Below are 142,070 nucleotides of genomic sequence, written 5' to 3' on the forward strand. Positions count from 1 at the left end.
ATGGATCCCAACTACCCAAGCTAACCAGAGGCTAAGGATTTCTCAAAATCAAAGAACTCTCCTAACCACAAAGGAGCACCACGAGCGACATAAGATTGTCCAAACACATGATGAGTAGCACTTTCAGCAATGAAGAAGGCTACACTGTTAGCTGCTTGTAGCTCAAAAACAAATTTCCACTCCTTAATCCTATCTAACCTGGCCAGCAAAACAAACGACTGATGATAGAATACTGGCCATCTTCTTGGATTGTTCAACATATCCACCACAGATGAATCAGACATAGCGAAAATAACATGGGACTGATGATGAGAAGACATGCTTTCAAATGCCCATAACAGAACCTCAAACTTAGCCTGATCCACATTCTCCAACTGAGTAAAAAGTCTCCTACTATGAAGTACGACCATACCCCCAAAGGGACATCTTCTATTCAACGTAATTAACAAAGCATGAAACTGAAAACACAACTTTTGTTTTTGTTATGTAAAATATATGTTGTCGGTCAGATGGTTTTTATACAAAAAGTATCTTTTGACATAAGAGCTAAGAGATACCAGTTGGAAACTTTATTCAGGTCTCTTGGAATGGGAAACCAGGATCACCTTGTAGCCAGATGTTGTCTTGTACAGGATCCTGCAGCAATGCAGCAAGTTTTAAAGATCAGTGTGGTGTTCAGCCTCGAATAAAAAAGAATTTAAAGAAAAGAAGAGATTTACATGGTTGCGTTCGACGATACAGCAATCATCAGTCGGAGAAACTTGGCAGCTTGGGACATCTTTGGATTCCTTTTCTTTTCCAGGTCTTGCAACCACAACTCTGGGCGTTCTTGGTTTCCTCACAACACGATCGAAGACGTCCTGACACATTTGCTTCTTTTCTATCTCACGACATGTCCTCTCATGCTTCGCTAAGTCTCTCCGACTGAAAAAATCCTGCCTTTTGCAAATGGAGCATGCATTTTTCTTTGCTTGTGCTTGTGAGGATTTGCTGAGATATACATACAAAGAAAGAGAGTTAGTAAAGAAGACACAAAAAACAGTAAGAGATTCTCGAACAAACAAAGCTTACCTTAGGGGACAGAAACTTTTAGCCCTTTTGATTCGAACAAGAAATTTGTTGTGAGTGTCCTTTTCGATTTTCCATTCCTTGGACAGGTTGATCAGTATATCTTCACTCTTCTGAAAAGAAGAAGACAAGGTATAAGCGTAATCTGAACAAATCAATGTAATAAACATGGAAGCTCCAAAAATAGTGCTTACTTTGGTGAGAGGAGTACATTTTGAACTCATAACATTGAGAGTGTTGAAGTAAGCCTGTTCTGCATCCTTCTTCGTACACTGCAAGCCATTAAAGTGGAGTTGTGAGCTTCTGAAGATAATCGCTTATAACGTTGAAATAAATTATTATCAACGACAGAAGGTCGTACTAATTGCAGACAATTCCAATGATATATTGACCTCATGATTTAAGATAATCACGTATAACACGGGGGAAAAAAACAGAAAGAAAACTTACCCTTTTAACAGCAGCCATCAGTACCTTGTAAACCTGCTCACTCCTGAAGAAAACACAAAAAGAGTTTAAAACTTGCTCAAAAGGTTAAAACAAAAAACGATTATAATACCTTTTCTTTCTTTCTCGTTCTTCAGAAGTTTCTGAAGTCTTCTCTTCCACTAACGCAGACATTAAATCATAAAGTGGGTTTGGATCTGTATCCTCGTTCTTGGGCTTCTTCTCATTCTCAAGTTTGGAGGATACATCTTCAGAGATGCCAAGTTCAGATCTGAGATCTACGAGGATCTGCTTAACTTGTGGCTCTGATGACGTACCATATTTTTGAAAGACACTGTATACGGCCAAATATACCTCTCTTTCTTGATAATCACCTGACCAAACAGAACAAACACATGATGTGATGTTAGAATTTACAAGAAAATCTTCTTAAAGCATATTCGTAAGGAAAAGGACACACACCGAGAACTTCATCGAGATCCTTGATGACCTTGTTATCATCATTCACTTCAGGAACTGTCTTCCAGGAAAGTAACTCCAGTTCGATCTCAAGGGTCGCGTTTGGAGGAACCGCAGTTTCACCACCAGAAGCTGGCTTGCCCTTCTCCCCAAACCCATCTGTCAAAATAAGAAGCAAGTTTGAGTGAGAGATGATTTGCACACCGTCAACACAATCACTGAAAAAACATAATCGAAGCAAAATTGTTTTACATTGTGGTTTAACAGTCAGAAGAATCTTCTCTGCCTTCTTCATGGTTTTCACAGCCTTAGCAAATGCAGGACAGAAGTAACCTATTAATGACGTCGACCACAAAGATTGTCAGGGACAGAACATACTATCTTTACATCCCCATGATTTGTCAGAAGAAACAGAGCACTAACCGTCTTTAACAGTGAACTCAACACCATCAGATTTCCCAACAACCGTACCATCCTCGAGCTTAGCCTCATACTTAACTGAACAAACAAATACACAGGAGAATACCGTTAGGGATATCAAAACACAGACCAATCTCTAAAGTAATTCACAAAGAAACTGGACACACACCGAGAACTTCATCGAGATCCTTTGGCATTTCCCACTTCTCCCCCGCAGCAACAATCTTCTTAAACACACCACCATCTTTGCATATGTCCTTGACACTAGACCAAGAAAGCAACTCCGCCCCGTCGTTGGGACGCTCACAACCTTCCCCTTGTTTCAAGATTTTCTTGATGACCTTGTTACCATCAGTCACCTCAGAAACTGTCTTCCAGGAAATTAACTCCAGCTCGATCTCAAGCGTCGCATTTGGAGGAAGTGCTCCTTCACCCCCAAAGGCTGGCTTACCCTTCTCCCCGAAACCATCTGTCACATTCAGAAGCAAGTTGGAATCAGAGATGATTTGCGCACCGTCACCACAATCACTAAGAAAAAAATAACACAATCGAAGGAAAATTGTCTTACATTGTGGTTTGACTGTCAGAAGAACCTTCTCTGCCTTCTTCATGGTTTTCACAGCCTTAGAAAGTGCAGGGCAGAAGTAACCTATTAATGACATAGACCACAGAGATTGTCAGAGACAGAACATACTATCTTACATCTCCATCATTTGTCTGAAGAAATCATAGCACTAACCGTCTTTAAGTGAACTCAACACCATCAGATTTTCCAACAACCGTACCATCCTCAAGCTTAGCCTCATACTTAACTGAACAAACAAATACACAGGAAAACACCATTAGAGAAGATCGAAACAAACTCACACAAACTATAAAGCATCTTCGTAAGAAAGAAAGTGGACACACACCAAGAACTTCATCGAGATCCTTTGGAGTTTCCCACTTCTCCCCCGCAGCAACAATCTTCTTTAAAACGCCTCCATCTTTGCATATGTCCTTGACACTAGACCAAGAAAGCAACTCCACATCAAACTGAAGCGTGGCATTAGCAGGGATGGTCGGTGGCGAACCAGATTCACCATAAGCCAGCTCCGAAGGGATGGTGAATACAGCGTTTTCGCCTTTCTTCATAGTCTTAATACTAATATCCCATCCTTTAATAGCCTGACCTGCAACACACATTGCCAATACAATAACAACAATCTCAACTCAATTCACATAGTCTCTGCCAAATTTAACCTAATGAGTAGCACACTGATACTATCATACTAGAATGTAACTATAATCTCAAATCCAAGATACAGAGATTAATATGCTAAGCTTAACGATAATAATCAAAGAGTTCAGTGACCTTGTCCGAGGGTGAATTTGAAAGGCGTTCCTCTGTCACGGCTGGAATCGAACTTGGTCCCATCGAGCAAAGTACCAGTGTAGTGCACTGCAGAAGAGATCGATCAAGTTCAATTTCGTCAAATCGAAAGAATACCAGAATCGAATCGATGTTACCTTCAACTTCATCGCCGTTCTCAGGAGTCTCGAATCCTTCGCCTTCCTTGACGAGTTTCTTCTTCAAACCTTGCTGGATCTCCTTCTCCTCACCGGGTTTGAGGAAGGAGGCGTCGTCACCGAAATCCATTTCGTCGTCGTCGTTCATTCCACCGACCGGAGGCATCTCGAAATCTTCTATTTGAGAAGATGATTAATCTCTTAATTTCTGATTAAAATCAACGCCACTCCTTTTACACTAAAAGCTGAGAGAGTGTAACAAACTATTAAACGTCTTAAGACTCTTAACAGAATATTAAACCGGTCGGTTTAGCAGACTACACCGACTAATCTATTTACATACTCTTCCTTCATCTCGATACAAAAGCACGAAACTAGCGTCAAGTAAACGAATCGCAAAGAGAACAGTTTGCGATTTATGTATAACTAGTGTTGTTGCCTGTGCTTACGCAAGAAACTATTTTTTTACGAATAAAATTAGACGATTCTCTCAAATAAACATTTTTAAATTTTTATCACAAAAACGGTTTTTAAAAATGAAAATGACTAAAATAACTTTTTTTTTTAATTTTCCATATTTATTTTTTTATTTTTCTAACTTTGAAACAATATTCCCAAAACCAACGCCTTAACTCTAAATCATATGTTTAAATTAGTTAAACCTATGATAAAAATATTATTTTATCCTTTAATAAAACTTATTTTGGTCATTTCCTACATTGAATGCTATTTTTGTGACAAAAACTTTAAAAAAAAAATTATCATAGGGAGTTTCTCAATAAAATTAGCTATATACATATAATTAACATGTGTAAAAGTTAGCCAAACACAAATAAAAGGTAACATAAAAGCATTAATACATTTATCACTGATTAACCAAAGACACAAAAATCATATTTTTCTTTTCATAAAAATTAAGTTAGATCTGTAAAAAAGTTAAGAATGTAAAATAATTTGAGTAGTCAAAATTACTTACATGTAAGTTTTAAAATATGTGATTTTTAAATCAAAATGATACATTATACATCATCAATAAATGCAAGGACTTTGTAATTGATGTATCATCAAAGGTAAACTCACAGGATAGTCTGAAGTAAGTTTAGAAACTGACAATAAGGACTTTGTAATTGATGGACAAACCAAGACATCCTCAAGAGGTAAAGTAACTTGCGTTGTTTGCAAAGCTACGGACCCAACATGAGTGATAGGGAGGAAGTCTCCATTACCGACGATAACTTGATCATTACCAAGGTAGGGAGCAGAGGAGGTGAGCTGATTTGGATCGTTGGTGATGTGAGCTGATGCAGCTGAATCTGGATACCACTCAGCACCTGACTGTCGTTCTTGATCAGACAGCCGCATTGTTGTAAGAGCATTGTGAATTGTATCTGGACTGTCATAGTCCTGATCAAACCGATTGTAACAGCAAGCGACGGAGTGACCATAACGACCACATATCTGACAGGTTGGTCTTGTTCCAGAAGATCCAGTGAACTGTTGACTGAAGCCTCGACCATGAGTGGAGTAGTTGCCACATCCTCTGTAGCCTCCCCTGTTGCTATTACCTCCACGACCAAGTGAAGAATAACCACGTCCAGCATGAAAGGCAAGGTGAGGGCTTGGTTCTGGCTGATTGTTGAGAACCTTCACCTTGTCATCAAAAGTTATGAGCTTGAACACAGCATCCTCAAAACTCATCTCATTAACAGAATTCATGGAATGCTCAATCACAGTACATATAGATTCATACTCCTTTCCAAGACCAGCTAACGCACCATATATCATTTCTTGTTCAGACAAAGCACAGTCTATTGAGTCTAACTGATCACAAACGCCTTTCACATCACCTAGATACTCAGTCATAGACTTCTTTCCTTTCGACATACCTTGAACTGCGTTGTAGATCCAGCTTTCTCGTTGCTGACACTCGATAGTATTTCTTTCCCAGAGTGAACCATACCTCTTGAGCGGAGTGTAGTCCATAGACAGATCTCAGAGCCTCTTCAGTAAGCGAACCAAACAACCACGCCATGACTAGTTGATCTTTCCGAACCCACTTCACAAACTCAGGGTTGGCTTGCTCTGTAGCTTCTTCACCGTTTCCAACTGTGATGGTAGGAGCTGGACGACTTGAGCTGCCATTAACGAACCCCAGAAGTGACTGACTTGACAAGAAAGATTCAAACTGAGTTTTCCACATAAGATAGTTTTTGGAAGAAAGTTTGAGAGTAACACACTGAAATATACTCAGAGAGGGTGTTGTTGAAATCGTTTCAGTATCCTCCATGGCTCTGATACCATGTAGAACAGAGAAGAAAGTTTAATGAAGAAGATAACTTTGAACTTTTCTATTATTCAACTTGCGGCCAAATGTTACATCATGTTCTCCTTTTATACACAAACACAATTTAACCTAGTTCCTTTGTCAGCACATGACAGCACACTCCGTTAGGCAACCAAATATGTTAGCCGTCTTGATCTCGTGAGCTGTCAGTCCCGTACACAAGGCTTGCTTTTGCTTTGAACATTGAAGTTTTGACCGTTAAAGGTGATTCAATGGAATTCGAACTCTGCTCTTCAGTATGGGCCTTACTCCCCTGAGTTTTGTGGCCCACACTGTTAATAACACATACATCTTCGGATCAAATGTTTATGCCAACATTGATTATCTTGTAAGCTTTATGTTAGTCTAGTCTTGTAAACCAGGTTAAACTATGTTGGTCTAGTCTTGTAAGCTCTATGGTAACTATTCTAACACCAAGTGTGTGCGCCATCCTAGCAATTCTTTTGTCCGTCAGCCTTCAAGGAATATAGGCTTCTCATTTGATAGATAAACCTTCAAATATAGGTCTGTCTCCCTTAAAGTGGAGATCTCTACTCTAGTCCTAGAAGAGAAAAGAGAACTAAATCATACAAGTTAATTGTCTGAATTATGAAAAGCTTGAAACTGAGAAAAGAGCTCTAATAATTCAAAAGGAATTCATGATGAAGATAACCAGTAAATATATACAAATTACGAAATTCCTAAATACAAAGGTTTGCGTGTAGCTCGATTTGTGTCAAACTTGGAACGTAATTCAGAAAAAATGGAATATACTCGATTCCAAGGGCCACTTCCCTAACTTCATTGTCCTCCCCGACGATGTATTCCACGTGTTCGTTTTTTCCTACCACGAATGCACTATACACTAGGACTTTCTTCTCGACATCCACCAAGAAACTTATGCAATGATAAGTATCAAGCCCAGGCTTTAAATCGACTGCTAAGACCTTGATCCACGACACCACTTTAGTCTCACCAATCTTATTTGTCACCCAAATCTCTGTCTTCGATGAAATTTTGTGTTGTAATAACACGGAAAGATTCTCTTCTCCAACAACAGATAGAGACATTGTTTGATAGCTAGGATGCTGATAGGGAAGACTAAGACGTCCAAATGTTTCAGTTGTATAGTCAAAACTGACTAAGAATATGCCGAGCTGTTTCTCTTTTTCATCTGATGCAAACCAATAAGTCTTTCCCTTCAAAGACACGTTACTAAAGAACTCAAACTTGCAGTCCAAAGTGACATCGAGAGTCCTCCATGAATTAGAGCTAACATCGTAGATATCGAATTCTTGGTTTTTGCCACAACCCGTGTGGCTCAATATTTTGTAGCTAATATCGTTGGATTTTTTGTTTTTGTAGGATCCAAGAGAATAGGTGTGGCTTAGCGTGGAAGGATATCTGGGTTGGATGCTCTTGGTTTCACCAGTACACGGGTTCCATACCACAAACCTAGCATCTTCATTAGACATGTTAGAGAAACCAAACACATCGTTAACGCAGACGCATAACAATAAGCCGTCAGTGTGACAGTATTCAGAGATCATGCGTTCATCTAAACTTGAATGAGGATAGATCAGGTCAATTTTTTCTGTGACCTCTACAGGTGAAGATCTAGGGAGGTTGATGCTCACCGAGTACACCCCATTCGCATTCAACATGAGACTCAGAGACTGCTTTGCAGCTTTTTCCAAGTGTTTTATTGTGAATCTCCTATTGTTGATTAAATGGTTCCATCGTTTGCAAGTAGATTGTAACCGTTTCAGAGATGTAGCCTCAATGCGACATAGTATCGCCTCTAACAAATCATCTGGTAGATCAGACATCATCATTCTGTTGCGTGTCCTCTTCTTGGTGTAACACAATCCGTATTTTTTGTCAACCGTATTCTCCAGTGTCCTTAGTTTTGGGAAGCATTGTTCTAGTATTGGGAAGCCAGGATCTCCTTCAAGCCATATGTTATCTTGTATCTGAATCTGCAATAAGTTTAGAGATCAGTGGGTCAGTTTTAATGTAGAGGAATGAGAAACTTTTATAACAAGAAAAAAACGGGATGAATAAGAGATTTACAGTTCTGCGTTCAACCCAACAGCACTCATCAATCGCACCGCACTCCTGAGAAACTTGCCCATAGCCTAGGACAGCTTTGGATTCTTTATCCCCACATCGTGAAATTTTAACGCTGGATGTTACTTCTGACATTATCAATTTGTGAGTTTTGGTGGCTATGGGTGTTGTTTAGGGTTTTCGAATATAGACGAACAGATTATGTTTCTTTTTTTTTAACAGATTATGTTTCTTGAGTTATATATATATATATATATATATATATATATATATCTCTTTAAGAACCTCTTCCTTTTTTCCTTTTTGGTTCTATTATCCAATTTCCTATTTGATTTTCTTATTTTTTAACTTTTTCCATTTAAAATTATTATATAACTAAAGTAAGGCCAACTTAGTTTCCTTATCAAAACGAAAATTTCAAGAAAGAAAAAAGGAAAAAAAAAACTCATGGCATTAATTTAGCACACAAGCTGTTAGACCAATGTTATCTGTAGAAGATTTTCTAACCGGCATTCTGGCTTTGCCCGTCGTGTACGTAGCAAAATTAATCATTGCATTACAATCAAAATCTAAAACATGTTTTCTAAATTTGTAATATGTTTTGGTACCTAAAACATATGTTCATGGGTTTTATCAGAGTACCTACCTACACAATATAATCTTTGGAACTACCAATATCAGAGAATCTCAGTCTCTAAAATAAAATTTATTTCTTAAAATCAGAGAATTCAACTAAAATAACTGTACAAATAGGTAGGAAACTCTCAATTTGGCAAAATTATTTTAAAAATCCAAACATATTATCCCCTATATATTAATTGAGGAACATTTGAAAAGATGTAACCTCAATTTTGTATTAATTAAAATAGGCCCCAATGCATAGGTGGCACTCAATTAGGTAGTCAATTACATTCAATTGAAAAATAAGTAGGTCCACATTTGATTTTTATATGTTGTTAGATACATAAGTTGGTCAAACTATATGATATAATGATATGATATGTTATTTTCTTTCCTTAAATCAAACCTACGGAATTACCATAAATGACTAATATATATATGACAATTAATGATTTTAATAATAAAGATTTGATAACAATTTATATCTCCTCCATCATTTTTTGTTTAATTTTATATTATTAAAATAAATTAAACAATCAAATTAGGTATAAAAGTAAAATTTAGATTTTTTCGTATATGTTATATTTTGAATTTTTAAAAATGACAATAAATGACTAAAACTATTAAAATTATTATGTTAAAAATTAATGATCAATGGTTTAACATTTTTATTATAAGAAGATACACATGATTTTAACACCATATGAGTAAAAAATTTCATTTAATAATAAAAAAAAAAATATATATATATATAGATTAAACACTATATACCATAGGATTACATAAATATTTTAATATTAAAAGTTTCAATGAATTTTCAAGAACATTTATAAATTATAAACTTATTAAAGATTTCAGATTGAAAATTTTGTTATCGATGATTTAAATATTTTGTTATAAAATGATATGAATGATCATAGAACCGTATGATTATAAATTCTTATTTAATAAATAACTATATAAAATATACTATTCTTAGAAAAATAGGTTAGTCCATCTTAACTTATATTACACTTTTTATTAAACTAACTATCGAATTGATAAATAACGTACCAAAAAATGTTTTGCACTTTCCTTAAATAAAAGCTACGAAATTACCTAATATGATTAACATATATGTGAAAATTAATTATTATGAATAATAAATATTTGATAACAATTTTTGTATCTTAGTTCTTTTTAAAAATTTTATATTATTAAAAGATATTAAAAATCACATTAAATATATAATAAAAAACATTTATATTTTTTTATATGTTATATTTTGAATTTTTCAAAACGTCTATAAATTATTAGAAATTTGAAGATCACCACTCTTAAAATTTTGTGATCAATAGATTATTTTTTTGTCATAATAAGTTACAAATGATCATAAAATTGTATTAATATGAACTTTTATTTAATATTATAAGAAGATACACATGATTTTAAAACCATATGAGTAAAAAATATCATTTAATAATAAAACATATATATATATATAGATTAAACTATATACCATAAGATTACATAAATATTTTAATATTAAAACTTTCAATGAATTTTCAAAAACATTTATACATTATAAACTTATTAAAGATTTCACATTGAAAATTTTGTTATCGATGATTTAAATATTCAGTTATAAAACGATATGAATGATCATAGAAGTGTATGATTATAAATTCTCATTTAATAAATGACTATATAAAATATACTATTCTTAAAAAAATAGGTTGGTCCATCTTAACTTACATTATATTTTTTATTAAACTAACTATCGAATATTCGAATTGATAAATAATCTACCAAATATTGTTTTTGCACTTTCCTTAATTAGAAGCTACGAAATTACCTAATATGATTAACGTGTATATGAAAATTAATTATTATGAATAATAAATATTTGATAACAATTTGGTATCTTAGTTCTTTTTTTAATTTTATATTATTAAAAGATATTAAAAAAATCACATTAAATATATAATAAAAACATTTATATTTTTTCTTATATGTTATATTTTGAATTTTTCAAAACGTCTATATATTATTAGAAATTTGAAAATTCTCACTCTGAAAATTTTGTGATCAATAGATTATTTTTTTTGTTATAATAAGTTACAAATGATCATAAAATATAACGCATATGAATTTTTATTTAATAAATATTCAAACTAAATAATATATATATATTATATATATATATATATATATATATATATATATACTAATGATTTAAAGCAACAAGATTGGCTGATCAATTTAGTTGTCCAGTTGAAATCTTTCAAAAGTATGTGAAAGACTAAAGTCAAAGTAAATATGGATTTAGAATAGTAGTTATATTTTACTAACCAAAATACCGAAAAAACCGAACAGAATCGAAACCAACCCGATATCTGGATTGAACACCCCTAATCCAAATGAAGCCAAACTATTGTTTCATTCTCCAAAATATAATAAAAATAATAACTTAATTCCGCGCAAGGCGCGGGTCTTATCCTAGTACTTGAATAAAAGGCTAGGTTTTGGCACTAGGAGATTTTCCATGAGCAAGCCCCAAGGCTCAAGTATTTAAACTTGAACCGTCACTGTATTCGAATAATTATTATGATTCTGGAACACGACATAATATCTTCTCTAATCCTGTGGAAGTTCTAACATCAATATCGTAGTGATCCTTCTCTTTCAAGGGGGAAAAAGTGCTGGTGGCCACGGTCGTATCAAGAAAAGTTTTATAGCCTTGGAGGCATTAACATAAATTTTGAATTATTTGCAAGAACTTTCATGGAATTTGAGCTAATTCCAAACAAACCTTAAGGATCTTTTAGTTAGGTGGCTGATTGTGATTGTCGTTTTAGCTAGGGGTTATATTTGTCAACAAACAAACCTCAAGGATCTTTTTAATTATTTCAAGTATAGTTTGGTTTGATGGACAAGTAAAAAGATAAGAAATGATAAAACGGAAACCTTTTTACTCAGGAAGAGGCTTCGGTCCTCGCAACCTAAAACAAGTATCAAATTTGGTCGATCTTTTCCCCCAAGGAGGAACAAAAAGATGGGTTCTCATGTTCTTAAGTCTCCCATCACCTTGCGCTCTTACAGCAACTCCCTCGTCGGCTTCTTCTCCAACTCTCGCAATCCTCTTCTCTCTGGTATGTTCTATGGTTTCTTCGCAGATGTACGTAATCTACTTAACTTATGGGTTTGTTGCTAGAGACTGTTTTTTCTTCTGTCTGAAGTTTTCTTGGTTGGGTAATTTCCACAAACACTTAGAGTGCATTGTCAATTTCATGTTAGGTGAACAAAATCAATCTAATCGATGGGAAAACCCAAATTTATAGTCCTAATTGTCAAATTCTAGAGGAAAGAGACAACCTTTGTGATTAAAAAAATGTTGTTCAGTTTTAGATGAAATGTTGAAAGCTTTGTTTTTTTTTCTTTTTCATTTTCGTCACTGATGATTTGTAATTATCTGTTCAGCGAGATGGGTTAAAGCAGGAGAAGCCAGTTCTGTCAGATGTCTTGCTTCTGCTATACGTGGAAAGAAGTAAGCTGTCTTTTCTTTTAATATCAATATCAAGAAGCTTTACATCTTTCTGTAATGAAACTCTTCTTGTTCTATAACAGCAAGAAACAGAGACTGGATGAGGCATGTCTCGAAAGGTATCAGGAATACAGTCGCACACTAATACAATCATGGATTCTACAAGGTACTTACATATAGCGCATTGTTCTTGGTGTAGCTTAATCTTTAGTGTTAACTATGCGACAAAAGCTTAACTCTAGTGTGTATGTTAATTTAGGCAAAGTTCTTGTGGATGGGAAAAGAGCCAGTAAAGCTGGGATGCCTGTAGGAAATGATGTATCCATAAAGATTACAGCTGAGGTTCCCAAATACGTATGTAGGTGATTATTACTACCCTATCTTTATAAGGTTTCCTTAGTGCTTTGAGATCTTCGTTTTTTTTTGTCGACTGTCCTCTCTCTGTTCTCTTCAACTTGCAGAGGTGGGCTGAAGCTGGAAGCTGCAATAGAGAAGCTAGATGTTGACGTTTCTGAGAAAGTGGTTCTTGATTCTGGACTTTCTACTGGAGGGTTTACAGATTGTTTGCTTCGTTATGGTGCCGCTCATGTGTATGGTGTTGATGTTGGTTATGGTCAGGTGCTAAGCTTTGTTCAACACACATTGTTTGATTTTCTTTCCTGCAAAATCTTAATCTCCTAATTACTAATTAGTCAGTGTATTGTAACAGGTTGCGGATAAAATCCGCAATGATAAGCGCGTGACTGTTATGGAAAGGACAAATGTGAGATACCTCCCAGGACTCCCGCAGAAAGTCGATGTAGTGACACTTGATCTCTCCTTCATTTCCATTCTCAAGGTAAGTTTGGTTCTGTTCATTTTGTTTGCAGAAACTATGATGATTGTTATGTTTTTTACATGCTTAAAACTTAATGAACAGGTGATGCCAGCTGTTATGAATGTGATGAATGAAGATGCAACTTTAGTTACCCTTGTTAAACCTCAATTTGAAGCTCGACGATCACAGGTAATCAAAACTATTTGATTATTTACACAGTTAAACTCTGAAAAAAGCATACAAATCTTCTCTGCAATTATTATTTTTAATTTGTTCTTCAACATTTTTTGTTTCCTTTCAAGGTTGGGAAGGGTGGGATAGTGAGAGACCCCGAAGTACATCAGGAGGTATGTTTGTATTTCCCTTTAGTCTTTGTGACAGTTGAATCCTTGTCTGTTCTTTCTAACGTAGTGGTTACTATCTTTGATGGCTTGAGAAGGTTCTTGAGAGGATAATAAATGGTGTTGAGAACTTTGGATTCACCAACAAAGGGTTTATCGAATCTCCCATCAAGGGCGCCGATGGAAACATAGAGTTCTTGGTTCGCTTCGACCGAGGGACAGTTAAAAAAAACGAAGAAGAAGAGTAGCAGCAGACTTTATATATTTTCATTGCTGGGGAAATGCTATTGTATCTTGTCACTCCTCATTTTAAAACTATTCTTTTGTTTTGGTGATATCATTTATTATCCCAAAGATTATCATTTCAAAGAATCTTAAGAAGAGCAAATTAGGGCTTACACATGAATCTTTTGGGTTTTATTGTTGAGATGTATCAATCAATACAATGCGATGTAAAAAAAGGTAGAAAGCACAAGAGCTACATGATAATAACAAATACCATTGTGTTATAATGGCATGAATATTCAGTGTGTGTATAAAGAACTTGGAAGAGACTGGACTTGAGTTCTAAACAAGTCTTCTACCTAGAGAAGCTATCTCATTGTAATGCTTCAATAGCCTTGTATTGTCACTGCAATATTGAAGCAAGCTGATTGGAAGAGAGAAAAAAAAAAACAAAAAAAAGGAACTTTCGTTGTAGCATTATGAATGTGAATCTGCATACCACTTAGCTCTATGATCTTAAATCAGTTTTCGGTTCCAACAATGGACGATTCATTGTTACTTGAAGATTTTGCATTTTTGGCAGTATACATATGCACAGGTGGAGGCAAAAGCTCTTCTTGGATGGCCTGCAAACCAAAACCCTCAGGATTTATGAACAGAACCAAATAAAAAACAACCGATGTACTCTGCCAAAACATCTGAAGACACATAGACAACATACCAACCAACCATTCTTCCCTCTCGCGCCGCCTTTGATGTAATAAGCCTCTTTAAATCCATTCTCAACCAGCAATTCAGCCACTTTCATGGAGTTACCATCAAAACTGCCTTCCACATCAAAACATGTAAGACAAACACAAAGCAATATCTTAAAAAAAGTATGAAGCTTTTGGTCTAAATCCTTACTTGTCAAGTACACAAACAACTGTGTTCTCCGGATCAGAGAATCCTCCTTTAACTCTCTTCACGAACCCCGACTCATCTTCCTCACTATACGGAACCTGAACCGAGCTCTTACCCAGAAACTTGAGACTCGGCGACGCCAACGAGGCCAACGTCTTGTCGTCTCTGATATCAAGAAGCTGCGAATCAGGCTGGCTCTTGAGCTTAAGAAACGCGTTGATGGCGGTTATCGGTTTATACTTCCTCAGGTAGAAGATCGCCGCCGGGTAGACGACGAGGTAGATGAATGTGCATCCCGCCACGAAAAACGGGTACTTGTTGAAAAAGTTGTCGATCGTGATCAGAATCGACTCCAGATCGATTTTTCCGGTGGATTGGTCGGAGATTGAGGTGAAGGGTTGTGTTGATGCGAGGACAGGGGAACAGAGGATGGTGTGAGAAAGGGTGAGAGAGAGATTGGTTTTGGACAGAAGGTGTAGCGAATGAGATATGTTGTTGAGTGGAGCTGTGCGACTTTGGTCGGAATTTGGAGTTTGAGGAGTGGAGGGTTTGGATAGGTTTCGCGGAGGAGAAGATGCGAGAATTGTCGGAAGAGACGACATCATAACTAAATGGCGACGAGAGACGATGAGTGGAAGCGCCAAGAGGATAAGAAACAAAATAAAGGGCTCATTCTTGTAAAATTGGATAAACACTAAAAGATGATGTCAAAACTGTAAATAACTACTTTTGTCAATTATTAATTTACATAAAAAAAAAAAAAATTGAGAACTATTAATTTTAGATACAATTGCCAAAACAATTTCCCAATTTATCAACAAATTTTCCCAGCTTTTTGTCTATACTATTTTTAGGGCAATTCTCTTAAATAACAATTTTTAAGTTTTTGTCACAAAAATAGTCTTCAAAAAGAAAATGACAAAAATAGCTCCATTTTATTTTGAAATTTTTAATATTTATTTTTATTTTTTTTAAATTTGAAATCTTATCATCAAAACCCCCTAATTCTAGATTAGTTAACCCTAGAGTCAAAATACATTTTTACTTTTCGATAAAACTTATTTTGTTTATTTTCTTCATTGAACGTTATTTTGCGACAAAAACTTAGAAAGATATATCTTAGAAAATTTCTCCTATTTTTATCACGTTAATTAATGATTTTGTCTTTTCTCTAAGTATTTTGGTTTCAGTTAAATAAAAATAACATTACATATGAAAGAAATTTTAATAGATTATTTATTTTTGCTTAAGTCTTAAGAAGAGAAAAAAAAACTCTGTATTGTCAAACACTACTGTTTTGATTTTCCATCTAACGACAGTGAATTCTGATTTATTCATAAAATTTAAGATGAACAAATTTAAAATGTAAACCTATAATATTTTACACAAATTTAGAAAAAAATAAATACTTGCGTCTCTGTTTCCCTCCTCTCTCTATATATTATGGCAAAACAAACTGGATACATTTTACACAACACAAAGCTGATCCCATCTTAATAAACTAATGAGATGAGTTATGTTCATCGTCTGAAGATGAAGAAGAAGAAGACTGCTTTCGTCCGAATAGTCCAGGCAGAGGCTGTGGCAGCATTGGGTTCACAGGAACTGGAAACTTGTGAGCAGAACTAACCATTGTTCTTTCGTTTATCATCCCTACTTCTTTGCAGACTCTGTCCACTACTCCGAGGAAGTCTCGAACCACCAAGAATATCCTAAACGGATGTGCTTCTTCTTTAGCCGAGTTCCCATGGAAATACTCTGTGATCTCTTTCACGAGAGACAACGCTACGCTCTCTTGAGCTTGTACTCTGATGATGTCTTCTTCAGCTCTTTTCAGAAACGTGTTCATCGATTCCAAAAACCTCTCGCTACTGCTGCTGCCGCTTTCTTCTCTGACCGTTGATTGGATTTGGACTGCTTCGTTGATCTTGGCAATGCCTTGGGAAAGCTTGGAGACGTAGCTGCTGAGTACTTCCGAGTCCATTGCCGCAGCTTTCTTGACGTTGCCAAGCTCTGAAGATAGACTTGATACAACTTGGAGGCCGAGTTTCCTGCATTTGATGTCATCCGTTTGTGTATTGTTGTCACCTGAGAGACGTGTGCCTTCTGCTCGGATGATCTCTTGAACAACGAAATGCAAGAGAGTTGTTTTCCCATCAGCGCCTTTGACATCGACCAGCTTGAGGAGCGTGTCGAGCTTGAACGCATGTGCGTCGCCTCGGTTCGTCCCAACGTTCATGCGGTTTCCTGTCTTTAGAACCGCTTCTAGAAGCTTTAAGAACATTCTGCTGTTCCTCAGTTCCTCACAAGCAGCCTACCCCATAAAAGGTTTGATTCGTTACAAACACAAATGGTAGCAAGAGAGAGAGAAGATAGCTTTGCTTTATACATTACCTCAAGAGTCTGGAAAGAGTTCTTCAGGTATTCAACCTCGGAGTCAAAGTTAGCTACATAGAGCATTGCGTCAACTCTTTTAAAGGCAAAAGGGATGTCTAGCATTGCCTTGAGGAACTTCTCAGCATGTCCAAGCTTTACAGGCGAATCATCCTTGTACTCTTTTAACCTGCGCTCTTCCTCTTTCGTTGGGGCCATCTTGAGTAAGCTCTCTAGAAGTTCAGTCCCAAGTGTTTCGGCATTGCCTGAAAAGCATAACATAACAACAATCATTCAGGACATCAACTTCTTAGATCATAGCTAAACAAACGCAGATGAAATGTGAAACTAAGTATGTGACAGCATAGGTTACCTTCAAGAAGCGCTTCACAGACTTCTTCAATAGTGACATTAAGTGCACGAAGCAGGATTGCAATATTCTGAGCCTTCTTAGGGTCCAAGACTCTGTTCTCTTGATTCGGGCTTGGGAGAGCGCATCTTGGAGTAGTCTGGCTCTGATTTGGTTTGGAGTCTAACGACTTTGCCACAAACAACGTTTCAATCATCTCTTCATCTAATCTGCAATCACACCAATAAAATTTCAACAACCATATTGTGACAAAGAAACTATGAGATTAACTCACTTGAAAGAGCTTGAACGAAGCTGATCCCAGACCATCTCACGGTCGGAACTTGCTCTGACTTTATCCCAGTGCAAAGCCTTAAGCTTCGGTTTAGGAGTTTCCTCTGCAGGCTCATTGGCACTGAACGTCTCTTTTAGAGTCTCTTCTGGTGAAGTCTTTGGAAGGTTTTCGGATGGGATCACAAAAGGATTCGAAGGCGGCGTGAGAGGAGGTGGTCGGGACGCCTTAGGAGTCGCTTGATTCCGTCGTGCCCATGTCGGAAACGGTGGAGGAGGTGGCGGAGGCGGCACTCGTGCAGACACCGGAGGCTGTAGAATCTGAGATGAAATGTTGGAGATTCGTGGAGATACATCTAAGCTATGGCTAAAGTCTCTATCCGGAGAAGACGAAAGAGACGACGACGAGGCAGACTGTGGATCGTGAGAAGCTTTCTCCGGCGGCGACTTGTGAGAAGCTTTCTCCGAACGCAATGCATCCAACTCGTTAAGGAAGCCTTGTCCCGGAGAAGAGAGTAGCTGAGACTGCAATCCTTGACGGAGGTTGCTCATGAACGCAGGTAACACCTCGGGAGACTTCTGGAAGCATCGGTACGGTGACGTGGAAGCAGAAGAATGCACGGGCGATCGCAAGTAAGCTTCTGGAGTGTCGTTAGGTCGTCTCTCCGGGGACGTTGAAGCGGATGATCGTGAAGAGCTTCGAGGAGAGTCGTCGAGATTGTGGAGAGAGTTTTTTTCTTTGTTCTCTCTCTCTGGTGAAGTCGTTAGAGATGTAACCGTCGGAGATCTCGAGATTTGACCTAATCCTCCTTCAGCGTTTTTCACCGGGCAGAGTCTCGGCGATAAGGAAGCTAGGGAGAGGGATGGAGACCTCACCAATCGAAAGTCTGTTATCTTCGACGGAGATGGTTCAGAGCTTCCCGGAGAAGTCTTCGGTGGCTCTGGTGCGGAGATTACAGTTTCTTTAGGCTCGGATCTCTTCGGACTCATCGACGGAGAAATGCTGATGAAGGTCGATCTCCCCGGTGAGCCTGAGCTTGACGATGAGCAGGAGATAGTGTCGTTATTCACAGATCTAGCGTTTTGATTCGGAACCGATGAGAAAACTCTCCGTGACTCGGATCCGACCCGGGTTAGCGTCTCCCGCCCGCTCGCTGAGCCTCTGGGGGAGTAAAACTCTTCTTCATCCTCCTCTCCTATCGATCCAACCTCCGGATTTAGCCGGAAGCTTCGTTTCATTAACGGAGGAAGAGGCTGCAGATCTGGAGATTCGAGCTTCCTTGAGCTCGAACCGTTATTGCTCACGGATTGATGATCCTCGACTCCTCTCGGATTCACCATCGTTCCCAAGTAAAGAAACTCTGAGCTGGTGTTGGCTGAGCTCCTCGTCGTTTGCTTACTAACTCTACCCTCAGCATTGCGCCGTGCTGAAGGCGCTGCTGTCGTCGGAGGAGGAGGTGGATGGACTCTGCGGCTGCTGTCGGTTGTCCACGTCTTGCTATCATCGGGTGCGTTACTCTCCTGGCTACTTCTTCCTCTCCTTCGTCGCCAATAGAGCAAGGCGATTAGGGCGGCGACTACAGCGGCGGAGGTCACGGCGGAGATTGCGGCGATGAGAAGCTTTTTGGAGCTAGGCGGCGATTTAGTGGCGTGAGGGACGATGAGAGAGGAGATGTTGGCGGGGAAGGATGCGAAGGATGCTGGAGAGGGAGGCGGAGGAGGCGAAGGGTATGTAGGGAAGAAAGGAGGTGAAGTGGCGTCTGGAGGAGTGGTGGAAGAGAATGGGAGCTTAGGTAGGGGCGGGGATTGAGGAGGTGACGGTGGTGGAGAATCTACTGGGAAGAAGGGCTCGTGGAGGACTCGTCGGTCGGCGAGGGCGGAGGAGGAGAAGAGGAAGTAGAAGAACAATAAGAAGAGCATTGTGTTCTTTTTCAGTGAACTAGATCTGATACTGTAGGGTCTCTCTCTCTCTTTCTTTCTGTTTATTTTTCTTCTTCGGGATTTTCTCGAGGAAAATTTGAGAAAACAATTTGGAGTGGTGGATCCAGCTAAGATTCTGCTGTAATGGTCGAACGATCTTCTTCACTCTTTTTTTTCTTACTTATGTGAGAGAGAGAGAGAGAGAGTGTAAAGAGGGGAGAGAGCAGAGAGTCCAAAAGAGCTGATGGAAGGAGAGTGGTTAGTGATTCCCTTACACGTAATAGGGCCTGCTTTTCTGACCATGACTAGTTATGTTTTGACACGTGTACAAGACGTAGACTTTGTAATAGCGTTGGTTTTCTACCGCGTTAGTGTACACACTGCACACTGCACACTGCAATGCAAGTTGATTTGTTATTTTATGATTGTAAATTATCTACTACTCCATTTCTTACGGCAGTTATCAAATAAGTGCGTGCTCGAGAATTAGAGCATCGTTATTATAAAAATAAAGCATTAATGGTGCATGTCAAAAGGAGTTTCTCATTTCTTATAACTTTTCATCTGACAATCATTTTTTTTTTCTTCTTTTTCTATCTTTATTTTTCTTTTTTCTGTTTATTGGTTTTCTTTATTTTAATCATGAAAAACAGAATGAAAACTCATTCCAAGTAGAAAATTTATTAATAATGATGCTCTTGTGGATTTAAATATAAAATGATGGTGTATTACTGTTTGAGGAAGTGGGTGCGTTGTGGGAATTGTTTTTTTTTTCTGTTACCGACACTTCTCTGATGGTCGGTTCATGCTTCCCCCAGATGCTCTGTATACCAAATGTTGGATTAAAGATTATAACACCCGGAACCAATGTACAAGTACAATATATCACTTTCAGCCACCAACGCCAATGCCTCTGAATATATTTACGGAAATTTTTCATTTCCACATAATTTTTTCCTAATTTTACTGATAAGTTCTTAAAAAATCTACACTACCAATGATTTGATTCGTTTCTAATAATTTTAATAATGCTAAAAATAACTGACTAGACAAATTGTTAGAGTTGTCATTATTCATAGAATAACTTTGACTTATTAATGACTGTTAAAGAAACATTAATGGTTCGTCAAACGAAACCACGCCACAATAATGCAACCAAAGAAACTAGTGTAATAGAGTATACAGGTTCAATGGTTATAGCCAGGTAAGGTAAACCTAGTCCCTTTAGGGAGGCGGGTCATTTGTTGCTAGACTCTAACGGCAATGTATGCACCATGCTTGGTAGGAACAAACCGATCACATTTCACCAGGCGCATCAATCGGTTCAAGACCCTTTTTTACCTAAATCTGACAAACAAAATGTGATAATTGAGTGTAAAACTGTATTCATTTCTAATAAATAGTTTCTTACATCGAATATTAAATATTAAATTGAAAATTAAATGAAGGCTAATACTTAAAATTTCGAAATTTTACTTTTGAATACGGCTGTTTGTACTTTCATAATTCCTTTTGAATACTTTCATAAAAAAAAAAAAAAAAAAAAAAAAAAAGAATACGGCTGTTTGTACTTTCATAATTCCTTTGCAATAGGTTTGTATATTCATACCACTAACTAGATTTTCTGCTTACTGTGATGCAGTCTATTCCTCGCGATTTTAACGACCATTTTGCAATATGTGAAGCTTTGACTGAATTTTTCTCGTGTCGTTTATTATTTTCTCTTCCACTAAATATGGTATAGAGCAGCAGGAACACATACCTCAGCAAAATATAATAATGTGTACATTTAAGCTATTGCAACTAATGAGATGCATTAAATTAAATAAGATAATCTCTGTTTGTAGATGACAATGAAGTGGAAATGTAATCTTCAGCAAATGTAAGAAGTTAGTAACTAGCTCTATCTACTATAAAGCTAATTAGGTTACTGAAATTGGAACCTGTGAAGTTTCTTGGCCAATGATCTACTTAAAGAGGGTTGGGTTTAAAGTTCAAACAAGAATCCGCTTATATAACTGTTATATGCTTGTCAAAGAACATTGTGCATCATATAGGTGTTTGAGAATATCGGTCAAATTCACTTCAAAAGGAAAATGGTTGTATTTGGAGAATTGTAAGTATTTAAGATGGATGCTTTCTTCTTTGAATTTAATAGAGAACCTTATACAAGCTCACCAACTCGCAAGTTTGACGGTTTTTATCTAACGTATCTTATAGGGAAAATAGACATTTAAATCCTCGACTATTTGAAATCAACAAGTTTGATATTGAAGTATTGCTCGCACGATTTTATTTCCCAGCAAATAGTTGACTTGGCAAATTTGTGACTAAAAAAATCAGTCATTAAGTCATAAACGATTCTTTTTAGTTTTATATCAATTATCTTCGTCATTGAACCTGAAAAAATCGAAATTCTCAAATTCAAACCCTAACTTTGAGTGATGACGATTTTTGGTGACAACAAAGGCGATTTCCGGTGATAAAGAAGCAAACCCGGCCCGATCACTAAATAAATATCACCGGAAATCACCTTTTTTTGCTGTCGGACAAAGATTTAGAAAGGAATATCCTATGAAATTTCTCCTATTTTTATCATGTTAATTAATATTTTGTCTTTTCTCTAAGTTTTTTGGTTTCGTTAAATAAAAATAACATTACATATGAAAGAAATTTTAATAGATTATTTGTTTTTGCTTAGAAGTAAGTCTTAAGAAGAGAAAAAAACTATGTATTGTCAAACACTATCGGAAATCGTCTTCACTCAAAATTAGGATTTTAATTTGGGAATTTCGAGTTTTTCAGGTTCAATGTCGAAGATAATTGATATAAAACTAACAAAAATAGTTTATGACTTAACTGCTGATTTTTGTAGTCATTAATTTGCCAAATCAACTATTAGTTGGAGAATAAAATCGTGCAAAGCAATACTTCGATATTAAATTTATTGATTTTAAATAGTTGAGGCTCATTTTCCCGTATCTTATATGTTATAATTTTCTTGGGAACCATGTTATACATACATGTATACTTAGTCGAATATGTGTACAATATATAACTAATACTTCCATGTTTACATTTATATAATATTATTTTGTTATTACAGTTTTAATTAAATATATCATTAACTTTCTAAAAATAAGCAAAAGATGAGTCAAAAAGATAGAAGACGAAGACAAAATAAAATAAAAATTAAAAAATTCACTCAAGGCCTAAAACACCCAACAATCCACATTCTATACATATTATAATGATGTTTTGTGGTCACTGGAGCCTCGAGGCAGCGGCATGTGACCTAAAATCTTATTCATTTAATAGCTAGTGTAGCTTTAGATTTTAGTGAATCAAACCCAACATGTTCTAGCAATGTTACGATTTTGTTCGCTTCTGCGCAATGATAGTTTTTGCGACTAGTCTTGGTTCGTTTGAGATATGAAAATTTGAGTTTATAAAGTTTAATCCTTAATAATTGAACAGTCATTTGCCTATCGCTGATCGTTGCACTTAGTCACTTGATCGTTGTCATCAGTTGTTATTTTTGGTCGTTGCGGTTAGTGCCTGGGAACCGAGTACAGTTATATACATTTATGATTGTAGTAAAAATTGTGAAACTAGATTCGCATATAAGTGTATGGTCTGATCTGGTCTTGTTTTTTTTTTGAACGGCCACCAAAATCATAACCGCATCCACACACTCAAAATTAATGATTCAGCTCCATTGCCACAGACAAAAGATAAAAAGAAAAGTTGAATCAGTGGAAGCTTTTCACAAAAAGATGTGTGAGTATAGTAAATTAGTAACGTTGCCTTTTTGAAAACGTTAAAAAGTCCATTAACCTTCCCTTTTCCTCTTTTAGTTGCAAAATGCAATGATGCGATATTATTAGGATCGAGAATAATCACACCTGTATTTATGACACATCGATCATATATGTGAGTTTATTATTATGATACAAATTCAAGAATAATCACCCAAAATTGGAAGCATGCACATCGATTTTATACACATCTTTGTACTTGTATGATCCTTGTTTTCACTTAAATTAGTAATGTAATTTCGTTTCTTTTTTCGAGTATCTGAAGCCCAGTGGCGGAGGTACGTTGAAGGGAGGGGGGTCAACTGACCCCTATGTTTTTTTTAGAAAAATAAACTTTTCTTGTATTTTTGCAAGAAAAATTAACAAAATGTTGTAAAATTAGTTTATTGACCCCCCTAATATTTCCTAAAAATCAGTTTAAAGCCAAGATTTTTCAAACCAATAACTATATTGACCCCGGTAAAAATCAGTTTAAAGCCAAGAGTTTTCAAACAATAATAAACAACTAGGATAAGACATGCGTCTTGCGCAGGATGAGTTTATTTGTATATATTATCGATAGTTTTTTTTATATATGTGATCATTTTATTTATATATATAAAATATTTTTTGTTGTTATTATATAATTTCTTTCCGATGGATCGGATCAATTTTTATTAAAAATAATGGAACAAAACTATAATTAATACATCATGGGTTGATCGGATTGGACATTAAACAAATTATGACATAAAAACCTTATTTTTTCCATCGAACACATTCTTGGAAAAAGTGAACAGTATTGTTTTCACAGTGGAATTATTTTGACTTTTATCTTCCATATGGTTTTGAAAGCTTTCAAATCAACCATCGAATTGATACATGTCATTTTAATGTTTTTAGTCGTATACTTAAGGAAAACTTACATTTTTGTAATTTAAAGTCGTTTTAAAAAATTCAAAATATAATATCTAAGAAAAAATCTAACATATAAGAAAAATCTAACATATAAGGTGTCCTCATTTTTGTATTTTAAAGTCGTTTTTAAAAAAAAATAACATATAAGGTTTTCTCTTTTTTGTAATTTAAAGTCATTTTAAAAAATTCAAAATATAACATATAAGAAAAAATCTAATTTTTTATTATAAGGTTAATGTAATTGTTTATTTTTTTTAATAATATAAAATTAAAGAAAAAGAAGAAGGATGCAAAAATTGTTATCAAATCTTTATTATTCATAATCATTAATTGACATATATATGTAAATCATATTAGGTAATTTCGTAGCTTTTATTTAGGGAACGAATACACACTTCTTATATTTTAGGTTAATATAATGTTCTCTAGTGGACATTATACAAATTATGACATAAAAACCTTATTTTTTTCCTCGAACACAATTTTGAAAAAGTGAATAGTATTGTTTTCACAGTTGAATTATATTGACTTTTAACTTACATATGGTTTTGAAAGCTTTCAAATCAACCATCGGACTGATACATGTCATTTTAATGTTTTTAGTCGTATACTTAAGGAAAACTTACATTTTTGTAATTTAAAGTTGTTTAAAAAAAAATCAAAATATAACATATAAGAAAAAATCTAACATATAAGGTGTCCTCATTTTTGTATTTTAAAGTCGTTTTAAAAAAAAAAACATATAAAATTTCCTCATTTTTGTAATTTAAAGTCATTTTAAAAAATTCTAAATATAACATATAAGAAAAAATCTATTTTTTTATTATATAGTTAATGTTATCAAATTTTTATTATTCATAATCATTAATTGTCATATATATGCAAATCATATTAGGTAATTTTGTAGCTTTTATTTAAGGAAAGAATACACACTTCTTATATTTTAGGTTAATATAATGTTCTCTAGTGGACATTAAACAAATTATGACATAAAAATCTTATTTTTTCCAGCGAACACATTCTTGAAAAAAATGAACAGTATTGTTTTCACAGTTGAATTATTTTGACTTTTATCTTCCATATGGTTTTGAAAGCTTTCAAATCAACCATCGAATTGATACATGTCATTTTAATGTTTTTAGTCGTATACTTAAGGAAAACTTACATTTTTGTAATTTAAAGTCGTTTAAAAAAAATTCAAAATATAGCATATAAGAAAATTCTAACATATAAGAAAAATATAACATATAAGGTGTCCTCATTTTTGTATTTTAAAGTCATTTAAAAAATATATATAACATATAAAGGTTTCCTTATTTTGTAATTTAAAGTAATTTAAAAAAATTCAAAATATAACATATAAGAAAAAATCTAATTTTTTTATTATATTGTTAATGTGATTGTTTAAGTTTTTTTAATAATATAAATTTAACAAAAATGAAGAAGGATGCAAAAATTGTTATCAAATCTTTATTATTCATAATCATTAATTCCCGTATATATGTAAATCATATTAGGTAATTCCGTAGCCTTTATTTAAGGAAAGAATACACACTTCATATATTTTAGGTTAATATAATGTTCTCTAGTGTTATATAATTATGGAATAATGTGACACCATTAGATGAAACTATACTTTATATTAGATGCTCTAGAATTCTTTGAAATAGAATTTAGAAGGCATTTAGAGTGCCACCTAGGATTTGAGGTTTTTTTTTAATTAATACAAAATTAAGGTTCTAATTTTTCAAATGCTTCTCAATTAATATATAAAGGATTAAGCGTCTGTCCTAAAAACAATTCACCATGCGGGAGTTTAAGAGATGGTGGGTGTATATTATTAGTAAGTGTGTTATGATATCTTGCATATTTTCATTATCTTATCCATTCATCCATGTGCATTTTGATCATATAGACTAGGATTTAGTCATGTTTAGGTTACATTTTGCATACATGAGTCTCTATCAGGTGTTGGAGTGCCACATGGAGTTCTTGGAGCTATTTGGATGCATTTGGAGCTCAAAGGAGGTGAAATATGTGATCATTGGACGAGCAGAGCAGGGGAGCGAGGTTCCACATCGACGTCATGAGGTCGCTCCAAAGCACCTCTCAGAGCGACCTAGCTGGAGCGACCCCGTGAAGTCGCTCGCCATACTCACCCCGTGAAGCGACTTGCCCAGAGCGACGCGCCGAGGTCGCTCGCATCTCACACCCCTCTCGGAGCGACCTCCTAAAGCGACACCATGAAGTCGCTCGCGTTCTCGTCACTCCGAACAGTCTTAGATGACCCTGGAGCGACCTCTCAGAGCGACCTATCAAGGTCGCTCCCGATCCAGAGCGACCCGTTGGAGCGACACACCAAAGTCGCTCGGGACCTCTCGCCCGGAAACACCAAAAATCGGCCCTGGAGCGATCTTCCGGAGCGACACCTGCAAGTCGCTCCGCGTTATTTTGCTGCCGAAAATCATGACTTCTCAAGGACCTTTTTGCAATTTATTTTGGACGTTTTACATTTCTAAAACCTATGTTTTAAACATCTTAGGCAGCCAGAAGGCAGATTATCTTTTGATCTATTGAGAAATACACAAAAACTCTCTTGAGAAGTTCATCTCTTGGATTTTGATTGTTATGTTCTTGTGTTATTGTTGATTTCTTATCTATTTCTCTACATGATTAATCTGAAATCCAATATGGGTTTAAGAGGAATCATGGAGATTAGTGAGTAATCACCTTTTGAATTCATGGGTTAGGGAGATTAAGGGTGATTAGGTTAGTTCTAGGATGTTTTAGTGTAGATCATTCTTGTTCCTTGCTAGTAGAGTATTCTTAATGCATCTTCTGAGTTGGCCACTCAAAAGTTGATCAATAGGCATTTCCCACCCGAAAGGTGTTTGATGAAATGCCTGAGACAACTCTCCTAAGCTTTTAGTATACTTTGCCAAAGACATTTGTTGTTAAAGATGCTAAGATAGCTAATAGACTTGTTAGTAATGATTGCTTTCATATTATTCAACCAAAGACATTTGATGTTTGAGATATGTTAGCAAATGAGCATTCATCTAGACATAGAGCTTGCTTAGAACTGTGTCTAGGCTTAAGGTTGATAGTTTGATTGATCATTTGCCATCCTTAGTTCGATACTTGATCACCCAAGGTCTAATCCCTATGCCCATGAGTTCTCTTTTCCCTTAGTCAAGAAAGTATCATTCTGTTATTGCTTTCTAGTTTTAGTCATAGCTTAAAACTCATCTAAATCATTGGTTGCACTTAGATTAAGTGAGTACTTGCATTCTCAGTGATTTGATATCCCTCAGAACTGGTTCGACAATCACTATACTACAACATTTGTCTTAGGAGCTTGAAAACTCTTAATATCAAATTGGCGCCGTTGCCAAATTCTGAGTACAACATTTGTCTTAGGAGCTTGAAAACTCTTAATATCAAATTGGCGCCGTTGCCAAATTCTGAGTAGATTTGAACATTGAGATTTAGTCACTTACTTGAGACTAAGTCATTTTTATTTTCTTTTGTTACTGATTCCTCTTCTTCACCTACCTTTAACTTTCAGGTGTATCAACTTGAGGAGCAGGGGTCCATCAAACCTAGTTCCAATAGTAGCAGACATCAGAGCTTTCGAGAGGGAGTGTGCTAGAGCTAGAAGAGAAGAAGAACAACAAGCCCACTTGCAGAGATTGGATATTGATATGGCAGATCCACCGCAAGGGGCAGAACACCAACCGCGGGCAGCTCGACCCATTGGTACTTATGACCGCCCCAACATTCTTGGTCATAGACTAGGAATCCGAGCACCGGCTGTGGCAGCCAACAACTTTGAGGTCAAGTCAGGACTCCTCAACGTGATCGAGAACAACAAATATCATGGCTTGGCTTTAGAGGACCCATTCGATCACTTGGACAGGTTCGACAGCTACTGTGGGTTGTCAAAAACCAATGGTGTGTCAGAGGATGCCTTAAAGCTGAAGTTATTCCCTTTCTCTTTGGGGGATAAGGCACGTCAGTGGGAGAAGTCTCTACCCAGCGACTCTATCACCACTTGGGATGAGTGCAAGAGAGCATTCTTGGAGAAATTCTTCTCATCCTCAAGAACTGCTAAGCTGAGAAATGAGATCTCCAGTTTCCAACAGAAGAACTTGGAAGGCTTCAGTGAAGCCTGGGAGAGATTCAAGGGCTACCAAGCTCAATGCCCACACCATGGTTTCTCTAAGGAGAGCTTGCTGAGCACATTCTACCGTGGTGCTCTTCCTAAGTACAGGGCCAGACTGGATACAGCTAGCAATGGGTTCTTCTTGGGGAGAACTGAGGAAGATGCAGAGGAGCTGGTTGACAACATGGTAAAGAGTGATGCAGTCTACAGTGGAGACCACGACAGAAACAGCCGAACAGATGATAAGCAGACGAGGAAGGAGTTGAAAGCTCTACAGGATAAGATAGACATCCTCCTTGCTGATAAAGCCACACAAGAGCAGCTGCACTTTGTTGGTAACCCAAGTCAAGAGACACCACCTGTTGTCCATGAGGTTGAGGGTTTGGAAGGTCAGGAAGAGCTGTGTTTCATCAACAACAATGGTAGCTGGTACAAAAAAGAGCCCAACTTTCAGTACAACAACTACCAACAGAAATCCTACCCCAACAACCAACAGAGTGGTTATCCGCCTCGAAACAACCAGCAAGGCAGCTATCAACCTCATCAAAACCCCTCATCTGGTTCCTCTGCTCCTCAAGAGAGCAGCACTGACACCCTGCTGAAACAAATCTTGGAGTCTCAGACTAGAAGTGAGAAGCATGTTGGTTATGAGTTGAAGAACCTTCATTCCAAGATTGATGGGAGCTACAATGAGCTCAACAACAAGTTCTCACATCTTGCTTCTACAGTCAAGAATTTAGAGAATCAGTTTGCTTCCATGAACACTCACCAGACTCGCCAGCAAGGATCTCTACCTGGAAAATCTGACCAAAACCCCAAGGAGGCCAAAGCTATCACCCTTAGGAGTGGTAAGCAGTTACCTCCTACAACCCTCACCAAGGATGCTGAGAAAGTAGGTGAGGAGGTGGCCATCAACTTAGATGATGAAGTGGTGATTGTTGATGAGAAAATCAATGATGAAATCTTGGAGAAGATTGTGGAAGCCAAGGGTAAAGGAAAGGTTGGGGAAGAGAAGAAAACAGTGAAAGATGGTGAAGTTCTTGCTCCAGCAAGTGAGAATTCTTTTGTTCCTCCTCCCTATGAACCCAAACTACCATTCCCTGGTAGATTCAAGAGGCAGCTGCTAGAGAAGTACAAGGCTTTGTTTGACAAGCAAATGAGTGAAGCTCAGGTTGCAATGCCCATCATCGATGCTTTCATGTTGATTCCTCAATACAACAAGTTCCTGAAAGATGTTGTAGCTGCAAAGAAAAGGAAATGGAAAGCATGATGATTCTTACCCATGAGTGCAGTGCCATCATCCAAAGGCTTGATGTTCCAGAGAAGTTAGAGGATCCAGGATGCTTCACACTACCTTGTGCTCTTGGACCTATGATATTTGAGAAATGTCTCTGCGATTTGGGAGCTAGTGTCAGCGTGATGCCTTTGTCTGTTGCAAAGAAGCTTGGATTCACTCAGTACAAGAAGTGTAAACTCTCTCTGGTGTTAGCTGATCGTTCAGTGAAGTACCCTGTGGGCATCTTAGAGGACCTACCTGTGAAGATTGGAAGGTATGAGATACCTACAGATTTTGTGGTGCTTGAGATGGGTGAGGAGGCTCAGGACCCATTGATTCTTGGAAGGCCATTCTTAGCTACAGCAGGAGCAATTGTTAAGGTGAAAGAGGGCACGATTGATCTCCATTTGGGTAAAGGGCATGTTCTCCACTTTGACATCAAGGAGAAAATGAAGAAACCAACTGTGTTCGGGCAAGCCTTCTACATTGAAGAGATGGACACTCTTACTGATGACCACCTTGAAGAGTTACCACCTGACGATGAGGAGGAGGGAGCATCTCCCTCTACTCATTCTCCATAGAAGGTAACCCACTACTTTCCCTTGTATATACCATTTCGTTTTTGCATATTAGTTTTCTCTTTTTGGGTATCTCTCTCTCCTTGACAACACAGAGACTGTGTCATTTAAGTTTGGGGGAGGTACCAAGTATTTGATCACGTTTGCTTTGATGATTTTGAGTCTCATGCATTGCATTATACATATATATTTGCATAAAAAAAAATTCATTTAGTTTGCATCATTGGCATTTCTAGGAGAGTCTAGAGCATATAGGTTGCATTTACTTGCATTGGGAGCAATGAGTTGAAATGCCTTGTAAAGAACACTACTTGCACCTGAATAGCTTATGCACCTCTCAAAAACACTTGTATGCTTCGAGCCTTGAAGACTCTTCCTGAAACTTGTTGATTGCTGAAACTCAGTCTTTGAAGCCAACTACAACCTTATTTGAACTAAACGAACTTAATGCTTCTTGCTCATGGTCCCTTGTGTACTGAGTCATGGCTATACACACCTGAGTTGTCACATCCTTTATGCCAATCTTATTCTGACAAACTCTAGTGGTAGACCACTCCCAAAACCTTTCCCTCCTTTTAAGCTTTCATTGTTTGATGAGTGAGGCCTTCTTCGGAAAGTCTTACATGTGCATAATGTTGAGAGTATCGGGAACGACAATGCTTGATCTTCATTCTTGCTAGATTGGGCACTCTATTGTCTAGCCATAGGTTGGGGGGGGGGTGAGAGTTGTGATTATGATTTGGGAGCAATGAAAAAGGAAAAGAAATGACTCTTTGTGTTTAAGTGAATTGTCTTACTGGGATAAGTAGAAAAACCTCTAGCTCAAGTTATGAAAAGTCTTGGCCCCCATTTAAAAAAAAAAAAAAAACATAAAATATGAAAAGAAAAGAAAAAGAAAGAAAAAGGGGGCTAGTAAAGTCGTTAGGAGCTAAGTAATGTTTTGAGGTTGTGAAAAATCCCTTGTAGATTTCAAAGAGAAGGAGTTAATGTTCTTAGGATCTTTTGGTGAGAGATGTGAGTTGGGTTTGACATTTGAGAATGATTGTGTAATTGTATGTTTGGGAAAAGGGTAGAACAATGGAGATTGAGCATTGTATGCATGAGTTGGTCCTTTTCTTAGATATATTATGTGCAATGTCAAGGCTACTTGTTTCGAGAGTAAACCACCTTAAAGATCATATATTTTGAATCTCTTGACTCACCTGAATAAAAGTTTTCCCTTACTCAACCAAATGATTTGGACCAATTGACCATTTGCAAGAATTCACCTGATGTTTTGTGCTTAATGAATGTGAGAGTTGGTTGATTTGAATGTGTGGATGCTTGATGATGAGTGTAAGGGCAAAAAGAGTTGAGATAGGCCTAGAGAAGCTAGAGTGTAACAAGAGAGTGTGCTCATGCTGGATTAGATGTTGAATCGAGTACTAGTTGTGTTTCTTTTGGCTATGAGCTCCCACCTTCAAACCTCTCTCCCTATGAGTTCTAGAAAGTTCACTTGTGGACAAGTAAAAGAACAAGTTTGGGGGAGTTGATATCTTGCATATTTCCATTATCTTATCCATTCATCCATGTGCATTTTGATCATATAGACTAGGATTTAGTCATGTTTAGGTTACATTTTGCATACATGAGTCTCTATCAGGTGTTGGAGTGCCACATGGAGTTCTTGGGGCTATTTGGATGCATTTGGAGCTCAAAGGAGGTGAAATATGTGATCATTGGACGAGCAGAGCAGGGGAGCGAGGTTCCACAGCGACGTCATGAGGTCGCTCCAAAGCACCTCTCAGAGCGACCTAGCTGGAGCGACCCCGTGAAGTCGCTCGCCATACTCACCCCGTGAAGCGATTTGCCCAGAGCGACGCGCCGAGGTCGCTCGCATCTCACACCCCTCTCGGAGCGACCTCCTAAAGCGACACCATGAAGTCGCTCGCGTTCTCGTCACTCCGAACAGTCTTAGATGACCCTGGAGCGACCTCTCAGAGCGACCTATCAAGGTCGCTCCCGATCCAGAGCGACCCGTTGGAGCGACACACCAAAGTCGCTCGGGACCTCTCGCCCGGAAACACCAAAAATCGGCCCTGGAGCGACCTTCCGGAGCGACACCTGCAAGTCGCTCCGCGTTATTTTGCAGCCGAAAATCATGACTTCTCAAGGACCTTTTTGTAATTTATTTTGGACGTTTTACATTTCTAAAACCTATGTTTTAAACATCTTAGGCAGCCAGAAGGCAGATTATCTTTTGATCTATTGAGAAATACACAAAAACTCTCTTGAGAAGTTCATCTCTTGGATTTTGATTGTTATGTTCTTGTGTTATTGTTGATTTCTTATCTATTTCTCTACATGATTAATCTGAAATCCAATATGGGTTTAAGAGGAATCATGGAGATTAGTGAGTAATCACCTTTTGAATTCATGGGTTAGGGAGATTAAGGGTGATTAGGTTAGTTCTAGGATGTTTTAGTGTAGATCATTCTTGTTCCTTGCTAGTAGAGTATTCTTAATGCATCTTCTGAGTTGGCCACTCAAAAGTTGATCAATAGGCATTTCCCACCCGAAAGGTGTTTGATGAAATGCCTGAGACAACTCTCCTAAGCTTTTAGTATACTTTGCCAAAGACATTTGTTGTTAAAGATGCTAAGATAGCTAATAGACTTGTTAGTAATGATTGCTTTCATATTATTCAACCAAAGACATTTGATGTTTGAGATATGTTAGCAAATGAGCATTCATCTAGACATAGAGCTTGCTTAGAATTGTGTCTAGGCTTAAGGTTGATAGTTTGATTGATCATTTGCCATCCTTAGTTCGATACTTGATCACCCAAGGTCTAATCCCTATGCCCATGAGTTCTCTTTTCCCTTAGTCAAGAAAGTATCATTCTGTTATTGCTTTCTAGTTTTAGTCATAGCTTAAAACTCATCTAAATCATTGGTTGCACTTAGATTAAGTGAGTACTTGCATTCTCAGTGCTTTGATATCCCTTAGAACTGGTTCGACAATCACTATACTACAACATTTGTCTTAGGAGCTTGAAAACTCTTAATATCATGTTATCAAAACAAAACAGTAAACAAAAGTGTAGATACTTCTACACTGAAATCTGAATGAATATCAGTATTAAAGTAGTTATCAGAAGCAAACAACAAAATAAACAACGGGAAGATTTCTAAAGCATATGCCATAAACATAACTAGAACTTGACATGGTATTAGTTTTTACGTATTTATACATTCATATTAGTTTTTCACGATTAGTGCTATATATTTTAGATATGTCTCCATATAACTAATTGAATTCAAAAGATCCGGATCGAACCGAATAATATGATTATTTTTGGTTCAAATATCCAAATCATTTTCAAATACATTCGTTACTTGAATATTTTTAGTTTTATGTACATCAGAACCAAATTCATACAGACCCGGGAGATCCAACTTGAAACTCACACATAAATTTATACCCAAACATGGCCTAATTTCAAAACCCAAAAAATCTATACCCGAAAAAATGACCCGTACCTAAATGGGTACCCGAATGTCTATGCCTAAAAGATTCCATAAACAAATATATATATATATATATGTGTGTGTGTGTGTTTGGCTAAATTAAGAGAAATAGAAAAAAATTTATTTAGTAATATTTTTACAATATTAATAATGATCAATATATGAATATCGATTTGTTTAGATAAGTTTTGGAATTGTAATTAATTAATTTAAATTGATTTTAAATGCAGTGGTAAAATCCGTAAATAAAAAGAAATACAAAAAGGAAGTACCTAAAAAGAAATTTCAAAACCCAAAAAATCTATACCCGAAAAAAATAACCCGTACTTAAATGGGTACCCGAATATCTATGCCTAACTGATTCTGTAAACAAATAAAAAAATTATTTTAATGTGTTTGGCTAAATTAAATGAAATATAATTTTTTTATTTAGTAATATTTGTACAATATTAATAATGATCAATATATGAATGTCGATTTGTTTCGATAAGTTTTGGAATTGTAATTAATTAATTTAAATTGATTTTAAATATAGTGGTAGAATCTATAAATAAAAAGAAATACAAAAAGAAGTACTTAATTTATTATAAATGCAATAACTAAATGTATAAATAAAAGAAAATACATATACTGCTATCCAAGTTTCCAAACAATTCTCATTTAATACTGTCAGCCATGTTTTCAAGCAAACTTCCTTTTTAAATTGCATGTTTCCAAACAAACTTAATTTGTACTTCAATTTTAATAATATAGATATACGACATCTTCTCATTATAATAATGATTAGCAAACAAAAACGAACAAGTGGCTATATCACTGTACAATTGGATTTAAAATGTGAGTATATTAACATGTGGCCGCCTGTAATTGCTAGATTTGATGAATTCAGCAATGCATGAGGGACGAACTTCTCTTTGTGATAATAACTCGATTAGTTATGTTATGTAGTTGCATTTAACAAAAAGAAATATGATGTGCACTACTAAAAGCATATGAGTATGTGCATTGGTCGTATTATTGAACAATAATTGTGTAGGCAATTTAGTTTTTCTATTTATTTCTGTTTTGTAAATTGCGCTGCAAACAAAGAACAAGCCTCGAAGCTCGAGATTCCACTGAACCTCTGACATACTACATATACTACATATTATAGCTTAAAATATGAGATATATATGAATATAGTATGATATTACTCGTGGTGATTTAAAATTAATTGCTTTTCGAATTTTCATTGACTTGACAATGTAAACACAGCATGAAATCGCATAACACTCCGCCAATTCTTTTTTTTTTCAATATTCTGTTGTTCAACGATCTGTCGTGTACCAACCCATTATATCGGCTAGTCAAAGTCCACATTTTGCATTAGTTAGGAGTTAGGATTAATTTAGTGCTCATCAACTGGGCTGTCGAGAACGGTCTCCAGTTAATAAGGCTTCGGCAGCATCAGCATGGGGCTAACATCACTGCTATAGAAGAGACAATGAAGGCTCGAAAATTTCCTACAAGAGATTTTCTTACGTTCAGTCATCGGCCACGGTCAGGCAAGGGCGGATCTAGAAACAAATATAATTGGGGGCACATAAATTTTCTTCACTGCATTTTAGTTTTGGGTTAGGGGCATTTCTACATACCTTATAGTATTTGTTAAAGGAAGTTAGAAATTAGACGGGGGCACGTGACCCCGTACGCTACTCTATCCATCGGCCACTGGAGGCTCTGAGCCACCTTTAGAAAAATTAAATGCCACATTCTCCCACTCTTAATAGATTGATATTTTAAAGATTTTTTTTGTTTTAAATTAGATGACATTTTAAATTTTGAATGTAAAATATATTAACAACTTTTATAATATGACCAATTGTATTATAAAATCTATTTTATTATTAGTCAAATTATGTTTAGGTGGATAATAAATTATGTTTTTATGAACAATGGATATTCTTTGGTTTAGAATACAATGTAGAGATACAACCATAAAAAATAAAAATTTAACGATTGTACGGATATCAAATATAATAGAGAAACAATAATATCTTCAAATTCGTATTGTTGTCAGTCTTCTTGATGCATATTGTGATTTCAACGATATATTTTGATACCAAAAATATTGTAACAAAAATATAAATTCTGAAAATTTCTTTTTTTTGTCTGAATTCTGAAAGTAAATTATTCATTCATTCTTGAAATCCTCTTTCATAGTTTTTTTTTTCTGGTGGACGTTGTTTTCTTAAAAAAAAAAATCTGTTAAGATTTGTTTCAAACATCAAAAAGTCATCATAAAATCACTATAACCACCAAAAACACTTTGATTGATTAAACTTAATTGGGTTGGTTGTCTTATCGATCATGGCAAAAACATACATGCAGTAGATTGTAACAACGAATTGGAAGAAAGAATTCAATCCGCCATAAATTAAACATGAAAAACTTCTAAACTAGAGAGAAGAACAAAAAAACACATAAGCATCTTACTATCCCATCGACTCATTTATTCATGCCTTGATTGGATAACTGAGAGAAGAACGCAACCGCTTCTCAATCGCTACTATCAGCTCTCTCTAACCGAATCCTATGTTAATAGGTGTTTTGCCCGCACGTGCGGACTTAATCGTTTAAAAATATTATTGTTTTATATTTTATTAATTAAAAACCAGTATGATAACTTATTATTTATGTTTTTAGAAAAAAATAAATCAAAGATGAAATTATATATATATATATAACAAAAAAAATTCATTAAAATATATATGTTTATTATTGTGTTGGAAATTTAAAAGAAAACATTCACATATTAGAAATATTTTAGAAAATATCTTTATACAAAATGTTTTTAGATGATTAATACTTAATTATAAATTGTTTATATGCTATTTTTCTAACTTTTATAATTGAAAAAAAAATTAAGATAAAACACAATATATAAGAATTGTCTTATTTAGAAAATTTCTAATATTATTAATTAAAATTCGTTTTTAATTATAAATAAATTATTTTATAATCCCATAATTTCATTAAAATATATATGTTTATTATTGTGTTGAAATTTTAAAAGAAAACACTCACATATTAGAAACATTTTAGAAAATATCTTTATACAAAATGTTTTTAGATGATTAATATTTAATTATATATTGTTTATATGTTATTTCCTAACTTTTACAATTGAAAAAATAAATTTTAAGATAACAACACAATATATAAGAATTATTTTATTTTACAAATTTATAATATTATTAATAAAAATTCGTTTTTAATTATAAATAAAATTCATTAAGGGTAACATTGACTTTAACCACTTATTATAAAAAAATGTATATCTTATTTTAAACTTTTATAATTGAAAAATATGTTTTAAGATAGCAACACAATATATAAGAATTATCTTATTTAAAAATATATCATTAATAAAATTCGTTTTTAATTATATAATTAATTATATATAAAATTCATTAAAGGGTATCATCGACTTTGGCCACTCTAACTTTTAACGTGAGAGCTCGATTATGAAAATTTACTTCGAAAATAATAGTATAGATAGATATGACCACTGCTTTGATATTCTTTAGATAGAAAAATGCCCAAAAAACTATATTAAAATTGAAGAGTTATATCATTCGGCTTAGAGATTTCCAACCTGTTGAAAAATGAGAAAAAAGGCCTCAAAACATTTTATACTAGGGTCGGTCCGCTTTGCGCGGGGTTTGATATTTTGACAAAAAAAAATTGATATTTGTTTGTAAATGTATCGGGTCGTTTTTTTTGTTTGGTTCAGAGAACTCCAACCATGACACCAAATTTGGCGTTGAAATTACACCAAATTTGGTGTTTTGGTGTCATATTTTTTTTGTCATCCCCAACCATGACACCAAATATTGCACCTAAAATAATATTATATATTATTTGATGTTTTCGGTCAATAATTTTATATTTTTATTATTTGTAATTGATAAATAATTATTTTACCACACTTAGATATAATGTTTTTGTTAAATTTTTGTAATCTTATGTTTATTAAATTTATTTACATTTATATTTTTTGGTTTTACAATTTTATACTTTTATATATTTATTCTATATATATTATATTATTAATTTCTATATTTTATAAAATACTAATTAAAATTTTAAATTATTAAAAATAAAAGATAAAAGTTCTATCTGACAAAAAAAGTTCTATGATATTTTACTTTTTTACAATATAATATATCAATTAGTGATTTCTTACTTGAAAATAAAATAAAAATATTTTACTCATATAAAATAGTATATTTATGTTCAGTAACAAATTTAAATTAATTAATAATAATAATTAAATTATATTATCAAATAAAACACATTAAAATATGTTTATTAAATATTTGGGATGGTGTAATTTTTAATGTCCCATTGGAGATGAAATTACATCAAATTTGGTGTTTTGGTGTTCCATTGGAGTTGGTCTCGGAACAGTATTATGAATGATTAGTTGGGATTATTGTATGTTTATTTTTTAGATGCCAATTTGGATTGCGTTAGACTTATTACAAAGCATTTATAAATAATACATTTTTTTTACAAAACAGTTTTATATAATGATAAAACATATATAAAGATAATTCAAGGCTGCTTATTGTTTTTTGTCTAATTTTTTTTTTGTGATATAAATTTATTTAAAACTTTTATACAACATTGTTCATATTTTTATAAATCCAATAAGTTATGTAGCTCGATATATTATATATAAGGTTATGATGATTTTATATGACAAAAATGTTTATAAGATATTGTCCAATAAGTAAGTTTTCACTTAAAAAAGAAGAAGAAAAAGTTTTCAGTTAACAGTTTGGCTAACTAAATAATATAACATACAGTTTATAGTACTGTTTTTTTTATTGTAACATACTTTTAGTAATCATTTAGAATTTTTTTTGATCAATTACATTTTTTTAATTCTAACATACTTTTAGTAATCATGAAATTTTTTATTGTTAAAATTTTAAATATTTTTGACATTGATTTGTTTGTGTCAAATTAAGTTAGAAACTTCATAACTATATTTGGATAGTTTCTTCCACATATATGTGTAAACTTTGAGAATGTATATTTAGCTATAACCGTAATTTTTGGAAACTGATATCACAAAGATAGTAATACTTTGTGAACAAAAGCTTTGAAAATCTGAAACACAATCACAACAACTGCTCAGCTGCGTATAACACACACATTATGGTAACCAAGAGCTTGAGTTAGAGTTGGAGCAGAGAAGCCTTAACTGGATATCTAAAATTAAACAAAAACCAAGATACCTTTAGTGAAAAGGGACACATTAAAAAAAAAAAGGAACACATAAGAAATCAGTTTGTCAGGGATTAAGCCAGATGAAGCATCATCCTCCCATAACAGAAGGACGAATCCAGCAGTTCAACAGAGATGTCAGAGCTCCTAAGGATTTTAAAGTCACAACAGAGATGCTGGTTAACAGAACCTAATCATGACTTCTCCTTCAAGACATCCAAATGGACAACGTTTAGAGAAGAGGTTTAATGTTCATTTGTTAACATTACCTGTGGATACAATGATGTTATGTGATGGTGGCAGTGAAGATTGGGATTTAGCAAAGAAACTCTAGAGAGGAACTAAAACACAACACTGGAATCAGCTATGCTTTACAGCAACCATCAAAAAGATTAGACTAATGAATCAAGACATAAAAATCACATCTTTACCAAATCAAACTCAAGATATACACACACTCGAGATGTTGAGAATCAAGTTCAGAGTCAAAGATCTAAAATTTTGGTTATCAGCCGTTAAACATCCCCACACCGACTTTAAACTTCTTAATAACTTAGCAAAATCTTAATGAAAACTGAAGCTCTGTTCATCACCTTCTCAACAAACTTTTTGTGCTGTTTAAAAACCCATGCAAACTTTCACTCACTTCCCTACAAATCTTCCTAAAAATCATCAAAAAGGTAATCCAAACTTCCATCTTCTACTGTTTTCTCTTAACTATCATCGCCTTCTTCATTTCCTCCTCTTCAGCTCGCTTGCAAAACCTAACCTCCAGCTGATCCACCGTGACTCTCCCCATTCTCCACTCTACAACCCTCTCCACATCGTCTTCGGCCGTCTCAACGCCGCTTTTTCTCCGTTCATTCTCCCGTTCCCTTCTTTACTCAACCAAAACCCATCTCCAATCCGGTTTAGTCGCAACCGGCGCGACTACTTCCCGAGTATCTCAACAGGTAATCAGTCATGGTACGAAGCCTAAATAATGCAACGCTGAGCATTTCAGAAGATTAGAAGAGAATCCAGAGCGACGCGAAAGAAGATAAAGAAACAGATTCGTTATGTCGATATGAATCGGAGAAACACCTACACTCCATTGTTTTCGTTTCAGAACACAGAAGAAATGTTCTGGCAGATGGGATTAATCACGAAGCTTTTACTCGGACCGTTTAAGATGGTGAGAAGAAGTGCAAACGGCATCGAGTCGCCGTAGGACTCCTTCTTGTCTACAGCTGATTAGGGTTAGAGGCGACTTCTATTCTTTCGGGCCGAACACAGTTCGAAATTTTACAGCCCAGACTCTAAACACGTTAACAAAGCCCACGACGGTGAAGAATAAATGATACGAAAAGTGGACACATGGCGGCTCCAGGACGCGCGACGTTCCTACGTGGACGATGACGTGTCGCGACCAGGAGTGAGTAAACTCTACTTTATATAAAACTTGGCCCAACATTTATTTCTTATGATAAAAGGCCCATTAATATATAAATTTCCCTTAAAGCTAGTCTCCTTTCTTCAATTTTCTGAACCACGTTAGAAGAAAAACGACGAGTCCAAGAGAGAGAGAGAGTCGAAAGAGGTAAAGAGTTGCTTTGATCTTTCTCTTTGCAATTTCGTTTCTGATCTCAAAGTTTGCAACTCTATGATCTTCTCTCTTCTGTGATTTGTTTTCTTGTGGCGCTTATGTCTCGTTAAGGACTTTTTGTCGCATTATACATTACACTCAGCGTTACAGTTTTTATAGGGGTTGTTAGTTTCATCTGCTTTGGTTTAGGGTTTCATGCAAACTAAACTCTAACCCTTGATTATATTTTTGATTTTGTCTTTAAAGTTGTCACATTTTTTGAGGCTATTATTATATAGGATCTTGCTTACCAGTCAATTCACCATCTGAGTTTGTGTGAGAGAGAGGTTGATACAATGCGTTATGCACAGCTTGTTATTGGCCCAGCAGGCAGCGGAAAGGTTAGTTTCTTTTTCATACAAAACCATCTCTGCATTTCTTTATTTTTTTTTAATACAAGAATGCAAGTTGAAGTTTATGTTTTTGTGGAGCAGTCAACTTATTGCTCATCTTTAAACCAACACTGTGAAACTATCAGACGAACAATGCACATAGTTAACTTGGATCCTGCTGCAGAAGTCTTTAACTATCCTGTGGCAATGGGTGAGAATCTCTACTTCTTCAATGTCCCTGTCTTTCGTTTTTTTTTTTTTAATTTAGTAACACAATGATCCTCTTGTCTGGATGCAGATATCCGAGAGCTTGTTTCCGTTGATGTTGTTATGGAGGAGCTTAAATGTGGTCCCAATGCTGCTCTCATCCGTTGTATGGAGTATCCTTTTAGGCATTTAGCAGTCTATGTGATTTTGTTTTTCGTGAAGAAACCTTAACTTTAATTCAAAGGTACCTTGAGGACAGTCTATATAATTGGTTGGATGAAGAGTTGGAGAATTTCACAGATGATGACTACTTAGTCTTTGACTGTCCAGGTGTCTCTACTCTCTCTTATAGCTCTTAAAGAGTTTCTTCTCTACATCTTTTGATTCATGATTGTTGTTTTAATTTTTATGTTGTGTGGGTTATAGGCCAGATAGAGATTTTTACACATGTACCTGTGCTCAAAAACTTTGTGGAGCATTTGAAGAAGAATGGCTTCAATGTCTGTGCCGTCTATCTGCTTGACTCTCAGGTTTTTCTTCCCCTTACCTTTTGATTATGGAGTTTTTAGTAAAAGAAAAACAATTGACATAGAAGAGAATATATCTTGGACCAGTTTGTAACGGACATAACCAAGTTTATCAGCGGATGTATGGTTTCTCTTTCTGCAATGATACAGCTTGAACTGCCTCATGTTAACATCCTCTCTAAGATGGATCTCTTACAGGATAAAAGCAACATTGAGGAGTGAGTCTTGCTTTCTCTCTTCTTCTTTGTTTTCTTTTTTTTCCTGAAATTTATAATAGTCTCATTTGCTTGTGTTGTTTTAACATAATAAAAAGATTTTTGGATGCGGAGCCTCGCACAATGCTGGCTGGGTTAAACCAAAGGATGGCTCCTCAATTTGCAAAACTGAACAAAGCCTTGATTGAATTGGTAATGGTTCTTATACGTTGGTGAAACTGAGTTGAATGTTGGATCATGTAAATCTGATTTTTGAATGTTTTTTTTGAAGGTGGGACAGTATAGCATGGTGAGATTCACTCCGCTTGATTTGAGGAAAGAAAGGAGGTAATAAACTCAAAATCAAATTCCTTTTTAGTTTTAGTATCAAAATGAAAATGTAACTGAAATGTTTTGTGGACAGCATACAATATGTACTGTCTGAAATCGACAAGTGCATTCAGTTTGGAGAAGACGCTGAAGTCAAGATCAGAGAACTTGATGAAGACATGGATCAACTAGAGCTCTAGAAGAGGAGTGGCTAGTTAGTAGACTGAATTGCCTCAAAACTAATTCCTCAGCTGTGGGTTTGATCATTAGATGTATTTACTCTTTTGCATTTTAAATTTCTGATACTGAATGCTAAACTTGAGTTAACAGACGATTGCAAATTCAAGATATTATAACAAGAGTATTGAGTTATTTAATCATATATGACGTATATATATAACGTAGGCCAACATTTTGCCAAAACAGTTATATCAAAGATTGATAATGAATTATTGATTGATTGAGCAATGAGCAATGAGCAATGAGCATGAAATATAGGCTTAAGATCAAACTATAAAGCCTGAGACTGCAAATTCATGAAAATGTCGAAAAGATTTAAACTTAGCATTCTCATACTCAAAATCCTCAAACGCAATTAAAATGTGAAAACATAAGTTTAAAGTCTGGCAAAAAAAAAGTAACAAACTAAAAGAGACATCATGAGACGACGCTTTACTCTTCGTCGTCCTCATCATCATCGTCGCCACCAGCAGCTCCATTCAATGCCTTGACTCTCTCAATCAACTTGTTCTTCCTCTCTTCATAGGTCAACTTCTTCAAGTTGTACCTGTTTATAGATCAAAACACACAAATGAGACACAAACGCACCAAAACGAGCCAATAGTATTAAGAAAGAATGAAATGCTCTCACCTCTTGTGTGTCTTAGGAGCAGGTTTCTCGGTCTTCTTAGGGTTGGGGTCTGCACGGATGGCAGCATGAACCTTCTTGTACAACTCCTCCATGCTCTCAGCATCAACTCCTTTCTTCAAGTACTGACTGAAGTGAGTCTGAAACTTCTCTGGCTCATCCTCATTCAACATCTTCATGTAGTTTGAGACGTGACCACCATAGATGTAGTTCCTGTGGATCTCAGCATCGAGTTGCTTGTTCTCCTTGTTGAAACCAGCAAATCTCTTGTCACTGTGGGGGATATCAAGTCCTCCGTCCAAGGCACCCTACAGTAACAATAAACAAACTCATCAAACACATAACACAACAGATAAGAATAAGGTATTACAACAGTTATATATTACCTTGAGTGCACCAAAGACACGGTTTCCTGTAGTGGTCCTGATAAGACCAACATCAAGTAGAGCACGGAATGGTCTCCTGGACTCGGTTGGCTCGACGGAAAAGTCCTCTCCGGTAGCCTGTTCATGATTTTATACGGTTAGAGATAAAGCCGGAGATAAAGCTCAAATCAGATTTACATGAAACATTACCTCAAGGTTGCCCTCGTACTCTTCATCCATTTCCAACATCTTCAGAACACGGCGAGCCAATAGAAGCCCGGTGCAGTAAGCTGTGTTTCACAAGTAAAGGGTACTAACTATTTAGCAAGACAGAACAAATCAACTATACCCAGAAAACTAAAGCAAAGGACTGATCAGTACCTGCAGCGTAGTTGGTAAGTCCAACGGTGAGACCATACTGAGGCAACTCATGAGCGTAAGCAGAAGCCTTGACAATGTCACCGGCTATGCTTGCAGACACGATTTGTGCGACTATGTCTTTGTTGGTGAACCTGACAACAAAACGGTACTTTGGTGTGTTGTACTTGTTCTTGTCTTGGTTGATGAGACGGATCCTTGCTCTGTAATCAGTCTTCCCATCTGCACAAAAATGAAAAAAACCTTTCAGAACGCAGACAATATAAATCCAAAGAAACAAATGAAGAATCAAATCAAAATACCTCTCCTTCTCCTGAACTTGACTTGGTACCTCTTGAAGTAAGCGTTCGACTTGGATGGCTTCACAAACACCTATCAATATAAAAAACATCTTATATCGTTAAGAGTTTTATATAAAGAACGATGTAGCTGTTCTTCCTAAAGAAGCAAAGATCTATATGAAATATCGTAAAGGTACAGCCTTTAAACATCAAGACCAAAACCCATTAAGATTATAGCCCTATAGACTAATGAATTCTCGTTACCAAAGCTCAGACAAATATGAAAAATCTAAGGAAACGCTGGAGAAAACTAATGTAGGAGATTTCCATATCAAACGAAATGAAAAGCAGAATCTTATTGTTTGAGAAAATTAAGAAGGCAGAGAGATGAAAGCTAGGGCGTACCATTGTTTGAAGCTAAGCGGAAGCTAAGCGGAAGCTTTGGGTGTGAGATGAGAGTGTCGAGAAGACAAGAGGCGGAATATAAACCAAAATGCAAGATCTTATAATGAAAAACCCTAGATGACTCCTTCGTGGGCTCTCCCTTAATTCAACGGCCACGATTTATCTGGGCTTAATAATGTTTTAACGGTCTAGATCGGTATAATGTATTCTGCATGGGCCCATTAGTCTTTGTATTTGGGCTTTTGTCTTCCCAAACTATTCTGAGATGTCTTTATGTATACTCCTTCCATTTCGAATTAGATGCCGTTTTACGGAAAAAAATTCGTTCCAAAATTAGTGTCGTTTTATGATTTTAATGCAAAATTTATTAATTTTTTATTCTAATATATTTTTCTATTGGTTGAAATCTGGTTAGGTGTATTGGTAATGATGTTTTTATCTAGTAAATAGATAAACTTAAATGTTTTATTAATCTGTGTGTCGAATTCTAGAACGACAAGTAAAACGAAACAGAGGAAGTACTAAGCTTACTTAGCTCGAAATTGTTTAATAAAATGCAATAACTCAAAATATTTAGTGAAGTTATTTTATAATTTTGGTTTAAAAATAGTATCGCAAATTTTTTCTGTTTATTGGCTTTTGGTATTTATTTATTTTTGTGTCAGTCAACAAGAGTTTATATTTATTTATGTGATGCAAATATATGTTGGACTATAATCTTAAAATTTTGGGTGTGACATTACTTATTATGAGAGATATTCTATAATGTTGGTATTTTTTTTTGAAACAGAGTACAAATGATGGAAATTAATCTGTAACTGAATAGTATGTCATAGCTTAAAACAAATGTACAACTTACAAAATTTGTAACTAGTTTGTGTAGTTCTTAAGCATGCGGCTCAGGACTGGTAATTTGTGTAATTCTTGAGCATGTGGCTCAGGACTGGTAATCAGTGTTTTAGTGTAACTAAATCATATAGCTACGACTTGAATGTAGTCATTGTCATTACTAAATTAAGTGTGGGAATTCCACCAATATTCTATTTTGGTCTTTTTTTTATCACCAAAACATTTATCAGGTCTGTAGCTTTCAAGTAACAGAAACGCTCCTTTCTCCGGTCCGACGTTTGTGTCGGAACCGAAGGCGTCCTCCTCCTTTCCTTTCTCTTTTTTATTTTGCCTCCTCCCATCTGTTCAACCTCTGTCGATATGCAAGCGATTCTGGATGTGTCCGTTTGTCACCGGAGACCTCTCTGTTGGTTAAAGGAGACAAGACGACGGTTCTGGAAAAGCGGGGAGACTGAGGAGCGACTGAAGCGGGGGAGGTCGGCTTTTAGGACTGAAGAAGCTACCAGATCTAGTTTTCCTCTTTTCAGATTTGGGCGATTTCTTCGGAATGCCGGCGTGTGACCATTGTGGGAACCCTTCTCCGTCTTAGATCTACCTCACTGAGCGGAGGTGAGAAGTACGGAAGAGCGATTGACAAGCGGTGGAAGATGTTTTGAAGCTCCGGTTCTCGGAATCAACGTGTCGCAGAGTCCTTCGTCGCCGGAGGTGGTAGCTTTGCAGCAGGTACACGGTGAGGCTCTACTTCCCAGCGCCGGCGGTGGTCTGGTTACTTCGTCGGTGGTATGAATCTCACGTCATCTGAAGCTAGGTTTTGCTGTTCCGATTACGTTATGCTGTCATCAAGTCCGCCTTTTATCAGTATGCCAATTCAGAATTTGCAGGTGTACTAACTGGTGTGCCGTCTTTTCTGGCTTAGGAGCGGGACAAGAAATTTGGTGGTGGTGGTCTAGGCCGGGAATGCTCCGAAAGTAATGGAATGGATGTGTTGGTCCAAGCTTATCATTCTTATCTTTTGGTGATCAGCACTTTGCTCTTGTAATTAGTAGCCTGGTTTAGATTCTATCACTGCTGGATGTAAGGTCTTCGTCTCTTGTGGTCGATTTAGGTGGTTAAGAGGTGGCTCTTCCTGAGTCGTAGGAAGAGTTCATCTCATCGGGGTGAAATGGGCAATGAACAACAACCGGGTAGTGTAGGATCCAATCAAGTGATCTTAAGCGATACTAGGTTAGTTCGTTTGTCCTAGTGGTTCAATCTCTTGAGAGGTTTAAAATCATGTGTAACTCCAAAAGTTGGTGAATGAAAGTTGATGATGAGTTAAAAAAAAAAAAAAAAACCTTTACCAGGCATGAGTCATGATTATAAGACCCACAACCGCCTATTCACATGACAGAATTTGAAACCTCTTTATTACAGGCAGATCACAATTCATAAAATGTATTATCATTTTTAGCTGCTGGTGCTCGGTTTTCGGGATACCAAAGAGCTACCTTGGGACCTTTGTGATGATGTGTGTTCTTATGGTCACGAACTCCAAGTAGTTGTCACAAGGCCAAGATTACATGTAAATATATATTTTTTCCTTGAGATGGAGGAGGATTTGGTACCTCGAAACTAAGAGAATTGTCAAAGCTATTTTTTCTTAGGCTGAAGTGGTATTCTATGGTGCATTGCAATTCGAAGAATTGTATCCATTCTAGCAATGTAAAATTTTTGTTTGAGATATCGTCTTTCTCATAACTGATAGTTCGATAAGTTTTCATTAAAAAAGATAGTTCGATAAATTTAAACCCTATAGTACCATAAAGAATATTATGCAAAATCAAATGCTGTGAAATGTGCATGTGTGACTAATGAGAACGCTAGTGCATTTGCTATAGGATCTGTAGAATGGAAAGAAACAATATGTAATGTGAATAAACAATGACTTTCTGATCAGTGATTGATGAAGTAGGGGAAGAAGGTAACGTGAGATTGATCATTTAGCTGAATAATAAGATTCTCGAATAGTTAACCAGAGGCTTTCTACATTAAACGAATTGATTTGCGATGATCCACACACCCTTCGTTTATGCCAATCCCTTCTAAGTTGAGTTGAGACTATTCTCTTCCTGGCTTTCTCAGCCTGCAAATAATAGAGATTCCAGTTACTTCAAAGATTAAAAAACAAAACAGAATGTGGAAGTGTGACAAGCTAAAATGACTAATTTTCTATTCCAAGTACTAACCTGTTCGTTCCAATTTATAGAACTTGTAATGATATAAAGTATAATGGCTCTTGCACAGCGGATCCAACCACAACACCGCACACTATCCTTTTCGTTAAAATGACGATAAACTCTAACCGGAGCTCCTATGAGATTACCATATTGTTCCAAGCTCCAATATGGTGCCAACCACTTCCTCTAGCAACCCCATTTAGAATTGCAGTAAATCCATCATGGATAAAAGAAAGATAGAGCAATACGGGTTTGTTCATTAGACATCGCTCTTTGCTTTTTAATTTCAGATACTCGAGTTAAAAAGACTACTGCATATTCAAGATTTTGTGTATTGTTTAATCCAATGTATTGTTTGAAAGGTTATATCAGCCTTTGATTATGAAATGATTGATTGGTAGAGCAATGAACATTAAAGTACGCATAAGATCAAACTATAAAAACTCCAAAATCATGAAAATGTCGAAAAAATTTAACTTCATAGAAAATGGCAATCCTCATACTCAAACGGACATAAAATGTGAAAACACGAGCATAAGTTTTAAGTCTGGCAAAAATGTAAAAAGCTACAAGAGACATCAGGAGAAAGGCTTAATGACGCTTTACTCTTCGTCGTCCTCATCATCATCATCCCCACCAGCTGCTCCGTTCAATGCCTTGACTCTCTCGATCAACTTGTTCTTCCTCTCCTCGTAGGTCAACTTCTTCAAGTTGTACCTGTTTATCAGTCAAAACCACACAATCAGGCACAAATGCACCAAAAGCATTAAGAAAGAATGAAATGCTTTTGTAAATGATTAACCTCTTGTGTGTCTTGGGAGCAGGTTTCTTGGTCTTCTTAGGGTTGGGGTCTGCACGGATGGCTGCATGAACCTTCTTGTACAGCTCCTCCATGCTCTCAGCATCAACTCCTTTCTTCAAGTACTGACTGAAGTGAGTCTGAAACTTCTCTGGCTCATCTTCGTTCAACATCTTCATGTAGTTTGAGACGTGACCTCCATAGATGTAGTTCCTGTGGATCTCAGCATCGAGTTGCTTGTTCTCCTTGTTGAAACCAGCGAATCTCTTGTCACTGTGTGGGATATCAAGTCCTCCGTCCAAGGCACCCTACAGTAACACCATAAACGAACTCATCAAACACACAATACAACAGATAAGAACAAGACAAAGAATAATGGCAACAGTTTTATATACCTTGAGTGCACCGAAGACACGGTTTCCTGTAGTGGTCCTGATAAGACCAACATCAAGAAGAGCACGGAAAGGTCTCCTGGACTCGGTTGGCTCCACGGAAAAGTCCTCTCCGGTAGCCTGTTCATGATTTTGAGCGGTTAGAGATTACAGCCAGAGATCTGATACATGAAACCAAAGTAAAAACATACCTCAAGGTTGCCCTCGTACTCCTCATCCATTTCCAGCATCTTCAGAACACGACGAGCCAAAAGAAGCCCAGTGCAGTAAGCTGGTTTTTACAACAATAAAGAAGTACTCTTTAGCAAGCTATAAAGACAGAACCAATCATATATAAAAGCATAAGACTGTTGAATACCTGCAGCGTAGTTAGTAAGTCCAACAGTGAGACCATACTGAGGCAACTCATGAGCGTAAGCAGAAGCCTTGACAATGTCACCGGCTATGCTTGCAGACACGATCTGTGCGACTATATCTTTGTTGGTGAACCTGACAACAAAACGGTACTTTGGTGTGTTGTACTTGTTCTTGTCTTGGTTGATAAGACGGATCCTAGCTCTGTAATCAGTCTTACCATCTACACAAAAATGAACAAACCTTTCAGAACACAGACAATATCAACAAGAAAGTAATGAAGAATCAAATCAAGATACCTCTCCTTCTCCTGAACTTGACTTGGTACCTCTTGAAGTAAGCATTCGACTTCGAGGGCTTCACAAACACCTATCAATACAATTCAAATTATTTCATTAGCCTATCAGTAAAACCCGAATAAAACCTTAAGGTCTAACTGTTCTCCCCAAGCCAACAAAGATCTATGTGAAATATCGTAAGTGGCCTATAAAACAGAGCAGAAAGGTACATCCTTTATAAATCTAAGTCCAAAACCCATGAAGATTACAACTACAGACTCGTGAATTCTCGTTAACAAAGCTCAGAAGAATATGGAAAAAAAGAGCTGAGGAAACGGAGGAGAACTAATGTAAGAGATTTCTATACGAAATGAAATGCAGAATCCAATAGTTTGAGGAGAGATACCATGGCGGAATAAGAGGATAGAGAGAAGAAGGCTAGGGCTTACCATTGTTTGAAGCTAAGGGTGTGAGATGAGTGACGAGAAGACGAGAGGCGGTATAACCCTAAATGCGAAGGTCTTATAACGAAAAACCCTAGACGACTCCTTCTTGGGCTCTAACGGCCGCGATTTGTCTGGGCTGATTAATGTATTCTACAGAGGCCCATTAGACTTTATATTTGGGCTTCTGTCTCTCCGATCTATTCTGAGAGAGTGAGGGTTTCTCTCATTCTAATATACCAACCAATGTTTTTAAAACCCACCGTTTGACTATGAACTGGTTGCATAACCGGATTAGATCTAGTGATTGGTTCGATCATAAACCGCAGAGTTATTAAACTGATAAAAACCATTAAAACTATCAAAAATCTACAAACCACTCATATATACATAAAATTAGTATATATTTATAATGTTTTATGTTTTAAATTCATTTATATTTTAATTAGGGCAAATCTCCAAAATAACATATTTCTAAGTTTATATCACAAAAATAGCACTCAAAAACTAAAATGACCAAAATAGCATTTTATCTTTTGAAAATTTTAATTTTTTTATTTTCCAAAATTTGAAATCTTATCACCAAAACCTCATTTCTCAACTCTAAACCCTAAACCCTAAACTCTAAACCCTAACTCTAAACCCTAAACCCTAAACTCTAAACCATAAACTCTAAACCCTAAACCCTAAACCCTAAACCCTAAACTCTAAACTCTAAACCATAAACTCTAAACCCTAAACCCTAAACTCTAAACCCTAAACCCTAAATCCTAAACCCTACCCTTTAACTCTAAACCCTAAGTTTGTAACTTTTGATAAAACATTAAGTGTTATTTTTGTGACTTTTGACCTTGAGTGCTAGTTTTGGAACAAAAACTTGATTTAGTGCTATTTTTGTCTTTTTCTCTTTTAATTATGTATAATATTTACTAACATTACTTTTAAATTTATACACTAAAATTATATTGAACCAGGTTTGATCCGGTCTAACAATATTGAATCGTGATCCAAAAATTATTCGGTTCATCTTCCGGTCCGGTTTTAAAATCACTGATACCAACTTTATTCAGCGTGGACGGTGGACAGGAAATGTTTTATAAAAACCAATAACTTAAATTATTGAAATGAATTTTATAATATGCAGCAAGAGATAGTTATGACTTGACACTACAAGAAAACATCGTAATTCTGACGGATAATTCTGACGGAAAATGAGATCTTCGGAATATTCCGACGAATTTCCGAGGAAATTTCGAGAAAACCCAAAATTTAGGTTTCCTCGGAATTTCCTCGGAATATACCGATGAAATACCGAGGAAATCATATTCCTCGGAAAACATCGACGAATATCCGAGGATATATTATAGCCGTTAGAGAGCCGTTGGGGGATTTTAAAAATTCCGAGGAAAGAGCCGTTGCCGTCGGGATTCCGTCGGAATTTCCTCGGTATTGTCACCCCCAACCTCTTCATTCACTCCATTTCTTCATCCTCTCACATACTATATTTACACATGAATTTGATTGAAAAAGCATGTCTTCTTCAAATTATTATCGTTCTTGGATCGATCGACCTCATTTGGATCCGAACACGAGATTGCTTACGGAAGAATACCAACGAGGTATAGCCGAATTCATGGGGTTAGTTCAACGACAACCGGAAGCAGGATCAGGTATGTTAAGATGTCTTTGCTCTAATTGTAAAAATAGAAAAATTATTAAAGAGTTGGATGTTTGGACTCATCTATATTTGAATGGGTTTACACGAAGTTATAAAATTTGGTATCATCATGGAGAAACTGATTATGAAAATTGTAGTACTAGCGAACCTCAGCCTGCGGTTAGGTTAGAAGAACCAATTAGAATGGATGTAGATTATGGTGTAGGTACTGAGCAGATGGTAAATGATCATTTTAGAGGGGAAGATTTACCTAATGCAGAAGCTATGAGATTTTATGATATGTTGGATGCTGGAAAGCAACCCTTGTACGAAGGTTGCAGAGATGGTCATTCAGCTTTATCATCTGCAACAAGATTGATGGGCATTAAAACATATTATAATTTGGCTGAAGACTGTGTGGATGCGATTGCTTATTTTGTAAAAGGTATTCTACCTGAGGATAATATAGCCCCTGGTTCATACCACGAGGTTTAGAAACTGGTAGCTGGTCTTAGTTTATCGTATCAGGTAATAGATGTATGCAGCGATAACTGCATGATTTATTGGAGGGCGGATGAACAGCGGGTTACATGCAAATTTTGTGGAAAAGCTCGTTATAAAGATACAAGTGGAAGAGTTCCAGTGCCATTTAAAAGGATGTGGTATTTGCCTTTGACGGAAAGGTTGCAGAGGTTGTATCAGTCTGAACGCATAGCGCAACCAATGAGATGGCATGCAGAGCATTCAACAAATGGTGAGATTAGACATCCTTCAGATGTAAAAGCGTGGAAGCATTTCCAATCAAAATATCCCGACTTTGCGTATGAGAGAAGAAATGTCTACCTTGGATTATGTACTGATGGTTTAGCCCGTTTGGCAAGAGTGGAAGACAGTATTCTCTATGGCCAGTCATTCTTACACCATACAACTTACCGCCAAACTTGTGCTTGCGACGAGAGTTTTTGTTTCTCTCCATTATCGTTCTCGGACCAGAGCATCCTAAGAGATCACTTGATGTGTTTTTTCAGCCACTAATATATGAGTTGCAACAACTATGGGCTCAAGGTGCTGAAACATACGATGTTTCATGTAAAGAAAATTTTCAAATGCGGGCAGTACTTATGTGGACAATAAGTGATTTTCCAGCATATGGTATGTTATCTGGATGGACAACGCATGGAAGGCTATCATGTCCATATTGTCAAGATAACACTGATGCTTTCCAACTAAAACACGGAAGGAAAACATGTTGGTTTGACTGTCACAGGAGATTCCTACCACCTGATCATCCATATCGTAGGAGTAGGAATTTGTTTGCGAAGAACAAGAGGGTGTTTGACAGTCCACCTCCGAAAATTTTTGAGGCAGATTTGTCGACACAACTAAGAGATTTTGGTGCAGAAAGGATGCAAGACCAAGGTGGACATGTGCATTCTCCGGTAGATGCTATTGGAAAACTACATAGCTGGCACAAAAAGAGTATTTTCTGGGATCTGCCATACTAGAAGGATCATCTGCTGAGGCATAATTTAGATGTCATACATATTGAGAAGAACTTTTTTGACAATCTCATGAACACGATCCTTAACGTTCAAGGTAAAACAAAGGATAATTTGAAGTCAAGACTGGATTTAGTCGATATATGTGTTCGTTCAGAACTTCATGTTGATGAGAATGGTAAGGCTCCTTTTCCCATATAACGACTTCATGCAGAGGGAAAAGATGCGTTCTTTGATTGGATTTCAAACGATGTGGAATTTCCAGACGGTTACGCATCTAATTTGCGTAACTGTGTCGACAGAAAGGAAGGAAAGTTTATCGGCTTGAAGAGTCACGATTTCCATGTAATGATGCAGCGCCTCCTTCCGTTTGCCTTCAAGGAACTATTACCACAGAATGTTCATGAAGCAATTGCAGGGATTAGTGCTTTCTTCCGCGATTTATGCACGAGATCAGTGACTCTTGAAGGTATTGAAAATTTGAAGACTAAAATAGCCGTGATTCAGTGCAACCTTGAGAAGATATTTCCTCCATCATTGTTTGATGTTATGGAGCATCTTGTTATTCACCTGGCAAGAGAATTGGAACTTGGTGGTCATGTGCAGTATAGATGGATGTATTTGTATGAGCGGTATATGTACCATTTGAAGAAGATGGTGAAAAATTATAGTAGTGTGGAAGGTTCTATAATCGCACAGATGATTAATTCAGAAACTTCAAACTTTGCCGAGTTCTACTTTCCAGCAGAAGTGCAGACCAAAAACAGAAGAACTGCTCGACATGATGATAGAGGTGAACGGGCAACATATCATGTTACGGTTCCAGACATCTTCACAGATGTTGGACGACTTAGCGGAAAACCAAAGGACCGTCGACTTACTGAGCAGGAACGCAGTCATTTGCAAACATATTTGCTCACCAACTGCGAAGATGTTCTTCAATATGAGAGGTAAATAAATTAACTTACAAATTTTTATTTTAACAAGTTGAAATTTAAATCTTAATTAATTATATTATTGTCAACATATGTACAGGATTTTCATGGCAGAAAAGCGGTTCGAATATAGATAAGCCACAGAGGAGGAACTTGAAAAACTGAAGCAGAGAGAATTTTCTGGATGGATGCTTACTTATGTGAGTGCTTTAAACAAATTAAAATATTATTTATCACATATTTATACTAATTCACATATATTGATATAACATATATATGTGCTATTAATAGGTATCTGCTGGTATGACCAGAGGTGAAACATTTGATTGGATACGCGAGACGATGTGTGGACCAGAGTATGTTGTGAAGTCATATCCGAGATTTAGTACTCGAGGATATGCATTCACAACTCAAAAGAGGAGACGTTCGAGTACGACTTATGATGCTGGCGTTTGTTCTGCATCTGGAGATGATGTATACTACGGAAACATACGAGAGATTATGGAAATCAAGTATCCGGGCATGGTTAGATTGCGTTGTACTGTTTTCTATTGTGATTGGTACGACAACACTCCAGATCGAGGCGTGAGAACAGATGCATTTGGTGTTACATCAGTACATTCGAGTCGAAAGTTGCAATATTATGATCCTTTCATTCTTGCTTCTCAGGCCGATCAGGTAATTAAATATACATATATCAATTATTCATAATGATTCATCATCATGTGTATTAATAACACTTATTTACAAATTAAATATTTTTTTAAATGTTACAGTTTTGTTATATCAAGTACCCCCGGATTAGGAACATAGATGAGATATATGTATATTTAACCTGAGAGGCCGAGTTCAGGGAAGTTCTGAGCTAGAAGACCCACTAATACCAAGCACATCCGGTAACTTAAGTGCAACAGAAGATTTAGCTGCAGTTGGCCTTGTAGTCGATTTAACCGACTTTGGAGAGGAAGCCGTCGTTCACGTAGAGGATGAACCAGAGATTGGAGAGTTTCACCAAGATCCATATTCAGATTCATCTGGTGATATGACTCGGAAATAGAGTAGCATCACTTTTTTTTTTAATATAAGAATACCGAGGAAATTCCGAGGGATAATAGGATTTAGAGATTTCCTCGGAATTTCCTCGGAATAGTCCGAGACTTTTCCGACGATTTAGGGCTTTTCTTTTAGGGTTTCTAAAAGCCTCGGAATATTCCGAGGAAATTCCGAGGAATATTCCGAGGCTTTTTCGAGGAAGTAGGGTTTTTAAACTGAAAACAACGTTTTGCGGTTTGAATATCACTTATATAACCCTTATTAAGTGTCTTAGACTGATTATGAAGTCAAAAATTTGTTCCTTACCCTATAATAAACACTTTTCCGATTGTATGAACGAAATCTCCACAACATAAGAGAAACACTTATACACTTTAATGAACGGTAAAGGTAATACTTACAATTCATTTTGAAATTTTATTATTTCATAGTTTATGATCATCTATGCAAAGATTCCTCAATGGTATGCATTGCATTTGTATAAGAAATGATATAGGGCAAAAAAAATTGATGTTTTTATACCCCAAACATGTGTTCCTCGGAATTTTCTCGGAATAGTCCGAGAAAATTCCGAGGAACAATATAAACCAATAGAAATACATGCATAGGATATTCATTTTCCTCGAATTAATGAACATACCGAGGAAATTCCGACGGATATTTAAGTGTCCGTTGGAATTTCCTCGGAATATTTTCATTTAACCTGGCAAACCAACCGCCAATATTTCGCGAAAATTGAAATTGAAAATACCGAGAAAATTCCGACGGATAGTTTCCGTCGGACCCTAGGTTTTATAAACAAGAAACACTTCTTCTTCTCCATTTATCTCTTCTTCCTCCGGCGATCTCTCTCTTCTTCCGGCGATCTCCCTCTTCTCTCGCGACGATCTCTCCGGCGAATCCTCTCTATTCCTACACAAATCATGTAAGGACCCTATCCCACTCTCTTAGGTTCTATTTGTTAGGTTTTTATGTAGATTTGATGATTTTAGAAGTTTTTTGATAGATTTTTGTTAGGGTGATTGGTTAGGATTGTGATTTGGTTGTGTAATAGGTTTAAAATTGTGATTTGGTTGGATAATTTGTTGTGTTGAATTGATTTAAAACTTTTTTTATAAATTTTTAATTATTTTTGTATTTATAAAATCGATTTTGGATTTTACAAAACGTTTCTTGTATATAAATTTGATTTTTGGATTTATAAAAGATAATTTCATATTTATAAAAATATTTATATTTATTAAAACTAATTTTGTATTTATAAAACATTTTTTTTTTATAAACACTATTTTATTATTTTTTGTATTTATAAAAAACTATTTTTAAATATCTTTTTCAATTAATATTTATTAAAACTATTTTTAAATATGTTTTTTAATTTATATATTTATTATAACTAATTTTAAATATTTTTTCAATTAATATTTATTAAAACTATTTTTAAAACTATTTTTTTTTAATTTACAGGTCTACTGGTGATCAGACCCGGTCTCGATCTCGTTGTGCCTCACCATGAGGTCGTAGTGGTATGGGGAGCCACTCTCAGGGTTCGTCCAGCCACTCTCGGGGTTCGTCCAACCACTCTCAGGGGTCGAGCAGCCACTATCGGGATTCTTCATTTTCCGCTCCGGTTTTTGCTCCCGCTGCTGCACCCCCTCCCGTTGCTGCAACCCCTCCCGCTCCTCCAGTCGTTCCGGGAGTGATGACTGTTGCCCAGTTGGTTCAACAGCCCGGTCGTGAGCATCTTCCCTATCTCACTCCGTGTCCAAAGGGACGACGTCAAACATGGTAATTAAAAGTTTTTTTTTCCTTTCATTAAAATTTGATTCATTATTAATAATTTGTTTCTTATATTAGGTTCAACCGATCCAGGAACGGGATCAGCGCATGGATCAACAATATGATGTACTCGAGCCTCAGCAAGGAATATCCGACTTTCAATCACTTCCCTGCCGACGACCAGGAGATGTGGTTGCGTTAGTTTGCGGTAAGTATTCTAATTTTTTTACTTATATTTTTAATCTTTAATATAAAATTTCTACAAATTGTGTTTTTTTCAGCAAGAGTTCACCTGGAATCCCGATCACACGAACTTTATCTGTGACGCATTCGTCCGTAAAGTTATGGACAACTATGGGAAGCAGAACTACGAGTAAAAGCAGAAGTGGCTCATCAACCAGGTGTTTTTAATTTATTAAACAATTTTTTGAATTTATTAAACAATTTTTGGATTTATTAAACTATTTTATATTTTTTTATTAAAAGGTCCCGAAGTCGATCAACATCACGGTCTGGGAGGAGTTGTGCGTGCATTGGGATAAGGACGAAACAAAAGCTACCTCCGTGACCAACTCTGCCAACCGCAAGAGCGATCGTGGCGGGAAAGACATGTACAAGCACAATTTGGGTGTCCAGACTATTACCACTATGGGGGATCACTCGGTAAGTTCAATCTCTTTTTTTTTAATTATTTAAGTATTTTTATTTTATTTTTTATGCGTTTCTTCTATTTTCTAATATTTGTTTAACTTTTGTTTTTTTCAAGGCGGATGAAAATGATGGCGAGCCGGTTGATGATTTCGTCCTAATGAAGACGGCGCATACCAACAAGCACACCAGGGAGATTGATGATGGTGTTGTGAGGGATGTGCTCAGCCTGATCGAAACTCAGAAGGAAGACGAAGAGACCCATCTATCTCAGCTTCAAACCGACCTGGACGCCACTTCGACGGCTTCGACCAACTTGTCCCGGATTGGAATCAACGAAATCGTTGAATCGGTATGTTCTTAATAAAAAAGGTTCAATTCATTTATTTCTTTATTTTCATTTTATCATCTTTTCTATTATTTAAATTTGTTTATTTTCTATTTCAGTCGGTTCCAAAGAAGAAGGGATGTTTGGTCGGTTTGGGTCGTCGAGCCCGGTCGGTTCCTCCTTCTGCACCACAGCCCTATGTTGATCCAGAAGTGCTTATGGACCAGTTGAAGGACAAAGATGACCGCATAGCTGCGTTGGAGAAAAAGATGGCGGATTAAGAGGCGGGATGGGAGGCAACGAGGAAGCAGAACGAGCAAATGATGGAGATGATGAAGAGGATGCACCCGAACGAGCAGTTTTTTTTTTTTCAAAAACTCTGAATGTTTTTTTTTGGTATGTACAACTTTGAATATTATCTAATATGTTTTCTATTTCAATTTTAATTTTATATTTTCGAATTTCAATTAAAATAAATAAATTTTTAATTTTAAAAAAAATTATTTTTGGGAATATTCCGAGGAAGTGTATCCCTCGGGATATTCCGACGACAACTTCCTCGGAATATTCTGAGGGCATATCTCCTCGGAATATCCCGACGGATACACTTCCTCGGAATATTCTGACGGCAAAGGTTTCTCGGAATATTCCGACGGCCGAGGTTCATCAGAATATCCCGATACCTCTTTTCTCTCGGAATGTTTCCGAGGACCGTTCCATCGGAAATATCCGAGGAGACACCGACGAACAGTCTTAGGAAATGTTTCTTCGGAATGTCCTCGAAATCTTTAATTCTCGGTATTCCCTCGAAATTTTCCGAGAAAATTCCGAGGAAATTTTACTTTCCGACGAGAAATTTCCGACGACCATTCTCGTCGGTATGTCCTCGGAATACCGTTATTCCGAGGACATACCGACGATATTTGTCGTCGGAATACCGGTGTTTTCTTGTAGTGTGAGTGTAATAGTTGTCACTACTAGATCAAGTGTTTCAAATTCAACTTCATGATAGCTATTAGCTAATGTTTTTTTTTTGTAACTGAGCTATTAGCTAATGTTGCAAGTTGATTTTTGTCTATGATACCATATCAAGGAAAGAATACATGCTAAAGATGTTGGAGAAGAAGATGTAAAAGAAACGTTATGTTTTTCAATTAAACGCGTCTGGACGCTACCTTAAATATACATGAGAATTAGTAACAAACTAACAATGTTAATCAGACCAGCTAAACCAACAATGTTAATCAAATATATTTTTATTCATTTGTTGATTATAGAACTACTACATTTATACATAAAATTTTAAGAAAACAAAATGGAGTAACTAAGAAGCACCCTTCATTTATGACAATCCCTTCTCACTTGATAGTATTCTCTTCCTAGCTTTCTCCGCCTGCAAATCGTAGAGTCCAATTACTTCAAAGCATTAAAAACAAAACAGAATATGGAAGTGTAACAAGCTGGAATGGCTAATCTTCTATTCCAAGTACCAACCTGTTCCTTCCAATTCATTGAACTTATGACGATAGAAAGTACAATGGCTTGCACGGCGGATCCAACCACTACACCGCTCCACAGTCCTTTTCCGTTAAAATGACGATAGAAAGCTAAGTAAACTCCAACCGGAGCTCCTATGAGATAATAAGCCACCACATTGTTCCAAGCTCCAATATGTTGCCAACCACTTCCCCTAGCAACACCATTTAGAATTGCAGTAAAGCCATCAAGGATGAAAGAAAGACAGAGCAAAGGAGCTAGGTCAGCCACATAATCCACAACTTCTTTGCTGTTGCTGAATGCATAGCCTATGATATTCTTGCAGGTGAAGAGAAGTGTGGTGAAGAAAATCGACTCTACAAGCCAGAGACAAAGCCCTGAAAATACTGATAGCCTAGCAACTTGAGGATTCCCAGCTCCCAAATTGTTAGACACACGTATGCTGCAAGAAACCAATCACAAAATATTGAGGAAAGGAATTGTGGAGAAGATTAGGTCTGAGAGTTTAAATCATACCTCACAGCCGCGGCCACTCCACCTGGAATTACATAGTGCAAAGCTGCTGTTGTAAAACTGAAATAAAAGAAATTGGATTAATAATCATCACTAGTAAAGAGAAAAAAAATAATAAGAAAAAGTATTTGTATATGATACTTACCAAATCGAAAGAACAGAGGTCTCAAGTTTTGGATTAGGAAGGAGACCTGACCAGAGTACGAGTAGCTCAAATAGCCACCATTCTAGGCTATAAAAAGACAAAAATGCAAGCGGGATGAGAGGAAGCCACAGTGTGTATATAACCAGCACTGGTCCAACTAAATAGTTGTCCGAATGAAAAAAAAACTGTGTTCCTTATCAAAATAGCATATATTAAATGGGAGTTCTACACTTCCTCAAAACCGAGCCATCTTCCTCAAAACTCCCATTGAACGCAGTTCAAAAAATAGCATGTGTAATACTAAAATATTAACCCTAGCATGTAATACTAAAATAGCATGTGTAATACTAAAATAGCATATATTAACCCTAGGTTTATATATTTTGGACATTTTAATGAACATTATTTTGGTTTTATATAAAGAGCTGGTCCTAGGAATTTACGGACTAGAAGCAAAAAAAAGGCCACTTTTTAGAAGAAAAAAGAAACAAAAAACTGATATTGTCAAAAGGGGTTGGTTGTTGACCGTAACTTGGAACAAACATACCACTGGTCTAATGGGAACTTTAAGAAAATTGTGGAAGAAATTAATTTATAAAATAATCTCGGCTGGAAGCAGATGCTTCCTTGGCTTTGTCCAAGGGCCGTCACCGCTTGTATACTATTTACTATTTAGTCTATTTTATGATAAAAATCTTTTTTGGAATAAAAATATCGAAAATATTAGCTTTAAAGTGTAACTTGATCCACAAGAAACTTAAAAATGACTTACCAAACCATTGCAGCTGATGGGATTCCGTATTGGAAGAATTGTTTGACGCAAGACACAAAATCATAAGATATTAAGCCGCGAGTCTTCTCACAAGATGTGGAGAATCTCACATAGCATGCGAGTATCAATGCATAAAACCAGAAAGACACACTAATAGCCATAGCAGCTCCATTGCTTCCCAGACCAAACACAGAAACCATAGTCCAGCAAACTGGGACATGGAACAAAAGTGTGGCTACGGCAGTGTAGAGCAGAGGCAAAACCAACGCTTGCGTCTGAAGATACCTAGTGAGTGGTATGACAATAGCTTGTCCGAACAAACCCGGTATGAGCCAAAAGGCGTAGGAGCCAGCGACTCTGGAGATGTCAGGGTCTTGTCCGAGAGAGACCAAAAGCTTTTCGATGTAAATCCAGAGAATTGATATGAGGAAACAGATTGGGATGTTAGAGGCGATTGCTGAGTATGTGTAGGTTCCGATTATTTCGTATCGTTTGGCTCCAAAAGCTTGGCCACACAGAGTTTCCAAAGCACCCACTAAACCATACTGCACAAAGCGTTTTCAAGAGTTCAGAATCAATTCAATTAGATTCTTGAATTAAAGAAGAGAGAATCTTGGCATAGTTATTACCAGAATACTGAAACCGGAGACGTTTGTGAAGGAGGTGGCAAGAGCGACGCCGGAGAGCTGAAGCTCGCCGTTGTGGCCGGCGACGATGACTGAGATGACAGGTAAAAGGTATTCAGCAATGGTCACGATGGCCATAGGAGCGGCTAAGAGGCTCAATTTCTTCAGTTCGACGGTGAGCTGACCTCTTTGCCATGTCGTTTTACTGGGGACTAGCTCCTCGTCTCTCGGAAGAAATGGCTCTTCCATTGTCGTCTTGCAAATGTTGAAGTCTCTGCCTTTGATTTCAAGAGAATTTGACTCTTTATAAAGAGAAGGAACCAATGTGTCAGTGTCAATGAAGACTTTTCTTTCTGTAAAATATAGGATTATTATTATTGAATTTAGATGACTTTTAGGTCGAGTTAAAAAAACACTCCACGAGGAAATTGGTGTGAACTTTCATATCATGATATAATAAAGATAAATTAAAATATATAATGAGGGCGAAATCTATGTGGCTTAAACACTATATTAAGTTAAATAACCGATTAAAATGTGTTGGAATCATGGGATGCATCAAGATTTATACAATAAGTTTTATTTTTTTGTTAAATCAGCAATTACTAATGTTTTTGCCTATACATATATACTTCCTATTAGTTCATCAGTTTTGGGAGCCTATATCTCCTATTAGCCCAATATTTATTGAGCAGTTAAATATTTTTATAGTAGATTAATTCATGGGTAGTTGACATAAACATTCATCCAACAAAAAGCCAATTTAATACTCAAAAGCACATCTTCATCCTTTTCTTTGGTGATACTGTATGTAGTAATTTCATCGTTTTTGCGGTTTCTAATACCATGTAAAAAGAAGCATATATAAAAAGAATTTCTCTGATTTTTTATTAAACGTATTTAAACTTGGCGATCACGTTTCTTGTCAACGACTAAAATCGCTAAACAAGTGGACAGTCACGAACGTGCTGCCGAAGCAGATAGTGTCAATATTCTTTTTGACTTGTTTGAAAGCTTGACTACTACTCTACTAGTGGTCGGAATGAATGCTCTGTTATCTTCAACGAGCCCCGTTCATTTATATATTGAATTATTTACATCAAGACGAGTATGAATTATCACTTGAAAAGTCACTTAGTTTGCACCGCAAGGCAGTTTGAACATTCAATCTTGTATCCACTGCTATTGTCGAGTTTAAAATTTACACATTCCTAAAGTTTTATGAGTGAAATTTCTATAATATTTTTTGAAGAAAGCTACAAAACTCAAATGGCACATTAAGTAAAGAGTTAATTTGTGAAATAACCAAAAAGGAGAAATTAGTTGGCAAAGAGAGATAGGAAGAGAAAATAGGAAAGATGGTGTAATATTGGTTATATAGTGAATTATGTTTTTTATTGGTTAAAGAGTACACTTTCCATTAAATAAATAATATAAATTAAATAGCCCTGATTCATATCAGCTATTACTTTGAAATATCTGTGAATAACAGAAACATAAAAATTAATAATTTGATTTAGCCATAAATTCTGATTAAAAAAAAATATTACAAAATTTTGATGAACAACACAAGAATCTTGGACAGAAGCTCGATAAGTCGAGATGCTATGCGCCGCTTCACACACACAAAGACTTAGGGTAGATGTTTTGCTATGGCAAAAACTCAGTTTTTTTTAATTGATATGAGCTAAATGATACAAGGTCGCTTATAAGGGATTTATATGAGATCCGATGCAGGCATGCAGCTATGCCCTTCTAGAAGACTTGAAAAAAATTTACCATACATGACTCGACCTGGACCTAAAGCAGAGGCTAGAAAATGGTCTTGAAATATTCTTATTCAAAAATGGGAAAACAGAACAAAAAATAAAATCTAAAGGAAACAAATTACCATACATGACTCGACTGGACCTAAAGTAGAGGCTAAAAAATGGCCTTGAAATATTCTTACTCAAAAATGGAAAAACAAAAGGAAACAAAAAATAAAAACCAAAGAAAACAAATTGTTAATCAATTAATTCAATAATTCATGCTAATGCGAAATCACACAATTACGTTGTTTAAGTTGAACGACAATGAATGTCTTTAGCTAGGTTGGACACACATGAACCTAGAATTATCTGTGGGTTGATTCTTGTCTAGGCAAGTTAGGCGGGTCAGATATGGTTGGGGCGGGTCGATAACAAGCAAGGTGAGGCAATGTGTTGATGGAAATATGGGTCATTCCTTGTTGTTCTCAGCTGGGCTGAAGTTGGGTTGGACTGGATTTGAGCTAACCTTTGCAAACACTTCCTTTGGGTCGATTTATTCAACTATGCCTTCTTCTAGTCTGATTGTCTTTTGGTCGAGACTGAGCTGGTTGAACCGGGTGGTTAGATCCTCTAAGTTGGGTGGTTGAGCCAAGAGAACTTCAACTGACTGGCTGAAACTTTTTTCTTAAATCTTTTGTACCGGAAGTGTCTTTGGAGCAGTATTTATGGTCGGTATTTGGTTGGACTGGTTAATGTTGGTTTCTAATCTTGCATCACTTAAGCAATCTAATCTATGCCCTTAAAAGAGTATACTAGGTTCGGGATGCTTTTAAACGGGAACGATAGAGATAACTGGCAAATAACATAGTTTTGGATGAGATTCACGGTGATACAAACAATAAGCAGTCATCTACACGCCAAAATCAACGCTAAAGAACCAATTCCCTATAAAGAATATGAAACATAAATGAAAAATTTCCTAACTTGCGAGTAAATATGTGAGACCCTTACTACCCTATAGGAAATTATTTACTACAACATGATTTTGACATCCAGATGACACTAAGCATCGATAAAACTATCTATATCCTACCACATACTCCCACTGATTTATCTAACCCTTCATAAAGAATGTGTCTGGAAATACTTACTATCGGAGTACTGTTCTCCAAGTATATAGAATTAGTGACTTGATTCAAGTTACATTTTCCTTTCATCTGTGCATTCCAAAGGTGTTCTTTAGCATTTGAGATGAAGAATGAATTATTCTGAGTTGCAAATGGGGTAACTCTATTTTCCTTACATTTGAAAGATGATGTTTAGGAGTTGATTCTTTGTGCCTACATTTGTTATTCCTCCATAGAGGTCCAGCAAATTGGATGAGATCCAGAGAAACCAATATCTTGAGAGCTCTTACTAGATGGATTCTTTTGACTGAGGAAACAACCATGAACTTGGATTCGCTTGCCGAAACTCCTTGTTAAAGACCATCTTTAGATGATGAGTTTCATTTAGCACATGATTCATCACTGTAACATAAGGAGACCAAGACTATGGAGTAGGAGCTAAACATAACACTGCGTAGAACTGGTTTATATATTCCACTAGCAGTCAACATAAGAGATCCAGCTTGCAACATAGTCTCATCTTCAAGTTGGATTGAAGAAGGTGGAGCGATTCTATCTTCATCATGTGTCATCTTCAGCATAGACTTAGTGGAAGGCATGAAGGCATCAATGATACATTGATCGAACTTCATCAGATTTGGAAAATCTTCAGTGAAGAGTCAATGATTGGAACATCACATGTATGATAAGTAGAAACGACAAATAAACCTACCGTAGAAATTGGGGGAGCTGGTAGTTTATCTGGAGAATCCATGCCACTAAAATCCGAATAGATAAAAAAATCAACTGAAGGTAGAGTCTCAAAATTTCTCTAGTTCTCTTTCCATTTTGATCGGATTTTCTTTCGTTGTCGCGAATTTGTTGTTCCGACTGCATTTTTGGTTTGTTTTGTTTTCTTGATAATAACTCTCTCACATGTTCTCTACCATCCTTATGTTTTTTTTTTTCTTTTAGTTTTTTTTAATTTGTTTTCTTTTCCATGTGATTCTGCTTGATTATTTATTTCTAGATTCTAAATTTTCTCGTTCACTTATGGATTTGTTTGATCCTCATGGAGTGGAGTTCTTCCTTTTGAAGAGTTGAGTTTTGAGAGTTAATTCTTCAACCCTTCTTGAGTTCAATAAGTAGAGTTAGACTTTTCTTGTATGAAAGCGTTCTAGCAAATATTTTAATCTTGTTATAAAATAGAAAGTGAGGTAGTATTTTATTGTATTTAATAGATAACTTTATAATTATAATAAAGACAACATATATATATGGGAGATGATGGAACGTGAGGGAGAGAGAGTGTGGAATTGTGTTTCTTGATTATTATTGTTCATCTTCGAAAGTACAAAGAGGAGATGAAGTATTTATACTACACAAAAGTCAAGACACGTATTTCCTCATTTCTTAGTGAAATGACATCTACACAGGTGACAAGTACAACTAATTTTCCAGGTGTTGAAAGCTGGATAATCATTATCTCCAACACTCCCCTTGATTATCTAACTTGTATTACAGACAGTCTCGTTAAAAACCTAGTCATGAAAAAACTCGATGGGATAAAAATCATGATAAGAAAAAAGAGTATTGTGACGTAATCTCCCCTGAGAATAATGGACATACTCTTATCTTCATAGGTCACGCAAATGTCGCATTCCGATACCGTAAATGTGTTTTCGGAACGTTGTAGTCGGAAGAGTTTTTGTGAACAAGTCAGCTGGATTGTCGCATGACCGTACGTACTCAATGTCCACTTCTTTATTTTTCTCGAGCTCCCTTATGTATGAGAAAAATCTTGGAGGAATGTGTTTTGTTCTGACGCTCTTGATGTAACTTTCTTTGAGTTGAGCGACACAAGCCGAATTGTCTTCAAATACTTTCGTCGGCTCTTTCTCGTTGATTATTCCACTTGCTTCTTGTATGTGTTGACTCATTGACCGAAGCCACACACATTCTCGACATGCTTCGTGAAGCGCAATAGTTTATGCTTGATTCGATGATGTCACAACCAGAATTTGTTTCTGGGACCGCCAAGAAATCGCGGTTCTATCAATTGTAAAAACATAGCCGGTTTGTGTTCGACTTTATAAATATCATGTATCTGCAAAACCATACCAAACTCGGTGTTTTTAGGATAAATCAATCCTAATTTAAAACATACCTTGGAGAGAACGGATATATTCTCGACGCCGTTCTAATTTCCATGAATAGAAAATGAGCTGTATCTTGCAAAGACATTAGTGTCTAAAAGTATATATAATCAAATACAACTTGCAAGACATATAAGCTCACATATACTTTATTACCATTAGCATCTCCAGAGTACTTATTTATGTAAGATCTTACCAGGATCTTTTAAACATCTCTTTCAACATCGAGAGATCTATTTACCATTGGAGTACTCAAAGCAGTCGCTTTATTCATACAAAAGCGTTTCAATAACCTTTTCGTATGATTTGATTGATGCACAATTATTCTTTCTCGGAGATGCTCTATTTGGAGGAGCCCAAGACAAAACTTTGTCTTTCTGAGATCTTTCATTTCGAACTCCTCTTTCATATGAGTTCAAGCATCATCAACCTCCTTTTGAGTTCCAATTATGTTCAGGTCATCTACATATACATCAATGATCACAAAGCCAGATGACGATTTCTTTATAAAAACGCATGAACATATCGCATTATTCACATATCCTTTACTCTAAAGATATTCACTTAAGCGACTGTACCACATGCGCCTGGATTGCTTTAATCCGTAAAATGATGCTGTAACTTGATCGAACAAATCTCCCTGGACTTTTCTTTCAATGCCCCTGGCATTTTCAATCCCTTAGGGAGTTTCATATATATATCGTTATCCAACGATCCATACAAATATGCAGTCACAACGTCCATGAGATGCATTTCAAGATTTTTAGATGCCGTTAGGCTCATCAAAAATCTAAACGTAATTGCATCTATTACCGGGGAATACGTAGTTAAATCATAGGGACGAAATCTTCTTCCTCGTCCTCTTCCACGACCATGATAGCGGTTTCAACCGCATCTACACCCTCGTCCTTTTCTAGTAGGACCGACTTGATGGTTTAGTATCATGATTTCATTTTATTTTTCAGTTTACTCAGAGAATTTACATCAACTCTGATCCTTTCTTTCAAGGATTTAACTATCAAAGATCTTCTAAATCTTTTCTCATGATACACCTCATCTTATAAACCATCATTGAAGTGGGGTAAAATATCATGGTTTTTCTTTTTCTCATCCGATATCGTTTCAACTTATCGATGATTTCTCAAAGCTCATTTTCTCTCAGGTGCATCTTTTCACCCACTGCCCAAGTTTTATAATTATTTTTCGTAATATCAAGGGCATTTATTTTGAGCTTTGTCAAAATTCACATGATAACATTATTCATAGAATAGTAATATAAATATAGTAAAGTCGGAAATTTAAATGCATAATTTAAATGCGAAAATTAAATGCATAAAATAAAAGCATAAACTTAAATTGCATAAATTTAAATTGCAAAAATTTAAATAGCATAAATAAAATTGGGAGGCTTAGCCTACCACATGATCCGAGGAGTCTTAGACTACTATATTGATCATTTTTCAAAGTCCGAGGAGACATGGTCTACCATTTTGACTTTTACTTTTTTCAAGGTCCAAGGAGACTTTGTCTACCATTTTTGACCTTTTCTTTTTATTCACAGAGGCAAAGCCTACCACGTGTTTCTCTGATCGTGAAGGCATAGCCTACCATAACGATCAGTCGGGAAAAGAAACGCCTATCATCCCGAAAATAAACGGAGAAGACCTAGCCTCTCACTCCGGAACAATAATAAAATTTAAATATATCAAATATATTGAAATACATAAATTTAAACGTTACCTCGACTGGTTTAAGAATTTTTGGATTGATAAACCTCAGTTAGTCAGAACTTCGTGCTGATAACGTGTTATAAAATAGAAAGTGAGGTAGTATTTTATTGTACTTAATAGGTAGCTTTTTTTTAACATCTTAATTTTATTAATATCAAACGAGGTTTAACAAAGTATCGGAATCGAAACATACAACCAATACATTTTTAAGCTAAACATGATAATAGATAAGTAATAACACGATGCTTCCTAACTCATTTGCAGGATAGACTGATTCGCTAACTTGTTCTATCATTGTTCTCGGTCTTATATGATCTTGTGTTCGGCTATCATCCATTGTGATCCAACGCCTTTTATCACTTAATAGATCAGGAGGCACGATCCATCTGTTACATCGTTGCCTATTCCATACACTCCCGCTGCAGGAGATAACATGCTTTGTTGTAATCTCTATCCAAAACCTGAGACACCCCTCGTATTGACTTTGATAATCATCTGACTCCATCTTTTTCCACTTCATGTCTTCACATACACGCTTCTCTTTTTCTCCTCTTATCCAATGAAAATGAAAACCAACTCTCTGGAATAGTGAACTTGCAATCGTCCACGTCCAACTATTAATTGCATATACCATCCCTAATCGTCTCCACTGCCATGGTGGTTTAGGATTCATTTTTTTTGTTCCAAGGAACTAGCAATCCTTTTGAAAAAATTGCAGAAAGTGACAAACTATCGTGCCAAACCAGCCACGAAAATACGCCAACAAAGTAGAATCCCAGAATTCTGTTTGTTCATAGATGATACTCAACAATTAAGGAGATTATGCACTCACCGGTAAGGGAGAAATTGAATTCGTCAAAGGTCTGATCCCAACCCCATATCCTCACAGTGAACCCGTAAGCAAACGGAAATTCGTTTATCCATGACGAATTTATCATAGACTGGTATCCGGAACAGGAGAGACAGCGTGACGAGAATACATGTTGCTTGATTAGATAACAAGTCGATGATGATGATTTCGATGAAACCATACTTATTGACACAAGAAACTAACACACATAATTGAAAAACAACAAAAGAAAGAGTACGAACCGACGCCGGAGCCGGCGTCGGCCGGGTAAACTGACAGAAAGAAAGTTTTGTTGATCGCCTTAAACGTCGCAAGGGTCGCTGAGAGAGAAGAAGCGGTTGGTTTCAATGCTTTCTAACATTGTTATTTAATAGGTAGCTTTATAATTGTAATAAAGACAACATATATGGAAGATGGCGGAACGTGAGGGAGAGAGAGAGAGTGGAATTGTGTTTCTTGACTATTATTGTTCATGTTCGAAAGTATGGAGTATTTATACTACACAAAAGTCAAGATACGTATTTTCTCATTTCTTAGTGAAATGACATCCGTACAGGTGACAAGGACAACTGACTTTCCGGGTGTTGAAAGCTAGATAATCATTATCTCCAACAAATCTGAAATTGTTAGAAGTTGTAGAGGTGTTTAACTTGCTCACGATTGATGGAAATCACACTAAGAAATCTAGCAAATGTGAGTGGGAGAAGCCTGCAAAAGTAATTTGAAGCCCAGTGGTAAAGCGGTATTGTGTTGATTGAGCGATGATTCGGTGAAGTTACCAAATGTGAAATAAGTTGTAATTTCTTTGCCAACCACAAAATTTATGTCACCTGAAAATAATTAAAATAAATTATGAATACAAATTTAAGCATAAACAATATATACAAAATCTAAAAGATAGTTACTACATTATGCACAAAATTAAATTTGTATGTTTCTAATGAATAGAAAATTTGTTGATCAAAGTAACTACAGTAGAATCTCAATAAATTAATAATGTTGGAACTTTGAAATTTTATTAATTTATAGAGATATTAATTTACAAATGTTTTCTTATTTAGATTTTTTATTTTAAGATATATTTATTCTATGATAAGAAAAATATTTGATTTTAGTGTATATACATTAATTGTTATTTTTTGAAATTTGAAATTTATATTAATTTTATTATATTATTTGGTGTATATAATATATATTGCATAGAACTTAAATGTGATTTTAGATAGAATATTACTAAATCTCATCAAAAAATATTAAGTGTTTAGAAAAATATAAAAATAATTCTAATGTGAATATAAAAAAAGCATATAATAATGAGTTCTTACTTATATAAAATGTGTATACATATAAATTATTAATTTATAGTTTTAATGGGACCATATATTTACATAGAATTTTCTAAAAAAATATTATCTTATTATTTTATCGATTTGTGTCAAATTTTGAACCGGTCCAAGTTGAAACCGACGAAATTTATTAATTTATAAAGATTATTAATTTATCGAGTATTAATTTATAAAGGTTCTACTGTAGTTCTTTGAATGTGTGAACCTTTACATTAACTGCCTTTTTCGCAAATGTAGTTACACATATAAGTATACCATTTATTTACAATATCAGCTCAAATGTACAGTGGTAGTCTATGATCTGAGCTATATTTTGTCATGAAATAGTTAGATTTTTTTTAATGAGATAGTCACTATATTAAAGGAAAATATATAGAAAATTTACTTTTTGCCTCTATATTTAGAAATGGAAATAGCATACATTAGAGCAGTTTCACTTCTATAATATAAATTTTCTATTTTAGAGAAAAATATAGAGATAAAAATAGATGTGGTTGGAGATGGTCTAAAGTTCACGAAAATTAAAATAACTTTAATATTACTACATATATTTTAGTTTTAAGTATTTTAATGTTGAATTTATTTGTCATATAAAGCAAATTGAAAGACATGTAAATTAAAAAAAAACGTAACATATTATTTGGTTATATAATATTTTATTATCAAAATAGATATATTAATTTACACAAATATAAATGGCGTGATCTATAAGTTCAAATACAGTACTATTAGAAGTGGTCGTTCCAATTGTTGGAGCTTCACTCTTCTTTTTCTTTTGTCGTTACTGGGGCTAAGCAAATAAATGGAATCCAAAAATTCAAACTGAATTCAATGAACCGGATCAAAAAATTCGACCGAATCCGACTTGATAAAAACAAATTCAAACCGAGTCAAATTCAACATAAGTATCAAATGGATTTTGTTCTACTGTATTTTGAGTTATGGATTTTATTCGAGCCAATCCAAACCCGAATTAACGGATATCCGAAAAGATCTGAAAACTTCAAAATCTCAAAAAGTAATTCATACCAAACTTGACTTCACCTCAAATAAGTATCTAAAATATGCTAAGATACTACTGAACACCTAAAATAAGTATTATTATATGACTCGAGTGCTTAGTGTAATATATATTTTTGTATTCGGTCAATATTGATGTTTTATGTTTTGATAACTACATTAGAATTCAATCATGAATATATACTTCTGAAATTTATCGAATATTGTTTTATTTTAAAGTTTAAATAGTTGTTATTTGTTAATTAACTTAATTTTAACCTCTGATCAAAAATTCGTTGGACGTTGTCCGTACGCGTTAAGTTGGGCTTAGCAAGTTTTGAAAAAAAATTGGAGACTAATCGGGATTTAATCAGTGGTTAATTTTATATATATATATATATATATAACGATACATACAATTTAACAGAGTATTGACCGTAGTCTAGAGATTTTGAACTTGATAAACTTTAACAGGTCGCAGATTCGAACGGGATATGTGGTCTTTTTGTTATTTTACATTCTTTTAATGAATGCAAATTTACCAAAATGTTATCATCTTTTTCCTTGCAACTGTCGAACCTGAAATCCTAGCTACGGCGTTTTACCTCTTTCACGATTTTTATGAGTTTTCAGTGATTTTTAGAAGTTTTTACTAAGATATGATAGATTTTCAATAAAGTTTTTTTTTTTAACTTAGAATTGAGAAAATTAATTATTTTAAAACTGATATTTAATCGGTGAATATATGGTCGCCATTTTAGACAATTATTTTAAATAGCTTGTATTTTTCTTCTCTTGATTATCACTTCTAAATCATGCAATAAAATTTTGTTAGTATAAATTGTTTAAATTTATCTAATTTGTGAATTATAGTGTATACCTTTGTATCATATACAAGTACTAGTGGTCTTCCGGCGCGTTTATTTTTATTAAATGAATTTACAATTTATTTTATGATTTTAGAAAAGAATATACAGTATGTTCAAAAACATAAAGATGAAAATATGTTGGAAAAGTAATATTTTTCCGATCCAATAGTGATTAGCGACCAAAGTGTATTTTGTTTTGAAGTTGTTTAGATCAAAGTGGAGTAATATAAGTGATTGTGATCAATTTTAATAAAAGTAGAATAAAAAACTTATAGTCGTAATAAAATTAATTTAATTGAAATTTAAATTTAAAATAAAAATTGATGTTAAGGAAAAATGTATTTACTTTCCAATTGATTTCAATGGTATGATGTAATGGGAAGTTTAAAAAGCCAATAATTTGGAATTTAATTCATTACATGTGACTATATGTACAAACACATTAAAAAAAAATACCTTGATAGAAATACAAATGCAGGCAATACTTGCTTCACCATTTAATTATAATCCAAAAAATTTAATCATAATCCAATTGAGTTTCTATAATATTTTATAATAATTAAAGGAATTCTCCCACAAAATTTTTTATTTTAAAAAGTTCAGAAAAATTTATATATTTTAGGAGCTAAAAGAAAGAATGTGGAGTATTATATTACAGCCTTAGTTTTATATCAGTGTTTTCTAATCATGAACTAATGTTCTCTTGGAAAAACCAAATGGCACAACCATGATATTACAGCCTTAGTTATATATCAGTGTTTTGTAATCATAAACTATTGTTCTCTTTGAAAAACCAAATGGCACAACCATGATATGTTATCTATAGAACACATGCGTATAGATTGCTATGAATTTTTTCAGACCATCCATGTAATGTTGCAGAGTTGCTTGCATTTGTCACACCAATGAGTGTAATGATCTTTCCATAAAAACAAACAAAAGTCAATTATAAGTCTATAATATATTATGTTTTTGGCACATTATATGTACGTCTTACTAATAGTTTTCAAGGTTTTATCGAGTCTTTTTAGTCCATTTAAGTCATTACAGGTCTGAAGTTGCATTGATTGAAAGATAGACCAGCTGAAGGGAAAGAAAAGAAAAAGAGTGTTAAACGGAGTCTTTCGCGCAGAACAGCCGACCAGAGCAGCCTGAGTGCCTGCTTCAGCGACAGAGATAAAAAAAAAGAAGTTTCCAAATATTTCAGAATTTGCCCTAGATTTCCTATTTCTTTCCTATAGCCGTCTGTGGCTCCTATATATATTCTCCTATTTATTACTTTAGACATACCTTAGTTTTTACGCAAGAAGGACCTAAGAGAGCTTTGTGATTTGCGATTGCTACTGTAAGGGAGACGGTTCCATCTATCTCCTAGAGAAGATTATCCTGAACCCTCTGGTTTCTATTATTTATTATATGCAGTATTGTTCAGAAATCATGCTTCTCTGTTCTTGTGTTATGTCTGAGTAGTCACCGAGTTAGTTTAGGGTTCTAGGGTTTGGATTCGTAAGCTGAAGCATAAATAAGTCATCTTAAGATTGTCTACATTCATATATGTTCTTATTGCTTGCATTGAACCGATCACTTAGTGCATGAATTAGGGTTAATCAATTTAGCTAGCTGTTTATTGATAACTTGATATGATTTGAATGAGCTTTGCATCCCTAGTCAGCGAGAGTAGATATTAGGGTGTATTGTGAACATATCGGACTTGATCTCTAAAGCTTGCTAGCGCGTCTTGATCCAAACAAGAGTTTAGGCATCAAGACCGACTTGCAAAGGAATCAATACCACGAGAGTGGATTGATTCAACCTGAGTGATCCGAGTTTAGACATGTTATAAACTGAAGTTGAATAATTGCTTGGCTTGCGATTTACATACCTAAAGAAGAAACCCTAGACTAGCGCCTTTAAATCAATTCAAAACAACCTCATCTTGTTACTTGTTATTTACGTTATTGACTTTTTTAAAAATCCCCACTTTGTTTTAGCTTAATTCTGATCCCATAAAGATAAAGTGTGAACAGGTCCTCTAGAATTGAATCTAAAGATATTACAACTACACTGTTAACTTGACAGTAGACAAAGATCCAATTTTAGTGTATCAAGTTTTGGCGCCGTTGCGACGGGGACCAGCTTTTTACCTTTATTTTTCGGTTATTTATTTAGTCTAAAACCTCTAACTTGTTTAACCCTCTTTTTGCAGCGAATGACCCAAGTGCATGACCAGTAGACATACTCGGAGCAATACACAAGGGGACTTAATTTCGCTTACAAATCAGGAACTCGCAAGCTTAGAAAGAACCAACCGTCAACAAAAATCAATTACTGCCACAATGGCCGACTTCGGCACTCCAGAACAAATGGCCGCTTCTATGCAATAGATGCAGCAGCAGATGCAACAGATGCAAGAGTTGCAGCAAACAATCGCAGCGCAGCAACTAGCTGCACAGCGGGAACCACCTGTCCCGATTGGTGAGAGGAACCTACCGCGTAACATCCCTGCTACGCGCTCTGCTATCGCTCCACCACCATGTCAAAGGGCAGATTTTGAGATAAAACCCGACATGATCAATCTTGTCCAGAGAAATATGTTCCATGGACTGTCAGCTGAGATACCAATGGAACACATTGAAGCTTTTGAAGAGATATGCAGTTTCACTCGTGCAAACGACATCCCACCCGACTACATCAAATGCATGATGTTTCCATTCTTTCTAGCGGACAAGGCTTCACGATGGCTTAAGTCATTACCTACAGGTTCCCTAACTTCTCGGGAACAGGTTAGAGCAGCTTTCTTGGGCCACTTCTACACGAAAGCCATAACAGCTGCCCTAAGGAACACGATCTCCTCCCTCAAGCAACTCACTAATGAACCTTTCAATGAAGCGTGAGAACGGTTCAATGATACCCTCAGAGAGTGTCCTCATCACGGGTTTGACGATGACCATGTCCTAGGAATCTTCTACGATGGTGTGGAATGGGAGTTCCGCAATGCTCTAAATGCAGCGAGCAATGGAGATTTCATGGCTCAAACCACAGAAGGAGCTCACACGCTAATAGAGAACATGGCAGCTAGTTCGTCCAACAAAAACGAGGAGACTGACCGTTCCAAGAAGGTGAACAGCATGGACACTAGGAAGATTGATGAACTCGCCGCATAGGTCGATCTGCTGCTCAAGAACAATCAGAATCAGATCTATGTCATGGAAGAAACTAATCTGGAACCAGGTACTACAGATGCTGCAGCAGAAACCGAGACATCGGAAGAAGATCAGCAAGAGGTCAGTTATGTCAATGGGCAGAGTTGGCAGTTCAAAAACTACCATCCAAACCCTAATGTGAGGAACAACCCGCATCTGTTCTCATACAAGACCAATCTTGACAACACCAACGACAGACCTCAAGGAAATCAGTTCCAAAACCCTGGATATCAGAAGCCATACTCTCAGAATCAGAATGGAAAGATGTTCATCCTCAGCCAAGCTCAGAACCAGTTTCAGAACAGGTAAAACAATCCGCAAGCTACTCCAGCAACTGCGAGCGGTCCGCTAGATGAACTGAAGGGAATGATGCAACAACTTTTGCAAGGATAGCAGATTCAAGGAAAAGCACTCAACCAGGTCACAACCGAGATCAACACTCGAATGGACAACATGTTCACAGAATTAAATTTCAAATATGATGCTGTGGCAAGCCACATAAGGAAGATGGATGTCCAGATTTCTCAAACAGCTGAAACGATAAAAATGCAACAAGGAACACTCCCTGGGAAAACATGCAAGAACCCCAAGGATTGTAACGCAGTCGAGCTGAGAAGTGGAAGACATCTCCCAGATCCTGTCCCCAAAAAGCTCACTGCTAAAGAGAAGGGAAAACAGAAAGAGGGAGAACAACCTGAGGATGTCTTGGACGACGAACAAGACGCAGAACAGCCAGCTGTGATAGAACAAGTAGCTCTTACGACGCCAGATCGGCCTGTTCCTGCTCGCGTCTACACTCCAAAAGTTTCCTACCCAGTCCCTGCTAAGAAATCACACAAGGATTGCGAAGAGATGAAGTGCAAAAAGATGCTAGAGAAGTTGAATGTCAAGCTATCTCTCATGGACGCAATTCAGATGATTCCTTCAATGCGCAATCTTGTGAATGGGCTAATCTCTGGGAAAACCTCTGCATATAGCGATATCGTGATGGTCTCAAAAGAATGCAGCGCAGTCCTTCAACACAGAACAGTTAGGAAACTGGAAGATCCTGAAAAATTTGTCCTATCGGTTTAGATTGGAAAAACAGTCTTGGCTTGTTCTTTATGTTATCTAGCTTTCAGTGTTAATCTCATGCTCTACTCAGTTGCAAAACGCATGGGACTAACCAACTTCAAGCATACTAGGATTTCGTTGGTGTTCGCGGACAGATCAGTCAAGCTGCCAGTAGTTGTTCTCGAAGACCTGCAAGTTCAAATTGGTGACACCACTGTTCCGGCGGATTTCGTGGTTCTGGAGCTCGAAGATGAACTGAAAGACCCTCTCATTCTGGGCCGACCTTTCCTATGCACAGCTGGTACAATCATTGATGTACGCAATGGGAGGATCAATCTCCAACGGGAGATATTGTGATGAAGTTTGAGATGGACAAGCTGCTCAAACGGCATATGTTAGATGGTCAGAACTTCACGATTAACGACGAGAACGCCGCCTTGACCCCTCAACAAGGGATGATCGAAGAAATCCTCGCAAATGATCCTTTGGAATTAGCTCTGATACGAGTAGAGTCTGAGCAAAACACGTACAACGTCGATGCTGACGGGTACGAAAAGATGCTAGACTCAAGTGGAAGATTTGAAAAGACGGTCACTTTCCTAAGTCTGGGGGAGACGAGCAATCAGATTTCACCAGAAGGAGCAACTGCTCCTAGAAAGCCGACCAAACGGACCAGCATACTCGATGATTCCTGGAGCGAACTCAAGGCTCCAAAGATCGAATTAAAGTCCCTTCCAGCGGGACTCAGGTATGTGTTTCTTGGACCTAATTCCACATATCCTGCCATCGTGAACTCTGAACTCAAAAATGTTGAAACTGCTGAACTTTTATGTGAATTGAGAAAATACCGAAAGGCAATAGGGTATTCATTAGAAGGTATTCCTTTTATTTCACCCGATTTATGCATGAATAGAATACATCTAGAAGATGAATCGATGACTTCTATAAAACATCAGAGGCGGTTAAACCTAAATCTAAAAGATGTTGTTAAGAAAGAGATAATGAAACTTCTAGAAGCTGGTGTAATCTATGCGATTTTTGATAGCAAATGTGTTAGTCCTGTTCATGTAGTTCCTAAGAAAGGGGGGATAACTGTGGTTGCTAATGAAAATAATGAATTGATACCTACTAGGACAGTAACCGGTCACCGTTTGTGCATTGATTTTCGAAAATTAAATACGGCTACACGGAAGGATCACTTCCCGCTCCCATTCATTGATCAAATGCTTGAGAGATTGGCTAACCATCCATATTACTGCTTTTTAGATGGTTATTCAAGTTTCTTTCAGATTCCCATTCACCCAGACGATCAGGAGAAGACGACTTTCACGTGTCCCTACGACACATTTGCCTGCAGGAGAATGCCGTTTGGATTGTGCAACGCTCCTGCGATATTCCAGCGTTGCATGATGTTTATTTTCACTGACCTAATTGAGAACATAATGGAAGTTTTCATGGATGACTTTAGCGTCTATGGGGACTCCTTTTCTGTCTGTTTGTCAAACTTGTGCAGTGTCCTTCAGCGGCGTGAAGAAAAGCATCTCGTGTTGAATTGAGAGAAGTGTCACTTCATGGTGCGTGACGGGATTGTTCTCAGTCACAAAATCTCAGAGAAAGGGATCGAAGTGGACAAAGCAAAGATAGAAGTGATGATGAGTTTACAGCCCCCAAACTCTGTCAAAGGAATCAGGAGTTTCCACGGACGTGCTGGTTTCTACAGAAGGTTCATCAAGGACTTCTCCAAAATCACGAGACCACCCACTCACTAGACTGCTCTGCAAGGAAACTAAATTTGAGTTCGATAGTGATTGTTTGGGCGCCTTCCACACGATCAAAGGAGCTCTAGTCAGCGTACCCATTGTGGAACCACCAGACTGGGAACTTCCTTCGAGATCATGACTGACGCAAGCGACTTTGCGGTTGGAGTAATGCTCGGCCAACGAAAAGATAAGAAGCTTCACGTGATCTATTATGCGAGCAGAACACTAGACGAAGCTCAATGTCGCTATGCAACTACAGAGAAAGAACTTATGGCGATTGTCTTGCCTTCAAAAAATTCAGATCCTACCTCGTTGGCTCCAAGGTGATAGTGCACACGGACCATGCAGCGTTGAGATACTTGCTCACAAAAAAGATGTGAAACCAAGGCTGCTACGATGGATCTTATTGCTCCAAGAATTTGACCTAGAAATCAAGGACAAAAAGGGCATTGAGAATGGCGTTACAGATCACCTCTCAAGAATGAAGATAGATGAAGACACAACACTTGATGACAACCTTCCAGTCGAGCATGTCTACTCGATCAGTCTGGGAAGCGTTACAGAACAACCGCTCCGTCCAGTTTGCTCCAGCATTCTGGAACACCTTGTCTGTACGATCAAAAAGCAACATCCCAATCTTCCATGGTTTGTTGACATCGCCAACTATCTGGCTGCTGAGAAAGAACCGGTCAAATTCACTGGCAATGATAAACAAAAATTTCTAAGAGGAGCAAGACACTACTATTGGGATGAACCCTATCTGTACCGAAGTTGCAAGGATGGAGTATTCCGACGATGTGTTCCTGAGTTCGAGATTCCAGGAATCCTCTACCACTGTCATGGTTCCTCTTATGAAGGGCACTTTGCGACATTTAAAGCCGTGTCTAAGATCCTTCAAACCGGTTTTTGGTGGCCAACAATGTTCCAAGATGCCAATTCCTACTTCTCTAGATGCGACTCATGCCAGCGCCAAGGGAATATCAGTAAACGGAATGAGATGCCTTAGAACTTCATCTTGGAGGTCGAAGTATTCGATTGTTGGGGAATTGACTTCATGGGACCATTCCCACCATCTTTCATGAAAGAGTACATATTGGTAGCAGTTGACTACGTTTCTAAGTGGGTGGAAGCAATAGCCAGTCCAACAAACGACGGAAAGGTGGTGACTAAGATGTTCAACCATAATCTTTCCAAGATTTGGGGTACCACGAGTAGTCATCAGTGATGGGGGTAGTCACTTCATCAACAAGATCTTTGCAGGTCTATTGAAGAAGAACGGCGTGCAACACAAGGTAGCCACGCCATATCACCCTCAAACTAGTGGACAAGTGGAAGTTTCAAACAGAGAGATCAAGAGCATTCTGCAGAAAACAGTCAACACCAGTCGAAAGGATTGGTCACTCAAGCTAGACAACACTCTCTGGGCTTACAGAACAGCCTACAAAACACCAATCGGGACCACTCCCTACAACCTGGTGTACGGTAAAGCATGTCACCTGCCGGTTGAGTTGGAGTACGAGGCAGCATGGGCTGTGAAGCTACTCAACTTCGACATCAAACCAGCAGCAGAGAGGCGATCCATGCAGATACACGAGCTGGAAGAAATTAGACACCTAGCCTATGAAAGCTCAAAGATCTACAAGGAGCGAACTAAAGCTTATCATGACAAGAGAATCATCAGCCGCAACTTTCAGCCTAAGGATCAGGTGCTCCTTTTCAACTCAAGGTTACAATTGTTCCCTGGAAAGCTGCGATCTAGATGGTCCGGACCATTCACCATTAATGAGGTCCGCCCCCACGGAGCTGTTGTGTTGCTGAACACAAAAGGGGAAGAGTTTGTTGTCAATGGTCAACGCATAAAGCCATACCTTTCTGAGACAACAATCGCAGAGGGTGAAGAAATTCTCCTTAGCAATCCTTCCTTAGCCTAATAGGCCAACCAAGTCAAGCTAGTGACTTAAACCAAGCGCTTGGTGGGAGGCAACCCACTCGTGAGTGTAAAATATTCCTTTTAGATTTAGTTTTGTGCTTCGTTTTACTTATTTGCAGGATAAAAATCAAAAACCCGAGTTACTCAACCAGGAACAGTCTCCGAATTTTTCAGAGCAGCTGCTCCTCTAAGGTAAGTTCCTCGGGACCAAAAAAAAAACAAAAAAATAAAAAATAAAAGTTTTCAATTTTAGTAATTTTTTGTAAAATTTTAAAAAGGGAACCCTAGCTTGTGGGAAGTGGGCCACGATGTGGGGGCCTATAAAAGGGGAACTTACCCCCATCTTTTCCCCACTTCCCCCAAAACCGCCTCCTCCCTCTCCACTTCGATTCCCCCTCTTTAAAACCTAAACTCTTCAAAACTTCTCCAACTTGTTTTGCGATTTTCTCTTTCTACTTGCTTGGATTTTGAATTGTTTGATTAATTGCAGGACTCTCACACCACCATTCGAACGGTAAGAGGCGTAATCACTTTGTGATTCTCAGCCAAAACTCAACTCTTTCTCTTTTTGCGCTTACATAGATCGATTTCTAGGGTTTTTCGAAATCAAAATCGACCTCTCCCTTTGCTTCTAGGATAGTTTGTGGAAGTTGAGAATGGTTGAATCGATTAGTATTGTTGGAAAGTTATAACCATTTCACCATTGTTCTAGACTTGTACATGCATCGATTGATTCCATATTCTTTGAGAATCTATTAAATCGATTTTTGTTTGAATGGCAAATTGTTCTAAGTACCTATGCTTCAAAGAAATTGTATATGGTTCTCCATTATCGATAGCTTGTTCTCTTTACATAGGGGTAGTGGAAACAGTTTGCAATAAGCACCCACAATTGTACAAGCTTCCAACTTTTTCAACTTAACCCAATCGAATGGTACTAAGAAATTTCTTTTGGTTTTGTTTTGCAGATGGCTCCCAGACGTACCAAGATGGCTTCCACGATTAAACCACCATACGCTCAAGGTGAACCGGAGGATTATAGTGTTCCTCCAACTTACCCATGGCCACGAGAAGAGGGAACCAAGATCTCCCTCACAGATCCGAACATCCCTAAGTCTTCGGAGACAAGATGGGATAAGGAAGTCTCGCGCCGTTACAACACTCTGCTCAACACCAACATCTTCCCAACACGATTCGTCGACGCCGGGGCTTTGAGTGACCTAGGCCTCCATGAGGATTTGCATGCGGTTCTCCAAGTGCTGGGAATAGTTGATCTCTGTCACATAACTCACCCGTTGTACCCAGATTTGGTGAGGCAAGTCTTAGCCACCGCGGAGCTAACTTTCAAGAGGCCGGGTTTCCAAATCTTTGAGGAGGCTTCCTTCACTTTCTTTGCAAGTGGTGTCAAGCATTCCATCAGCTTGGAGACGCTGACTGAGATTTACGAGATCTCCGAGGAATACACTCAGACGTCTTTCCCAAAGAAGTTTATTCCGGAGCAAGCATTATGGAAATTCATCGCTTAAGGGGACTTCAAATCCCGATCAGCCAGTCAGTCTCACATCTGCAACCCTGTTCTGCGGATTGTTGCAAAGGTCATGAGCAACCTGCTTTTCTCAAAGGACCAGATGTCAAAGGTGACACGGGGAGAGTTGCAGATGCTGTGTGCCGGTGTTGAGGACGAGATCAAATTCTCTGACATTAGGATTCTGACTTCGCCATTGACAACCAGTCCCGGTTGTGTGCTTGTTCAGATGTTTGTGGACAAGAAAGCCAGAGTGGCTAAGGGTTCTTTGAAGAAAGACCATTCTGGAAGTTTGCTTACTCCCCTCTTCTGCCACTTAGAGCTTGATCCCAGCCTCTACCAGTGCAACGAGACAACAGAGTTCATTGATATTCCTTACCTGATCAACTGCCAGATTCTCCGCGACGAGACCACCTACAGTTTCCTTGGTCAGAACGGGAGCAACCTCTACTGCAAGCTGCCTCAACCAAACATCACCTCGCTAAGTGATGTGACCAACATCTGTTTCGTCCCTGATGCTAAGTATCTCTGCGCCGACCCAAAATCATCTTACCATGAAGATACTATGGACGATGTTGAGTTACTGCACAGTTGGAGGCGACAATGCATATGACTTGGGCCCCCTTGATGACGACGCAGATGACGCCGCCTACCATCGCTGGATGGTAGATTCTCAGCGCAAAAACAACAGCCTCATGAAGAGGATACTTAAGGCGATCACTGGAGGATGCATGGGAGCTCCGAGCACAGCTGAACCTCGTCAAGACCAGCCTACACCGAGCAATTGTCATCCAGGGAAGGAGCCAGCAGGAACTACAAGGGGTGACAAAGAGACTCCATGGGCCACTCCGCGCAAAAGGAACAGACGTTCCGCTGGCCAGTCCGAGAGCGATGATACTGACTAGGCAGTCTCCTAGTTCTATCTCCATTGTTATATCCCTTTGATCTATTTATATTTCTGTTTCCTGCACTTGTTTATTATTTTAACCTTTCTTTGAATTATTTTCTCACCAGGGATGGTGAGAAGTAAGTTTGGGGAGGCGCTTATCTGCTACTAATCATTTACCTTCGGTTTTATGTTTAGAGTCAGTCCGCTTTGAGTCGTTTTGATATCTTTATCGAGTCAGTCCAACCTTGTGGGAATCAGGACCTCATTCTATGATGTGCATTAACCACCCTCGTGCTTTAATTCATCTTATTCAGTGACCTTAGAAGAGGTGACAGACGCACATGTGGATCCAGAACACCCTGACATTACATCATCTTGTTCTCCAAAAGCTTTCAGCTTGTCGAGGTTACTCTGGAAATACTTAACTCCATCTAACTTGAACTTAATCTTGACTGTAATTCTTCTTGTTATGGGCGTTAGAATAGGGTTTAACGTGATTAACACTCAGGACTTCTTATTCTTGCTATCTGTCTTGCTGATCCTGAGTGGCTAGCTCATCTTTAGCTAGTACCCACCTTAAAACCCTAAAGCCTTTGTTCCTCCCTCATGCATTTGTTATTCAGTATCTTATGTGCAGATATGTGCAAAAGGGCCGAAGAGAAAAGGATCGACACAGTCTCTTACTCGTTGATGCAACAAAATTTTCTGCTGAAGAATAGGCGGAAGTACACGGAGCAGCCGCTCCGCCGCCGATGATCTAACTAAGAGAAAAAGAGAAACAAGAATGAATGAGAAGTCAAGAACTTCAGTGGCATGTTACCAATCACAATTGTTACCTCCTGCTTCGTCACCATCACCTATGTATTCAAAAAAAAAAATAGCTTTATATACTTCAGAATAAGGTGATGAAGGAGGAGAATAAAATTTTTGAAAGACAGACGTCACTGGTAAACTAGAAGGAGTATAAAGTGAAGAGATGAGAACCATGCAAATCAGAGCAACTGTTCCTAAAGATGAACGTGCAAAAACGAGTAGAGGCTGTGGACATCAATGGATCTATCCTCTCTTGCAATTTTGCACGATATCCTGCATCCTCTACGAAATTTGGTAACCCCTAAACACTGATTAGCTCCACTTAAACACAAAAAGACATGTTTCATACCTAGACCGTTACCCTATCTAATGCCTATGATAAGAAGCTCACGCCACTCTTAATTGAATGTAAGGAGTTTTGTCTGGAAAGTTTTAACTTTGGCAGGTCTGAGATATAGAGTATGGAGCCGTTTTGAACATCAGTCAGTGGGGTTCTTGGTAAGGATGTGTTTTTTTTAGCTAAACTGCTTGTATGGTTCAGAGATTCGTGGTTATTGTATGGTTGCTGAGAATAGGCGAGTTCCCACACTTTCAAACCCTTCTCTCGGTTCTTAGTACTTGATTTTGTTTGAGGACAAACAAGGATCTAAGTCTGGGGGAGTTGATATATTGTGTTTTTGGCACATTATATGGACGTCTTACTAATAGTTTTCAAGGTTTTATCGAGTATTTTTAGTCCATTTGAGCCATTACAGGTCTGGAGTTGCATTGGTTGAAAGATAGACCAACTGAAGGGAAAGAAAAGAAAAAGAGTGTGAAATAGAGTCTTTCGCGCAGAACAGTCGACCGAAGAAGCCTGAGTGCCTGCTCCAGCGGCATAGATAATAAAAAGGAAGTTTCCAAATATTTTGGGATTTGCCCTAGATTTCCTATTTTTTTCCTATAGCCGCCTGTGGCTCCTATATATATAGTATCTTATTTATTACTTTAGACTTACCTTAGTTTTTACGCAAGAAGGACCTAAGAGAGCTTTGTGATTTGCGATTGCTACCGTAGGGGAGATGGCTCCATCTATCTCCTAGAGAAGATTTTTTATTATATGCAGTATTGTTCAGAAATCATGCTTCTCTGTTCTTGTGTTATGTGTGAGTAGTCACCGAGTTAGTTTAGGGTTCTAGGGTTTGGATTCGTAAGCTGAAGCATAAATAAGTCATCTTAAGATTGTCTACATTCATATCTATTCTTATTGCTTGCATTGAACCGATCTCTTAGTGCATGAATTAGGGTTAATCAATTTAGCTAGCCGTTAATTGATAACTTGATATGATTTGAATGAGCTTTGCATCCCTAGTCAGCGAGAGTAGATATTATGGTGTATTGTGAATATATCGGACTTGATCTCTAAAGCTTGCTAGCGCGTCTTGATCCAAACGAGAGTTTAGGCATCAAGACCGACTTGCAAAGGAATCAATACAACGAGAGTGGATTGATTCAACTTGAGTGATCCGAGTTTAGACTTGTTATAAACTGAACTTGAATAATTGTTTGGCTTGCGATTTCCATACCTAAAGAAGAAACCCTAGACTAGCGCCTTTAAATCAATTCAAAACAACCTCATCTTGTTAGTTGTTATTTACTTTATTGACTTCTTTAACACTTCTTGTCACCTATTAAATAAAAAGCTCAGAAATTAACTATATAAATGTCTGCGAATGTTTATAACCGAGCTCAAGTTCCAGTTCTAACACGTCTTTTGTTATCTGTCCATCAGAGATTATGAGAAGAACATGGTACCGGCCTCCACTTTCTTCCACAATCGTCATGGCTCTTTCGATGATGCGTGCAAAAGATGTCCGACCTGCTACAAAACCAGGAAAAAAAATCAAGAAAGAGTACAGGGGGGACAATATCTCTGTAAGACATGAGAACTTCTTCAAACCAGTTACAAAATATGTATTATTGGAAATGAAACTAAAGACATGTTGATCAGGTGTTGTAACTGTGAAATCAAAACCAAAGAAACTAATTTTCTGTAACCACAGACCAAAAATCAAACTTATCAGTTAAATGATAAAAGACCAGATCTTTGAGGTTTTTACCATCTCCGAACCGAATCCATAACATGGGATCAAGTCATCTTCATCTGATAAAGTCTTTCCAATGATGGAAATTATACATATTAATCTATTAAATGATAAATCGCATATATAGGGAAAAAATCTTAATGAAAGACCAATGAAAATATAGGAGAACGAAGAAGTTCTCATGTGTTATCATCAAACTCTCTAATCATATAAGACCAATGATTATCATCAAATGATGAAGCATAGCTGCATATATATATATATATATATATATATGGTTTCACATGCTGCACAGTACCATTGGATCGAACTATTGGAGATCTACAACATAATTTGGATAATTTTTTGAGAAGACAAGTATTCTTACGCAAGAGTCGCGACTTTGGCAGGTGGAGGAAACAATATCATTGATTCAATCTAATGCATCTTCGGTCAGATTTCCATGAACTCAGAAATCTGATTCCATCCTCTTCTTCACCTTATCCTTCAATGGCTTGTCCGGTAAACCTAAAATCGCATCAAGCTCAAAGAAATCCAAGGAGTAAGTTATTTATGTTTGAAATCAAACAGAACCCAGAAAGAAAGAAATAAGCAATACATGTAGATCTTCCAACCATGGCTTTAAAACAGAAATCATCAAGACAAGGCCTTCCAATCATGGAAGCTGAAGATGTTTCCAAATAGGATTGTTGTAAAGGTAAGTTTTTATGAGATTCGCCAAGACTGAAGAGAAATAATCAATAGATGGGAAGATTAATGGTAAATCTGAAACGTCGTTTTCTGTCGATCACAAAACACGTTAAATGAATGAAGAAAAGTGGGCACCTGGCAACAAAGCCCCTTTCTCCCGAACGACGTGCACAGCCTAAAAAAAAGCAGATACTTCAATTTTATAGTTATAGATAGATTTAGATTATCGAAATCCGATATATAACTTAACCAATGGATTCACTTCGGTTTCCGATGTGTTATACTATATGTCTATATATCCAATCCAAACTCGAAGAAATCGAACCGAATCTGAATTTAACTTTAAAACATTTCAATGGGTCAAATTTCATATTTCAAAAAAAAACCCCCGATTGAATCCATACTTAATTTGATTAGATAGCCAAACACCCAAACCTAGTCGCTATTATTGAGGAGGAGATGTTTTAATTTTGGTAATAAATTTTAGTTATTACACAACTTTTATACCCCCTATGTTTGGCCTATATTACGGGAGAGGATGACGTGGTATCCCCGTGAATTTGAGGGAGAAAGAGAATTCGTCTGAGAGTGTGCATATGTTTTGGCGGTGAAAATACTTTTGCGGAGAAACGTGTCGGCTAGGTCGGTTTGCTTTTTTTTTTTTTGTCTTCTCCTCTTTGAAGGAGCATTGATTCCTTTTTTTGGTTAACATTTATCCTTGCAAAATCTAGAATACATATTAGTCTGTTTTTTAGTTGTCTCGACAGTAAAGAGAGTAACTGTTTTGAGTTTTTTCAGTTGAATTTGGAGTAACTTAAAGTTTGGGGTAGATAATTACTGTAAAAGGTAAACTCGCGCATGGATTCTAGACCGTACGCTGTTTTCTTTAAAAAATATTTTTAGAATATTTTTTTTTTTAGTTAAATTCTCAAAACTTTTGAAATTCTAATTTTCACACTGTTGATCCAGGTCGTTGAAAAGATTGGCTAAGAGTCTATTATCCCATTGCTTCTCAATCATCTCTTTCTTCCGAAGAACGCCGCTACCACCAGAGAAGAGAGTGAGCTGATTCAGGATAGGTAATTCGTTTTCTTTTCGGTTTACATTATTATTTCTTATGCTTAACTTGCTTTGGTTGTGTACTCTGTTATGGTCGAATCTTGCATTAATATATAAAATCTTTGGATTTGTACAAAATCTTGTTTTTTTTAGGAATTTGACGCATGTGAATCATTTAATCATTAACTTATTACCAGTTTGTTTGAAGAAAGAATAAAAGATATTCATGTCTCAGTAGAGCAAACAATCATTTCTTGTAAAGAGATTTAGATCTCACTACAAGTTTGTACTATTTTGTTGGCTTATGTGTTAACGGTGGAACAGGAGAATAGTTATGGCTGAGGAATTTGTGTCGTCCGGAGTGCAGAAACTCTTGGGCGTCGTGAATCGAGAAACTAAGCGATTGCGTGGAGTTCACGAGCAAGTTGCTGATTTAATATGTCAGAAGAGAGCGCTACAATCATTTTTGGAAGATGCAGATGCCAAGAAATATGGGAGTGAAAGATTGAGAAACCTCTTGGAAGATGTAAAGGACGTTATTGAGGATGCTGAAGCTACAGAAGATTCCTATCTTTTGAAAGAACGTAGTGGAGAAGAAAAAGGGATCATGACGTGTGTGAAAAGACATTCTCGCTTCTTATTTAATCGCCGGAAATTTGCTACACATATTGAAGGCATAAATAAGAGAATCTCTAAGCTGATTGCCCGAATGTGTGATTTTGGAATACACCAGATCATCGATGGTAACTGTTCAGAGTCTTCGCAAGAGAGACAAAGGGTGCAACGGGAGACCCAACAAACATTTCCTGGAAGTTTTGAAAATAATCTTGTGGGAGTGGAACAAAGTGTTAAAACACTGGTTGGTCACTTGGTGGATAATAATGATAACATCCAAGTGGTTTCCATATCCGGAATGGGTGGTATTGGTAAAACAACACTAGCCAAACAAGTTTTTCAGCATGATGATGTACGACGTCATTTTAAAGGATTTGCATGGATCTATGTTTCGCAAGAGTTCACTCAAAAGGACATTTGGCAAAGGGTATTGCAAGATCTTAGACCACATGATGGAGACGTTAAACAGATGGATGAGGGTACTCTTCAAGGAAAACTCTGTCAATTATTGGAAACGTCAAGATATTTGATTGTCCTCGATGATGTATGGAAAGATGAAGCTTGGGACAGAATCAAAGCGGCGTTTCCCCTAAAAAGAGGTAAATTCTGATTGCATATACATTACTCTCCTTTTCAGTTTCATCAATTACTGTAATAAAAGAGATTATAGCATGACAACACACCGTGGGTTATGAAATGCATGTTATTCCCTAGCTAACATGAAAAGTATTTGGCAGGTGGTTCTAAGGTGATACTTACTTCTCGCAATGAAGGTGTGGGTTTACACGCAGATCCAACATGTTTTCCCTTTAGACCAAGAACCTTTACCCTCGAAGAAAGTTGGCAGCTGTGTAAGAGCATAGTATTCCCTAAACAAGATGCAACTGGTACGTTTTCATAAGAATATGATGATTTCGTAAGGCCAAAAATCGTGATTTCTCTTATGCCTTCCAAATGTTTATATCAAATAAACTATGGATTAAATCACTAAACTATATTTGATACGTCTAATCATATTTGATCATACATATATTAGTTACGCAACATATTTATTTTGAGTCTAAAAATCTTTTAAAAAAATATTGCCTTGTGCTGGTTTGCAGAATTTGTTGTTGATGAAGAACTAGAAGCCATGGGTAAGAAAATGATGCTCACACATTGTGGAGGACTACCTTTGGCCGTTAAAGTGCTAGGAGGCTTGTTAGCTAAGAAACCTACGGTTTCTGAATGGGAAAAAGTATGTGACAAAGTTGCACGAGAATCTGGTTTAGATGATAAAAAACTCAGTTCAGTTTACCGAGTATTGTGTCTGAGTTATGAAGATCTGCCAATGCATTTGAAGCATTGCTTCCTTTACCTAGCTCATTTCCCCGAAGATTACAAGATAGATTTGGAGAAATTGTTCCTTTGTTGGGCTGCAGCAGGAATAATAAAATCATTTCATGATGGAGATACCACCATTCGAGAAAGTGGGGAAGACTATCTCGAAGAGCTTGTAACGAGAAATATGGTTATAGTTGTAAAAAGCAATTCGAGTTGGGAGACTCATTTCCCTAAAGACTACAAAATGGACGTTGAGGAATTATTCACAAGCTGGGGTGCAGAAGGAATAATAAAGTCAGTTTGGAATGGAGCGACCATTCAAGAAAGTAAAGAAGACTACCTTGAAGACCTAGTTAGGAGAAATATGGTCACTATTGTAAATAGCTATTCGAGCTGGGGATCGGGTTACTGTCAGATGCATGACATCATGAGAGAAGTATGTTTATTAAAATCCAAAGAAGAGAACTTTGTTGACTTCATCAACGCACATACTTCCACCACTACCATCAATGCTCACATTCCTAGCAGATCTCGAAGACTCGTTGTACATGGTGGCAGTGCACTTCATATGCTGGGACGTAAAAAAAATAAAAGGGTTAGATCTATTTTGTGTTTTGGAGCTGAGGGAAACTTGTGGAAGCAGTCATCTCGAGGATTCCGAAGTTTACCATTACTCAGGATGTTAGATCTGAATGGAGCCAAGTTTAAAGGAGGGGAGTTACCTTCCAGTATTGGGAAGCTCATCCACTTGAGATTCTTGAGTTTACGTGGGGCTTGCGTATCTAAACTACCTCATTCCCTAGGGAACCTAAAGTTTCTGCTCTATTTGAACTTGTGCGTCAATCAGGTAGTTCATGTCCCAAATGTTTTAAAAGAGATGCTAGAGTTGAGGTACCTTTTGCTACCAGCTTTTATGGACGATAAAACGAAGTTGGAATTGGCTGCTCTAGTAAAGCTGGAGACGTTGTGGTATTTCCCAACGAAAAACATCAGTGTGACAGACCTCCTATGTATGACTAGGCTCAGGACTCTCCGTGTATATCTCAATGGTGGGTGTACTTCTGAAACACTATCTTCATCTCTTCGTGGATTAAGTAAGCTGGAGCAGTTTACTTTAGTTGCTTCTGACAAATCACATGTTTATAACGGGGGAGATTTCACTAGGGACTGCAATCGTCTAAAGAGTTTAACGCTGGTCATGCATATGCCAAGGTCTCTTGAGCAAGATCAATTCCCTCCTTTACTTGCACACATATGTCTGCAATATTGCAGGATGGAGGAGGATCCAATGCCGGTTCTTGAAAAGTTGCTTCATCTGGAGTCGGTTGATTTATCAGATAGTTGCTTCGTCGGGAGGAGAATGGTGTGCTCGGAATCTGGATTCCCTCGGTTATGTGCTCTACAAATATCTAAACAAGAAGAACTGGAAGAGTGGATAGTAGAAGAAGGGTCGGTGCCATGTCTTCGTACTTTGACTATAGAGAAATGTGAAAAGTTGAAGGAGCTACCTGACGGGTTGAAGTATATAACTTGCTTGAAGGAACTGAAGATTCAAAGAATGAACAAGGATTGGACGAAGAAATTGGAACCAGGTGGGGAACACTATACTGCAGAGTCCAACACATTCCTGATGTTCAGTTTTTCAATTGTATCGGCGAATAAGAATAATAAAGTCTACCAGGTAAATCTTTTTGGTGTTTATGTCCATTTCGTTGGTTATGTATCCTTTTTGGCGTTAGTTGTGAAAGTCACGTTAGACAGTCTCAACTATATTATATTATATACATTGATCTAAACTTTTATGTTTTTTTGGCTTGCAGGTGAGAATCTTGACCTGATATGTTACCGATTGTGTGTGATGTGATAAGTCGTTTTATCTTTTGTGTTGATGTATAATATTCAAACATATCTTATTTACGAACTTACGTTTGTATGTTGCTTACTTGCAAACTCTCTCTTTCATTCTATTTAAGTTTGATATAATATTGTGAACCATCCTTTCATCGACTTTCTCCTTCTCTTCCCTTGTTTTATGAACAATCTAATACATACAGAATATGACATACTCTTGGCAACGATTTCATTACCAGCCAAAGTGTTCAAACTTTAGTTCATACAGAGGGCCGTTTTTAGCATGTGCAAGTGGAGTGGCCAAACCTGGTCCAAAATTTTAGAGAGTCCATAATTTTTTTGTTTTAGTAATAGTTATAAATTTAAAAATCAGATAACTATATTTAAGTTTAATTTTTGTATTTACTAACTAATAAATATATATTACAAATTTTATTTTTTTTACATAACCAACAAAAATGCAATAAGTCAGGAAGTAATTAACATTTATATCAATTATATATTTTGGAAAGTACAAAATAGTTGTCGGTGTTTGTTTTAATATTCAATGTAAATTTAGAATTTAATATTCTAATTTGATTATGTTTAGGAAACTATGATTAATTAGTGATTATAAATAAGGAGAGAAATATTTAATTTTTCAATAATTTTTACAAAAAATAGTAAACACAAAGAAAAAAAGACTAGTCTAAACTTATGTCGAGAAGAAAAAGTCTCCAACTACTTGTTTAATCAAATCAAGAGTCTATGGCTAGTCTATGGCTTTTTGTCTAACGACTATCGAGGTTCTTTGCTTTATTAGTTTTTTTTATATAGATTATGACTCTTAATTATGGATACAAAAAAAAATCAAAAGAAAAAGAAGCTGAAAAATTCATATTAGATTGTGTGTATATATTATATTTTATAATAATATTTTGTCAAAAAAACATAAATTATTTCAGGTTATTATAGAGGGCCTTGTTTTTTTTTTTTGAAAATGGTCTCTATAGAGTTTAAGATGGCCTTGTAGGCTCTTTTCATAACTCTGCTTTGAATCTTGAAAAATTTACCCTCAAGGACACATTTTGTGTTTTTAATTACCCATTAAGACACTTTGGGGTTTGGAAGATACTTTCCCAAATCATTTTGTCCAATTTGCCCTTGAACTAGATATCAACGTGTTTGAGTATATAATGAATTATAAAAACATTAATTTTTTTTATATTTTGCATCGATAACTCAAAAACTCCGGATCCTCTTTCTCTTAACCTAATCCTAAAAACAATCTTTTATATTCATCTATCAATTACATTTGAACCAAAGCATGGTCATCTTCTTCGAAAGTACAGTGGTGTTCTTCCGAGACCGTAGTGTTCTTCAGAGGCTGGCCTGTTATTCCTACACCGTCGTCTTTTCTCCGGAAACGTTATTTTCCCAACACCCAAACCCAATCTCTGTGACTCCTCTATCTCACATCCAAGACCAAACACAAATCTCTCTGTCTCCTCCGTCTAATCTGGTCAGACTGTGAATCTTTAACATGTAAGGTGCGATTTTGTGCGATTTTTACTTATTAGATCTCTGCACGTACACACATCCCTTGTCCACACCTCCCTTGTCCACACACCTAAACTAGGGTGTGGCTACGTATCTGTGGACACACAAGCGCATGTGGGGGTTTTGGTTGTGGATGCAATCTTAGGTAAGGACACAGATGTGTGGATACATATTGTTGGATATGGGAACTGTGGTTGGGTTATATTTTGAGGACTTGGTGGATACTTAGTGTTCTATATGCAATTTTTTATTTAAGTGTCTCTTTTTCCAAATCGGAGGAGGAAAAAGTGATTTTGGTTCTCAAAATGGGTTCCGATCGGATGAAAGAGATCAAGGTCGTAGTCTCGTAGATCCGTTTACAACCAATGTTTCTGCAAAAACTTCTCAGGCAACACATTTCTTTCACAAGGTTTTTCCAAGTCTCTAGAAAATATGCACCCAGAAAAGAGAGAAGCAGTTGAAAAAGTGATGCAGCGTAGCTTCTATTTTCCTTTTTATTATAATTATGTTTTCATAAGGATAATTATAAATCCTTTAGAGATAATGATTACTTTAGATATTAGAACTCTTTACTGTATTAGGATCTTTTAGTCGCGTAGTATATATAGACACCTTAGGTCTTTTGTAAACACCACTTTATGATTGAATTATATTTGCAATTGCAACCAGAGCTTTATAGCACTTAGAGGAGTACTCTAACCTATTTTGTCTCGACGAGTATCGTTAGGTCAAAAGACCTTCTTGTTCGAGTCGAGAGTATCGACAGTTCAAGGATCTATCTCTCTATCAGTTGGTATCAGAGACAAAACGGTTCTACTATGATTTCACCGAGAAAGAATCTGCAACAACGAAGGGATGAGCAAGCTATTGTCTTGCGAGAAATATTCATGAATTTTGAACAAGATCTATGCGACAAGTTACAACACTGCATAGAACCTGTTCTATACGCACTCAAACGGCCACATGTTTTACCTCAAAGGGATGATGTCTTCTTTGATGACGAAGTTGACGAAACTAGTGATCTTCTCAAAGAGATCCATGGAGCTCCAATCTTCGATGTGTATGATGATATCGATCATATATTTGATGACTGTGGTGATGCAGATATAACCTCCAATGTCTTCGATGAGGTATCAGACATTATCATTGGAACTCAAGAGGTTTCTAACAACAATTTTGAACCAACACAACATGTCCATGTGATCGGTGAATTTGGCTTGCTGGGTGAAATGACATGTCAGGATATGAGAAATCCAATTCCTCGTAACTTCTTTGCAACTCATAATCAGCCTAGTCAATAATAAATCTCCAGCTCAAAGTTGTGCCGAAATTGTTTTTGCAAATCATCACCAGTGGGTCAAAAGCGTACCACAAGTTCGTGATAAGAGCACAAATTCATCTTGTCAAGGTTATGGTGATTTAACCTTTTCCTTCTACGATGAAGATGTAGATGTTGGATAATTCCAATTAACTTGAGGAGCAAGTTAACTCATTAAAGTGAAGTTTGATGAGTTAAGGAAAAAGGAAAACATATCGAGCTTTGGAATGTTTCCATATTATTATTAGGAAAAGATGTAGCTTCGCCCTTAGGAAAAGATGTAGCTTCTTCCTATATAAAGAGTTCTCATGGAGAGATGTTCCATCAAGAGAAACACATTGAAAGGTTTAGTTTTGAGAGAGTTTCTAAATGAGAAGTTCTTATAATCTTTGTGTTTGTGCAACTTTAATTGGTATCAGAGCTCCAGGTTTCGAAGGTCGTTTATAAGAGGAGTTGTAACTTTGATCAAAACATGGGAGACGATTCTCAAGCACGTGATAAAGGTCTTGAGATGAAGAAGGACATACGATGTCCGATGCTAACATCGACCAACTACACCGTATGGTCGATGCGAATGAAAGTGATGCTTCGTTTATACAAAGTTTGGGATACGATTGATCCAGGGAGTAACGATGCAAAGAAGAACAATATGGCGATTGCTCTAATCTTTCAATCAGTCCCGGAGGCGCTAATACTTCAGATTGGAGAACATGATACATCGAAGAAGATTTGGGAAGCTATCAAATCCCGTAACCTAGGTGTTGATCGCGTGAGAGAAGCAAGGTTACAAACTTTGATGTCTGAGTTCGACAAACTGAAGATGACAGACACAGACACGGTGGATGACTACGCAGGAAAACTTTCAGGCTTAGCATCGAGAGCAGCCGCGTTAGGAGAGATAATGGAAGCATCAAAGCTGGTAAAGAAGTTTCTGAAGGGACTTCCAAGAACGAAGTTCATTCACATCGTAGCTTCGTTAGAACAAGTGTTGGATCTAAATTCAACGGGATTCGAAGACATTGTTGGAAGATTGAAGGCTTTCGAAGAACGCATCAAAGAAGAAACCCAAGATGAAGATCAATCGAAGCTAATGTTTGTAAAGAATGATGCACAAGGTCGTGGAAGCCATAGCAACTCGCGAGGAAGAGGCAGAGGTAGAGGTTATGGTGGAAGAGGAAGAGGACAAGGAAGGTCTAATGTTTCTGATGGTCATAACAAAGGAGGAGAAGCTTCAGACAACACCAAGAAGGACTACTCTAAGGTTAGATGTTGGCGATGCGACAAGATGGGGTACTTCGTGTCACATTGTCCTACACGACCAAGAGAAGAAGCTAACCTAACGGAAACACAAGAAGCGGATGCATTATATATGCATGAAGTAGTATTCCTCAACGAAGAGAGAGTGTTTCCTAAGAGGTTTGATGAATGCGATGGAAATACGAGTATATGGTACCTTGACAATGGTGCAAGTAACCATATGACAGTCAAGAGAGAGTTCTTCTCAAACCTAGATGATAGCATCAAAGGCAAAGTCAAATTCGGTGATGGATCAAACATCGAGATTGTTGGGAAAGGTTCGATCACGTTCATCGGAAAAACAGGGGAGAGAAGAGCACTCAAAGATATCTACTACATCCCAAGTCTTAAACACAATATCATAAGTCTTGGACAAGCAACCGAGATGGGTTGTGAGGTTAATATGAAAGAAGACTTACTGATGCTGAAAGATCCCCGTGGAAGGCTATTAGTACAAGTCGCAAGGCAACCAAACCGATTGTACAAGACGCCAATGGAGGTTGAATATCCAAAGTGTCTTCAAATACAAGAAACTGATGTTACATGGACGTGGCATGCACGACTAGGACATGTGAACTTTGGAGTCATGAAGAATATGGTAGACAAAGAGATGGTAGTAGGGATGCCTCAGGTGATACACGAGAAAGATGTATGCAGCGCCTGCTTAGTTGGGAAGCAAACTCGGAAGTCTTTCCCGCCTAAAGCAAAGTATCGAGCATCACACGCATTGGAGTTGGTACATGGTGACTTGTGCGGTCCGATATCACCATCAACACCAGCAAACAATAGATATGTATTCGTCTTAATTGATGATTACTCAAGATATATGTGGACGATGCTGCTAAGAGAGAAGAGTGAAGCATTCGATCGGTTCAAAAAGTTCAAGGAGTACGTGGAGAATCAAACGAAGCTACAACTCAAGACTTTTCGCACCGATAGAGGAGGAGAGTTCACATCTTCTGAGTTCATTCGTTTTTGTGAAGAAAACGGTGTAACTAGACATCTCACCGCACCGTATACACCGCAACAAAACGGTGTGGTTGAGAGAAGAAATACAACACTAATGGAGATGACTAGAAGTTTGATGAAAGCTATGAAGATACCTAATCAGCTATGGGGCGAAGCAGTACGTCATTCAACGTATCTCATAAACCGCATTGATACAAAGGCTTTGGAAAACAAGACTCCATACGAAGGCTTGTATGTTAAGAAACCGAACATTGAGCATCTAAGGGTCTTTGGATGTGTAGCTTTTGCAAAAATCAACAATCCTCATCTTAAGAAGCTGGATGATCGGTCAAGGATGGTGATCAACCTAGGCACAGAGCCCGGCTCAAAAGCTTACAGACTCTATGATCCGGTCGCGAAGAAGATAGTTGTTAGTAGAGATGTAATCTTTGACGAGAAGAAAAGTTGGGATTGGTGGGATTGGTCCACACTATCAACAAATGTAGACGAAGAACCAGGATCATTCAAGCTTCCTCATATTGATGTTACAGAAGAAGGAGATGGTGATGAGCATCAAGATCACCAACATCACGAAGATCAAAACAATAATGAAGAAGAAGAAGCTGTAGACGCAGATGAACAAGAGCAAGTAGTAGAGAACAACGATGCAAACCAAGACCCGCATGTAACATCAAGATATGGTCGTAACATCAGAAAACCAAAGCGGTTCGATGATTACATCCTACTCACTGAAGTTGAAAGTGGCAGACTCTTGCTCACCATCGATGGTGAACCAGAAAGTTACATCGAAGCTGCAGCAATACAAGCTTGGATCGATGCAATGAAGGCATAGATCGAATCTACCATCAAAAACAAGACCTGGAAGCTCGTCAAGAAGCCGGCAGGTGTGAAACCGATAGGTTTGAAGTGGATCTATAAGATCAAGAGGAATGCAGATGGAACGGTGATCAAATACAAAGCAAGGCTAGTTGCAAAAGGTTACGTGCAACAACAAGGCATAGACTTCAACGAAGTATTTGCACCAGTTGCTCGGATAGAAACCATACGACTACTCTTGGCGTTAGCAGCAACTAATGGATGAGAGATCCATCACTTAGATGTGAAAACTGCGTTCCTGAATGGAGACTTAAATGAGGATGTATACATTACTCAACCAGAAGGCTTTGTGGAGAAAGGTAAGGAGGATCATGTGTACAAACTTAGCAAATAACTATACGGTTTGCGTCAAGCTCCAAGAGCTTGGAACATCAAACTCGACCGAGTTCTCAAGGAGATGGAGTTCACGAAGTGCACCAAGGAACCTGCGGTATATCAAAAGAAACAGAAGGGGGAGCTTCTGATCATAGCTATATACGTTGATGACTTGTTTGTGACAGGGACTTCACTCAACGTTATCAAGCAATTCAAAGATGATATGTCAAGAAGATTTGAGATGTCAGACCTCGGGAAGCTTACATACTATCTTGGTATAGAAGTAACGCAAGGAGCTGATGACATTCACATCAAACAAGAAGGATATGCGCAAGGTAAACTTGTCAAGACGAAGATGGAGTCATGTAACTATACTCATGTTCCGATGCACACGAGTTTGAAAGTATCAAAGGCAGAGGAGGAGTCTGAGATTGATGCGACATCGTATCGAAGCATCATAGGATGCTTAAGGTATCTTCTTCATACACGACCAGACTTGGCATTTTCGGTTGGTGTATTAAGCAGATATATGCAGAGTCCAAGAGAGAGTCATGGAGAAGCAGTGAAGCATCTAATACGATACATAAAGGGCACTACAGAGTATGGTCTCTTCTTCAAATGTGATGGAACAACGGAGATTACAGGTTACAGTGACAGCAGCCATAACATAGACGTTGATGATGGAAGAAGCACTACAGGGTTTATGTTCTACCTAGGAACATCGTCGATCACGTGGACATCGTGCAAGCAACCCACAGTGGCACTCTCTTCATGTGAGGCGGAGTTCATGGCAGCTACGGAAGCTGCAAAACAAGCAATATGGTTAAAGGAGTTGATGGTCGAGATCATGAACAAAGAAGACAAGAAGGTCGTGTTGAAGATTTACAACAAGTCAGCAATAGCCCTCACCAAGAACCCGGTGTTTCACGGTAGAAGCAAACACATACTCTCGAAGTACCATTTCATTCGAGAATGTGTGGAGTTCAACTTTATCGAAGTGAAGCACGTACCTGGAGTGGAACAGAAGGCAGACATACTCACTAAGCCATTGGAAAGGGTCATGTTCGAAGCAATGTGCAAGTTCATCGGAGTTAAGAAGATCAACATACCTAAGATTCAAGTTGGAATTAAGGGGGAGAATGTTGGATAATTCCAATTAACTTGAGGAGCAAGTTAACTCATTAAAGTGAAGTTTGATGGGTTAAGGAAAAAGGAAAACATATCGAGCTTAGGAATGTTTCCATATTATTATTAGGAAAAGATGTACCTTCTTCCTATATAAAGAGTTCTCATGGAGAGATGTTCCATCAAGAGAAACACATTGAAAAGTTTAGTTTTGAGAGAGTTTCTAAATCTAATAAGAAGAGAAGTTCTTATAATCTTTGTGTTTGTGCAACTTTAAGTAGAGCCACCAGATCGTGATCGACGCGGCGGTTGTTTTCTTCTCTTTCTTCAACAAGATGGCCTAACAAATGAAGATGTTCAGGTGAGCTACACGAAAACTTAGTTGGTTCCAGACAGGCACGTTGGCACTTCAAGAAGGAAGTCAATGACTTGGGACTTCGAAATTTTTTCTCTTGCACACCAGTTTGTACGCCTTATTCAGAAGTTTGAGCAGTCAAGGCATAAAATTGTAGAGATAAAGTGTGTTTTGAGAATTGCTCGGGGAGTTAAGGTATCGTTTGATACTCTTGGTTTTCTCTCACTCTTAACTTCTCAGACAAGAGAGCGAACCCAGTGGATTTGTCCACTTGATATATTTCTTTACTTGGACCACTTGCATATGGGGCGTATGCAGTACAGTGATGTCCACCTCCTGAAGCTTATAAATGAAACTTTGGGTGCATCTATTTTGTTCAACACGCTACATGTACTGGAAAACTCTACAACTGTTTCAGAGATATGTGAGCTTACTTTGTTATTTACGCTGGCATTTGATTCAGATTTTATACGTCTTTTAGGACATGTGAAGCTGATAGAAAACTGTGCACCAGAGTCTTTTTCTGATGATATTACTAGTGAGGAACAAGATACCAGCGGTCTTGTTAGACATGGTTTTGACAGTGTTCATAACCTTACCACTTATAACGAAAAGCTCTTATCTTTGGGGCATATAGAGACGACAGCGACGTCAGTGTTATGTCCTTCCTCTGTTCGTTTGCATATATCCTTGCTTTTATATCTTCTGAAGTGGGTAATGATGAAAGGCGATGTTGTCGTTAGAAAACCACAATGGGGGAAGATGAAAGATATAGGAGATGATACATATTAGTGAGTGGATAAGTTGGCAAGCAAGACCGACTGTTTTTCTTCTTTGTTGTGGTCTGAAGATTGTAAGCTATGACTATGACTCCAGTTTTGGGCACGTACCGGCAGCCCCGGTAGCACTACACCAACATATGCTTGCTCCTTTTCATTATGGAAGTTCTTTTAATAGCAGAATCTTATGTGGTGCTGTTTCGTATGTGGGCATTTTACTGACGTTGTCCCATAGGGAGCATAAAGGAGTTCACACTTTTCTTTGTTCTATTGCTTTTGAACGGCGTTTGGCGCGTCACTCTTGCTCTTGTGTGGTCATTGTCTTCACTGTCAAGGAGTGGTGTAAGGTTTTGTGGCCACCTTGGGTTCCCACAACTTCTATGTTTTGTTTTCTTCTCTTCACGAAGGGATTGTCATTTCTGAAAATATCAATTGGGTTGAGCTATGGAGTTTGTACGAGAAGAACAAGAGTAGTGTGTGTTCCAGATTTGAGTTTCAACTATACATTCACGTTCAGTAATTGGAGTGACAGGCCCGTGCCTTCCATAAGGCTGATGAAGCAAGAGCTTCAGGCCACAAAAAAAATTATAATTTTTGAGGCCACATTTTCAAAATATTAATATAGCTGAGTGGTTAAAAATATTGTTTTTGACTTCTTAGTTTAAGTATTTTCTTTTCTGTATTGTGATTTTTCTTAAACTATTAAATGTCTCTGTTTCTATATTATGTTCACATTGTATTTATTTTTTGTTTTGGACAACTGATTTGTTATTTCTTTTGTTTCTATTATTTTTGCTATTTATAACCATTTGTTATCATTGGGGGTTTTTTAATCTCCATCAATCATTGCATATGAAATTATAGAAAATAAAGAAGAATGTAATGTGATCGAAAGTGTAAGTGAGAAAGAACTAATGTTAGAATATAATGGTTCAAAAATATTTTTCTCTAAAATCTTTTAACAAAAAAAAAATGGTTCAAGAAACTACTAAAATGTTATTTATTATTTGTTAAAAACACTAAACATTATAGGAGTATCAATTAATAGTCTACTATTCATCTAAACTTTTTATGCAGGACTAAACAAAAATATGTTTTTCTTAAAAATAAAATATTGTATATAATATGTTGATAAAAATATCATTAAATAGCATAGGCCACTATTTATAATTATGTTTTAAGCCACAAAATATATTGGGACGGCACTGTGGAGTGACGTTGTTTGTGAATCAAGCAAGTTATTATTGGGCTGTCTGTCATCCTCCCACCTTTATTTCCAACGGGTAAAGAGAAAAAAGGGTACCAAGTCACACATTATATGCAAAGTGAAGTGTAGTCTTATAGACGAGATTTGTGAGAAGCTCCTTCCACAGTTGCAGTCAGCTCAGTCGTTATTTTTGGAGATTGTACAAATTTTACTGGATGATGCCCGTGGTTCAAAAGTTTTTGGAAATAAGCTGGCTTTGCAGTATTACCACCATCGCAAGCTATTTGATCTCTTAGGTTGTGCAAATATATTTTTGGATGGACGCAAACACCGGATTGAAGCCACATGTGAGTTTTTTGTGAGTAGTATGGTGCCTTATCTGGGGGTTATGATGATGCGTATCAACGTACAGCCCACGCAAATGCGAAATGTTCCTTGCTTGGTTTCCTTTGATTGTGGGATAGTGACTCCATGTGACCCATCTGGGGCATGTATTGTATTCACTTTATTATGGCTACCATGGCCTCCCAACATATTTGTTTCTACTCTTCACAGGATCACAACAATACGTGTGGTGTTATGTTCTTACAATATTTTGCAAAAAACACTCTCGTTGAGAGCTTATAAGAGCATGATTAACCCGGGGTTCTTAGACCACCCACGATGGGGATGTTGAAACACTTTATCAACTGTTGAAAGTTATGCAATGAGGATGTTGAAGAAATGTTGTTATCTACGTGGTATACTCATCTGTTGTAAAGTTTCAACAGCTGAAAATAAAATAAAATTGGGGTCTGCTTTGCTACTTGTCACAAAATGGTTGGCTAGAACATTTGGAACGTGTGTACACGCGCACGGAGTATCACGATTTCCTTTTATTTTTTATTTTTTTTTAAATCTGGATAAGATTTAAATACTGTCTTCTAATTGGCTGTGCAGATTACTTTTGATTTTTTTTCTCACCCAATAATTCAAACGCAATTTTTATATAATAAAACTTTTTTGAAAAAAATAAAAATTATATCAAAATTCAAGATTTGTTTTCCTCTATAAATAGATACCACTCTCACCTCATTTCGACATAGAAAAAAACATCATTTTTCATTATAATCAACTATTTTAGTATTTTAAACCTTCTTTTTTTTGTTAAATGGATGCCAATAATAATCTTTTTAACACTCAAAACTCTTCTAGTTTTCCCTTAAATTTCCAAAATCCCAACAATTATCAATTTCAGAACCAAACTTCCAACCAACCCCAAAATTTGCCAAATTATGGTTTCTCACCAAATTTCTTCATGTCATCACCTGTCCCGAATTATCCTCCAGATTATGGATCGATGATGCAATATTTTTTTCAAACACCTCATGTTTCTTCTATTCCAACGGATGAGGAAAATGTTCTGAGAGCAGCTGAATTTCCCGAATTTTCTACCCAAATAGCTCTTGGTAGCATGACCGGTGTTAGTGAACCCATTCCAGATGCAAATGCAGATGATTCAGCTCAAGCACGCCGTAGAAGCCCTAAGTGGATGACCGATCAAAATTTGGTCCTACTTAGTGGATGAATTAAATATGGAACAGACATCATTGTTGGCAGAAACCAGAAAAGCGAAGAATACTGGAGTAAAATTTCTGAGTATTGTAATGAGCATTGCTCATTTGATCCTCCCCGTGATGGAGCTTCATGCCGAAATCATTTCAATTATATGAATAAAAAGTTGAGCAAATGGAGTGGCGCTTACGATAATGCTAGGCGTATTATCGTAAAATTTCTGAGCATTATCGTAAGAGCCACTCCATTTGCTAGGCGTATGCAACAAAGTGGATGGTCGGAGAATGATGTATTGGAAAAAGCGCACGAATTATATTCAAGTGGTAAGAATGAACAATTCAATTTAATGTCGGAGTGGCTTGCTGTTCGTGATCAACCGCGCTATGGTAGTCAAGTAGGAGGAAATACTGGCTCGACAAGTAGTGGATCTAAAAGATCCCGAGAGAGTGATGCAAGTGATTCAAACTCCGTAGGATCAAACTCAGTAGGATCAAGTGCCCGTCCAATGGGGAGAGAGGCAAAATATCAAGAAGGATATCGGAAGGACATCGAGCGTGCATTTGGAGTGTTACAGGCTCGATTTAAAATCATTCGTGAACCAGCTCGCATGTGGGAGATATCAGATCTCGCTATTATCATGCGGTCATGTATCATATTGCATAATATGATTGTTGAGGATGAACGAGATACATATGCTCAGAATTGGACTGATATTGCATAATATCAATCAGAGGCAAGTGGTTCGAGTACACCACAACCATTTTCTACAGAGGTGCTACCAGCATTTGCAAATCATGTGCGTGCTAGATCTGAATTACGTGATTCAAATATACATCATGAATTGCAATCAGATCTAGTCAAACACATATGGGCAAAATTTGGAATGTTTCATGGTTAAAATAATTTAAAATTTATGTGTGTGTTTTAAAAGTTTTATTGTTTGCGCTTTAAGAGTTTATTGTACTAATTAAGTTATCTATTTTTATTTTGTGTGTGTTGTATCATGTATGTTTAAAATTTCTTAATAATATGTGTTTGTATCGTGTGTATTTAAAGTTTCTTAATTTTAATTGTTTTAATAATATTAATTTTTGTATTTTTAAAAATAAAATTAGGTAAATATCTAACTTATAGAGATGAATATATTCTTAATTTTAATTATTTTATTAACATTTATTTTGTATGATTTAAAAGACAGCTAAATATAATAATTTAAAATAAATATTATTAAGGGTTATGTTATTTTAGTTTTAAATTAATTATTAATATGTAATTATTATATTGTAAGAAAAACAAAATAATCTGAATAAAAAGTTGTGGGGTAGGGTGTTGATGATTTTAAAACAAATCATTGTAGATGTTTAAAATGAAGTGGGTGTTGAATAAATGAGGTGGAAGAAAGAGAAGATGATATGGAATGTTAAAAGGAAAAAATAAGGGTGTTGAAAATGAAGAGGGTGTTGAAACCATTGTACATGGCCTTAGAGCATCCACAATGGGAGCTCTTAAGGGAATCCTTAGAGGGTGTGGAGCCTACTTTCTTAGAGTTTGTGCAAAAAAGAATCCTTAAAATCCTTTGATAAGGATTGATCCTTACACTGTTCACGGGTCCCATTGATTACGTGGCGGCCCGTGAATGGTCATCTTTTTTTTTTTTTTTTTAAATCCAAAAAATCCAAGATTAATCCAAAATGCCCTTGTGCTAAGGACTCCAATGAGTCTCACCATTGCGGATGGTCTTAGGATAGGGTTCTTAGCAGAAGTTAAAAAACTGTTTCTTAACTTTTAACTAAAAAACTAAGAACCGGTTCTTAAATAAGGACTCTAAGAACCCAACTCTAAGAACCCCGGGTTAATCATGGTCTAAAAGACCTTTCGTTGAAGCAAGTATGTGGTTGGAGAAGGTTATTTTCATTTCAGTGGTGATGATATATAAGGCTTTCTCGTATGCATGGCTGCTGGACAGTGAATGTCACGATGTGTTTGCGGACGCTGGCAAAGAGGAGTTGAAGTGTGTATGGCCACCGTCGACTTGCAAGGATTTTATGTTTCTTCGTCATGTGTCAAACACCATGTTATTGTTGATCTCCCCACCTATACTGTTTCTATTTGGAATTCATGATGGAGCTTTGTCGTGGGAAATCAAAGCTTTGAGCCAGTTACGTGTCGATGAATTTTTTTGGAGATACTTTCCTTGCGGAAGAGGCAAAATGTTATTTGTCAATCCAGATTCATGCAAGAAAGATGAAGTCGCGAAGGTTCAGACAACTTGAAGTGTTGGAGTTTATCTATTCTTCCCAAGTGCAACTTCAGTGGACTCCCACCTTTTTCAACGGCAAGCATTTGGCGAGCCAGATTCGTGGGCGAATCCTTTCTCACCCGGAGGGACTGATGCAGCGTAGCTTCTATTTTCTTTTTTATTATAATTACTAGGATCGGCCCGTCCTACGGACGGGAAGTTATTATAAAAATTATTTTACATGAATTTATATTAACTTATGAAACATTTAAAATTATTATGTATTGAAAATAATATTATAAACAAAAAATAATGGAAATAATTCTGAGATCATATTGTTATTGTTAATAAATATTTTTGATTTGAATTAAAATGACAACAACTTTCATTATTCTCTATCGTTAAATAATACAATATTAGCAAAAATAATTAAGAAAATGTAATAATAGAAATATTCTTATTATTTCTATTTCAATTTGACATAGTAAAAATATAAAGTTTATACAAATAATACTATATTTATTTTAAGTAACTTCAAATTTTTAAAAACATTAACATAATTTTTTTTTCTAAAGAACCTACAGTCCAGTAAATAAAGAGCCTTTGTATTGTTGTCAGTTTGTTACCATATAAATCCGGCTAATCTGTAATAAAACACACAAATCATTATACAAAACAGAAAATGAAAATCAAATTCACGCTTCCTAGAAGTTAACTGAGTGTACCTGCCAACCAGCTTCTATGTTGTCAAGATACTTTCTGAATAAGTCACTGAGAAGCCATATCTGCGAGAAGGTGAACTCGTACTGCTGCTGTATTTTTGGCTCCCACACATTTATAGTTACTTTAGTTCCATAGTATTTATTTTTCCCCTTCCACATAAGATATAGCATTTTACAGTTCCAAAAACCAAAATAAATAACACATCTTAGATTAAGAAACGAGAAAAAAACTTTTAACTCTTTTGATGACCACTTTGGTTCATGAAGTCATGTTCCTCAGATTTAGGAAACAAGAAACTTTTATACTTTTTCATGCCATATTTTTTGTTTGAACTTTCTCTCAAGACAACATCTTACTCTGTCATGGTTCCTTCAGCACATTTACCATATCGATGACATAAGTGAGGGATATGTATGTCCTTCTATTTTTGACTTCGTAAAGGCACTTTGTTGTTATCAAAGAGTCCCTCATTAGGATACAATTTTTCAATTTTTTTTTTGAGATTATACAACCTTCTTCGTAAAGACAAATTATATGTTTTAAAAACAAAATATCTTAGAATCAATAAAAAGCATGTCAATTTCCCAGAAACTGAGCAACCTCACCTCTAAGGTGGAAGAACAACCCATTATTTAGATCAGCAAGTCGAACAGAGGAGTTAACTATTATAATGAGAAAATATCGAATACTATTGGATTTGTGAGGATGATTTTCAAGAGATGAAGCTTTACCTTTTTATAGGTGGAGATTCATTTTTAGGAAAAAAGGATAAAGCGAGATACAATGAATGAAAAATCATGAAAGCATTTATGAAAGTTGTTACGTAACGCTTTGGAAGATTACAACAAAAGACGAAAAGACGCAATTAAAGCTTGGCACAGAGGTTTTTCAGGTCGATTTGATTCACCTTTTTTTTTTTGAACACCCGTCGATTTGATTCACTCAATTCATCATATCTCCTCTATAGCTGGTGTAGATCAAAGAGGACACGAGCCTTAATTTTTGCTCACGCCATCGGGGAAGACAACCTCTCTCCGTCGGGCCAATTAAATGTTTAGAAGCCCATTAACATGTAAACAAACGAAACATAACTCAATTAAATGAAACACAGAGTTTTACTTATCTGAACACGTGTCAGTTCCAGAACGCATGACTTTCTGACGTGACATCCTAGGTGGCAGCATAGGAGAGAAGCAAACATATTTATATACATATAGATAGATGTTTTCATAAGGATAATTGTAAGGGCAAATCTCCAAAATAACACATTTCTAAGTTTATGTCACAAAAATAACCCTCAAAAACTAAAATGACCAAAATAGCATTTTATCTTTTGAAAAATTTAATTTTTTTTTATTTTTCAAAATTTGAAATCTTATCCCAAAACCCCATTCCCCAACTCTAAACTCTAAATCCTAAATCATAAACCCTAAATCCTAAACTCCACCCCTTAACTCTAAACCCTAAACCCCACTCCTAAACTCTAAATCCTAAACTCTAAACCCTTAACCCTAAACTCTAAACACTAAATCCTAAACCCTAAACCCTAAACCCTAAACCCTAAACCCACCCCTTAATTCTAAACCCTAAACCCTAAACCCCACTTCTAAACTCTAAACCCTAAACCCTAAACCCTAAATCCTAAACTCCACCCCTTAACTCTAAACCCTAATGTCTAAATTAATTTACCATTGGGATATAAGTGTATATTTATCTCTTTTGATAAAACATTAAGTGCTATTTTGATCATTTTTATTCTTAGAGGCTATATTTGTGACAAAAACTTTTTTAGTGCTATAATAGTCATTTTCTCTAATTATAAATCCTTTAGAGATAATGATTACTTTAGAAATTAGAACTGTTTACGGTATTAGGATCTTTTAGTCGCTTAGTATATATAGACACCTTAGACCACGATTAACGTTCGAACCGGAAATGGGTTTTCAAATTTTTTTTTTCTGTCTGAATAAAAAAAAAAAAAATTAAAAACCAACCAATCGCGGGTCGCCACGTGTCAGTGGAGCCCGCGAACAGTTGAAAAACCCAGCTAATATGGATCCTTATTCTGGACTTTCTAGCACCGGTTTTTCCCTCCCTGTAGGCCCCTCCCCCCTTAAAAACCCACTAAAACCCCACTAAAGCCCCTTTATAATCATGCCCTTAGGTAACACCACTTTATGATTGAATTATATTTGCAATTGCAACCAGAGCTTTATAGCACTTAGAGGAATACTCTAACCCTATTTTGTCTTGACGAGTATCGTTAGGTCGAAAGACCTTCTTGTTCGAGTCGAGAGTATCGACAGTTCAAGGATCTATCGTTTTCATTACAATTTCTCGTATACTAAGCTTCCGCTCTCTATCAAGAAGCATTGATGTATATGTTAAATACCTTGAGGATGGGAGATTCATATGGTGAGGATCCAACAACAAATAAGCGTAGACCCCATGAAAGAATTCATTTCTTTTATTTTCTGATAGTTCTGAAAATTTTGTATAATGTTGTCCACAAAACAGACTGGAGCGAGTCCCTATATAATATTGTCCATGATTTCCATGTTTATGTCGTCACTGACCACACTGTCATTGTCCATGTCTCTCTATGTATATAATGTTACTATTGTTTCAGTTTATATTCACAATTATAAAATATGTACTCCCCTATCCATACTTTCTTATCCACACTTCCCCAAAATCATAAACCCCAATCTACATAACCCATATCCGCATATCCCTTGATCACCTTTGACTTCTCTACGCTTTCCCTGCACTGTTAGAATCAAAATCGAGAAAACCAAAAACAAACTCAAAAAACATTTGAAAGATTCACACACTTTCGTAAATAGCTTTATGTTCGTTGAAGAAGAAGAAAAGAAAGCTAGTATTATCTTTAAAAAACTCAAATCTTGATGAGTCACTATTAACAATTTAAGTTTTTGTATTGTCATTTTCTCATCCATTGGATATGTTTTATTCGCTTCTCATCCAAAGGCTTAAAATAGACCCACTAACCGATAAACCTACTTCCTCAAACTATTTAGTTTTTTTTTTCATTGTTAGCCAAACACCCTTGCTTGTTTCTCCAACAAATGGCTTTTTCGTCTACAACAGTGGTATCCGTACACAAAAAGTATGTCAAATACTGAATGTGTCTTTGTAGGTAAACAAAAGACATAATGTGTCTTTTACGTGTAACTCTCTCTTGAATCTTTTGTGATCATCTTTTAAATTATCAGGAATCCGAAGAAAAACCGGTTAGCTTAAATTAAATTTTATAACAATCAGAATGATAATGTGCCATTTTTATTTTGATGATCAGCACAAACAAGTACACTGCGGAAGAATGACCATGAGTCTCTCTAACATAAATCACAATTAGGCCATTCTTCTTGTAAGCCTTAAAATTCAAACATAAATAACTTAAAATTCATGGAACAAATATCATCATCGGCACTAAAGATCTAGTTAGTCCCTTCTTATAGATATATAAACTTGGATTGAACCAAGTCAAAGCTTCACCACAATGGGACTCCTGACACGATGCTTCTTGTCTGACCAGACCAAATCTCCAAACACATAACCCTTAGCCACTTTCCCCTTACGCTTCGCAATGGTCACCTTAAAAGTCTTTTGCTCTCCAACCTTGGTGAAATTTAAGCTCGTCGGCTTAACCGCAACATAAACACCCTCTGGGTTATTCACCCGGACGGTATAGGTCGAAGGCCTTCCAACGTTTTTAACGGTTCTTGAGACGGTGACTTTGCTCGATGACAGGTTTGGAACTGTGATGGAAGGATAGTTAAGGTTGTAAAGACTGGCTTTACGGCTTGAACAGGCAAAGTTTTTCCCAGAGAATACAGAGATTTGTGATGCATTGTATCCAAGGGAGCATAAGAAGTTGAGGTAGTCCTTGATGCCTGAATCGTAAACCAGACCAGGATTCACAGCTAGGTTTGGTCGGACGTGTCCTGCCCCGAAACTAAAAGGCGTTGCCTTCATGTAGGTTGAGTTTAGGATGGGTCCGGGAATGTCATCCATTGTTGTTGCTACAAAACCAAACACCGAATAAATAAATATAACTTCACAAATAAAAAGATAAAGTAAAAGATTACGAAAAACAAATACTATTTCAAACACAAGAACAAGAAGAAAAAAAACATATTCATGAAAGAAACAATAGTTTGTTAAAAGGCCTCGATCAATAAAGCTTAAATGTGTTTATACGTGATGCCTAAGATACATAATCAAAATACATTCATACCAGTAGTCATGATGGCAGAGCGGATGGCTGCAGGGCTCCAAGAAGGATAACGGGTTTTGAGAAGACCGGCAATGCCAGAGACATGAGGACAAGACATGGAGGTTCCTGAAACAGCATTGAACAGAAGACGTCGAGGATCAAACTTCTCGTTTGTTGGAGATACTGCTCCAGTGTAGGCAGCGATCACACTCACACCAGGCGCAGTAATATCCGGCTTCAGGATCTCGGGAGCCACCGAGCTAGGACCCTTGGACGAGAAGGCAGCCATTACAGGCGCCTGTTTTGTTCCCAAAACTGTCCTTGAAGGAGTAATATGCGCAATCGGCTTCCTACATACATAAACAATGATTGTTTCTTTTATTACCTTAAGACAAGTCACGTTTGAGTTAAGTGACTGAATAATATAATCCTCTTACTTGGTTTGGCTGATATATCTTGACAGGGCAAGGCTGTCCTTGAAACTGATCTGTGTGGCAGGGAGGACATGCGGATCAGCGGTTAGATCATTACCGGTGGCATTAGTGTTCTCGAGAACCATCCCTACACCACCAGCTAAAGCCACGGCTCGTCCCTTTTCCACTCTCCCGTTGATTCCTCTAAGACACACTAATATCTTCCCCCTTGCCTTTTGCGGGTCAAGCGATCCAATTTTGCACAATTGTCTGCATAAAGAGATGATACAAATTAAGTCAACGCTGGTCATAACAAAAGTCAATGATGGTCATAATTCATTAAAAAAAGTTTAAGCAAAAAAAAAAAACCATTTGGAATGAGTTAACAACATTAGCTTGTCTGAAAAGAAAACTCACGCATCAGAAGCTGTAACGTTCTTAGCTTTTGCTTCCGAAGCTGCTATTATTGGGTAGAACTTTGCATGTGGCAAAGATGATGGTGCCAAGCTTTGTCCCTAAATCAACAAAGAAGGATATTAATGTCAAATATTCAAGCTAAATTTCAAGAAAATGATTCAAGAACTTATAATCTAACCTTGTAATGCTTTCCGTTACCAAGAATGAGACTACTAGCAAACTCGCGGTCCATGGTGCTAGCTCCAACGGTTATCTGCCACGGCGCAACGTTCGAAACCGTACTATCCGCCGGTCCGGAGTTCCCGGCGGAGCAGACGACAACGATCCCTTTCTCAGCGGCGTGAAACGACCCGATCGCTACGCTGTCGTTAAAAAACGAGGCTGGTTCGCCTCCAAGGGAGACAGAGATGACGTCGGCACCGTCGTGGATGGCGGCGTCGAAAGCGGCGAGCACGTCGGCGTCGTAGCACTCGTTGCCTTTGACCGGTGGCCAGCAGACTTTGTAGGCGGCGACTCTGGCACGTGGGGAGCCACCTTTAGCCGTGCCGTTGCCTTGGCCGAAGACGTTGGCTCCGGGGACGAAAGCTCCTCCGGCGGTGGAGAGAGTGTGGGAGCCATGGCCGTCGATATCGCGTGGAGAGTCGAAGGAGGAGTTGAGAGGTCCCACGGCTGCTGCGTAGCCCTTGTGGAAGTACCTTGCTCCGATCAGCTTCCTTTCATGCACAATTTTATTCAGTCAAAGATGTCGGTAAAAAATTTCACTATTTTCTATATGCAATTACTTTTCTTTTGAAAAATAAAATAATATGGTTTCTATAGGCAATTACACAACAATAATAGTCGATTAGTTTTTCCCTACATCTAAAAACATGTGTTTATTGATGAATTAACAGACTACGAAATGCATTTATTAAAACTTCATTAATAATCATTGAGCAAACCAACATTAATACTAATAAATTTTTAGTTTAACGTTTATTGATTATATAAAAAGTAAATTACCTAAAAATGTGATTGGTTTGAATAATTGTTTATTCATTCTATCGAAACTTTTTTTTAAACTGTTTGCAATTCAATTTGGTTTGTTTAGTTAGGCTTAGGGATTCTTTGGATGTTTACTTGTCTTTCTAAAACAATCATTCGAATTTTATTGCATAACATCTACATAGACATTATTTATGGTTAGTCAATGAAAGATAACAAAGATACTCTTCAAACTTTTAAAAAGAAACTAAACTAAGGGGGAATTATTGGAACATAAATTTCTGTGGAATTTGATGATTTTAATAGTTGAAAAGATTTTACAAGTTAACTAGATTTAACAAATTTTATCAAATACTTTTACATAGATTTTCATTACTTGTGTATAGAATTATATTGATTGTTATTAAATTTTAAAGTAAGAAATTAATGGTGGTAGAAAAAAAAGAAAGAAAATCATTTCAATTAAGGCAATTCTTAAACAACTTTTAAAAAAGTTTTTGTCACAAAAAGATCGCAAAAAATAAAATGACCAAAAAAGTTAATTTATACTTCTTACTTTATAGATATAAATAATAAAAAATAAAAATAAAATTTTTATATAATTTCGAAATATATGTTTTTAATTTGAATTTTTGTAAAAAAAATTTGAATTATTATTTTTGAAATGTCTTTTAAAAAAATTCGAAAGTGCTTTTTAAAACTATTTTACAATTTTTGTTTTAAATTTTTAATATTTTTTTCTATTTTTTTAAGTTGTGAATTGTATTATGTTAAAGTTGTGATTTGTATATTATTTCATTCTTTAATTTGAGTTTTTGTATGTGAGTGTATTTTATTACATTGATTTCAAAAATCTTATGGGTATAGATGATATTCTCAAAGTTGAGTACTATAAGTAAAAACAAAGAAAATTTACATCCCAATAATAATATATTTTAATAGAATATTAAAATCAATGAAAACTAAACTTTTCTAATAACAAAGGATTTTGAGTGAAATTTAAAAATCATCACTACAATAACAATGGATTCTATTTAGATTTTAAAAATTCGCAAACCAATAACAATGGAATCTCAAAATTTAATAACTCATCTAGAATTCTTTGCCCAATAACCTCCCCCAAAGTAATTTTGTTCTTTTTGGGATTCCATGTTTATCTTTCGCCGAGAAAAATAGATAGAAAGGTGTCAAAGAAAGTTAAGAGCAAGTGCCTAGATAAAAAAGAAAGATTCTATAACAGTCGGCAAAGTGAGTGACAGAAGAATATACAGAAACCCATCAAAAGTTCCTAAAAGGAGCTATATTATTTCCAGCCATAGTCAACTCAGTGATGTTTTGAATAGGGTGATCATATTTTGTTTGTATCTTATGATATAGTTACTAGTTTACAAAAAAAAAATCTTATGATATAGTTTTTTTTTTTTTTTGCTAAATGGTCTTATGATATAGTTACTTAACGTGAAAATGACAAAACACCATTTTGGAAGGATAAACATGTGTGTGTGTGTGTGTGTGTGAGAGAGAGAGAGAGAGAGAGAGAGAGAGAGAGAGAAAAGAAACCTGTTGCAATGGAAAGTGGCATCTTTCTGGTTTTGACATATTCCCTTCCATCTTGAAGGAATTGGTCCCAAGCCTTCATCACTAAAGCTCTTCGATTCCGGCCACACACCTTTTTTACCAGACACAATCATTTTCAAAATTATTAGTTTACGAAATTAAAATCAATTATAACAGTATTTTTCCGTTTACAAAAATAAATTTGTCTAAAATGTATAATTTTAATAAACTCTGAAGTTCATTAATTAATAGTAACAACTTATAAACATAAAATAATTATGTGTATTGAATTGGTATTAGTTTAAAGTTTATTGATAATAAGTAACTAAAGAAAATGATGTTTTTATGATCAAATTTTATTTTATTTTTCTTGTATGAAAAATATAAATACATTTATTAGTATGAAACAAAAAGAGTTTTTTTTTAGATTCCAAGTTTTTATTTATAAGTGAAATTTTTTTTTAATGCCTTGTGGTGTCTGATAATCACACAACCAAACAATTTAGATGTGGTATTACTAGGGAAAATTCTATTTTTACCACAAATTTGATACTTCTTTCAAATTTATCTTTAAATGACAACTATTTTTATAAATACTTTAAGTTAGTGATGAAAAGAATTAAAAGAATTATTTTAAATCATTTATAAATGTTTAATAATTATTTATAAAATATAAATTTAATTATTTTCCTAAATAATAAGTCCTAAATAATAATCACTAAAACCGTGCTAGAGTATTTTTGAAAATTAGTATCTAACTTACGATATTTTAAGTGATTTCTTTATTATTATTTTTACGATAAAAAAATAGCTTACATTAATTTTGTGAATCGGTTATAATCATAAGGTTAATCTTTGTTGTGTATTATTCAAGTCAAACTATATGATTCAGTCATAAAGAATATTATTAGAGATAAGAGACGCTAAAATTCTTGTTGAGAAAAGAGAATATGTATATTAATGAATATGCACATGTGCGCACATGCGTGAAATATAAATGGCGGATTGATTCTTGCTGACATCTAGAGATCTTGACCACTAGCTAATGAATAAATAAATACAGTATGTATATATTTCTTGTAGTGCAAGTCAAATCCATGTTGAAATTGTGTAATTCTTAATTTTAAAGGAAGGTGCGTATCTTCCCCGAGACCGATCTCAAGGCTCCCAAAGTTGCAAAGGTTGGACCAATAGATTTAAGACAATTAAAAATAATTTTTAAAGGAGAAGAGGAGAAAACCTGTATCGAGATTTGCAATGATGGAATCTTCTCCGAATCTGGCCTTTCTCCAAATGGAAGAGGAAGGAACGTACGAGTTGTGTTCCAAACCCATGAAATCCCATGATCTAGTCGTGTGAAGCTTCAAGGCTTTGTTTGGAAATACAGACACAACTTCCGGGTGTTCTTGAAAAATCAAGACAGAAGAAGTAGTAGAGTCACTCTCAATCATAAATATAAAAACGGACACATACGCATAATGTATATTCAGGCCAAATACAGAGAATAGGTAAATAACGTTATGACTTTGGTTTTTAAGACCTTTGTTTAGTAAAAAAACAAGTTAAGGCTTCTTTCAATATTACCAAAAGGAAAAGCAAACGATCTATACACAAAATTTTAATATTGTGAGAGACCTCCCAACAGAGTAGGACCACAATGTGTATACTTACTGGAGATAGCTGATGCTAGGTCGTGGTCGAGATGAGCGGCAAAGCCGTTGATGTGCTTTGTGTATGAGTAGAAAATGGCATCTGTGGCAATCTCACGGCTGCTTTCCACAAAAATCAAGACTCACGTCAATTAAATGGACGATAAATATTAAATAGTAATAAAATAGTGGGTTGTTCAAAAGACCTTCCAGTGAAGGAACCTAGAAAGTCGTAATGTGTTTCTCTAACTCGATCCATAGCATCTTGGGTTATAACTCCGACATGGGAGTGACTTCCAAAGTACACCACATATGAGGACACCTGAAATCACATACACATCAAACATGGAAAAGCATGATTTATCGAGAAGTGTTTTGAATGCGAAATGAAATATTTGTTATGGTAAAGGAGTAATGAATGTACATCTTCAGATGCAAGGATGGGTTTCGAACCCAAGTGAGGAAGAAGAAGAAGAACTAGAAAGGGAAGAAACGATAAAAGATTTGTACGCTTCATTCTTCTATTCTTCTTCTTGTTGATACTCTCTCGGTATATTTGCTAGACTCTTTGTTTTGGTCGTGCCGTGAGTTGCTTCTTTATAGTGTTATTCCAGAGAAAATTCCAATTACTTTATTAATATATTATCAGCTTTATATGAAAAGTAGTAATGTAATATATCGTTTTGTAGAACTTAATAAGAACGATGATGTAATAATTTTTTTTAATAAGAACGATATGCTTATCACTTCCAAAAGCGCTACATAATATCATCTTGAAACAAGTGATTAAGAAATATTTTCGACGACATACCAACATACGGCTTTCTATGTAAACTATTGACTATATTCTTTATTAATTTTTTCCAGTTATATATTTTTCTTTAAGAAATTGATTTCCAGCATTAATTTGTTGCAGAAAAGGGGAAAGTTTAGGAAATAATGGTGGTTTTGGAGTAAAAATGATAAGATGCTCAAGTGGTCACATTGCGTCACAATAATGGAGTCGAGTCCCCAATGATGCTATCTATATTCGGCAGCAAAAACTGATAAAAATATTGTTTTTCTTTCCGACTGGTTGGTCCTAGTCTAATCATGGATTGTTTTGTCTATATTTCAAGGATGAAAAGTATTTCTAAAACAAATTAGATCTTCATAATAAGGAAAATTGTATTAGACTACTAGATTGAACCTTTGAAAATTGGCATAAAAGGTAGTGAGATAGCACAACGATAGAAAATTACAAACTTTTTTAGGAGGAGAGTTAGTAAAAGAAACTATCAACTAACAAAAGTCATTCAACTAAAAATACAATAAAAGTATTCAAATAACTGAATATAATGTTTTGAACTTTTGACCTTTCCGTATACAATCAAAACTGTACATTTTGAAATATATAAAAACAAGGGACCCTAGAAACAATATATATCTTTCCTAAAATAAGACATGCTCGCTTTCCACCTCTGGACTCGGTGTTTACAGTGTTTAGAGGAAACGTAATGGGAGAAGGCACCAGAAATCTTGGTCGACAGCTGTTCAGGTTACTCGTTGCATTGATAGAACAATGCGTAACCGTATTTCTTCTCTTAAGTATGGAAGCGATCACAAGTTTGAAGAGCTTATGCGGGGATGGTTTGAAGTGACTCCTTAGTTTTCTTAACTGCTTCATAAAATTTCTTTTTGACCTTATTAGTCTACATTCTTTTTATCAAACTCATTTTTTTTGTTGTAAATGTTACTCTTTTGATCATTAAATATGAAATTTCATCAAAAAAATGACATGCTACCTACTTAAAACCAACTGATAAAAATACTTTTCAAATAAAGATCACTTGGTACTTATCAATTAAAACTAATGTAAATTTTTCTCAAATAATTATTCGTTGATATTTTAATTCCTCAGCTTACAACGCTATTAAAACTTAATAATCGTTACCAAATATAAATCATGTATTTAGAAAATCAAGACTAACATATGTTTAAGATTTAATTCTAACAAAATAACTAATTCATAATTAATTTGAATCTATTACCCCCCCCCCACCCCCCAAAAAAAAACGTCTTTAAATTGAAAGTCAAAGTTCTTCTTTTAAACCAAACTAAGACTAACAATAAATTTTTGTAAAAAATTCCTTAGTAATATTTTTAACCAAAATGTATTCAAAATATACACTAAATTCTTGGGTATTTATTACTTGTTTGAGCCTACTCGCAACCAAATTTTATTTGAAAAAATAATTTTTTTTCAGTTTGGTTTTTTTTTTCTGGATTCGGATTCAGATTGATTTTTTTCCTCACAACCCTTAAAATATATATCTTTTTTTATTCTAAATATACAATTTAATTAAATAATATTCATTAAAACTTTTGTGATTTATAGAATCAGAGGTTAAAACACTAACAAACAATTATTTAGGATTTTAGTTTTTTTAGCTGAGAGATTTTTAGCCAATCATTTTTAGTTAATTGCATTTTCATTAAACTATTCTTTGTCAACAACATAAACAAGCGGAAAATTAATCAAGAAATTTTGTATGAATTTTTAATGAATGATTCTTTTATCCCAACTATGTTTAACTGAGAGGCTTTTAATTAAGAACACTATTTTTACGGATAATCCTGCTATAATTATAGTTTATCAAGTAAATAAAATATTACTATAGCAAATCATACTTAAACATGCATTATTATAATGAAAAAAATCAAAAATAAAAAATTATAAAATTTGACTAAATAACTATAAAATTTGACTAAATTATCTATATGCCTGAAAATAAAATAATTCCTCATTTTAATCATTCTATTTAAAGTTCTCTTTAAATTATATTCCAGTTTACATTTGGAAACCTTTAATTTTACCTTGCAATATATCTTCTAAAATGTGTGAAAGCATGTAGAATCCCTTCAGAGCTGTCGACACAGAAAATGAGCTGTTGGATGGAACAAGAAGATATATATTTAGGAATATGGGCTGAGCTATTGGAACATCCTCTGAATTTTTAATAAGTATCCGTGAGATTCAAGAATGTATTGCTAATAAATCTACGCCGAATATAGAGAAATAAGAAATTTTTTTTTTTTTTTTTTTTTTTTTTAATCTTGAGAATACAAGTTTTGTCTAAGACTATAATCAGATGTATGTATGTCCAATGACGTGTGTTTAATAACAACTTATAAGATTTTAACTGATTTATTAGATGTATGTATGTTGTCAAAAAAAAATGATTTTGCTTAAAAAATAAATAAATATAGACATATCCGAAATATCATAATTATGCAGTAAAAATATATTACGCATTTGCATATAATATTTTTCTTTTTAATTAAAGAAACCTTAGAAACTGTCATAAGTTTAAAAATATCATGGTGAAAAAATGTCTGATGTGAGAAAATATGTTCAAGTCATGTTATCGAAAGGCTATAACTCTAAAAACTATATTCAAATCATATTCTTGACAAGAAAAAGCGATAGAAGAATCTAAATCCGGTAAGGTTGAACTGCACACGCGAACATGAAGATAACGTAATGGACCAATGATAGAATGACAAATTAGACAACATCCTTGGTTTCATATGATTCCCAAATGGACCCATTCCCTACTTTTATCCATGTCTTTGAATGCATCTTTGCTAGTTGCTACCAATATTTACATACGCGTGCGTGCGTGGAGGTTACTTTACTTGTTTTGGATGCTAACTAGCTAGTAAAGGTAATTGAGAACTTGAGATCCCAAAATCAACGTTTTAATGTGGCACCACCACACCTTCTTTAATTTACGACGCTCGTATCATCCATGAATTGGTTTAAGTCGTTCGAACTTACATATTTTTATTGCTATATCGATTAAAATCCTTTGGATAATGGAGATACCATACATTTTCACCGTGACAACTATAATCTAGAAATGTAGATTAGATCAAGCATTGGATCGTTATCTCAAAATTACTTAACTAAACGTTGCGAGTGTATAGAATTACTCCGACTGGCATTTGACATACACATTAAAACGCATTTGTATGTTTTAAATTGAAAGGAAGTCACAAAACTTCACTAACTAGACCTATAGAATTCAGTTGTCTGTACAGAGAAAAAAGGAAAACTAAGTTCATTGGTCCTTTTTCTTGAGTTTTTGGTAAGGCTATTATTGAAATTATTGACATGAAAAAAATACAAACGTATGGAATACAAAAATAGCTTTTACGAATAGTCCTGTAATTGCTGACAAAGAAAAGAATAGTCCTGTAACATAGACATAATAATCAAGGACTAATAAAAGTACACAAAGCCAAATGAAGGACTCTTACGTGCCACGTAAGAGTTAGAAGGTAGCCTACACTTTTTTTTTGAGCAACAAGGTAGCCTACACAAGCGGTTTTGCAAGCGTATTAGTTTATCAACATTGGATACAATGCAATACAGGAAAGACGCAAAACGGACCACAACTTGTATTCATTGCTTGAAAATGCTCCCTAATTCATTATGCCTTCTTCACTCCTCAATATACTTCCTAGCCATCCCTAATTTTACTGTTATGGTTCTCTTAATACTGTCATGGCATGTTTTAGGTATTTTTTCTATCTTGATGGATGTATTTGTGGCAAGTCATGTTTGAGAATTTATGAGAATTAAGAAAGATAAGAGAAATTAAATGAAGAACATAGAAAATAATGAGAGACTCTCTTGAAAGATAATGAGAAAGGAGGAATTGAATTGCTTGATTGTTTCATGTATCAAGAGTACCTATATATATACATCAAATGGGGAGCCAAAAACAAAGAGGCTCCCATGCACTAAATGAGGCTCTCTTGCACTAAGGAGAGACTCCCTTGCATTAAGGAGAGGCTCCCATACACTAACTAAATAAAGAAATGATAGTGCATGATATGTGGGCATGATACTCCACTCACCAAACAACCTCATTTTACATTTACTACAATTTACATTCTTAAGTTTACTCATATTTGTTTTATGATCAACACACCCCCTCAAGCTTGACACAGGTAGATATCAAGCTTGGAAACCATGAAGCATTCCCTCATTAAAACCTTTAGCTTGGAAAAACCACATGGGATAAAAGCCAAGCTAAGGAAAAGAGTAGATCACTTCATGGCTAAGGATCAGTGTGATGGGAGATCCACAAGTCCCAACTTAGAATGTATGAATTCACAAACCTTAGTGCTTGCAGCCTTGGTAAAGATGTCAGCCAGCTGATCTTCACTTCTTGTGTAACAAGGGAGGATGATTTTCTGTTCCACAGCTTGCCTCACCTTATGACAATCTACTTCAATGTGTTTAGTCCTCTCATGAAAGACTGAGTTAGTAGCGATGTGTATGGCAGCCTGATTATCACAGTGCATAGTGATTGGTGTTGTAGTCTCAATCCCCAGGTCTTTAAGCAGCCCCTTGATCCATATCAGTTCACTTGTGAGATTTCTCATAGCTCTATATTCTGCTTCAGCACTTGAACATGACACTACTTTTTGCTTCTTGCTCTTCCAAGTCACAAGGTTGCCACCAATAAATGTGCAATATCCAGTGGTTGATCTCCTATCAACTCTATCTCCTGTCCAATCAGCATCACAATATCCCACTATTTTAGTACTCTTGTTGCATCCCATCCAAACTCCTTGGCCTGGTGCCTCTCTTAGGTACCTTAATATCCTTTCCACCATGTTCCAATGGTGAATCTTTGGCGCCTGCATCTGTTGGCTTACTTGGTTCACAGCAAAGCAAATATCAGGTCTTGTAATTGTGAGGTAGATGAGCTTTCCCACCATTCTTCTGTACTGCTTCTCATCTCCAAAGGGCTTATTCTCAAACTCCCCCTGTCGCAACACTTTGTAACCATCTTCCAGTGGGGTCTTTGCTTTCTTTTCTCCAAGATCACCTGCCTCACTCAACAAATCAAGTGTGTACTTTCTTTGAGATAGGAATAACCCCTCTTTAGATCGGCATATCTCAATCCCTAGAAAGTACTTTACCTCACCCAAATCTTTAATATCAAAAGAGGATTTAAGAAAAGCTTTAGTTAAGATGATACCTTCCTTATCACTTCCGGTAATGATAATGTCATCCACATAGATCAATATGACTACAATCCCACGCTGAGATGTGATGGTGAATAGAGTGTGATCAGCTTCAGACTTAATGAATCCTCTTCCATTAAGAGTTGTACTCAGCTTGTGGTACCATGCTCTTGGTGATTGCTTTAACCCATAGATTGCTTTCTTTAGCCTCAGCACATTCCCTGGTTTGACAAGGTTTTCAAGCCCTGGCGGTGGTCTCATGTAGACTTCATCCTCCAATTCTCCTTGAAGAAAGGCATTCTTCACATCCATCTGCCATAAGTCCCACTCTAGGTTGACAACCAATGAGAGAATGATCCTTATGGTGTGAAGCTTGGCTACTGGTGCAAAAGTATCCAAATAATCCTCTCCATACACCTGAGTATATCCCCTTGCTACTAGCCTTGTCTTCTTTCTTTCTGGTTTTCCATTTGCTAAGTACTTGATAGTGTGTATCATGCGGCTTGTCACTGCTCTCTTGCCTTTGGGGAGTTCAGCTTCATACCAAGTGTCATTTCTGATCATGGCATTGACCTCATCTTCGACGGATGCTCTCCATTCATCATCTACCATTGCTTCTTCATAAGACCTTGGAATGTACTCTTGATCTATGTTGGCGATGAAAGCTTGATGTTCTGTGGGATAGTGAGCAAGAGAACATACTGCTTGTATAGGATGAGCTACTGCTTGGCTGTTGAAGTAAAATTTTTTGTTGATCCAGTTTGAGGCAGGCTTTCTCTCCCTTGTACTTCTCCTAAGTGACTGGACTTCTTCAGTAACATGCTGCTCATGTTCATCTCCACCTGAATGTACCTCAGTGACCTCGGTGTGCGGCTCCTCCACTATCTCTTCTTGTTGTCTCTCATCCTGATCATGATCCTGACCAGTATGTGTATCATCTTGTCTCCCCCCATCAGGATCAGGATGGGGATTGTCTCCAGTGTGATCAACCACTTCAATCACAGTCCTTGGAACCTGTGTATCCTCTTGATCAGTTCCAGTCTCTGATGGTTGAGCCATATTGATGCCAATACTCTCCATTATACGCCTCAGATTGTTTGCCCTATCAGTAGATGATTGAGAGATGTCCTTGAGCTTATCCCAACTTTTCTCTTCATAATATCCCCTTGATTCCACAAACTTTACATCTCTAGAGACCAATACCCTTCTCATGTCTGGGTCATAGCACTTGTAGCCTTTTTGGGTTGAAGAGTAACCAAGGAACACAGCCTTAGTACTTCTAGCCTCAAGCTTATTTCTTTGCTCCATTGGCTGCAAAACATAACACAAGCAACCAAACACACGAAAGTGATCAATTGATGGTTTTCTATTGTTTAGTACCTCATATGGCGTGAGATCATCTAGCACCCTTGTTGGTGTTCTGTTGATGAGGTAGCATGCTGTCATGACCGCATCACTCCAGAACTGCTTAGGTTCATTAGTCTGGAACATCATAGATCTTGCCACTTCCATGAGGTGTCTGTTCTTCCTCTCCGCTACACCATTTTGTTGTGGTGTGTATGGACAACTGGTTTGATGTATGATCCCATTCTTGGCTAGGTAATTTTTGAAAGAGTTGCTTGTATACTCCCCCCCATTATCTGACCTGAATACTTTGATCTTAACATTAAATTGGTTAGTTATGTGGTTATGGAAATTAATAAAAGCATCTAGCACTCTATCTTTAGTTTGAATCATAGTTAGTCAAGTATATTTTGATTTTTGATCAATAAAAGTGACAAAATATCTATGATTCTCCCTAGATATGCATGGTGCAGTCCAAACATCAGAGTGTATAAGATCAAAACAATTTTCATAGATAGTAGATGACTTAGGAAACACAGTCTTGCAATGTTTGCCTAGGATACATGCTTCACAGTCATCATTTTTAAAGGAAATATCAGGAAGCAGCAGGTTTAGTGCACGAGAATGAGGATGACCTAGCCTAGCATGCCATAAAACACTTTTATCTAAAGCAGGAATTGAACTGAAAGCTGAAGATAAATTTGAAACAGTATTGGTGTCTTCAAGTAGGTACAAGTCATCATTTATAACACCTTTTCCAATCAACTTAAGAGTCTCAATATCCTGAAAAACAACCTCATTAGGACTGAAAATCACATTATAATTTAAATCAGTGGTAGCTCTTTTGACAGATAATAAATTTGATGCAAAAGATGGCATGTAAAATGCTTTTGTATCTTTTTCAAATAGCTTAAGAGTTCCTACACCTTTAATTGGTATTTTGTCTCCATTTGCAATCATTACATTACCTAATACCGGTTCTACATTACTAATCAACCTAGCATCACTAATCATGTGGTGAGAGGCTCCTGAGTCTATGACTAAAGGCTTAATACCACTAGATGAATGAGATGCATGTAGAGAAGTAACCAGAACTCTAGGCGGTTTAGATGATGCACTAAGGGAAATACCAAGTGTGTTACCAGACTCTTTTAGAGCTTTGATGAGAGCCTCTGGGTCTGACTTCTTGATAGATTCATCTTGTGTAGTTCTCACAGCTGAGCAGCCGCTGAAAGACATTCTCTTTCCTTCACTAGCACCATTAGTGCGCTTAGGAGTAGATGGCTCTCCTACTTCACCAGAGAAGTTTGCCCTTGCATCTGCATATGGAGTCCGGAATTTCTGAGGTTTAAGGTGTGGATGGAGGATCCAACATTTGTCTTTGCCATGACCCTTCTTCTTACAGTGATCACACACCCAAATCTTCTTATCTTCTGGTTTGTAGTACCCCTTGTTAGCTACGCCTTCTTGTTTGGTCTCTACCCCTTCAGCTTGATTTACCATGATGAGCTCTCCCTTTCTCCCAAAGAGCACAACTGATCCTTGCTCCTTTTGGATCTGAGAGCACACTTCATCTAGAGATGGGAGCTCCTGTCCTCTTAGGATGTGTTTGATCAAGTCATTATACCCAGGGTTGAGAGTGAAGAGAAGCGCAAAGACCTTATCTTGCTCTCTTCTCTGGTTCAGTACTTCAAGATCCAAAGTACTTGGCCTCAACATCTCTAGTTCAGCCCACAAAGACCTAAACTTTCCAAAGTGTCTATCAAACTCAGTATCCTCTTGACACAAGTTATTGATAGCCCTCTTGACTTCAAACACTCTACTGATGTTGGAGACATTTCCAAACACCTTTTGAAGTGTATCCCACAGATCTTTAGAAGTTTCACAGTAGGAGTAAGCTTCCAAGATTGAGGGTTCAAGACTGTTGTGGATGATAGATAACACCATGAGATCTTCTTGAACTCTTTTCTTATCACCAGCTTCAGCCACCACTATCTCCTTACCATCCTCTCTTAGGATAGTCTTCTTCTTAAGGCCTCTGCCTTCTTCAACAATTTCCCAGAGACTTCTGCCTCCAAGAGCTGTCTTAGTTAACCTTGCCCAAAGTAAGTAGTTAGCTCCCTTGAGAGTAACTGGAATCACAACCATCTTTGAATTTCCTCCAGAATCCATTAAGAACAGTTCAAGCACAATGAGAAGAACAATTTTTTTTTTTTTTTTTTTAAAGTAAATAGAAACAGAGTGAAAGATTGAAAGATTGCGGAAGACTTAGGCTTCAAGAGCTTGTTGCTCTGATACCATGAGAATTTATGAGAATTAAGAAAGATAAGAGAAATTAAATGAAGAATATAGAAAATAATGAGAGACTTTCTTGAAAGATAATAAGAAAGGAGGAATTGAATTGCTTGATTGTTTCATGTATCAAGAGTACCTATATATATACATCAAATGGGGAGCCAAAAACAAAGAGGCTCCCATGCACTAAATGAGGCTCTCTTGCACTAAGGAGAGACTCCCTTGCATTAAGGAGAGACTCCCATACACTAACTAAATAAAGAAATGATAGTGCATGATATGTGGGCATGATACTCCACTCACCAAACAACCTCATTTTACATTTACTACAATTTACATTCTTAAGTTTACTCATATTTGTTTTATGATCAACAATGTTTGCCTTGTCCTTGCTGTTTGTATGTTTCTTTAGAAGAATGAATCACTTTGTCTTGAATCTTTTTGGGCCAGACCTCTGAATGTTGACTCATTTTGTTCTGAGAATGCAGAATTCGAGCCTGGCCTTACATAGTCTGCTAAATGTGGCTTGAGGAATTACAGTTAGCTGGATGGATAGAGATACCGAATTGTTGTAGCAAATTGAAGAACGAGAATAAAGGAGATGGTGGGGTTTGGATGTGTCTTTGTCGTTTGTCATGGTCAATAATCAACCGAGTCTTTAGGCTCAAGTGTGTTAGTTGTTAGCTCGTTTGTTAGCATAAGTTTCGGAGTCTTCTGTTAACTTTGTAGGCTATATAAAGCCATTTGCTATTGATGAATAAAATCAGAGTTTTCAGAACAATTTACAGAGCTTTATAGATTACACGAATTTGGTCCAAGGATCAAATTAATTAGCTTTGTTGATTACAAAAACTTGAGGAAAGTAACCATGGCTCTGTAGCATGATTGACACAGTAAGTAGCTTAATGAAACTATGTTACTAACTCTCAAGTTTGTGCTTAAAAGACTTGAGGATAGTGAAACTGTGTGTTCTCCGTTGTAACTGTTGGAAGTATCCCGGTGACGTAATTACTTGCGAGTTACTAGAAGTTTCGGGCACAAAAAGAAACAGTGTTGCGTTAAAACAGTGGATGGTGTCATGGTGCTAGAGTTAAATATCCTCGGATATTGACAAGATATGAATTGCTGAATATCAACTTGTCTTATTAAGATAACTATGTCAAAGTATATATACAACTAGTTGGTCGGTTACTAAACCTAAACCGTGGAGAAGAAGAACTCCAGAATAGGAAATATTCAAGGAACGTATATACACAAGAATATATGGTAATGTTGACATATTATATCGTAATACCTCTCCTCAAGTTGGAGTATGTAAGTTTCGAATACCCAACTTGAAGTGAAATGCATCAAACTCCTTTTTCCCTAATGCCTTAGTGAGAATATCAGCAAGTTGATCCTTAGTCGACACAGGTCTTGGTTTGATAACTCCCTTCACTATCTCGTCTCGAATAAAATGACACTCCAGCGCAATGTGTTTGGTTCGCTCATGAAAGACCGGGTTAGAACTAATATGAATGGCAGGCTTGCTATCGCACAACAATGTCATCGGACCATCATGCGTCACACCAAACTCTCTGAGTAACGACTTTAGCCATAACAACTCCTTTGTGAGTGCTGCCATAGCGCGATATTCAGCCTCAGCGGAAGAACATGAAACTGTATTTTGTTTCTTGGCTTTCCAAGATATCGGAGAAGCACCAAGTTGAACTATCCACCCAATGAGAGAACGTCGAGTAAGAGGACAAGCCCCCCAATCTGAATCACACCACCCGGTCAAGTGAAACGATGATGAAGCGTCAAGAAAGATACCTTGACCGAGTGTGCCTTTGAGATAACGAACCACCTTCAATGCTGCTAACCAATGTTCTTCTTTCGGAGCCTTCATAAACCTAGACAACATGTGTACGACATATGTAAGGTCTGGGCGAGTGCCTAAAAGATAAATAAGCCTACCAACCAGACGTCTATATTTCTCTGGATCCGACATGAACGGACTCTTCGAAAGACTCAGTTGATGATTTTGGTCAATTGGTGATCCACCTGGTTTGCAACCAAGAAGACCAGTCTCGGTTACAATGTCGGTGGCATAATTTCGTTGACACAAGTAGAAACCAGTTGGGCTACGAGCCACTTCTATCCCCAAAAAATATTTAAGAACTCCAAGATCTTTCATGCGAAAACATGTCGATAAGTAATCCTTAAGTAACCGAATGGCCTCAGGCGTACTCCCAGAAATAATTAAATCATCGACATATGCTAACAGACGAATATACACTCCACGTTTAGAGTACACAAAGAGAGAGTAGTCTGCCCGAGATTGAGTAAATCCATAACCAAGAAGCGCTTGTGTAAGCTTCGCAAACCAACAACGAGGAGCTTGTTTCAAGCCGTAAAGTGATTTCCGAAAATGACAGACCCGAGTTTCATTAGGCGAAGAGAACCCCTGTGGAATCTTCATGTATACTTCCTCATGGAGATCACCGTGAAGAAATGCATTGTGCACATCCATCTGATGCACCTCATAATTACGTTTTGCTGCGTGATCAAGAAACACACGGACTGTAGTCATCTTTGCAACCGGTGAAAAAGTATCTGTATAATCAATCCCCTCCTTTTGTCTATTGCCGCATACAACCAACCTTGCTTTGGGACGTTCAATGGTTCCATCGGCATGGTACTTCCACGAGTAGATCCATTGACAGTTAAGAGCTCGTTTGTTGGGTGGAAGGGGTTCAAGATCCCATGTATGTTGTTTGTCAAGAGCAGTGTACTCGGATCCCATCGCTCCCTTCCATATGTCATCTTCCATCGCTTCCAAGAAAGTGCGAGGGACAGTATGGGAAGAGATCGAGGCCAGGAAGCTGCGATGGTTAGGAGAGAATTTATAAGAAGATAAGTAATCAGACAGAGGATAGACCGAACCTGAAGACAGCTGTGTAGTGGGTGAAGTTGACGAGAGAGAGAGAGAGATTGCTCAATAGTAACTGTGTTGACCACATAGTCCTTGAGACGAGTAGACTGAGTTTTCTGTCTGTGACCTCGTCCTAAGGACGTCTCAACTGGAGCATACGATGTAGGAGGCTCCGTGACAGGAACCTCAATATTGTTTGTCGGAATCATCTCAGCCGGAACTGCAGAAACCGTTTCATTATGCACTTCAGTAGATGAATCATTCGGTGCTGCAGGAACTGTTTCATCCAGACTCTGTTCGATACTCTGTTCCTCTGTTACAGTTGCAGTCTCAACATCTTCTGAAGCAGAGTCATTGAATGATACTTCTCCAAACTCTGGTGTTATTTCTGGTGTGATAGAGACTCTTCCATTAGACTGATTAGCGAATGGAAATTGATTCTCACTAAAGACAACATCTCGAGAATGGAAGATGACTCTTTTCTCCAAGTCATACAACAGCCAGCCCTTCTTTCCAGAAGGATAGCCTAAGAAGACACAACGCCGGCTCCTAGGCGCAAATTTATCACCAGCATGATTAATGTTGTGAGCATAGGCGAGACAGCCAAATACTCGTAGATGCCGAACTGATGGCTCACGACCATATAATTTTTCGAATGGAGTTTTACCATCCAATAACTGTGAAGGTGTCCGGTTCATAAGATATACAGCTGCTTTAACACATTCACCCCAATACTCAATAGGAAGATGCGCTTGAAATCGCAGCGCCCTTGCCACATTCAATATATGTCTGTGCTTTCGCTCCACCCGTCCATTTTGTTGCGGGGTGTAAACACACGAGGTTTCATGATGGATACCATTCTCCAGAAAGAAACGGGTGAGACAAACAAACTCCGTACCGTTATCACTTCTTATTGTCTTTATTTTCTTTGAAAATTGTGTCTGCACAAGCGCCACAAAATCTCGTATATGGAGGGAGACACAAGTTTTATCTGGTAAAAGATAAACCCAAACTGCTCGTGAGTAGTCGTGTACAATCGTCAAAAAATATCGTGTACCACAGAAAGCAGTTGTACGGTACGGACCCCATAAATCACAGTGAATTAGATCAAAAATTGCATCAACTTTATTGGAACTATCAGGGAAAGGTTGGCGAGTTTGTTTCGCACGAAAGCACATATAGCAGTCTTTAAAAAAAAACTATTACTACTAACACCAGGAATTAAACCAACAACACGTGAAGACGGGTGACCCAACCGGTTATGCCACAAAACTGAGTCCTCGCGAACCTTCGTATGTAGCGATGTTACTTCTGCAATTCCACACAACCGGTAGAGTCCCTCTCTCTCTCTTTCACCCACTCCAGTCAGCGTCTTCGTAGTGCGGTCCTGCAACATCAACAGCTTATCAGTAATCTGCCCAACCAAATAATTATCAGTGACCAATTGGCCAAACGATATCAGGTTCGTATCAAACCCGTCAACTAGATAAACATTATAGAGTACTAGTTTGGGATTCAATCGAACTGTCCCTTGCTTGGATGCAAAGACATTCGATCCAGCAGGCAGCTTTACAGAGACTGGAAGTATCGAGTGAACATCCTCCAGTATGTCCAGTCTTCCGGTCATATGGTGAGTCGCACCTGTGTCTAAAATCCATTCAATACCATTCATCTTACCACTCAGAGTTTCAGGCTTAGATGAGTTCCCCACCATGTGTTGAATGATCTTCCACTGCTCATCAGAGATGCCACTTAGTCCTTGCCTGTCACTCTCGGTAAGAACAGCAGAGGATGGAAGAACCGCCGAGTTAGCTCCCACTATTTGTGTGCTATTTGCACGAGTAGTTCCACCTCGTCCTCGTCCAGAAAAACCACGACCCCGAGCAGGATTCGTACCATACCATTCAGGATAGCCCACTATCTTAAAGCACGAGGTTACATCATGTCCCGTACGACCACACGCAGAACATTTGCGAGTAGAGTCTCTGTTAGTTGGATGCACCGAACGTGCTCCAGCGCTCCCTTGTTTGTTGTACGCAGGAGGCGTGAGCTGAGAAGCAAAACTCATTACTTGTGTCTCTTGTGTTGCGGTCGCATTCGATCTAATCGTCTCATTCTGCACCACAGTCTGATACACACTGTCAAGGTCTGGAAGCGGGGTTATGGCGCAGATTTGTGATCTGATCACACCATGTACCGACTCATCAAGACCTGATAAGAAATCATGAACTCTTAGTATCTCTCGTTCGTTTTCATGAGCTGTGTTGAGGTCGCATTCGCACTTCCCACAACTACACTGTTTCGAATTCATACATTCCTTTATTCCATCCCAGATCTTCGTCAGGCGCCCAAAGTAGTCGTCCACCGAAGTCCCGTTCTGTTTGCAAGTGCCTAGAGAATTGCGGAGCTGTTGGAGTCTTGCTCCACTCTTCACCGAAAACATCTTCTTGATTATATCCCACAGCTCTTTTGCAACTTCGCGAGTAGATATAGACGATCGTATCTTAGGTTCGATAGTCTGTTTTATCCACCCCACCAATAGATGATTATTGGCAATCCAATCTTTGAGATTTGGCGAGTCAGCTGCAGGTTTGGCTATGCTTCCATCAATGAATCCGAATTTCTTGCGTGAGCTCAAGGCCATCCGCAAGTTAATTGCCCATTCATCATAGTTCGTACCGTTGAGCAACGGGGATGAGATGACGGCACCGGGGTTATCTCCAGATGTGAGATCATAAGGCGAGATTGTTCGCCTCTTAGGTGCTGCGGTTGTTTCCACAAGAGACATCGTGCACAAAGATTATTGAGTTCGTAAGTAGCGGCTCTATTTCGTGTATGAAAAACAGAGGCAGCTGGTAAGAGATCGATATATCAAGCAATAGAAAAGAATTTGATCATATGCTCTGATACCATGACAAGATATGAATTGCTGAATATCAACTTGTCTTATTAAGATAACTATGTCAAAGTATATATACAACTAGTTGGTCGGTTACTAAACCTAAACCGTGGAGAAGAAGAACTCCAGAATAGGAAATATTCAAGGAACGTATATACACAAGAATATATGGTAATGTTGACATATTATATCGTAATAGATATTGAGGCTCTGTCGTTGCGTTTCCAAATTGTTGCAATCAGAAAGCAGGAGATGATAATCTCATTTCGTAACACTTCATATTTTGCTGGTTTGTTTTGTAAATATGGCACAATGACTACTACGACGAGTAGTACATGGTTTTCTTTGTCGCGTAGTTATTTTGGGAGTTCTCTATATGTGAATAGGTGAGGCTATAACCAATTTTGCTCTCATTCAATCTTTAGATTGTTCTGTCTTCTTTCCTGTTGTGTTTACGTTTGCATTTTGTAAAATTGTTTTACGAAAAACAGACTGAAACTGTTTGAAACAATTTAATTCACCATGTCATGCCTACCTTTCAAGATACCAAATACAGGTATACCTCTGTACATTAATGATGGCAAGACCTTATTCATGCAAGACTTTATTTGATACCTTTATACGTTAATAACTGGTTGACACCTGTCCGACAGACTGACACAACGTAGATATGTAAAAATGGTGTAGACCACTCCTATCCCCATCTTACATTGAATCTATTCTAGATTTTGTAGTGGTGTGTTCTTTATCTTTCCACATTTGTAAGACAAGCCTTTTAAATAGTTATTGATCAAATACATCTCAGTTACCAATCTATTGTTCATACACACACACACACACACTCAGATAGATTCATCAAGACTATGTTCAAACAAGAGCTTCCACTGCACGTGTATAACATATATAATTCACATGATATGTATGTACATGAGAATACCCCATCCCCGGTCTAAATCTGCTGAAGAATCAACCGTGACGCAGCCTAATTTCAACAAACACACCCAAACCCAACAAAAAAAAACAACCTCTATACAAAGAAAAGTAGTCACCAAACATAAGAAGAAACCTGCTGGTCTTCTACTGCCACAGCAACAAGAGGAGTCCTACACAAGGGGCAAGTGATGCTCCAATAGTCTATCCATTTCTCCAAGCATGTTTTGTGAAACAAATGTCCACATTTTAGCTTGTTGACCTCTGAATCCTCTTCGAATTTCGACAGGCACACTGAACACTCGCTGTCCTCCTGTTTCTTGCACCTGCACAAGCTCTCGTACTTCAGCGTTGGAGTCCTGTTCCTGAATTCCTCAAGGAAACTCTCAGGCTGGCAGATCCGGAAATCGAAAGTCTCGGAAGTTGGAATCTCTGAAGATGCAGCCACTGAAGAAGGAGAGAGACGGATTCCTACTAGGTAAAGCACTGATCTGACGATGCCTTTGAAGATGGAGATTGATAATGCTGTGTTGACTAATATAATGCATAGCATTCCTTCTGATGGGCCAGGAAGGCTTGATAGACCCATCTTTCAACTCTTTAGATGTTTTCAACCTATATGTAATTTATCTTTAGATCTTTGTTCTTCTCAAGGGGATGTGATCTGGAAAAAACAACAACATTGAGGCTCAATAAATAAACAACAGAAACTTGCTTCAAACCGAACTCGAAGACATTGAGGAAATGTTTTTTTATTTATATATTCACTTTTGGTCTCATATGAAACTTGAAACCAAGTTTGTTCCACCCTACACAGCTAATCTTATCATAATTTATATATCAAAAAATTTACAAAAAATAAGAAAAAAAAAATTTATATATCAAACTTTCCAACTAGACGTAGAGAGACTGGATCAATTATACACTGAGAGATTCCAAATGATCCGAAAATAGAATGATTTGCCAGAGTAAGTCTTGAATCCACACAGAAACCCTTTTCGAAGAAGGTATGATTCTCATTTAATCAAAGCTCTGTTGACCTAAGCTTGTAGTTAGTTAACTTGAGTTATAAGTTAATCATAATGAGGTTAGGAATAAGATAGATTGAAAGTTATCTACAAGATATATTACCTAATGAGTTTAGGAACTTATATGTGCTATATAAGGAGATGCTAATCTTGTAGCATAACTTGTAAGATTATAAGCTTTAGTTTTTGAGAATTGTTTCTAGAGCTTTGAGATTAATAAAAGAGTTTGAGTTCTTGATTGTTGAGTTGCAATCATAAGTTTGGTTTCAATACGTGGTATCAGAGCTTCTATATTGAAATCAAACCGTTCGAGAAATAGAAGAGAGAAACATGGGAGACTTGACGGTCACTACGTTCAAACCAAAGACGAGCGGTCCTTCGGCTATTCAATGCCCAATGCTTACCACCACCAACTACACAGTATGGAGCATGCGAATGAATGTCTTGGTCAAAGTGCATAAGGTTTGGGAGTAGATCGAACCGGAGACTGATGATAGCGACAAAAGTGATATAGCTCGAGCATTCTTGTTTCAATCAATTCCTGAAACCCTAATCCTACAAGTTGGTAACTTAAAAACCGCAAAAGAAGTATGGGAAGCAATCAAAACCAGAAACGTGGGAGCTGATAGGGTCCGAGAGGCGAGACTGCAGACACTTATGGATGAGTTTAATCGCATGAAGATGAAGGATACAGAAACCATAGATGAGTTCTCTGGTAAACTTGCGGAGATATCCTCAAAATCTGCAGCTTTAGGTGAAGTTCTTGAAAAAGCAAAACTTGTGAAGAAGTTTCTTAGCAGTCTTCCAAAGAAGAATTACATTCATATCATAGCTGCGCTATAGCAAGTCCTTAACCTAAACACAATAAGCTTTGAGGACATTGTGGGGAGGTTAAAGGCCTATGAAGAGATAATTAAAATTGAAGAAGAACCAGAGGATCAAGGAAAGCTTTTATATGCTAACAGCGAGGGCAAAGGATCACAAGAAGGCTACGGAAGAGGAAGAGGAAGAGGAGGTCAAGGTGGTCGTTATAATGGAAGAGGAAGAGGACGCTATAACGGTCGTGGTAACTGGACACAAGGAAGAGATGCATCTCGAGTTGTATGTTTTCGTTGCGACAAGACCGGTCATTATGTCTACAATTGTCCCGACCGGTTGCTTAAGCTCCAAGAAACGCAGGAGAATGAGAATGATAGCACACACGAAGCTGAGGAGCTGATGATGCATGAGTTAGTCTATCTTAATGAAGATAAAGTGATGCCAAGCAAGTTTGAGACACAATCAGGAGCCGATAATGTTTGGTATTTAGACAATGGGGCTAGCAACCACATGACTGGTAATCAAGGCTACTTTACGAGTTTGAACGAGAAGATAACAGGGAAGGTACGCTTTGGTGATGACTCACGGATCAACATCAAAGGAAAATGCTCAATTCTATTCATAACTAAAGACGGAAAACGAAAGCTCTTGGCTGATGTATATTTTATACCAGAGTTAAAGAGCAATATAATTAGTCTTGGTCAGGCTACGGAATCAGGTTGTGATGTCAGGATGAGAGACGACTACCTAACTCTCCATGATCGTGAAGGAAACATGTTAGTCAAGTCAGTGAGGTCAAGAAACCGCTTGTACAAAGTCACAATGGAAGTTGAAAGTACAAAGTGTCTTCAACTAGAGAAGGTTAGTGACTCGGCCTTATGGCACTCTCATCTTGGACATGTTGGTATAGATGCTATGAAGACAATGATGAACAAGGAGATGGTCACTGGTATGCCAAGTTTGAGAGTTGAGAAAGAAACGTGTGCGTCATGTCTCATAGGGAAACAAACGAGAGCTTCCTTTCCAAAATCAACAACTTATCGCGCTACACATATTTTCGAACTACTTCATGGTGATCTCTGTGGACCTATCTCACCATCAACTGCCGGAGGAAGCAGGTACATATTTTTTTTGATCGATGATCACTCGAGATACATGTGGACGATCCTTCTAAAGGAAAAGAGTGAAGCCTTTGACCGTCTTAAACGACTTATTGAGCAAGAAACCAAGGCTTCAATCAAAACATTACGAACAGATAGTAGAGGAGAGTTCACGTCTCAAGAGTTTCAAACCTTCTGTGATGATAACGGAGTAAACTGTCACTTAACGACTCCATACTCACCACACCAGAATGGAGTCGTGGAGAGACGAAACAGGATGCTAACGGAGATGACCAGGAGTATCATGAAACACATGAAGATACCAAACTATTTGTGGGGAGAAGCTGTGAGACACTCAACCTATTTGATCAATAGGGTTGCTACACGAACACTAAAAGATGTAAGCCCACACAAATGCTTTAAGAAGAAGAAGCCTAATGTGGGGCATCTAAGAGTATTTGGCTGTGTTTGTTATGCAAAGAAGGATACTCCACACCTCAAGAAGCTAGATGATAGGTCAAGGGAACTAGTACACCTCGGAGTTGAACCAGGCTCAAATGCTTATCGTTTGTATGACCCGGAGAAGCGTAGAATAGTGATCAGCCGAGACGTGATCTTCACCGAAGACAAGGCTTGGAGATGGAACAAGGCCGGAGATGATACGTCTGAGGTAAGCTTCGATGTCACGTTACCTGGTTATGGTAAAGATATAGAGACTAAAGTTCAGACTGAAGAAGGCGATCAAAATAAGAAAGCATATGATAGTGAATCAGAGGAAACAGAGGATCTTGAAAACTTGCCGAGGAGATCAACAAGAATCAGCTCAAAGCCAAGTTACTTAGATGATTATGTCCTAATGTCCGAAGTTATCGAGACAGAGATACTTCTTCTGCTTGTTAATGAAGAGCCTTGAGACTGGGATGAGGCAAAAGAAGAGAGAGTATGGAGTGATGCGTGTGAGGATGAGATCATATCCATAAAGAAGAACAAGACATGGACACTCGTGGAGCTTCCTGTAGGGTGTAAGGCCATTGGATTAAAGTGGGCGTTTAAAATAAAACGCAATGCAGATGGGAGTGTAAGAAAATACAAGGCCAGACTTGTAGCCAAGGGTTATGTGCAACGTTATGGTGTCGATTTTGATGAAGTATTTTCTCCGGTTGCAAGGATAGAAACCGTTCTTGTCATCATAGCTTCGGCAGCATCTAATGGTTGGGAGATTCATCATCTTGATGTAAAGACGGCGTTTCTTCACGGAGATTTGATTGAAGAAGTTTACGTTTCACAACCTGAGGGTTTCAAGGTAAAGGGATGTGAAGAGAAGGTTTATAGGTTACATAAAGCTCTCTATGGTTTGAAACAAGCACCAAGGGCTTGGAATATTAAGCTAAAGTCAATATTAAAGGAGCTAAACTTCAGTAAGTGTTCTAAGGAGCCGTCATTGTTCAGAAAAGAAGCCAATGGACATCAACTTCTAGTAGCTGTTTATGTGGATGATCTTTTAGTCACTGGTTCAAGTATGGATGTTATACAAGACTTTAAAGCAGAGATGGCGACTAAGTTTGAGATGACTGATCTTGGACAGCTTACTACCTCGGGATTGAAGTGATTCAATCCAAAGCCGGCATTGTATTGAAACACGAAAGATATGCGGTCAAGATCTTAGAAGAGGCAGGGATGCATGAGTGTAATGCAGTTCAGGTACCAATGGATCCCGGTTTGAAGCTATCTAAAGCAGAAGAGAGAAAGATGCCAATGAGAAAGAGTTTAGAAGGAACTTGGATGTCTTCGGTATTTGATTCATACACGTCCTGATCTTGCTTACTGCATAGGAGTTCTGAGCCGGTATATGCATCAGCCTAAGGAGTCACATGCCTCGGCGTTGAAGCAAGTACTCAGGTACTTACAAGGAAGTTGTTCACTTGGGTTGTTCTACAAACGAGAGAATGAGAGAGGACTTGTGGGATACAGTGACAGCAGCTACAATGTAGATCCAGATGATGGTAGAAGCACAACGGGTCATATCTTTTATCTGAATGAGTGTCCGGTCTCTTGGTGTTCAACAAAGCTAGAGATTGTAGCTCTCTCTCTCTTCTTGTGAGGATGAGTTCATGGCAGCGACAGACGCTGCTAAGCAAGCTATCTGGCTACAAGAGCTACTAGGAGAGATTGATAACAAATATGCGATTGCTTTGACAAAGAATCCGGTCTTTCATGGAAGAAGCAAGCATATAGACAAACGATTTCATTTCATCAAAGAATGTGTTGAAGAAGGACTTGTAGCCGTGAAACATGTAGCTTGCAAGGAGCAGAAGGCTGATATCTTGACTAAAGCTCTTGGGATGATCAAGTTTAAAGAGATGAGAACTTTCATTGGAGTTCAAGATGTGAGAGTTGGTGATGTCAAGCTTAAGGGGGAGATTGTTGACCTAATGAGGTTAGGAATAAGATAGATTGAGAGTTATCCACAAGATATATTACCTAATGAGTTTAGGAACTTATATGTGCTATATAAGGAGATGCTAATCTTGTAAGATTATAAGCTTTAGTTTTTGAGAATTGTTTCTAGAGCTTTGAGATTAATAAAAGAGTTTGAGTTCTTGATTGTTGAGTTGCAATCATAAGTTTGGTTTCAATAAGCTCATGTCAGTGAGTCATACAATATTTGCCTCCAAAGCAAGGAACTTGGATGAAAACTTCACTAATGGATTCAAGATTTGACGAGTTAATCAAAGCACGAGAATCAAGAATTTATCAAGAAACCAAGAATCAAGAACTTTTCTGATAAAGCAAAATTACAAAGGGAACAAATGAAAATCAAGTAAACAAAAACCTGGAGTCAAGGTATGAAAGGGGATGATGGTCACTGATTGAAAGATACAATTTTCCTTAATACCCTTTGTGTGTGTTTTCCTCTGGTGAAAGGTAGTGTGGTGTTTATGAGAATCTGAAAAGTGAGAGATGGGGTTGGTTTGAGAGCTTTTTCCATTGTCTTTTTATAAATAGTTAAGCACATCAAAGAGCTTCCAACATCTGTAACCAGAGAAGCCTTAACTATGGTTAGTCAACCCAGTTTATTCTATCCCAGCCTTTCAGGTTCTTGGATTTAACCATGGTTACTTTATATCATCAACTGTACTTCCTTTGCAATTTTTTTTTTATAATGATACACATAATCTCCCTGCGAACTAATAGAATAGACCATGTTTCTAAAAGAAAAGTTATTAATTTAGATGTTGATGATAACCCAGTTTATTCTATCTCAACCTTTCAGGTTCTTGGATTTAACCATGGTTACTTTATATCATCAACTAGGCCTGGACATAAAATCCGGAACCCGAAATCCGAACCAAACCCGAACCGAAAAACCCGACCCGTTATCCGACCCGAAACGTAAAAATACCCGAACGGGTTTTGTAGGGTGGTACAAAAAATATCCGAACCCGAGGTGTTATTAATCGAACCCGGACGGGTAACCCGAAAAATTCGAAATTAATAGTCAATATAAATATTTTGAAATATATATAAGTATTCCAATTATTAAATTCAATATTTGTGGTAATATTATATATAATAATAAATATTAAAATTCTAATAAATGCTTTAAGTACACAATTAGTTATAAATAAGTATTTTATAATTTTCTCATTGAAATAAAAAGTCTACTCTCTATAAGGCAATACATATTGTTTACAAATGATGTTTGTTTACAAATGATGTTTGTTTTCATGCTTGATTTAACATTTTATTGTTATTTTATCAATTGTATATGTGATAGATTAATTTTTATTTAATTTAGATGTTTTTCTTTATGTTTTACTTCAAAAATTTTGTTTTTTACTTTGGTTATATCCGAACCGAACCGATATAACCCGAATCCGTACGATATATGATTACTTTATGGGTTTTATGATGCAATACAATTTTGAACCGAACCCGAAGTGTTATTATCCGAACCCGACACGTACTAATAAAATTTTAGTATGGGACCTAGAAGCGTACACCCGAAAATCCGAAAACCCAAAAAACCCGACCCGAATGCCAACGGGTACCCGAACGCCCAGGCCTATCATCAACTGTACTTCCTTTGCAAAATTGCCAAAAGAGAACAAAAAAACAACATAGTTGTCTCTATGGTATAAATCCATTTTTTTACTATTTTTCTCCCTTTTACCTTTTCCATATGTTAAAATTAATGAAATAAATAGTTTTAAGAATCAAAAAAATTATTAAAAATATAAACAATTAATAAAACACTCATTTACACAAACACATATTTTTTTGGGTTGAAAAACATAATAAATAATTTATTCAAATTACGTTCTACTAAAAGTAGAATTCCTCTTCTACACAAAACGGGTGAGTAGAAAATAAATTCTAGAATGAACATATCCATCTACTTTTTTTAGAACGTACAACCTACTTTTTACTATAATTCTATATATGGGGAATACGAATTCTACTATTTGTAATGATCACTACTTTTATTTAGAAAGTGTTTCTACTTTTATGGAGTATTCTAAGTTATCAGGAATGCAAAATCTAAATCATACACGAACGTCTACAGAGTGTAGAAATTACATTCTGGAATTTTGTTATGTTCTACACAGTGTAGAAGGTGCCTTCTACGGATAAAAAAACTTGTTTTTCAAAAATTAAGGAAGTTGGAGTTTTAAAAATATTCTAAAATATTCTAACTTCCTAAAATGTGTTTTCATTGATTTGCTTCGTGAAAAATAAAAAAAAACGATTTTGAATGTTCTTCTTCACCAATCTATGATTTCCCCATGATTTCTCCATAGTTTGTTTTGTGATTTTCACAAACTCTTGTTCCATGATGCATATCTATACAACATGTGGTGTTTGGGAGTTGGAGCAACCACGGGATGGATTTTTTCGGCTGATGAGAAAGGGGCTAGGCTACTGTTATTGGAATCAAGTTCTACCTTAGAGGTTTTTAAAAGAATGGTTTTGGAGGATTTTTATATGGAAGAAGATAGCTTACCCGATTTGGAGTTGAGTTATCTACCTACTGAGTTGATCAATACATCAACATGTCCACCTGTGATCATTGCAAATGATCGACAACTTCAGAATTTTGTTGGTTTTGTTCAAAAGTGTGTTTCTACTCGATTGTGTGTTTGTTGAGAGGCAGTGCGAGAAAAAGAAAGAATAGATTAGAGGAGTCGAAGTTGATGAGGATGCCTATGATGCTGATACCATGATCTCGGCCAAAGAGGACATACATAATATGTCAAAGTTTTCTCTGCTCAATGTTGTTAAGAAGGGACAATTGTTTGAGAATAAAACTTTGCTAAAGGCGACTTTCGAGATATGTGCAATGAAGCATAACTTTCACTACGAGGTTATCAAAACGGATAGACAGCTTTGGTATGTTAGATGTGAGGATAATGCATGCAATTGGTGTGTTCGAGCAGAGTGTTTGAAAGATTCTGCATATTTCATTATCAAAAAGTATGTTGGTGAACATACATGCGCACCTTCAAGCAAAACCAAAGCGGGTAAGACTGCTTCGGCCAAAACTATAGGCAGTCTGATTATGCATAGGTATGAAGGCGTTAAGGAAGGGCCAAAATGCAATGATATAATACAGATTATGTGTATGGATCATGGCTGTGAGATCACGAAATCTTTAGCATGGGATGCTCGTGAATATGCGGTTAATGCAGTTAGAGGTATTCCGGAGAGAAGTTATGGAAAAATACCGAAATACTTGCACATGCTGAGAGAGGCTAATCCGGGTACACATTCATCGTATGAGATTGACAGCAAAGGGAGATTTCGGTACCTGTTTATTGCATTTGGGCAATCGATATGAGGATTTAACAGAGTCATAAGGAGGGTTATTGTGGTTGATGACACTTTTCTGAAGAACAAATACAAAGGAGTTCTATTGGTTGTAACTGCTGTAGACGGAAATTCTAATTTGTATCCTATTGCATTCGGAGTAGTCGACTCAGATAATGAAAATTCTTGGGAATGGTTTATGAGACAACTAAATGTTGTCATTGCTATCATCATTTGGCTTTTATTTCGGAGAGATTTGCGGCCATTGCTAAGGCGCTTGAGACTGTGTATACAACAGTTAAACATGGTATTTGCATTCATCATTTGTTGAATAATGTGGTAACATATTACCATGGGAAAGGACGTGTTGGGTTGGTTGCAAAGGCGTCCAAGGTTTATCGAGTTGCTGAGTTTGAAAAGACATTTGCTAATGTGTGTAATATCAGTCCGGCAATTGGAAAATACCTAAGGGATGCTGAAGTCCAAAAGCGGGCAAGATGTCAATTCTCTGGATATAGATATGACATAAGGACGACCAACCCTGCCGAATCCATCAACTCTGTTTTGCGTTCACCGAGAGAGTATCCAATCATTCCCTTGTTGGACAGTATCAGGGAAATATTGACTCGGTGGTTTTATAACCGTAAGAAAAAGATTTAAAAGCATAATCATCCTCTCACCAAAGATGTGGAGAAAAAGATTGAAAGGAGACCGAGAAAGGCAAAACGTTTGCAGTTTACCCTGTCAGTGATGGTCGATTGCTTGTTAGACGTGATAAAATCGACTGCTTAGTTGATTTGGATAGACGGACTTGCTCATGTGGGAAGTACAACCTGCTGAAGATACCTTGTCGGCACGCAATTAAAGCTGGTTTTCATGTTGGCAGACAGCCACACACATTGACTGATTTGATGTGCACTACAGAAGCTTGGCGAGAAGCTTATCATGAAAGTATCAATCCTATTGCTGTTCCTGAGGATGCTTGGTCCATACCAGAAGATGTTGTCGAAGTCAATGTGCTACCACCAGACACAAGAAGATCAGTTGGAAGGAATAAAAAACGCAGATATGAAACTGTTGTAGATAAAATTCGGTCATCGCAAACATCACAAAAAGGCAGCCTCGCAAGTGTAGTAGATGTGGTATTAGTAGGCACAACAGAGCAACTTGTAAAATACCAATATAGCCAGTCATATATGGTAAGGGTCAGCTTATATAGCCAGTTCGTTTATATGTTTTTCAAGCTCGATTTAATTTTGTTTCATGTATGATTGTTTGTGTTACAGGTTGGCCTGTTCAAGTATGCAAGTTGTTGTGTTTGAAATTTCAGTATTACATTGTCTCGTATGGTTTTTTCTTCTAAAAACTATCAACTTTGTTTTCATTTTGATTGTTATACTTTGGATAATTCTCGTATGGTTATTTTCTCAGTTTTATTGTTATACATTGGCATTATTTTCTCCACACTTCTCTATCTTTCTGTTTGTTTAGTTATGTTTTGTTCAGCTATGCTTTCGAGTTTGAGTTTGAGTTTGTTTGAAAATAGCTGATTTCCGAGTTTTCAACAAGAAAGGTGGATTGTAAGAACAGAACACTGAGAACAAAATATTAAGAACTACTTGACTGGTAAAGTCGACACAAACATTGTAAAAACAAAACACAAATTGAAGCCAATACTAAGAACCAGTAGATTGGTAAAGACGACAAGAAAATACTAAGAAGAAAATACTTAGAACCAGTAGACTGATTTCACTCATTCTTGGCTTCTTAATCTTCCAAAAAGCCATAGAATGCTTCCTAAGCAACCTAATTCGAGGGAATTTTTCTGCTTCCTAACTTCTTCTTCTATTGTCTGTGTGATACTACTTTTCAGATCTTCAATCTCTTCTACAATTCTCCCTTGCTCAGCCTCTACCCTTCGAATCTCATCAAGCAAGGCGTCATCAACCCACTTAAATAAATGATTTTCCTTCTTTCGCTACATAGAAACGAAAATCAAGTTAGGAGAAATAAAATGGAATGAAAAAACAGCATGTTTGTCCTACACAATCGAAAATCGAATCAGACAAAAAAAACATAACAAATCAGTAATTGAATCGAAAAACAAATCAAGACTATGAACCTGTGCCCCTATTTCACATCTATAGAACCGTCGGTAAGGATTGTCATCAGTTCTCGAATAGAATATCACAACCCCTTTCCCGCACCAGCACCTAGATAGCACCCCGTACGAATGTCGCCTTGAAGTATTCATGTGTGTGAGAAACTGATTCAGAGAG

The 142,070-nt window shown here is 36.8% G+C and overlaps 12 protein-coding genes, 3 long non-coding RNA genes, 2 other non-coding genes and 2 pseudogenes across 20 annotated transcripts; 6 read left to right on the plus strand and 13 right to left on the minus strand.

Moving 5' to 3' along the window:
* Positions 1–455: 455 nt before the first annotated feature.
* LOC106435913 (70 kDa peptidyl-prolyl isomerase-like) lies at positions 456–5,886 on the minus strand. Its single transcript, XM_013876848.3, is given in 17 exon segments — positions 456–636; positions 720–990; positions 1,072–1,181; positions 1,263–1,340; positions 1,519–1,561; positions 1,628–1,889; positions 1,978–2,133; positions 2,227–2,307; positions 2,398–2,472; positions 2,564–2,863; positions 2,963–3,043; positions 3,134–3,141; positions 3,143–3,206; positions 3,306–3,566; positions 3,749–3,835; positions 3,904–4,096; positions 5,044–5,886. Coding segments are annotated over 17 exon segments (2,976 nt in total). The 3' UTR covers positions 456–573.
* A 438-nt stretch (positions 5,887–6,324) lies between these two features.
* On the minus strand, positions 6,325–8,506 carry LOC111203716 (putative F-box protein At3g25460). The gene is made up of 2 exons (XM_048751097.1): positions 8,300–8,506; positions 6,325–8,205 (listed from the first exon to the last, which is right to left on the minus strand). The coding sequence occupies exons 1-2, from the start codon at positions 8,429–8,431 to the stop codon at positions 6,928–6,930; spliced, it is 1,410 nt and encodes a 469-aa protein (XP_048607054.1). The 5' UTR covers positions 8,432–8,506; the 3' UTR covers positions 6,325–6,927.
* A 3,329-nt stretch (positions 8,507–11,835) lies between these two features.
* On the plus strand, positions 11,836–14,004 carry LOC106435917 (putative rRNA methyltransferase YqxC). The gene is made up of 9 exons (XM_013876855.3): positions 11,836–12,048; positions 12,377–12,443; positions 12,524–12,606; positions 12,700–12,802; positions 12,902–13,058; positions 13,150–13,278; positions 13,360–13,446; positions 13,560–13,604; positions 13,697–14,004. The coding sequence occupies exons 1-9, from the start codon at positions 11,952–11,954 to the stop codon at positions 13,844–13,846; spliced, it is 918 nt and encodes a 305-aa protein (XP_013732309.1). The 5' UTR covers positions 11,836–11,951; the 3' UTR covers positions 13,847–14,004.
* On the minus strand, positions 13,987–15,400 carry LOC106435918 (rhodanese-like domain-containing protein 4A, chloroplastic). Its single transcript, XM_013876856.3, has 4 exons — positions 14,730–15,400; positions 14,545–14,647; positions 14,323–14,449; positions 13,987–14,229 (listed from the first exon to the last, which is right to left on the minus strand). The coding sequence occupies exons 1-3, from the start codon at positions 15,329–15,331 to the stop codon at positions 14,345–14,347; spliced, it is 810 nt and encodes a 269-aa protein (XP_013732310.1). The 5' UTR covers positions 15,332–15,400; the 3' UTR covers positions 13,987–14,229; positions 14,323–14,344.
* Positions 15,401–16,040: 640 nt separating this feature from the next.
* LOC106435916 (formin-like protein 1) lies at positions 16,041–19,899 on the minus strand. The gene is made up of 4 exons (XM_013876852.3): positions 17,744–19,899; positions 17,473–17,678; positions 17,121–17,365; positions 16,041–17,040 (listed from the first exon to the last, which is right to left on the minus strand). Exons 1-4 carry the CDS (start codon positions 19,657–19,659, stop codon positions 16,228–16,230), a joined length of 3,180 nt encoding a protein of 1,059 aa, XP_013732306.1. The 5' UTR covers positions 19,660–19,899; the 3' UTR covers positions 16,041–16,227.
* Positions 19,900–28,486: 8,587 nt separating this feature from the next.
* LOC125584613 lies at positions 28,487–28,593 on the minus strand. Its single transcript, XR_007321525.1, has one exon. It is a non-coding gene; the product is annotated as a small nucleolar RNA R71 (small nucleolar RNA).
* A 10,991-nt stretch (positions 28,594–39,584) lies between these two features.
* LOC111204590 lies at positions 39,585–40,520 on the minus strand. Its single transcript, XR_007320738.1, has 2 exons — positions 40,267–40,520; positions 39,585–40,154 (listed from the first exon to the last, which is right to left on the minus strand). It is a non-coding gene; the product is annotated as an uncharacterized LOC111204590 (long non-coding RNA).
* A 120-nt stretch (positions 40,521–40,640) lies between these two features.
* LOC106394975 (GPN-loop GTPase 3-like) lies at positions 40,641–42,775 on the plus strand. 2 transcript variants are annotated; one of them, XM_013835518.3, is made up of 10 exons: positions 40,641–40,758; positions 41,043–41,144; positions 41,238–41,346; positions 41,434–41,515; positions 41,587–41,672; positions 41,769–41,872; positions 41,957–42,087; positions 42,183–42,276; positions 42,356–42,411; positions 42,488–42,775. In XM_013835518.3, exons 2-10 carry the CDS (start codon positions 41,100–41,102, stop codon positions 42,591–42,593), a joined length of 813 nt encoding a protein of 270 aa, XP_013690972.1. In that variant the 5' UTR covers positions 40,641–40,758; positions 41,043–41,099; the 3' UTR covers positions 42,594–42,775. The 2 variants fall into 2 exon arrangements, with proteins under 2 accessions (XP_013690972.1, XP_022555399.1); XM_022699678.2 differs by having other exon boundaries at positions 42,020–42,087.
* Positions 42,776–42,926: 151 nt separating this feature from the next.
* On the minus strand, positions 42,927–44,853 carry LOC111197839 (60S ribosomal protein L5-1). Its single transcript, XM_013831339.3, has 7 exons — positions 44,691–44,853; positions 44,307–44,376; positions 44,008–44,226; positions 43,837–43,916; positions 43,648–43,764; positions 43,265–43,569; positions 42,927–43,180 (listed from the first exon to the last, which is right to left on the minus strand). The coding sequence occupies exons 1-7, from the start codon at positions 44,691–44,693 to the stop codon at positions 43,066–43,068; spliced, it is 909 nt and encodes a 302-aa protein (XP_013686793.1). The 5' UTR covers positions 44,694–44,853; the 3' UTR covers positions 42,927–43,065.
* Positions 44,854–48,215: 3,362 nt separating this feature from the next.
* On the minus strand, positions 48,216–50,173 carry LOC106390803 (60S ribosomal protein L5-1). The gene is made up of 7 exons (XM_013831338.3): positions 50,028–50,173; positions 49,600–49,669; positions 49,305–49,523; positions 49,138–49,217; positions 48,950–49,066; positions 48,558–48,862; positions 48,216–48,472 (listed from the first exon to the last, which is right to left on the minus strand). Exons 1-7 carry the CDS (start codon positions 50,028–50,030, stop codon positions 48,358–48,360), a joined length of 909 nt encoding a protein of 302 aa, XP_013686792.1. The 5' UTR covers positions 50,031–50,173; the 3' UTR covers positions 48,216–48,357.
* Positions 50,174–53,852: 3,679 nt separating this feature from the next.
* LOC125583690 lies at positions 53,853–54,266 on the plus strand. Its single transcript, XR_007320739.1, has 2 exons — positions 53,853–54,127; positions 54,213–54,266. It is a non-coding gene; the product is annotated as an uncharacterized LOC125583690 (long non-coding RNA).
* A 4,784-nt stretch (positions 54,267–59,050) lies between these two features.
* Positions 59,051–61,766, minus strand: LOC106391953 (protein DETOXIFICATION 3). The gene is made up of 6 exons (XM_013832705.3): positions 61,477–61,766; positions 60,848–61,392; positions 60,076–60,162; positions 59,934–59,990; positions 59,415–59,859; positions 59,051–59,313 (listed from the first exon to the last, which is right to left on the minus strand). The coding sequence occupies exons 1-6, from the start codon at positions 61,720–61,722 to the stop codon at positions 59,263–59,265; spliced, it is 1,431 nt and encodes a 476-aa protein (XP_013688159.2). The 5' UTR covers positions 61,723–61,766; the 3' UTR covers positions 59,051–59,262.
* A 13,345-nt stretch (positions 61,767–75,111) lies between these two features.
* On the minus strand, positions 75,112–75,218 carry LOC125584822. The gene has a single exon (XR_007321729.1). It is a non-coding gene; the product is annotated as a small nucleolar RNA R71 (small nucleolar RNA).
* A 268-nt stretch (positions 75,219–75,486) lies between these two features.
* Positions 75,487–76,893, plus strand: LOC106393768. Its single transcript, XM_013834439.1, has 3 exons — positions 75,487–75,788; positions 75,978–76,473; positions 76,558–76,893. The coding sequence occupies exons 1-3, from the start codon at positions 75,487–75,489 to the stop codon at positions 76,891–76,893; spliced, it is 1,134 nt and encodes a 377-aa protein (XP_013689893.1).
* Positions 76,894–85,051: 8,158 nt separating this feature from the next.
* LOC106390806 lies at positions 85,052–86,628 on the minus strand. Of its 3 annotated transcripts, XR_007320740.1 has the most exons (4): positions 86,478–86,628; positions 86,363–86,402; positions 85,905–86,260; positions 85,052–85,314 (listed from the first exon to the last, which is right to left on the minus strand). It is a non-coding gene; the product is annotated as an uncharacterized LOC106390806 (long non-coding RNA). The 3 variants fall into 3 exon arrangements; XR_001278342.3 differs by having other exon boundaries at positions 86,363–86,505; XR_001278341.3 differs by lacking the exons at positions 86,363–86,402; positions 86,478–86,628 and having other exon boundaries at positions 85,905–86,351.
* Positions 86,629–86,923: 295 nt separating this feature from the next.
* LOC106390805 lies at positions 86,924–91,227 on the plus strand (annotated as a pseudogene).
* Positions 91,228–100,458: 9,231 nt separating this feature from the next.
* On the plus strand, positions 100,459–103,129 carry LOC111203719 (annotated as a pseudogene).
* Positions 103,130–108,657: 5,528 nt separating this feature from the next.
* LOC106390809 (subtilisin-like protease SBT5.3) lies at positions 108,658–115,278 on the minus strand. Its single transcript, XM_048751099.1, has 10 exons — positions 115,055–115,278; positions 114,837–114,952; positions 114,653–114,750; positions 114,222–114,386; positions 112,985–113,093; positions 110,619–111,153; positions 110,441–110,538; positions 110,048–110,293; positions 109,632–109,960; positions 108,658–109,416 (listed from the first exon to the last, which is right to left on the minus strand). Exons 1-10 carry the CDS (start codon positions 115,145–115,147, stop codon positions 108,878–108,880), a joined length of 2,328 nt encoding a protein of 775 aa, XP_048607056.1. The 5' UTR covers positions 115,148–115,278; the 3' UTR covers positions 108,658–108,877.
* Positions 115,279–130,970: 15,692 nt separating this feature from the next.
* Positions 130,971–137,463, minus strand: LOC106395035 (probable E3 ubiquitin-protein ligase XERICO). Its single transcript, XM_013835565.3, has 2 exons — positions 136,817–137,463; positions 130,971–131,700 (listed from the first exon to the last, which is right to left on the minus strand). Exon 2 carries the CDS (start codon positions 131,623–131,625, stop codon positions 131,152–131,154), a length of 474 nt encoding a protein of 157 aa, XP_013691019.2. The 5' UTR covers positions 131,626–131,700; positions 136,817–137,463; the 3' UTR covers positions 130,971–131,151.
* Between the last annotated feature and the right edge of the window lie 4,607 nt (positions 137,464–142,070).

This window comes from Brassica napus, chromosome C3 (assembly GCF_020379485.1).
Source record: "Brassica napus cultivar Da-Ae chromosome C3, Da-Ae, whole genome shotgun sequence".
NCBI classification, from domain to species: domain Eukaryota; kingdom Viridiplantae; phylum Streptophyta; class Magnoliopsida; order Brassicales; family Brassicaceae; genus Brassica; species Brassica napus.

Bases quoted from the DNA above. Each gene is read 5' to 3' on its own strand.
- LOC111203716 (XM_048751097.1), bottom strand. From the start codon at position 8,431: ATGTCAGAAGTAACATCCAGCGTTAAAATTTCACGATGTGGGGATAAA. The intron at 8,206-8,299 runs GTAAATCTCTTA...AACTTATTGCAG, and splicing joins GTTGGGTTGAACGCAGAACT to ATTCAGATACAAGATAACAT.
- LOC106435917 (XM_013876855.3), top strand. From the start codon at position 11,952: ATGGGTTCTCATGTTCTTAAGTCTCCCATCACCTTGCGCTCTTACAGC. The intron at 12,049-12,376 runs GTATGTTCTATG...TTATCTGTTCAG, and splicing joins TCGCAATCCTCTTCTCTCTG to CGAGATGGGTTAAAGCAGGA. The intron at 13,447-13,559 runs GTAATCAAAACT...TTTCCTTTCAAG, and splicing joins TTGAAGCTCGACGATCACAG to GTTGGGAAGGGTGGGATAGT.
- LOC106435918 (XM_013876856.3), bottom strand. From the start codon at position 15,331: ATGATGTCGTCTCTTCCGACAATTCTCGCATCTTCTCCTCCGCGAAAC. The intron at 14,648-14,729 runs GTAAGGATTTAG...TGTGGAAGGCAG, and splicing joins GTTGTTTGTGTACTTGACAA to TTTTGATGGTAACTCCATGA. The intron at 14,450-14,544 runs GTATGTTGTCTA...TTTGGTTTGCAG, and splicing joins GAGGGAAGAATGGTTGGTTG to GCCATCCAAGAAGAGCTTTT.
- LOC106435916 (XM_013876852.3), bottom strand. From the start codon at position 19,659: ATGCTCTTCTTATTGTTCTTCTACTTCCTCTTCTCCTCCTCCGCCCTC. The intron at 17,679-17,743 runs GTGAGTTAATCT...GTGTGATTGCAG, and splicing joins CTTCGTTCAAGCTCTTTCAA to ATTAGATGAAGAGATGATTG. The intron at 17,366-17,472 runs GTAACCTATGCT...TATGCTTTTCAG, and splicing joins CTGTGAAGCGCTTCTTGAAG to GCAATGCCGAAACACTTGGG.
- LOC106394975 (XM_013835518.3), top strand. From the start codon at position 41,100: ATGCGTTATGCACAGCTTGTTATTGGCCCAGCAGGCAGCGGAAAG. The intron at 41,145-41,237 runs GTTAGTTTCTTT...TTTGTGGAGCAG, and splicing joins GCCCAGCAGGCAGCGGAAAG to TCAACTTATTGCTCATCTTT. The intron at 41,873-41,956 runs GTTTTTCTTCCC...ATCTTGGACCAG, and splicing joins TCTATCTGCTTGACTCTCAG to TTTGTAACGGACATAACCAA.
- LOC111197839 (XM_013831339.3), bottom strand. The intron at 43,570-43,647 runs GTAATATATAAC...TTGTTACTGTAG, and splicing joins GTGTCTTTGGTGCACTCAAG to GGTGCCTTGGACGGAGGACT. The intron at 43,181-43,264 runs GTGAGAGCATTT...ATCTATAAACAG, and splicing joins GCTCCTAAGACACACAAGAG to GTACAACTTGAAGAAGTTGA.
- LOC106390803 (XM_013831338.3), bottom strand. The intron at 49,218-49,304 runs GTATTCAACAGT...TGTAAAAACCAG, and splicing joins ACTTACTAACTACGCTGCAG to CTTACTGCACTGGGCTTCTT. The intron at 49,067-49,137 runs GTATGTTTTTAC...AATCATGAACAG, and splicing joins AGTACGAGGGCAACCTTGAG to GCTACCGGAGAGGACTTTTC.
- LOC106391953 (XM_013832705.3), bottom strand. From the start codon at position 61,722: ATGGAAGAGCCATTTCTTCCGAGAGACGAGGAGCTAGTCCCCAGTAAA. The intron at 59,991-60,075 runs GTAAGTATCATA...CTTTTATTTCAG, and splicing joins ACCTCTGTTCTTTCGATTTG to TTTTACAACAGCAGCTTTGC. The intron at 59,860-59,933 runs GTATGATTTAAA...GGTTTCTTGCAG, and splicing joins GGAGTGGCCGCGGCTGTGAG to CATACGTGTGTCTAACAATT.
- LOC106393768 (XM_013834439.1), top strand. From the start codon at position 75,487: ATGGAAGAAACTAATCTGGAACCAGGTACTACAGATGCTGCAGCAGAA. The intron at 75,789-75,977 runs GTAAAACAATCC...TGCTGTGGCAAG, and splicing joins CAGAACCAGTTTCAGAACAG to CCACATAAGGAAGATGGATG. The intron at 76,474-76,557 runs GTCTCAAAAGAA...CTATCGGTTTAG, and splicing joins CATATAGCGATATCGTGATG to ATTGGAAAAACAGTCTTGGC.
- LOC106390809 (XM_048751099.1), bottom strand. From the start codon at position 115,147: ATGAAGCGTACAAATCTTTTATCGTTTCTTCCCTTTCTAGTTCTTCTT. The intron at 110,539-110,618 runs GTTAGATTATAA...TTGTTGATTTAG, and splicing joins GTAACGGAAAGCATTACAAG to GGACAAAGCTTGGCACCATC. The intron at 109,417-109,631 runs GTATGAATGTAT...TTGGTTTTGTAG, and splicing joins CTCTGCCATCATGACTACTG to CAACAACAATGGATGACATT.
- LOC106395035 (XM_013835565.3), bottom strand. From the start codon at position 131,625: ATGGGTCTATCAAGCCTTCCTGGCCCATCAGAAGGAATGCTATGCATT.